General features: G+C 42.7%; 2 protein-coding genes and 2 long non-coding RNA genes across 4 annotated transcripts in view; 3 read left to right on the top strand and 1 right to left on the bottom strand.

Moving 5' to 3' along the window:
• Positions 1-43265, bottom strand: part of LOC121563318 (tripartite motif-containing protein 16-like) — a 48823-nt gene extending 5558 nt beyond the window's left edge. Inside the window, exons 1-6 of the mRNA XM_045213395.1 lie at positions 42669-43265; positions 42148-42243; positions 31315-31548; positions 31052-31211; positions 30867-30926; positions 30123-30630 (exon numbers count right to left, since the gene is read on the bottom strand). Of these exons, the coding sequence (XP_045069330.1) occupies positions 30123-30630; positions 30867-30926; positions 31052-31211; positions 31315-31548; positions 42148-42243; positions 42669-43265 (1655 nt within the window). The remainder of the gene's footprint in view (positions 1-30122; positions 30631-30866; positions 30927-31051; positions 31212-31314; positions 31549-42147; positions 42244-42668) is intronic.
• Positions 43266-85520: 42255 nt separating this feature from the next.
• LOC123483419 lies at positions 85521-87852 on the top strand. Its single transcript, XR_006658234.1, has 3 exons — positions 85521-85824; positions 86318-86389; positions 87838-87852. It is a non-coding gene; the product is annotated as an uncharacterized LOC123483419 (long non-coding RNA).
• Positions 87853-102223: 14371 nt separating this feature from the next.
• LOC123483415 (vicilin-like seed storage protein At2g18540) lies at positions 102224-132959 on the top strand. The gene is made up of 7 exons (XM_045213394.1): positions 102224-102546; positions 103039-103110; positions 104536-104585; positions 109374-109689; positions 110182-110253; positions 132246-132290; positions 132862-132959. Exons 1-7 carry the CDS (start codon positions 102318-102320, stop codon positions 132957-132959), a joined length of 882 nt encoding a protein of 293 aa, XP_045069329.1. The 5' UTR covers positions 102224-102317.
• Positions 118373-123142, top strand: LOC123483409. The gene is made up of 4 exons (XR_006658230.1): positions 118373-118397; positions 119382-119453; positions 122884-122952; positions 123065-123142. It is a non-coding gene; the product is annotated as an uncharacterized LOC123483409 (long non-coding RNA).
• Positions 132960-144179: the final 11220 nt, after the last annotated feature.

The following is a 144179-nucleotide window of genomic DNA, read 5'->3' as shown; positions in this document are numbered from 1 at the left end:
GACGCTTTTATCCCAAGCGACTTACAGTCATGTGTGCACACATTTTTACGTATGGGTGGTCCCGGGGATCGAACCCCCAATATGTTGGTTTCTCCCACAGTAGACCCGGGTTCATATCCCGCCAGTTACATTAAGCAGTCTATTCTCTGAAAAGGGTCCAGACAGCCTGTTCCCAACAGTGGGATTGGATAGGGGCATCTCTCTCTCTCTGACTGGAGTAGAGAAGTGAAATGGTGTGTCTCCTCTGGTCAACAATACTCACCTTGAGACACTCCACAGCCTGTTGGAGCTCCTTCAGCTCCTTCTCTCTCTCCTGGAATCTCTGCTGGACCTTCTGCTGACTCATCCCCAGCTGCCTCTGTGGAGAATCACTCTTCAATGAGCTATCAAGCTTTATTTGTCCAGTAGATCAATAGTATAGTAATGTGACATAGTACCCATAGAAGTTAGGGACTAAAATGTTGAGGAACTGTCTGTGTGACATTATATTATTATGTTGTTATGTGAATGATTATAGTTTTTATGGTAGGCGTGCATGTATCAAGGGGTTGAGGCTGAACTTTGGACTCCTAAAAGGGCAAAACAGCTATAGACCCCTTTCAGAACATCCTGATCCCAGAAGCCCTCAATACAGCTTCTACAGTAACTGTGTCCACAGTGGATGGTGACCGGCTCCTTCAGTAGATCCAGACAGACAGAACAACATAACTGGTCCTGGTCCAGCAAAACTCCCTGCTGAGCCATTCGGACGGTTGTTCACTCTCACACAGACAGACGACAAAGAGAATCAGATAAGTTTCATTTCCACAGAAGAGAGTTTGTGGAGGGGAGGGACTTCCTGGTTCTGCCAGAGGGGTGGGGTTAGAGTGAGAGAGAGGGAGAGAGAGAGAGAGAGAGAGAGAGAGAGAGAGAGAGCGAGAGAGCGAGAGAGCGATAGAGAGAGAGAGAGAGAGAGAGAGAGAGAGAGAGAGAGAGAGAGAGAGAGAGAGAGAGAGAGAGAGAACTGTACACAATGTTAATAGAGACAAAGATTTGTGTTCCTAGATTAGGGCCCTTAATATGGAATACATTAAATAGAGTGGTTAGAATATATAAAGGGTAACAGTTTCTATGAAGTACATATGTATAATGGTTTTAATGAATTGTGTAATGCCTTAAACTTATGTGCTATGACACTAACTATAACCATCCATAATAACTAATACGTGGTTGTAAAACTGTACAATGTGTTATAGATAATTAGCTACAATGGGGGAGGGGGAATTGAAATGGATACAATGTACTGTAGCTGAAATGAATACCGTATGTATTGACTGATCATTGAGAATGATGTAACACTTTACATTACAGTGTGTTTATTGGTGTGTAATTATTCCTGTTAGTCCAGTGGTGTAAAAGTACTGTGATGCCTCATTCTTCCACTGTACTAGCAGCAGTAACCCTAGCCAGTAATAAGGCTACTGGAATGGAAAGTGTTACAGGAAATATAAAGGAAGGATTTATACATGTCATCTATGATATACTCTATGTAATGATATGTCTATGTCTTCTATATGGTGTTCTATACTGTATGTAATGATATGTCTATGTCTTCTATATGGTGTTCTATACTCTATGTAATGATATGTCTATGTCTTCTAGATGGTGTTCTATACTCTATGTAATGATATGTCTATGTCTTCTATATGGTGTTCTATACTGTATGTATTGATATGTCTATGTCTTCTAGATGGTGTTCTATACTGTATGTAATGATATGTCTATGTCTTCTATATGGTGTTCTATACTGTATGTAATGATATGTCTATGTCTTCTATATGGTGTTATATACTGTATGTAATGATATGTCTATGTCTTCTATATGGTGTTCTATACTGTATGTAATGATATGTCTATGTCTTCTAGATGGTGTTCTATACTGTATGTAATGATATGTCTATGTCTTCTATATGGTGTTCTATACTGTATGTAATGATATGTCTATGTCTTCTAGATGGTGTTGTATACTGTATGTAATGATATGTCTATGTCTTCTATATGGTGTTCTATACTGTATGTAATGATATGTCTATGTCTTCTATATGGTGTTCTATACTGTATGTAATGATATGTCTATGTCTTCTATATGGTGTTCTATACTGTATGTAATGATATGTCTATGTCTTCTATATGGTGTTCTATACTGTATGTAATGATATGTCTATGTCTTCTATATGGTGTTCTATACTGTATGTAATGATATGTCTATGTCTTCTATATGGTGTTCTATACTGTATGTAATGATATGTCTATGTCTTCTATATGGTGTTCTATACTGTATGTAATGATATGTCTATGTCTTCTAGATGGTGTTCTATACTGTATGTAATGATATGTCTATGTCTTCTATATGGTGTTCTATACTGTATGTAATGATATGTCTATGTCTTCTAGATGGTGTTCTATACTGTATGTAATGATATGTCTATGTCTTCTAGATGGTGTTCTATACTGTATGTAATGATATGTCTATGTCTTCTAGATGGTGTTCTATACTGTATGTAATGATATGTCTATGTCTTCTAGATGGTGTTCTATACTGTATGTAATGATATGTCTATGTCTTCTATATGGTGTTCTATACTGTATGTAATGATATGTCTATGTCTTCTAGATGGTGTTCTATACTGTATGTAATGATATGTCTATGTCTTCTAGATGGTGTTCTATACTGTATGTAATGATATGTCTATGTCTTCTAGATGGTGTTCTATACTGTATGTAATGATATGTCTATGTCTTCTAGATGGTGTTCTATACTGTATGTAATGATATGTCTATGACTTCTATATGGTGTTCTATACTGTATGTAATGATATGTCTATGTCTTCTATATGGTGTTCTATACTATATGTAATGATATGTCTATGTCTTCTATATGGTGTTCTATACTGTATGTAATGATATGTCTATGTCTTCTATATGGTGTTCTATACTGTATGTAATGATATGTCTATGTCTTCTATATGGTGTTCTATACTGTATGTAATGATATGTCTATGTCTTCTATATGGTGTTCTATACTGTATGTAATGGTATGTCTATGTCTTCTAGATGGTGTTCTATACTGTATGTAATGATATGTCTATGTCTTCTATATGGTGTTCTATACTGTATGTAATGATATGTCTATGTCTTCTAGATGGTGTTCTATACTGTATGTAATGATATGTCTATGTCTTCTAGATGGTGTTCTATACTGTATGTAATGATATGTCTATGTCTTCTAGATGGTGTTCTATACTGTATGTAATGATATGTCTATGTCTTCTAGATGGTGTTCTATACTGTATGTAATGATATGTCTATGACTTCTATATGGTGTTCTATACTGTATGTAATGATATGTCTATGTCTTCTATATGGTGTTCTATACTATATGTAATGATATGTCTATGTCTTCTATATGGTGTTCTATACTGTATGTAATGATATGTCTATGTCTTCTATATGGTGTTCTATACTGTATGTAATGATATGTCTATGTCTTCTATATGGTGTTCTATACTGTATGTAATGGTATGTCTATGTCTTCTAGATGGTGTTCTATACTCTATGTAATGATATGTCTATGTCTTCTATATGGTGTTCTATACTGTATGTAATGATATGTCTATGTCTTCTATATGGTGTTCTATACTGTATGTAATGATATGTCTATGTCTTCTATATGGTGTTCTATACTGTATGTAATGGTATGTCTATGTCTTCTAGATGGTGTTCTATACTCTATGTAATGATATGTCTATGTCTTCTATATGGTGTTCTATACTGTATGTAATGATATGTCTATGTCTTCTATATGGTGTTCTATACTGTATGTAATGGTATGTCTATGTCTTCTAGATGGTGTTCTATACTCTATGTAATGATATGTCTATGTCTTCTATATGGTGTTCTATACTGTATGTAATGATATGTCTATGTCTTCTATATGGTGTTCTATACTGTATGTAATGATATGTCTATGTCTTCTATATGGTGTTCTATACTGTATGTAATGATATGTCTATGTCTTCTATATGGTGTTCTATACTGTATGTAATGATATGTCTATGTCTTCTATATGGTGTTATATACTGTATGTAATGATATGTCTATGTCTTCTATATGGTGTTCTATACTGTATGTAATGATATGTCTATGTCTTCTAGATGGTGTTCTATACTGTATGTAATGATATGTCTATGTCTTCTATATGGTGTTCTATACTGTATGTAATGATATGTCTATGTCTTCTAGATGGTGTTGTATACTGTATGTAATGATATGTCTATGTCTTCTATATGGTGTTCTATACTGTATGTAATGATATGTCTATGTCTTCTATATGGTGTTCTATACTGTATGTAATGATATGTCTATGTCTTCTATATGGTGTTCTATACTGTATGTAATGATATGTCTATGTCTTCTATATGGTGTTCTATACTGTATGTAATGATATGTCTATGTCTTCTATATGGTGTTCTATACTGTATGTAATGATATGTCTATGTCTTCTATATGGTGTTCTATACTGTATGTAATGATATGTCTATGTCTTCTATATGGTGTTCTATACTGTATGTAATGATATGTCTATGTCTTCTAGATGGTGTTCTATACTGTATGTAATGATATGTCTATGTCTTCTATATGGTGTTCTATACTGTATGTAATGATATGTCTATGTCTTCTAGATGGTGTTCTATACTGTATGTAATGATATGTCTATGTCTTCTAGATGGTGTTCTATACTGTATGTAATGATATGTCTATGTCTTCTAGATGGTGTTCTATACTGTATGTAATGATATGTCTATGTCTTCTAGATGGTGTTCTATACTGTATGTAATGATATGTCTATGTCTTCTAGATGGTGTTCTATACTGTATGTAATGATATGTCTATGTCTTCTAGATGGTGTTCTATACTGTATGTAATGATATGTCTATGTCTTCTAGATGGTGTTCTATACTGTATGTAATGATATGTCTATGACTTCTATATGGTGTTCTATACTGTATGTAATGATATGTCTATGTCTTCTATATGGTGTTCTATACTATATGTAATGATATGTCTATGTCTTCTATATGGTGTTCTATACTGTATGTAATGATATGTCTATGTCTTCTATATGGTGTTCTATACTGTATGTAATGATATGTCTATGTCTTCTATATGGTGTTCTATACTGTATGTAATGATATGTCTATGTCTTCTATATGGTGTTCTATACTGTATGTAATGGTATGTCTATGTCTTCTAGATGGTGTTCTATACTCTATGTAATGATATGTCTATGTCTTCTATATGGTGTTCTATACTGTATGTAATGATATGTCTATGTCTTCTATATGGTGTTCTATACTGTATGTAATGATATGTCTATGTCTTCTATATGGTGTTCTATACTGTATGTAATGGTATGTCTATGTCTTCTAGATGGTGTTCTATACTCTATGTAATGATATGTCTATGTCTTCTATATGGTGTTCTATACTGTATGTAATGATATGTCTATGTCTTCTATATGGTGTTCTATACTCTATGTAATGGTATGTCTATGTCTTCTAGATGGTGTTCTATACTGTATGTAATGATATGTCTATGTCTTCTAGATGGTGTTCTATACTGTATGTAATGATATGTCTATGTCTTCTAGATGGTGTTCTATACTGTATGTAATGATATGTCTATGTCTTCTAGATGGTGTTCTATACTGTATGTAATGATATGTCTATGTCTTCTAGATGGTGTTCTATACTGTATGTAATGATATGTCTATGACTTCTATATGGTGTTCTATACTGTATGTAATGATATGTCTATGTCTTCTATATGGTGTTCTATACTATATGTAATGATATGTCTATGTCTTCTATATGGTGTTCTATACTGTATGTAATGATATGTCTATGTCTTCTATATGGTGTTCTATACTGTATGTAATGATATGTCTATGTCTTCTATATGGTGTTCTATACTGTATGTAATGATATGTCTATGTCTTCTATATGGTGTTCTATACTGTATGTAATGGTATGTCTATGTCTTCTAGATGGTGTTCTATACTCTATGTAATGATATGTCTATGTCTTCTATATGGTGTTCTATACTGTATGTAATGATATGTCTATGTCTTCTATATGGTGTTCTATACTGTATGTAATGATATGTCTATGTCTTCTATATGGTGTTCTATACTGTATGTAATGGTATGTCTATGTCTTCTAGATGGTGTTCTATACTCTATGTAATGATATGTCTATGTCTTCTATATGGTGTTCTATACTGTATGTAATGATATGTCTATGTCTTCTATATGGTGTTCTATACTGTATGTAATGGTATGTCTATGTCTTCTAGATGGTGTTCTATACTCTATGTAATGATATGTCTATGTCTTCTATATGGTGTTCTATACTGTATGTAATGATATGTCTATGTCTTCTATATGGTGTTCTATACTGTATGTAATGATATGTCTATGTCTTCTATATGGTGTTCTATACTGTATGTAATGATATGTCTATGTCTTCTATATGGTGTTCTATACTGTATGTAATGATATGTCTATGTCTTCTAGATGGTGTTCTATACTGTATGTAATGATATGTCTATGTCTTCTATATGGTGTTCTATACTGTATGTAATGATATGTCTATGTCTTCTATATGGTGTTCTATACTCTATGTAATGATATGTCTATGTCTTCTATATGGTGTTCTATACTGTATGTAATGATATGTCTATGTCTTCTATATGGTGTTCTATACTGTATGTAATGATATGTCTATGTCTTCTATATGGTGTTCTATACTGTATGTAATGATATGTCTATGTCTTCTATATGGTGTTCTATACTGTATGTAATGATATGTCTATGTCTTCTAGATGGTGTTCTATACTGTATGTAATGATATGTCTATGTCTTCTAGATGGTGTTCTATACTGTATGTAATGATATGTCTATGTGTTCTATATGGTGTTCTATACTGTATGTAATGATATGTCTATGTCTTCTATATGGTGTTCTATACTGTATGTAATGATATGTCTATGTCTTCTATATGGTGTTCTATACTGTATGTAATGATATGTCTATGTCTTCTAGATGGTGTTCTATACTGTATGTAATGATATGTCTATGTGTTCTATATGGTGTTCTATACTGTATGTAATGATATGTCTATGTCTTCTATATGGTGTTCTATACTGTATGTAATGATATGTCTATGTCTTCTATATGGTGTTCTATACTGTATGTAATGATATGTCTATGTCTTCTAGATGGTGTTCTATACTGTATGTAATGATATGTCTATGTCTTCTATATGGTGTTCTATACTGTATGTAATGATATGTCTATGTCTTCTAGATGGTGTTCTATACTGTATGTAATGATATGTCTATGTCTTCTAGATGGTGTTCTATACTGTATGTAATGATATGTCTATGTCTTCTAGATGGTGTTCTATACTGTATGTAATGATATGTCTATGTCTTCTATATGGTGTTCTATACTGTATGTAATGATATGTCTATGTCTTCTAGATGGTGTTCTATACTGTATGTAATGATATGTCTATGTCTTCTAGATGGTGTTCTATACTGTATGTAATGATATGTCTATGTCTTCTATATGGTGTTCTATACTGTATGTAATGATATGTCTATGTCTTCTAGATCTTCTCCACCAACTCAGCCAACATGTTATTTTTCCTCAGATTAGGCCTTGGAGTGAAGGTCTCTCTGCACTGAGGACAGCTATAGACCCCTTTCAGAACATCCTGATCCCAGCAGCCCTCAATACAGCTTCTACAGTAACTGTGTCCACAGGGGATGGTGACCGGCTCCTTCAGTAGATCCAGACAGACAGAACAACAGAACTGGTCCTGGTCCAGCAGAACTCCCTGCTGAGCCATTTGGACGGTTGTTCACTCTCACACAGACAGACGACACAGAGACTCAGATCAGTTTCGTTTCCACAGAAGTTCGTTTTTGGGAGGGCGTGGACTTTCTGGATCTGCCAGATAGGTGAGGTTAGAGGGAGGGAGGGAGGGAGGGAGGGAGGGAGGGAGGGAGGGAGGGAGGGAGGGAGGGAGGGAGGGAGGGAGGGAGGGATAGAGAGAGAACTGCGTTCAACATGGAGAGGGAGACAAATATTTTAGTTTCTAGGTTAGGGCCCTTCATTTGGAATAAATCTAACAAATATGAGTTGTTAGAATATATAAAGGGTAACAGTTCCTATGAAGTACATATTATAATTATTTTAATAAGCTTCATAATGCCTTATAATACACTTATGTGTTATAACACTGATTATAAGTGTCTATAATAATTAATAAGTGGTTGTAATGGGGGGGTTGATATTGATACAATATACTGTAGTTTAAATGAATACTGTATGTATTGACTGATCATTGAGAATGAGGTAATACTTTACATTACAGTGTGGTTATTACTGTTAGGCCTAGGGTCAGGGTTAGAGTTACTACATTCAGCAGTAACCCTAACCCTAGCCATATCTAGGACTAAAAAGAGAATACCTTTTATAATCAGAGTTCTTTGTATCTCTTCTTAGTCAGACAGAAACCCCCCACATCATATAGGTGGACGGGGTTATGAACATATCCAATTAATTGTTTTCTGCAACCAGATGAAATGAAACTGCCTTTCAGCAGGAAAAGCTTCTCTAATAATCCTAACCATTGCTGGGTGTCTTCAGAGACTGAGGTATAGAGACACACTGTCAAGTCAAATCATCTGGCTGTGCTTTCATGTCAAAACAGTTATTATTTTCTATTCATAAAATTATTTTGTATTATATTCTTTGATAATATATTATATCCATAGACTCTACTCTGTATAGTGTTAACCCTCCTGTTATGCTAAAAAAAAATTACATCCACTATGTTACGGGTCAAATTGACCCGCACAGTTTAATGATGACTGTTTGTTCTGTACATTGATTGAATGGTTAGGACTATCTCACTATATTCACTGTTTAAATCCCAAGAGACCAGGAGACCTAAAGGAAGCCTTCAACACTGTATCCCTTCATCCAGTCATAGTAAACAACCTCTGTCTGTCTGTCTGTACGTCTGTCTGTCTGTAAACACAGCCAACTTTTCTACGGTGGTTGTTGTTGCTATCAGTGCTGCACAGCTATTTTCAGGTCTCTCCAGAGATGGTCGATCAGGTTCAACTCCAGGATCTGGCTGGACCACTCAAGGACATTCAGAGACTTGTCCCGAAGCCACTCCTGCGTCTTGGCTGTGTGCTTAGGGTTGTTGTCTTGTTGGAAGTTGAACCTTCGCCCCAGTCTGAGATCCTGAGCGCTCTGAAGCAGGTTTTCATCAAGGATCTCTCTGTACTTTGCTCTGTTCATTTTTCCCTCGATCCTGGCTATTCTCCCAGTCAGTGCCTCTGAAAAACATCCCTGCCACATCTCCAGGTCCAGCATAGCACAGAGCAGGAGGGGGAGCAGCCTGGAGTCCTGTCTTCTTCAGTTTCTCCACCACTTAGGCGAGCACAGCACTCCTGTTCAGAATAGGTCTTGGGGTGAAGGTATGTCTGCACTGCATTCAATCTGGTTTATTTAGTACCCCAGCGCAGGTTAAGTAGTGGAAAGAACATGTTGGGTTATTTTGACCCAGACAGTTTGGTTGCGTGAATAACCCAATATGTTGGGTTGTTAGTATTAACAGAACACGGGTTAATTTAACCATCAGTTGGGTATTTTTTACTCTCATGCTTGGTTGACCTAGCAACTGGGTCTGTTTTAATGTCATGCTTGGTTGACCTAGTAACTGGGTCTGTTTTAATATCATGCTTGGTTGACCTAGCAACTGGGTCTGTTTTAATGTCATGCTTGGTTGACCTAGCAACTGGGTCTGTTTTAATGTCATGCTCGGTTGACCTAGCAACTGGGTCTGTTTTAATGTCATGCTTGGTTGACCTAGCAACTGGGTCTGTTTTAATGTCATGCTTGGTTGCCTTAGCAACTGGGTCTGTTTTAATGTCATGCTTGGTTGACCTAGCAACTGGGTCTGTTTTAATGTCATGCTCGGTTGACCTAGCAACTGGGTCTGTTTTAATGTCATGCTCGGTTGACCTAGCAACTGGGTCTGTTTTAATGTCATGCTTGGTTGACCTAGCAACTGGGTCTGTTTTAATGTCATGCTTGGTTGCCTTAGCAACTGGGTCTGTTTTAATGTCATGCTTGGTTGACCTAGTAACTGGGTCTGTTCTAATGTCATGCTTGGTTGACCTAGCAACTGGGTCTGTTTTAATGTCATGCTTGGTTTACCTAGCAACTGGGTCTGTTTTAATGTCATGCTCGGTTGACCTAGCAACTGGGTCTGTTTTAATGTCATGCTCGGTTGACCTAGCAACTGGGTCTGTTTTAATGTCATGCTTGGTTGACCTAGCAACTGGGTCTGTTTTAATGTCATGCTTGGTTGACCTAGCAACTGGGTCTGTTTTAATGTCATGCTTGGTTGACCTAGCAACTGGGTCTGTTTTAATGTCATCCTTACTGTAGGTTATTTTAAGGCGTTTACATACTGTAAACTCAATTTTTCCTTATTAAATTCTTCTATAATATGTAGAGTATTTATTACATATTATAATAAGGTATACCACTGTATCATAGTCCAACAATGAGACATACGTGGACTTTTAGGAAACTCTATAAGCATCATTGAAGCTACAAAAATGTTAATGTTCAACCTTAACATGTGCTAACTACGCAACAGACCAGATGAACAGGAATTATATTTACTCTCATGGGTGGCTAAAAATAACTATCTGAAAGCCACACCCCTACTAAACTATGCCTACAGTCTTCTGATCTGACCTGATGGGTCATATCTCAATAACCAAGCAACAATAACCCAACACCCAGCATCCATAACCCAGCAGTTTTTAAAGAAAACAACCCAACTAAGTGACCCAACGCCAGCAACCCAACATTTGGGTCAACCAAACAACCCAGTATTTTTTAGAGTGTGGGGACAGGTGTAGACCCCTTTCAGATCATCCTGATCCCAGCTTTCTTTAATACAGCCCATACAGTAGCTGTGTCCACAGGCAGTAGTCACCGGATCCTTCAGTGGATCCAGACAGACGGAGCAACAGAACAGTTCTAGATTGTCAGCCATTTTAGTGCTTTCACCTGAAGGTTGAGCAACAGGGTGTCAAAAATGACTTTCTGTTTCATGGAACTCTACACCAGAGGACAGGGAGTGGCTTCCTCTTGACTGTGTACTCTGTATCTACAGGTTTTTGGGGGATGGAAGTCAAGCTAAGAAGATGACGTTGCATACAGCTGTGTCCACAGGGAATAGTAACTGGATCCTTTGGTAGATCCAGACAGCAGAGTGGATATTTTAAAAGGGCCTCTGCAATGTCCATACAACAAACTGCACAGCAGAGTATCAGAGATAACTTTAATTTCTTTGAAAGTCTGAGTGGTGGGGGAGGCCTTTTAGATCTGTTTGGAGACATTAGTCCTGGATGGATGCACTGAGGTATATAGGGATGGAAGCCATAGTGACGTGTTTATTTTTTATTTTTTTATTTCACCTTTATTTAACCAGGTAAGCCAGTTGAGAACAGGTTCTCATTTACAACTGCGACCTGGCCAAGATAAAGCAAAGCAGTGCAATAAAAACAACACATGGGTTACACATGGGGTAAAAAACATAAAGTCAAAAATACAACAGAAAATATATATACAGTGTGTGCAAATGTAGCAAGTTATGGAGGTAAGGCAATAAATAGGCTATAGTGCAAAATAATTACAATAGTATTAACACTGGAATGCTAGATGTGCAAGAGATTATGTGCAAATAGAGATACTGGGGTGCAAAATAAATAACAATATAGGGATGAGGTAGTTGGGTGGGCTAATTTCAGATGGGCTGTGTACAGGTGCAGTGATCGGTAAGGTGCTCTGACAACTGATGCTTAAAGTTATTGAGGGAGATAAGAGTCTCCAGCTTCAGAGATTTTTGCAATTCGTTCCAGTCATTGGCAGCAGAGAACTGGAAGGAATGGCGGCCAAAGGAGGTGTTGGCTTTGGGAATGACCAGTGAGATATACCTGCTGGAGCGCAGACTACGGGTGGGTGCTGCTATGGTGACCAATGAGCTAAGATATGGCGGGGATTTGCCTAGCAGTGATTTATAGATGGCCTGGAGCCAGTGGGTTTGACAGCGAACATGTAGTGAGGACCAGCCAACAAGAGCGTACTGGTCACAGTGGTGGGTAGTGTATGGGGCTTTGGAGACAAAACGGATGGCACTGTGATAGACTACATCCAATTTGCTGAGTAGAGTGTTGGAGGCTATTTTGTAAATGACATCGCCGAAGTCAAGGATCGGTAGGATAGTCAGTTTTACGAGGGCATGTTTGGCAGCATGAGTGAAGGAGGCTTTGTTGCGAAATAGGAAGCCGATTCTAGATTTAACTTTGGATTGGAGATTCTTTATGTGAGTCTGGAAGTTGAGTTTACAGTCTAACCAGACACCTAGGTATTGGTAGTTGTCCACATACTCTAGGTCAGACCGGTCGAGAGTGGTGATTCTAGTCGGGTGGGCGGGTGCCAGCAGCGTTCGATTGAAAAGCATGCATTTAGTTTTACTAGTGTTTAAGAGCAGTTGGAGGCTACTGAAGGAGTGTTGTATGGCATTGAAGCTCGTTTGGAGGTTTGTTAACACAGTGTCCAATGAAGGGCCAGATGTATACAAAATGGTGTCTTCTGCGTAGAGGTGGATCTGAGAGTCACCAGCAGCAAGAGCTGGTAACCAAATATAAGGTTGTGGTAAAATATTACAACGTTTTAAAGGTTCCATAAATGTACAGTGACCTATTCAGAAGCCACAGTGGTGAATGATGAATATGTCAAATCAAAAGTTTTCTTTCATTTTCAGTCATGTAAAATGATCATAAATTGTAAAGAAACATGTGGATGCAGTGGGGTGCAAATACCTCTGTAGAATTAATTAAGCGAGAAATGGCGGTGGAAACGGCTTTATGCACAAATATTGATATAATAACCATCATATTGAAGTAAACTTGGAGTCACACGATGATATGTGGTGTGGTCCTCCCACTACGACTCAGGAAACCATGCAGTTTATTAAGCTACAGATGAAATAAGTTATGCTGAACTTCACAGGGTGGTGAAAGTGCACGGTGATGAGCTTGATGCTCCTTTCCAATAAATATCGAGGGTCTTTTTTGTCCATAATAATGTCATCATGTAGGTAGCCTGTCCAGAGTGGGCACGTTCGCTATATAATGCACAACCAAATCTGACAAAACCATCGGTAGAGTTGAAAATGTGATGGAAACCCATTTAACAGAAAGTTTTTAACCGGTTTTTGTATTTTCCCAAAAATATATTTGCATGTGCATTACATCATCATGCACAGCCATTTATCCTCAACAAGTCAATTTGATGGAAACATCTCTGCTGGTAAAATTCACGTTTTTATGAAGATTTTACAATATTCACATGAAAATCTGTCGCCAGTCGAATGGAAACAGATTTTCATGCGAATTTTCAAAAATCTGCATAAAAACAATATCCTCATCTATGAACAATATCCCAATATATTTAAATGGTAAATTACGTATTGAGTCAGTTTGGAAATAAGAACATAATATCTTTAAGCGACTCCAAAATGACACAATACATTATTTACTGATGCCAAAAATATATATATATATTTTCTTCCGTCTGGCCACTCTACCATAAAGGCCTAATTGGTGGAATGCTGCAGAGGTGGTTGTCCTTCTGGAAGTTTCTCCCATCTCCACAGAGGAACTCTGGAGCTCTGTCAGAGTTACCATCGGGTTCTTGGTCACTTCCCTGACCAAGGCCCTTCTCCCCCGATGCTCAGTTTGGCCAGGCGGCCAGCTCTAGGAAGAGTCTTGGTGGTTACAAACTTCTTCCATTTAAGAATGATGGAGGCCATTGTGATCTTGGGGACCTTCAATGTTGCAGAAATGTTTTGGGACCCTTCCCCAGATCTGTGCCTCAACACAATCCTGTCTCAGAGCTCTACGGACAATTCCTTCACCCTCATGGCTTGGTTTTTTCTCTGACATGCACTGTCAACTGTGGGACCTTATATAGACAGCTGTGTGCCTTTACAAATCATGTCCAATCAATTGAATTTACCACAGGTGGACTCCAATCAAGTTGTAGAAACATCTCAAGGATGATCAATGGAAACAGGATGCACCTGAGCTCAATTCTGAGTCTCATAGCAAAGGGTCTGAATACTTATGTAAATAAGGTATTTCTGTCTTGTATTTTCAATAAGTGTGTACAAATAAAAACCTGTTTTCGCTTTGTCATTATGTGGTATTGTGGGTAGAGTGATGAGGAAAATGTTTTATTTAATCAATTTTAGAATAAGGCTGTAACGTAATAAAATGTTGAAAATGTCAAAGGGTCTGAATACTTTCCGAATGCACTGTATGGCAGCTAGAAATCAAAACTGGATGGTCTTCAGAGATAGATGGGAGGGTCTTCGGGTAGCTGAAGGCGGGGACTAAAAACAAACAAAAGATAACTAATGTAAAATGTAGTGTCTGTGAAATGTATGTAGTATGTACATTTATAAGCTGGAAGTGGAAGCCTAAGTATTGTTGTCCATTAGTTTAGGAGGGGTGGTAGGGTTAGGGGAAAATAATAAAGAAGGAAAATATATTTAAAATAATATTTACAAAACATATATATGGGGGATTGGAAATGATGCAGACAATTCCACAGGTAGAAGCCCCAATATATCTGCAATGTTAAAGCTGGTCCTATAGCTGTACGGTGGCTTTGACCAGCTGGTGCTTCTTCAAAGCAGGCGATTCATAGTGAGGTTGGAGGTGAGTCTCACAGTAAGAGGCCAGACACACCAGACAGGACATGAGGGCTTTCTGCTTTCTGGTCCCAGTGCAGAAATCACACGCCACATCTCCAGGTCCAGCATAGCACAGAGAAGGAGGGGGAGCAGCCTGGAGTCTGTCCTCGCTTCCGCATTGTCTCCGTGCTGCTCTGCTGTTTGTTGCTACTTGGCTACCTAACAAACTATTCACGTTTTACTTTTAATAAACGTTTAATCAATCTCTGTGTTCAACAAATTTACCAACTTTTTAGTTTTGTCCTCACTCATCTTTTTTCGTTAAACTTTTTCACCCCGGACGTTTATCCCGAGACAGAAGAGTCATTTTCCTGTGCGTTTTAGCTGCCAACTTTACGTTATTTTCCTTTTTTCCATCGCAACTTTTTTCCCCTTATTCAACTTTTTCACTCCGGACGCTTTACCTGGACATGGTTCATCAACATCTTCAACAGCCGAAGCTAAGTAGTAACATTAACATGATGTCTTCTAATTGCAGTCGCTGTACTCGCTGTACTCATAATATACAGGAGAATTCTCGCCTTACGGCGAGAATAGCTGTGCTACAAGCCCAGCTTCAGACGCAATCGTTAGGCAAGGGTAATATCAGTGTAGGAAAGGAAGAAACAGCGTCTGTGCCACCAGTAAGTACAGATAGTAATGTTAGTATAAATCCCCCCGCACAGTCCCCGCGGCCGGACAACTTTCTCATGGCTTCTGGAGGGAAATACTGTTGGAATGCTCAACCGGTGTCGCTCATTCAGCCGACAGAAACCTTCAACCGGTTTTCCCCCATTATGTAGCGAGTCGGAGTCTGAGTCTGAGTCTTCTCTAGTCTCTACTCCTCCCGTTACGGGGTCTGAGACTCGAAGGCTCCCACCATTAGCTCTGACAAATTGAAAACCCTAGTCATTGGCGACTCCATTACCCGCAGTATTAGACTTAAAACGAATCACCCAGCGATCATACACTGTTTACCAGGGGGCAGGGCTACCGACGTTAAGGCTAATCTAAAGATGGTGCTGGCTAAAGCTAAAACTGGCGAGTGTAGAGAGTATAGAGATATTGTTATCCACGTCGGCACCAACGATGTTAGGATGAAACAGTCAGAGGTCACCAAGTGCAACATAGCTTCAGCGTGTAAATCAGCTAGAAAGATGTGTCGGCATCGAGTAATTGTCTCTGGCCCCCTCCCAGTTAGGGGAAGTGACGAGCTCTACAGCAGAGTCTCAGCACTCAATCGCTGGTTGAAAACTGTTTTCTGCCCCTCCCAAAAGATAACATTTGTGGATAATTGGCCCTCTTTCTGGGACTCACCCACAAACAGGATCAAGCCTGACCTGCTGAGGAGTGACGGACTCCATCCTAACTGGAGGGGTGCTCTCCTCTTATCTACCAACATAGATAGGGCTCTAACTCCTCTAGCCCCACAGTGAAATAGGGTGCAGGCCAGGCAGCAGGCTGTTAGCCAACCTGCCAGCTTAGTGGAGTCTGCCAATAGCATAGTCAGTGTAGTCAGCTCAGCCATACCCATTGAGACTGTGTCTGTGCCTCGACCTAGGTTGGGCAAAACTAAACATGGTGGTGTTCACCCTAGCAATCTTATTAGGATAAAGACCTCCTCCATTCCTGCCATTATTGAAAGAGATCGTGATACCTCACATCTCAAAATAGGGTTACTTAATGTTAGATCCCTCACTTCAAAGGCAGTCATAGTCAATGAACTAATCACTGATCATAATCTTGATGTGATTGGCCTGACTGAAACATGGCTTAAGCCTGATGAATTTGCTGTGTTAAATGAGGCCTCACCTCCTGGTTACACTAGTGACCATATTCCCCGTGCATCCCGCAAAGGCGGAGGTGTTGCTAACATTTACGATAGCAAATTTCAATTTACAAAAAAAAAATGACGTTTTCATCTTTCGAGCTTCTAGTCATGAAATCTATGCAGCCTACTCAATCACTTTTTATAGCTACTGTTTACAGGCCTCCTGGGCCATATACAGCGTTCCTCTCTGAGTTTCCTGAATTCCTATCAGACCTTGTAGTCATAGCAGATCATATTCTAATTTTTGGTGATTTTAATATTCACATGGAGAAGTCCACAGACCCACTCCAAAAAGTCTTTCGGAGCCATTATCGACTCAGTGGGTTTTGTCCAACATGTCTCTGGACCTACTCACTGCCACAGTCATACTCTGGACCTAGTTTTGTCCCATGGAATAAATGTTGTAGATCTTAATGTTTTTCCACAAAATCCTGGACTATCGGACCACCATTTTATTACGTTTGCAATCGCAACAAATAATCTGCTCAGACCCCAACCAAGGAGCATCAAAAGTCGTGCTATAAATTCTCAGACAACACAAAAATTCATTGATGCCCTTCCAGACTCCTTCTGCCTACCCAAGGACGTCAGAGGACAAAAATCAGTTAACCACTTAACTGAGGAACTCAATTTAACCTTGCGCAATACCCTAGATGCAGTTGCACCCCTAAAAACGAAAAACATTTGTCATAAGAAACTAGCTCCCTGGTATACAGAAAATACCCGAGCTTTGAAGCAAGCTTCCAGGAAATTGGAACGGAAATGGCGCCACACCAAACTGGAAGTCTTCCGACTAGCTTGGAAAGACAGTACCGTGCAGTACCGAAGAGCCCTCACTGCTGCTCGATCATCCTACTTTTCCAAATTAATCGAGGAAAATAAGAACAATCCAAAATTTCTTTTGATACTGTTGCAAAGCTAACTAAAAAGCAGCATTCCCCAAGAGAGGATGGTTTTCACTTCAGCAGTGATAAATTCATGAACTTCTTTGAGGAAAAGATCATGACCATTAGAAAGCAAATTACGGACTCCTCTTTGAATCTGCGTATTCCTCCAGGGCTTAGCTGTCCTGGATCTGCACAGCTCTGCGAGGGGCCTGGGATCGGGAGAGACACTTAAGTGTTTTAGTACTATATCTCTTGACACAATGATGAAAATAATCATGGCCTCTAAACCTTCAAGCTGCATACTGGATCCTATTCCTACTAAACTGCTGAAGGAGCTGCTTCCTGTGCTTGGCCCTCCTATGTTGAACATAATAAACAGCTCTCTATCCACCGGATGTGTACCAAACTCACTAAAAGTGGCAGTGATAAAGCCTCTCTTGAAAAAGCCAAACCTTGACCCGGAAAATATAAAAAACTATCGGCCTATATCGAATCTTCCATTCCTCTCAAAAATTTTAGAAAAAGCTGTTGCGCAGCAACTCACTGCCTTTCTGAAGACAAACAATGTATACGAAATGCTTCAGTCTGGTTTTAGACCCCATCATAGCACTGAGACTGCACTTGTGAAGGTGGTAAATGACCTTTTAATGGCGTCAGACCGAGGCTCTGCATCTGTCCTCGTGCTACTAGACCTTAGTGCTGCCTTTGACACCATCGATCACCACATTCTTTTGGAGAGACTGGAAACCCAAATTGGTCTACACGGACAAGTTCTGGCCTGGTTTAGATCCTACCTGTCGGAAAGATATCAGTTTGTCTCTGTGAATGGTCTGTCCTCCGACAAATCAACTGTACATTTCGGTGTTCCTCAAGGTTCCGTTTTAGGACCACTATTGTTTTCACTATATATTTTACCTCTTGGGGATGTTATTCGAAAACATAATGTTAACTTTCACTGCTATGCGGATGACACACAGCTGTACATTTCAATGAAGCATGGTGAAGCCCCAAAATTGCCCTCGCTAGAAGCCTGTGTTTCAGACATAAGGAAGTGGATGGCTGAAAACTTTTTTACTTTTAAACTCGGACAAAACAGAGATGCTTGTTCTAGGTCCCAAGAAACAAAGAGATCTTCTGTTAAATCTGACAATTCATCTTGATGGTTGTAAAGTCGTCTCAAATAAAACTGTGAAGGACCTAGGCGTTACTCTTGACCCTGATCTCTCTTTTGACGAACATATCAAGACTGTTTCAAGGACAGCTTTTTTCCATCTACGTAACATTGCAAAAATCAGAAATTTTCTGTCCAAAAATGATGCAGAAAAATTAATCCATGCATTTGTTACTTCTAGATTAGACTACTGCAATGCTCTATTTTCCGGCTACCCGGATAAAGCACTAAATAAACTTCAGTTAGTGCTAAATACGGCTGCTAGAATCCTGACTAGAACCAAGAAATTTGATCATATTACTCCAGTGCTAGCTTCCCTACACTGGCTTCCTGTTAAGGCAAGGGCTGATTTCAAGGTTTTACTGTTAACCTATAAAGCGTTACATGGGCTTGCTCCTACCTATCTTTCCGAGTTGGTCCTGCCGTACATACCAATACGTACGCTACGGTCACAAGACGCAGGCCTCCTAATTGTCCCTAGAATTTCTAAGCAAACAGCGGGAGGCAGGGCTTTCTCCTATAGATCTCCATTTTATGGAACAGTCTGCCTACCCATGTGAGAGACGCAGACTCGGTCTCAACCTTTTAAGTCTTTACTGAAGACTTATCTCTTCAGTAGGTCATATGATTGAGTGTAGTCTGGCCCAGGAGTGTGAAGGTGAACGGAAAGGCTGGAGCAACGAACAGCCCTTGCTGTCTCTGCCGGGCCGGTTCCCCTCTCCACTGGGGTTCTCTGCCTCTAACCCTGTTGCAGGGGCTGAGTCACTGGCTTGCTGGTGCTCTTTCATGCCGTCCCTGGGGGGTGCGTCACTTGAGTGGGTTGAGTTACTGACGTGATCTTCCTGTCTGGGTTGGCGCCCCCCCCTTGGTTTGTGCTGTGGTGGAGACCTCTGTGGGCTATACTCGGCCTTGTCTCAGGATTGTAAGTTGGTGGTTGGGGATATCCCTCTAGTGGTGCGGGGGCTGTGCTTTGGCGGAGTGGGTGGGGTTATATCCTTCCTGTTTGGCCCTGTCCGGGGGTTTCTTCGGATGGGGCCACAGTGTCTCCGGACCGCTCCTGTCTCAGCCTCCAGTATTTATGCTGCAGTAGTTTATGTGTCGGGGGGCTGGGGTTAGTTGGTTATACCTGGAGTACTTCTCCTGTCTTATCCAGTGTCCTGTGTGAATTTAAGTATGCTCTCTCTAATTCTCTCGTTCTCTCTTTCTCTCTGAGAACCTGAGCCCTAGGACCATACGTCAGGACTACCGGGCATGATGACACCTTGCTGTCCCCAGTCCGCCTGGCCTTGCTGCTATTCCAGTTTCAACTGTTCTGCCTGCGGCTCTGAAACCCCTACCTGTCCCAGACCTGCTGTTTTCAACTCTAAATGATCGGCTATGAAAAGCCAACTGAGATTTATTCCTGATTATTATTTGACCATGCTTGTCACTTATGAACATTTTTGAACATCTTGGCATGGTTCTGTTATAATCTCCACCCGGCACAGCCAGAAGAGGACTGGCCACCCCTCATAGCCTGGTTCCTCTCTAGGTTTCTTCCTAGGTTTTGCCTTTCTAGGGAGTTTTTCCTAGCCACCGTGCTTCTACACCTGCATTACTAGCTGTTTGGGGTTTTAGGCTGGGTTTCTGTACAGCACTTCGAGATATTAGCTGATGTAAGAAGGGCTATATAAAATAAAATTGATTGATTGATTGATTGTCTTCTTCAGTTTCTCCACCAACTCAGCCAACATGTTATTTTTCCTCAGGTTAGGCCTTGGAGTGAAGGTCTGTCTGCACTGAGGATGTCACACCCCACATCTAAAGGTCCAGCATGACAGTGAGCAGGAGGAGCAGCTTGGAGTCCTGTCTTCTTCAGTTTCTCCACCACTTAGGCGAGCACAGCACTCCTGTTCAGAATAGGTCATGGGGTGAAGGTATGTATATACTGCACTCAATCTGGTTTATTTAGTACCCCAGCGCAGGTTAAGTAGTGGAAAGAACATGTTGGGTTATTTTGACCCAGACAGTTTGGTTGCGTGAATAACCCAATATGTTGGGTTGTTAGTATTAACAGAACACGGGTTAATTTAACCATCAGTTGGGTATTTTTTACTCTCATGCTTGGTTGACCTAGCAACTGGGTCTGTTTTAATGTCATGCTTGGTTGACCTAGCAACTGGGTCTGTTTTAATGCCATGCTTGGTTGACCTAGCAACTGGGTCTGTTTTAATGTCATGCTTGGTTGACCTAGCAACTGGGTCTGTTTTAATGCCATGCTTGGTTGACCTAGCAACTGGGTCTGTTTTAATGTCATGCTTGGTTGACCTAGCAACTGGGTCTGTTTTAATGTCATGCTTGGTTGACCTAGCAACTGGGTCTCGTTTTAATGTCATGCTTGGTTGACATAGCAACTGGGTCTGTTTTAATGTCATGCTTGGTTGACCTAGCAACTGGGTCTGTTTTAATGTCATGCTTGGTTGCCTTAGCAACTGGGTCTGTTTTAATGTCATCCTTACTGTAGGTTATTTTAAGGGCGTTTACATACTGTAAACTCAATTTTCCCCTTATTAAATTATTCTATAATATGTAGAGTATTTATTACATATTATAATAAGGTATACCACTGTATTATAGCCCAACAATGAGACATACGTGGACTTTTAGGAAACTCTATAAGCATAATTGAAGCTACAAAAATGTCAATGTTCAACTTTAACATGTGCTAACTACGCAACAGACCAGATGAACAGGAAATATATTTACTCTCATGGGTGGCTAAAAATAACTATCTGAAAGCCACACCCCTACTAAACTATGCCTACAGTCTTCTGATCTGACCTGCTGGGTCATATCTCAATAACCAAGCAACAATAACCCAACACCCAGCATCCATAACCCAGCAGTTTTTAAAGAAAACAACCCAACTAAGTGACCCAACGCCTGCAACCCAACATTTGGGTCAACCAAACAACCCAGTATTGTTTAGGAGTGTGGGGACAGGTGTAGACCCCTTTCAGATCATCCTGATCCAAGCTTTCTTTAATACAGCCCATACAGTAGCTGTGTCCACAGGCAGTAGTCACCGGATCCTTCAGTGGATCCAGACAGACGGAGCAACAGAACAGTTCTAGATTGTCAGCCATTTTAGTGCTTTCACCTGAAGGTTGAGCAATAGGGTGTCAAAGATAACTTTCTGTTTCATGGAACTCTACACCAGAGGACAGGGAGGGGCTTCCTCTTGACTGTGTACTCTGTATCTACAGGTTTTTGGGGGATGGAAGTCAAGCTAAGAAGATGACGTTGCATACAGCTGTGTCCACAGGCAGTAGTGACCGGCTCCTTCACTGGATCCAGACAGACAGAACAACAGAACTGGTCCTGGTCCAGCAGAACTCCCTGCTGAGCCATTTGGATGGTTGTTCACTCTCACACAGACAGACGACACAGAGACTCAGATCAGTTTCGTTTCCACAGAAGTGAGTTTTTGGGAGGGGGAGGGACTTTCTGGATCTGCCAGATAGGTGAGGTTAGAGGGAGGGAGGGAGGGAGGGAGGGATAGAGAGAGAACTGCGTTCAACGTGGAGAGGGAGACAAATATTTTAGTTTCTAGGTTAGGGCCCTTCATTTGGAATAAATCTAACAAATATGAGTTGTTAGAATATATAAAGGGTAACAGTTCCTATGAAGTACATATTATAATTATTATAATAAGCTTCATAATGCCTTATAATACACTTATGTGTTATAACACTGATTATAAGTGTCTATAATAATTCATAAGTGGTTGTAATGGGGGGGTTGATATTGATACAATATACTGTAGTTTAAATGAATACTGTATGTATTGACTGATCATTGAGAATGAGGTAATACTTTACATTACAGTGTGGTTATTACTGTTAGGCCTAGGGTCAGGGTTAGAGTTACTACATTCAGCAGTAACCCTAACCCTAGCCATATCTAGGACTAAAAGAGAAGACGTTTTATAATCAGAGTTCTTTGTAATAGTTCTTAGTCAGACAGAAACCCCCACATATTATAGGTGGATGGGGTTATGAACATATCCAATGAATTGTTTTCTGCAACCAGATGAAATGAAACTGCCTTTCAGCAGGAAAAGCTTCTCTAATAATCCTAACCATTGCTGGGTGTCTTCAGAGACTGAGGTATAGAGACACACTGTCAAGTCAAAACATCTGGCTGTGCTTTCATGTCAAAACATTTATTATTTTCTATTCATAAAAATTCTATTGTATTATATTATTTGATAACATATTCTATCCATAGGCTCCACTCTGTATAGTGTTAATGATGACTGTTTGTTCTGTCCATTGATTGAATGGTTAGGACTATCTCACTGTATTCACTGTTTAAATCCCAAGAGACCAGGAGACCTAAAGGGAAGCCTTCAACACTGTATCCCTTCATCCAGTCATAGTAAACAACCTCTGTCTGTCTGTCTGTACGTCTGTCTGTCTGTAAACACAGCCAACTTTTCTGCGGTGGTTGTTGTTGCTATCAGTGCTGCACAGCTATTTTCAGGTCTCTCCAGAGATGGTCGATCGGGTTCAACTCCAGGATCTGGCTGGACCACTCAAGGACATTCAGAGACTTGTCCAGAAGCCACTCCTGCGTTGTCTTGGCTGTGTGCTTAGGGTTGTTGTCTTGTTGGAAGTTGAACCTTCGCCCCAGTCTGAGATCCTGAGCGCTCTGAAGCAGGTTTTCATCAAGGATCTCTCTGTACTTTGCTCTGTTCATTTTTCCCTCGATCCTGGCTATTCTCCCAGTCCGTGCCTCTGAAAAACATCCCTGCCACATCTACAGGTCCAGCATAGCACAGAACAGGAGGGGGAGCAGCCTGGAGTCCTGTCTTCTTCAGTTTCTCCACCACTTAGGCGAGCACAGCACTCCTGTTCAGAATAGGTCTTGGGGTGAAGGTATGTCTTCACTGCACTCAATCTGGTTTATTTAGTACCCCAGCGCAGGTTAAGTAGTGGAAAGAACATGTTGGGTTATTTTGACCCAGACAGTTTGGTTGCGTGAATAACCCAATATGTTGGGTTTTTAGTATTAACAGAACACGGGTTAATTTAACCATCAGTTGGGTATTTTTTACTCTCGTGCTTGGTTGACCTAGCAACTGGGTCTGTTTTAATGTCATGCTTGGTTGACATAGCAACTGGGTCTGTTCTAATGTCATGCTTGGTTGACCTAGCAACTGGGTCTGTTTTAATGTCATGCTTGGTTGACCTAGCAACTGGGTCTGTGTCACGATCGCCGGTGTAAGGAGTAGACCAAGGCGCAGCGTTGCAGGCAAACATACTCATTTATTAGTGAAACGCGATCAAAACAACAAAAGACGGTAACGTGACAGTAAACGGCCAAACACAACCAACACGAAACAAGAACCCACAAAACACAAAGGAAAACCGACAGTTTAAATATGGCTCCCAATCAGAGACAACCAGCAAACAGCTGACACTCGTTGCCTCTGATTGGGAGTCACTCAGGCCAACCTAGACATAGAACAACTAGACACTAAAACACAGCACAAAACACACAAAATCTACACACCCTGACTCAACATATCAAGTCCCCAGAGCCAGAGTGTGACAGTCTGTTCTAATGTCATGCTTGGTTTACCTAGCAACTGGGTCTGTTTTAATGTCCTGCTCGGTTGACCTAGCAACTGGGTCTGTTTTAATGTCATGCTTGGTTGACCTAGCAACTGGGTCTGTTTTAATGTCATGCTTGGTTGACCTAGCAACTGGGTCTGTTTTAATGTCATGCTTGGTTGACCTAGCAACTGGGTCTGTTTTAATGTCATGCTTGGTTGACCTAGCAACTGGGTCTGTTTTAATGTCATGCTTGGTTGACCTAGCAACTGGGTCTGTTTTAATGTCATGCTTGGTTGACCTAGCAACTGGGTCTGTTTTAATGTTATGCTTGGTTGACCTAGCAACTGGGTCTGTTTTAATGCCATGCTCGGTTGACCTAGCAACTGGGTCTGTTTTAATGTCATGCTTGGTTGACCTAGCAACTGGGTCTGTTTTAATGTCATGCTCGGTTGACCTAGCAACTGGGTCTGTTTTAATGTCATGCTTGGTTGACCTAGCAACTGGGTCTGTTTTTAATGTCATGCTTGGTTGACCTAGCAACTGGGTCTGTTTTAATGTCATGCTTGGTTGCCTTAGCAACTGGGTCTGTTTTAATGTCATCCTTACTGTAGGTTATTTTAAGGCCTTTACATACTGTAAACTCAATTTTTCCTTATTAAATTATTCTATAATATGTAGAGTATTTATTACATATTATAGTAAGGTATACCACTGTATCATAGCCCAACAATGAGACATACGTGGACTTTTAGGAAATGCTATAAGCATAATTGAAGCTACAAAAATGTCAATGTTCAACCTTAACATGTGCTAACTACGCAACAGACCAGATGAACAGGAATTATATTTACTCTCATGGGTGGCTAAAAATAACTATCTGAAAGCCACACCCCCTACTAAACTATGCCTACAGTCTTCTGATCTGACCTGCTGGGTCACATCTCAATAACCAAGCAACAATAACCCAACACCCAGCATCCATAACCCAGCAGTTTTTAAAGAAAACAACCCAACTAAGTGACCCAACGCCTGCAACCCAACATTTGGGTCAACCAAACAACCCAGTATTGTTTAGAGTGTGGGGACAGGTGTAGACCCCTTTCAGATCATCCTGATCCCAGCTTTCTTTAATACAGCCCATACAGTAGCTGTGTCCACAGGCAGTAGTCACCGGATCCTTCAGTGGATCCAGACAGACGGAGCAACAGAACAGTTCTAGATTGTCAGCCATTTTAGTGCTTTCACCTGAAGGTTGAGCAACAGGGTGTCAAAAATGACTTTCTGTTTCATGGAACTCTACACCAGAGGACAGGGAGTGGCTTCCTCTTGACTGTGTACTCTGTATCTACAGGTTTTTGGGGGATGGAAGTCAAGCTAAGAAGATGACGTTGCATACAGCTGTGTCCACAGGGAATAGTAACTGGATCCTTTGGTAGATCCAGACAGCAGAGTGGATATTTTAAAAGGGCCTCTGCAATGTCCATACAACAAACTGCACAGCAGAGTATCAGATATAACTTTAATTTCTTTGAAAGTCTGAGGGGTGGGGGAGGCCTTTTAGATCTGTTTGGAGACGTTAGTCCTGGATGGATGCACTGAGGTATATAGGGATGGAAGCCATAGTAACGTGTAACCAAATATAAGGTTGTGGTAAAACATTACAACGTTTTAAAGGTTCCATAAATGTACAGTGACCTATTCAGAAGCCACAGTGGTGAATGATGAATATGTCAAATCAAAAGTTATCTTTCATTTTCAGTCATGTAAAATGATCATAAATTGTAAAGAAACATGTGGATGCAGTGGGGTGCAAATACCTCTGTAGAATTAATTAAGCGAGAAATGGCGGTGGAAACGGCTTTATGCACAAATATTGATATAATAACCATCATATTGAAGTAAACTTGGAGTCACACGATGATATGTGGTGTGGTCCTCCCACTACGACTCGGGAAACCATGCAGTTTATTAAGCTACAGATGAAATAAGTTATGCTGAACTTCACAGGGTGGTGAAAGTTCACAGTGAAGAGCTTGATGCTCCTTTCCAATAAATATCGAGGGTCTTTTTGTCCATAATAATGTCATCATGTAGGCAGCCTGTCCAGAGTGGGCACGTTCACTATATAATGCACAACCAAATCTGACAAAACCATCGGTAGAGTTGAAAATGTGATGGAAACCCATTTAACATAACGTTTTAAACCGGTACATGGGAATTTAACTGCAAAAATATATTAGTATTTTCTAAAATATATATTTGTATGTGCATTACGTCATCACGCACAGCCATTTATCTTCAACACGTCAATTTGATGGACACATCTCTGCTGGTAAAATGACCAAGTTTTTATGAAGATTTTACAATGTTCACATGAAAATCTGTCGCCAGTCGAATGGAAACAGATTTTCATGCGAATATTCAAAAATCTGCATAAAAACAAAATCCCAATAGAATTGAATGGTAAATTACATATCGAGTCATTTTGGAGTCACTTGTATTGTAAATAAGAACATAATATGTTTAAGTGACTCCAAAATGACACCATACATTATTTACCATTCAATTCTATTGCGACCAAGCTTTAACTTCCTGAGTGGTCTTGATATGTTGCTTCAATACATCCACATAATTTTCCTTCCTCATGATGCCAATTATTTTCCTTCCTCATGATGCCAATTATTTTGTGAAGCGCACGAGTCCCTCCTGCAGCAAAGCACCCCCACAGCATGATGCTGCCACCCCTGTGCTTCACGGTTGGGATGGTGTTCTTCGGCTTGCAAGCGACCCCCTTTTTCCTCCAAACATAACGATGGTCATTATGGCCAAACAGTTCTATTTTTGTTTCATCAGACCAGAGGACATTTCTCCAAAATGTATGATCTTTATCCCCATGTGCAGTTGCAAACCGTAGTCTGGCTTTTTGGAGCAGTGGCTTCTTCCTTGCTGAGCGGCCTTTCAGGTTATGTCGATATAGGACTCATTTTACTGTGGATATAGATACTTTTGTACCTGTTTCCTCCAGCATCTCCACAAGGTCCTTTGCTGTTGTTCTGGGATTGATTTGCACTTTTCGCACCAAAGTACATTCATCTCTCTCATCTCCTTCCTGAGCGGTATGACGGCTGCGTGGTCCCATGGTGTTTATACTTGCGTACTATTTGTACAGATGAACGTGGTACATTCAGGCGTTTGGAAATTGCTCCCAAGGATGAACCAGACTTGTGGAGGTCTACAATAGTTTTTCTGAGGTCTTGGCTGATTTCTTTTGATTTTCCCATGATGTCAAGCAAAGAGGCACTGCGTTTGAAGGTAGGCCTTGAAATACATCCACAGGTACACCTCCAATTGACTAAAATGATGTCAATTAGCCTATCAGAAGCTTCTAAAGCCATAACATCATTTTTTGGAATTTTCCAAGCTGTTTAATGGCACAGTCAACTTAGTGTATGTAAACTTCTGACCCACTGGAATTGTGATACAGTGAATTATAAGTGAAATAATCTGTCTGTAAACAATTGTTGGAAAAATTACTTGTCTCATGCACAAAGTAGATGTCCTAAGCGACTTGCCAAAACTATAGTTTGTTAACAAGAAATTTGTGGAGTGGTTGAAACACTAGTTTTAATGACTCCTAAGTGTATGTAAACTTCCGACTTCCGACTTCAACTGTAAATAAAGTATATTTATTTCTAAACAGTAAAACAGATAGGTATGAAAATACCCTCAAATAAAAGGTGACATTCTGTACTGTCGCTTCATATAAAACATTTAATATCAAATCTAAAATGCTGGAGTATAGAGCCAAATTCAAAGTTTAATAAATTAAAAAACCAAGGGTGGGTCAAAATTATTCCCATAATGTAGAAGTTTCAGTAGATTAGGAACTGCTTCCTATAAAGCTACGTGGAGTATAATGTAGCTGGACATTGTAAAGTCTGCTTCCTATAAAGCTATGTGGTGTATAATGTAGCTGGACATTGTAAAGTCTGCTTCCTATAAAGTTATGTGGAGTATAATGTAGCTGGACATTGTAAAGTCTGCTTCCTATAAAGCTATGTGGAGTATAATGTAGCTGGACATTGTAAAGTCTGCTTCCTATAAAGCTATGTGGAGTATAATGTAGCTGGACATTGTAAAGTCTGCTTCCTATAAAGCTATGTGGTGTATAATGTAGCTGGACATTGTAAAGTCTGCTTCCTATAAAGTTATGTGGAGTATAATGTAGCTGGACATTGTAAAGTCTGCTTCCTATAAAGCTATGTGGAGTATAATGTAGCTGGACATTGTAAAGTCTGCTTCCTATAAAGATATGTGGAGTATAATGTAGCTGGACATTGTAAAGTCATACACACAATTATATTACTTCTTATTGACATTTGTCACTATCGTTGAACTGAGTAGACCAAGGCGCAGCGTGAGATTTGTACATCTTATTTAATTAAGTGCACACACAATAAACAAAACAACAACCGATACGTGAAGTCCATGGTACAAACACAAAACCAACTGGAACAAGATCCCACAAACACTAAGGAAAAACAGACTGTTTAAATAAACAGCTGACACTTGTTGCCTCTGATTGGGAACCACTCTGGCCAACATAGAAATACAAGAACTAGACTGAAAACATAGAACAAAACACATAGAAACTACACACCCTGGCTCAACATATAGAGTCCCCAGAGCCAGGGTGTGACAACATTCAACCTGGGAATGAACAGCTTCAACACAATCCATTTACAAGTTAAAGACACACCTTGGAATAAATAGCAAAGGAAAACTACTACTGGATGGATTTTTTTATTTCCCATCACCATGAATCATATTTAATAACTGAACAGTAGCAGACCTAACTTCATCTGTTCCTGACTCTGGGTAGTGGATTAAAAAGACCATCAATCTCCAATGATATTAAAGTACAATTCTGAACATTACTGATATACTGAGTGGCAAGTCAAGATATCTGCTGGGTTTTTATTGTTTGGTTAATAGCACCACCAGCTGGACTGCTTTAATGTTGCTTGACTGAGCAGGATGGGAGAATAAAAGATGCCAAATTTAGGGCCGGTTTCCCGGACATCTCCATTGAACATGCTTTTTAGTCTAGGACTAGGCTTCATCTGTGTCCGGGAAACCGGCCCATATAGTTCAATTAGCAAGTATGTAACACTACCTGTTCCATGATACTGAGGAAAATTACATTGAGACAGAGAACCAAATGAGAAAACATTTCAATGGTTCTGAATGACAACCAACATACATTAAGAGCATACATCATGATTAATGTGAATATATAAGATTAAAACATTGCACTTAAAAAAAATAACCAGATTACCTATAGACTACACCAGCATGACTAGTATCTATGTGGACCCTACTACAGTTTAACCAGCTCAGCTATAGACTACACAAGCATGACTAGTATCTATGTGGACCCTACTACAGATTAACCAGCTCAGCTATAGACTACACCAGCATGACTAGTATCTATGTGGACCCTACTACAGTTTAACCAGCTCAGCTATAGACTACACCAGCATGACTAGTATCTATGTGGACCCTACTACAGTTTAACCAGCTCAGCTATAGACTACACCAGCATGACTAGTATCTATGTGGACCCTACTACAGTTTAACCAGCTCAGCTATAGACTACACCAGCATGACTAGTATCTATGTGGACCCTACAACAGTTTAACCAGCTCAGCAGTACCACAGAGATTAAACCCAGGATAGAGGGGCTGAGTGAATGTGGTCTGGACTCTGTGGAGGAGGGTCATTGTGTCAGAGACACTGTAGAAGGACAGAGTACCTGCCTTGTGATCCAGGTCCACTCCTACTCTGGAGGACAGAGGGCCTGATACTTTAGTCACAACATTATTGTGTCTGAACCAATAACTACCTCTACGACACTGTAAACTCCAGGACTTGTTATTGTATCCAAATGCACCATCTCTCCCTGTTCTGCTGATGTCTTTATATGAGACTGCTGTATAAACATCCCCCCCACTCCACTCCACCTCCCAGTAACAGCGTCCAGACAGACCCTCTCTACACAGAACCATCAAGTTGTTTGTGAATCTGTCTGGATGATCAGGATATGGTTGGACTTGGTCTGTATAGGTCACCTTTCTGTTCCTTTCAGACAGAGAGAGGTGTGTGCCTGCTGTGTTTGGGTCCAGTGTGAGCTGACAGGAATCTGGGAGAAGAGCAGAGCAGAGACCAATGAGGGGAGTTAGAACAATAAGTGAAGTCAGATACTGTATCTACCCTGTCTTTGATTAGAGCACAGCAGAGATCAAATCAGAGAAATATGAGGAGTCAGATAGATACCCAGTCTTTGATTAGATCTACTAATGCTATATATTTCTAGAGGGATTGTTAGGAGTGTCAGTAAAAAGAGACTGTTAGTTACTTCAGAATAAAGAGACTCACATTGTAAGAACTGTTCTCTGGTCTTGGGCTCTGGAGGCAGTACAACATCCACTATATTCACTACAGACACACAAACACATTCACAGAGAGAGGGAATGTTATCATCATACCATATTCCACATGTATATGACTAGTAGGGAACTTTCAATGGTCTAAAGTTGATGTTCTTATTATTTTCAACACACCTGTAGTGGAGATCTTGGTCCATTCTCCTTTAAGGACGTCTTCTAGTTTCTCTCTCAGTTCAGACACAGTCTTACTCACATCTCCAAAGTACTGAAGAGGACGGACAACGATGCTGGGTAAGTCTGAAGATACACTGGTACTGGAGAGAGACTGATAACTCTGGGGGAGAGAGAGAGAGAGAGAGAGAGAGAGAGAGAGAGAACAGAACCAAATGATTGAGAGTTTTAATTTCATATCACATGTATCAAGGCAGTTGAGTTACCTGGAGGAAATGGATGTGATCCTCTGTGTGTGAGAGCTGCTCCAGCTCAGTGCTTCTCTTCCTCAGCTCAGCTATCTCCTGCTCCAGTTGCTCCAGGAGTCCTTCAGCTTGACTCACTTGAGCCTTCTCTTGGGCTCTGATCAGCTCCTTCACCTCAGAGCGCCTTTTCTCAATGGAGCGGATCAGCTCGGTAAAGATCTTATCACTGTCCTCCACTGCTGCCTGTGCAGAGCGCTGTTAAAAGAGAGAGAGAGAGAGAGACTTGTCTTACTTTAATGAGCCATCCTCATTACACTAACACCCCCCCTCCTAAAAACACATTGCGTGCCACCACAACCTCCACACAATCACATTATCCAGTACCCAACACCACAGTACAATACACCAACCAGCACCACATTCCAACCGTCCATCCAACCCCTCCTCTCCAGCCGTACAGACAGCCCCCCTGAGCCCCCATACCTCCTGGAAACATCTCCACACTGTTGATCATTTTGTACAACTCAAACTCAACCCTAAAGGCGTCAACAGTAATGGCATTACCCTGGCAACACAGAAAAAACATGATGAACAGTCTGTCATTGCAGAAAACGGACACCCCTCCCCAACTCCCAGGTCAACCCGAGCCAACCAGCTATTGGTGTCCAGGGCTCCATGTAATACCCTCCACTGGACGACCCCCTGACCTTTCCAGCACTGGGAGCTTATAGAGCACCCTCCACCTATACCCTGCCATGCTCTCAGCCCCCACAACCCCCTGCCACTGATGCCCCTTCACTCCCACTAAGCTCAGAGTGTTAAAAGTCAGTAAGTCCTCCGGACTCTCCTGCCAGTCCCCAGTCTCTGCTGTCACTTGCAGTGGTGGAAACGGTGGTGGCCCCTCCTCAGGCTGCTCCAGCCCTCAGTACTGCAGCATAGAAATCAGAGACCCCTGCTGTATTGAGTCTCTCCTGCCGCATGATGAAGAGCTGCTGATCCAGCCCCAAACCACCAGCCCTCCTCAACAGAGCACATGCTGGTTCCCTCCAGCCCACCTCCGTACGGTACAGTAGCCTCTGTGCTGCTGAGTCAGAACGCTGCCACCCTGACCAGAAAATGTTTACTAACTTGCGCTGCAGGTCCACAAGCAGACCACCGGGGGCGTTGAGAATGGCCAATTTAAGCCATAGAGAGGATGCCACCAAGTTGTTGATGATCAGCACCGTCCCTCTGTATGCCACTTGGGAGATGAGCCACCTCCACTTCGTCAGCCTCGACACCACCGCTTGTGACACTCCTTCCCAGTTCTTCCTATCCCAACCCTCCGAGCCCAGATACACCCCAAGCATCTTGAGCCACTCACAGCCCCACTGCAACCCCCCTGGAAGCTGCGGAGGTGCCCTGTCCCTCCATGCCCCACATAACAGAGCCTCACTCTTGCCCCAGTTTACCTAAGCAGAAGACGCCCCCTCGTACACCCTCAAACTATTCTCCAGGGCCTGTAGGTTCTGCTCATCCCTAACCAACACAGACGTCATCAGCGTATGCTGACACTGCTATGCCTGTCCCCAACCCTATGCCTGGCTCCCACACTCCCTGTAGCCTCCTGCGTAGCAGGCCCAGAAAGGGCTCAATAACAAGAGTGTATAGCTGCCCTGACAGAGGGCATCCCTGGTGAATGCCCCTCCCTACCCAGACTGGCCTACTGAGCCCTCCCCACACCTTGACCATACATGAAGCCCCAGCGTACAGCATTTGAACACAGGCCACAAAATTCTCCCCACAACCAAAACAACACATTGAACAGATATTCATGGTCCACCCTATCAAAGGCTTTCTCCTGATTATGAACAGATTGTTTGTGATTGAGCGTCCTGGTACACAGTACGTTTGGTCCTTGTGTACAATAGAGTCCAGGTGGGACTTCAGTCTGTTAACGAGGACCTTGGTAAAGACCTTATAGTCCAAACAGAGCAATGCCACAGGCCTCCAGTTCTTTATGTCGCTCAAATCTACTTGTTTGGGCAGGAGAGTCAAAGCCTCCCGTCTACAGCTTAGCGACAGCTCCCCCACCCCGACGCACTCAAACAACACACGTTCTGTCCAATAATTCCCCAGAACTTTTTATAAAAATCCACAGGCAGACCGTCTGAGAGACAGCAGCTGAGAGTTTGTAAAGGCCAGGGAAATGTCTATTTGATTTATCTGTGACAGAGAGAGTTTGGAAAGGTCTGTGAGCAGAACCTGAGAAAACCCAGGATAATAATAATATGCCATTTAGCAGACGCTTTTATCCAAAGCGACTTACAGTCATGTGCATACATTTTTACATATGGTCCCGGGGATCGAACCCACTACCCTGGCATTACAAGCGCCATGCTCTACAGAGGACCACAGAGTTCTGCCCTCTATAAATCAGAGTACAACTCCACAGCCTCATCTCCTCACAACAGAAGTTACCCACCCATCAGGCTCCCTCATCTCCCCCACAACAGAAGTTACCCACCCATCAGGCTCCCTCATCTCCCCACAACAGAAGTTACCCACCCATCAGGCTCCCTCATCTCCCCACAACAGAAGTTACCCGCCCATCAGGCTCCCTCATCTCCCCACAACAGAAGTTACCCACCCATCAGGCTCCCTCATCTCCCCCTCAACAGAAGTTACCAACCCATCAGGCTCCCTCATCACCTCCACAACAGAAGTTACCCGCCCATCAGACAAACGTAAAACAAGGGATTTTCTTGGTTTCCCCACCCTGTTTTTCCAACCCCTCTGGTGAAACAGAGAACTGAGCCCTGTACTATAATATAATATAATGTGCCATTTTACAGACGCTTTTATCCAAAGCGACTTACAGTCATCATGTTGTTGTTGTGTATGGGTGGTCCCGGGGATCGAACCCACTACCCTGGCGTTACAAGCGCCGTGCTCTACCAGCTGAGCTACAGAGGACCAGGTGCAGACACATTTATGAAAGCAAAGACAAGGTCATTATTTGGGCTCTAAACACTAACAACCTACCCTTACACACCTCTTTTGCTACCCCTGCACTAAGATTTCTGCCATGGCATTTAAATGTTTTTGTTTGACATATTCCCCCAGTCTCTGCCGCCGTTCATGTTAAGGAAGTCTAACCGTCAAATCTCCATAAGAGGTGGGAGGGAAATCACCACAATCAGAAACCAGTAGAGAAGCCCATAAAGCCGCCATGCCAGAAAAAAAACATCCATTTAAGCAGATTCTGAAGACATGCCCTTAAGAACCCATGACCCATTTTCTCAGCCTATACCGCTTCCTGGGTGAGAGGACACTAAACCCCTCATTCTTCATCACGTGTTGTACTGACCTTACAAACCTTCCAGGATCAATCAAATAAGACTCCAGCAGAACCTTCTTTTTCCCCTTTAGTCTCCATCAGGAACCTAGAAAGTTCTCTCACCGTATGTACTGGGCCCTCAGCCTGACTGGCTGTCAGCTCTGGATCCAATGAGCCGTCTGAAAACGAGACCGCCTTGTCCTCCGCTCCCGCAGACTCACCTCCCCCCTCTTCCTCCTCCTCCATTGGCACGGTACCGTCCTCCTCCTCCCCAGTCTCTGCCCCCCTGCACTTCCCCCCTGATCAGAGCCTCTTCCCCAATGACAGGCAATATTTCCTGGGATGAGCCCACCAAGCCTTCGCCCACCGGAGTCTCTGTTACTACAGAAACCTGCCTCAGCTCATGTAGCCCAGCTGCAACCCTCCATTGCATCCTCCAATCCAACTTTCATGTTTTGAAATTATACTTCATTACTATAATGATTATCAATAAGCTTAAACATTAATTCAGTCACCTCTGGTCGACAAAAACGTATTTTCCTAGTACATTAATTGTCAAATTCATCAACCAACATCGAGCACTCTGCCTTCTCAGGCAAGCGAGGGGCATGTTGAGGTAAATATGATAACCGCCAAGGTTGCATTATGTCATTTATTGGTGGGCTGGAAGATGCTGTGTTTTTTATTTTCTATTCAGAGGCTATTTACTCCCAATATGAGATCATTTTCTATAGAAGGTTTTTATAATGCATGTTTACTAGGGTTGAGGTTAGCGCATCTGAGTAGGGATTATTTGGGTTCAATACCTGTCCTACCTATCAATCATATTGCTGCTTGTAGCCTATAACTGATGATCCCCACACTAGAAACACCCAAAACTATCTGTGCTAGCAAACCCTTTTTTCCACCCCTCCCCTGTGTAACCTTGAGGTTTGTTAAGAAACAAACACTTGTCTACGAAAAGAGACATGTTTAACGGATTCCGCTTGGCACCCAGCCGAGAGCACACGGAAACCACTTGCAAATTTACCAAAACTAACCAACTACTTGGGGTCTGTTCGGAAGCAATAAACGGAGGCAGATTAGCCACCACAACTCTTATCGAAAGAGGCGACATCTGCACCAACACACCCCTCACAACAAGACAAACCTTTTTCATTAACCCAACCACCGCCTTGTTCATTCTGGATGCAGAGTCCAGATGTTCCGCTCCAACCTGTTCGCCGACCATGAGCAAAACTTCCTCCACACCTTTCTCCGGAACGGACCCGAAGCGACAGCGTTTCTTCTCCACTCGGTTGAGGCCATCACGCCGCCCTAACAAACTACCCCTACTCCCCCCTCAACTCTAAACGATAAACAGTGGAAACCAATAAACAAACCCTCCACCATCAGAAAATACATTCATAAAATACGCAAGAACCAAAAGAAAAAAGAATAGTAGCCCTCCTCACGAACCACAAATCTCTCACACAACCAACTTCTTCTTCTATGATATAATGGCGGTCCACAAACCAACGTTAAAGGTGCATGCCGCCACCTACTGTGCTGGAGTGTGTGGTCAATCACGGTTTCCAACATTTCTAAATCCTCCTACCTAACTCAGTACTTCTGAGAAAATAAAGAAGAGCCCTACTAACTTCTAATAGACCCTCCCCCATCCCCAAAATCCCTTCCAAACCCCCCCCAACCCCGTCCAACCTCAATGAGCCTACACTTCAATCTTTCCCTCTCTTCAACATACTTACAACAATATAACAACACATGCTCCACCGTTTCATCGACCGTACCTTCCAGACACAAACCATTCCCATGCTTGCCAACCAGATGTAATGACGAGTTCAATGTACAATGTCCTAAGCGCAATCTAGTAAACACCACCTCTTCCTTCCTAATCTGACCTTTGAATCTTGGTCCATCGACCTATCTGTAAAACTGTAAACTATTCATATAAATGCCGGCCCTTGTGCTCAGAGTACCATCTCTTCTGCCACACATCTATCAAAATGGCTCTGATCTTACATTTGGCCTCACCTCTACCCAGTGGAACATTAATATGAATTATATCTCGTTTCAAAGCTCTTTTAGCTAACTGGTCTACAATTTCATTCCCTTCCGCACCAGAATGTGCTGGGACCCAGCAGAATGTCACTACTACCCCCACTCTCTCAATTCTCCATAATAACATTAATACCTCCAATAGCAGGTCACTCCTATTAGATTTACCAGATGATAAACTATTCATTACAGACAGAGAATCTGACCATACTATAATTCTAACAGGTTGTACGTCCTCCACCCACTGGAGGGCAACTATTATCGCCAACAGTTCAACTGAGTATACTGACAGTTCATCTGTTAGTCTTCTACATATCTGCACATCAAATTCAGGAACGTAAACGCCTGCTCCTGTGAGCCCACTATCTGGGTACTTGGATCCATCTGTGAAAAGTGGTAGAAAAGCATAAAAACTTCTACCAATGTAATTGTCAACCAGTTTCTCTATATCACTGACTTCTGACCAATCTTTCCTTTTCTCTACCAAGGTTAGATCAACAACAGGGTCTGGGAGTAACCATGGAGGAACATCCCCTATCACCACAGAAGGGCCAACCTCCAACTCCCTCAAACCACTCTCATCAGCAAGCTTTCCAACTGTCCAACCAAAACCACTGCCTTGTCTACTAGTATATTCCCAACAGTCATCTAGAACAGTAGCAGTGGGATGCTCAACCTCACAGCCTTTCAATCCAATAAGATAATGACCATTTTTTACGCTGTATATCCAAAGGCATCTCTCCTGCCTCCACCAGTAAGGCACATACAGATGTTGATTTAAATGCACCAATACATATCCTTAAAGTTATATACTGGATTCTGTCCAGCTTCTGAAGCCAAGTCTTTACCTCTGTTTCATAAACTGTACACCAGTAATCAATTGTCGTCCTGATCAGAGCTCTATAAATATCTATCAACAATTGGTTATGAATGGGGTGCTGACAGGCAGAGACCCACACAACCAACTACTGCAAAAGTGATGGAATGAGAGAGGCAGAGACATCGTTACAACACTGTACATTGCCATAATATAAAGTTTCTTCTTCTTTGGAGTTTAACGGCGGTTGAAATCCAATATGTTGCATTACCGCCCCCAACTGGACTATAATATAAATCTATTTTACTTTGTGATACAAAATGGGAAAAGGGGAAAGGAACATTTAATTAAAAACCTTCCAACTAACCCTACACTCATTAAATACCCACTACCCCATTCCACTACTTTGACCCTATCTGCTCCTGCACCATGCCAACGGCCTGGGAGGACGGGACACCACCACTCAACACACCCTGTAACTCTTCTGAAGTCAAATCTTGTATGGCCAAATACTTCTCTGCAGCTGCCACCACAACATCCATTTTCTGTGATTTACGTTCCATTTGTGCGGTACAGTTGATAACCATTGCTATGAACTCTAAGAAGCTAACTTTACTAAAGCATATATCACTCGTTGGCCTATCCCTCTGTGCTGGCACAGATCTACTACTCACAGGGATCCTCTCAGGATCTCTCACCCTTGACCCATCCTCCTCTACTTCCTTCACTGTCTCAGCATACGACACCTTCTGCACTACTCTGACTCTAGCCACCTCAACCTGCCTCTCTCGCACCGGACACTTCCGATCCCCAGCCACATGGGCATCCCTACAGTTGACACACAACTTTATCCACCGAAACTACACAATCCTCTATCCCATGCCCTCCTGCACACTTCCCACATCTTGGAATCCCCCTCCTACAAACTGCTGCAACATGACCATAAACGTTGCACCTGAATCAGTGCAGTGGATTCGGCACAAAAGCTCTAACAGGATAACTGATATATCCTAACATGACTTTGTCGGGTCAAAACTCAAAAGGACTGACAGTGACTCCTCTGTTTCACCACGCTCACCACTGGGTCTGCGTCCCACCAAACGGCGGGAATCACAAACACCAGGAATCTTCAACTTTAATTCCTCCACCTCCACACTTAACGCTACCCCAGAAATCACTCCTTTCAATGGTGTCCTGTTCCTAAGAGCAAAGCAAGAAACAGATCTTGACCCATGCCAACGGCCTGGGAGGACGGGACACCACCACTCAACACACCCTGTAACTCTTCTGAAGTCTAATCTTGTATGCCCAAATACTTCTCTGCAGCTGCCACCACAACATCTATTTTCTGGGATTTACATTCCATTACTGCGGTACAGTTGATAACCATTGCTATGAACTCTAAGAAGCTAACTTTACTGAAGCATAAACATATGTTTCCCATGCCAATAAAGCCCTTTGAATTGAATTGAATTGAGAAATAGAGCGAGAGAGTGCCTTGCAAAAGAATTCATCCCCCTTGGCGTTGTTCCTATTTTGTTGCATTACAACCTGTAACTTAAATTGATTTTTATTTGGATTTTATGAAATGGACATACACAAAATAGTCCAAATTGGTGAAGTGAAATGACAAAAATAACTTGTTTCAAAAAAAATCAAAAACATTAATAACGGAAAAGTGGTGTGTGCATATGTATTCACCCCCTTTGCTATGAAGCCCCTATATAAGATCTGGTGCAACCAATTACCTTCAGAAGTCACATAATTAGTTAAATAAAGTCCACCTGTGTGCAATCTAAGTGTCACATGATCTGTCACATGATCTCAGTATATATACAGTGGGGGAAAAAAGTATTTAGTCAGCCACCAATTGTGCAAGTTCTCCCACTTAAAAAGATGAGAGAGGCCTGTAATTTTCATCATAGGTACACGTCAACTATGACAGACAAATTGAGAGAAAAAAATTCCAGAAAATCACATTGTAGGATTTTTAATGACTTTATTTGCAAATTATGGTGGAAAATAAGTATTTGGTCACCTACAAACAAGCAAGATTTCTGGCTCTAACAGACCTGTAACTTCTTCTTTAAGAGGCTCCTCTGTCCTCCACTCGTTACCTGTATTAATGGCACCTGTTTGAACTTGTTATCAGTATAAAAGACACCTGTCCACAACCTCAAACAGTCACACTCCAAACTCCACTATGGCCAAGACCAAAGAGCTGTCAAAGGACACCAGAAACAAAATTGTAGACCTGCACCAGGCTGGGAAGACTGAATCTGCAGCTTGGTTTGAAGAAATCAACTGTGGAAGCAATTATTAGGAAATGGAAGACATACAAGACCACTGATATTCTCCCTCGATCTGGGTCTCCACGCAAGATGTGAGCTCCACGGTGAGCAAAAATCCCAGAACCACACGGGGGGACCTAGTGAATGACCTGCAGAGAGCTGGGACCAAAGTAACAAAGCCTACCATCAGTAACACACTACGCCGCCAGGGACTCAAATCCTGCAGTGCCAGACGTGTCCCCCTGCTTAAGCCAGTACATGTCCAGGCCCGTCTGAAGTTTGCTAGAGTGCATTTGGATGATCCAGAAGAGGATTGGGAGAATGTCATATGGTCAGATGAAACCAAAATATAACTTTTTGGTAAAAACTCAACTCGTCGTGTTTGGAGGACAAAGAATGCTGAGTTGCATCCAAAGAACACCATACCTACTGTGAAGCATGGGGGTGGAAACATCATGCTTTGTGGCTGTTTTTCTGCAAAGGGACCAGGACGACTGATCCGTGTAAAGGAAAGAATGAATGGGGCCATGTATCGTGAGATTTTGAGTGAAAACCTCCTTCCATCAGCAAGGGCATTGAAGATGAAACGTGGCTGGGTCTTTCAGCATGACAATGATCCCAAACACACCGCCCGGGCAACGAAGGAGTGGCTTCGTAAGAAGCATTTCAAGGTCCTGGAGTGTCCTAGCCAGTCTCCAGATCTCAACCCCCATAGAAGATCTTTGGAGGGAGTTGAAAGTCCGTGTTGCCCAGCGACAGCCCCAAAACATCACTGCTCTAGAGGAGATCTGCATGGAGGAATGGGCCAAAATACCAGCAACAGTGTGTGAAAACCTTGTGAAGACTTACAGAAAACGTTTGACCTGTGTCATTGCCAACAAAGGGTATATAACAAAGTATTGAGAAACGTTTGTTATTGACCAAATACTTATTTTCCACCATAATTTGCAAATAAATTCATTAAAAATCCTACAATGTGATTTTCTGGATTTTTTTCTCTCATTTTGTCTGTCATAGTTGACGTGTACCTATGATGAAAATTACAGGCCTCTCTCATCTTTTTAAGTGGGAGAACTTGCACAATTGGTGGCTGACTAAATACTTTTTTCCCCCACTGTACACCTGTTCTGAAAGGCCCAAGAGTCTGCAACACCACTAAGCAAGGGGCACCATCAAGCAATCGGCACCATGAAGACCAAGGAGCTCTCCAAACAGGTCAGGGACAATGTTTTGGAGAAGTACAGATCAGGGTTGGGTTATAAAAAAAATATCAGAAACTTTCAACATCCCACGGAGCACCATTAAATCCATTATTAAAAAATTGAAAGAATATGGCACCACAACAAACCTGCCAAGAGAGGCCGCCCACCAAAACTCATGGACCAGGCAAGGAGGGCATTAATCAGAGAGGCAACAAAGAGACCAAAGATAACCCTGAAGGAGCTGCAAAGCTCCACAGCGGAGATTGGAGTATCTGTCCATAGGACCACTTTAAGCCATACACTCCACAGAGCTGGGCTTCATGGAAGAGTGGCCAGAAAAAAAGCCTTTGCTTAAAGAAATATAAGCAAACACGTTTGGTGTTTGCCAAAAGGCATGTTGGAGACTCCCCAAACATTTGGAAGAAGGTACGCTGGTCAGATGAGACTAAAATTGAGCTTTTTGGCCATCAAGGAAAACGCTCTGTCTGGCGCAAACCAAACACCTCTCATCACCCCGAGAACACCATCCCCACAGTGAAGCATGGTGGTGGCAGCATCATGCTGTGGGGATGTTTTTCATCGGCAGGGACTGGGAAACTGGTCAGAATTGAAGGAATGATGGATGGCTCTAAATACAGGGACATTCTGGAGGGAAACCTGTAAGTATTGACTTTGGGGGGGGGGTGAATAGTTATGCACGCTCAAGTGTTGTGTTATTTTGTCTTATTTCTTGTTTGTTTCACAAAAAAAAATATTTTGCATCTTCAAAGTGGTAGGCATGTTGTGTAAATCAAATGATACAAACCCCCCAAAAAATCAATTTTAATTTCAGGTTGTAAGGCAAGAAAATAGGAAAAATGCCAAGGGGGAGAATACTTTCGCAAGCCGCTGTATGTATAGGGGACATGAGTCAGTCATGGTTACTTAAAGTTATGTGATGAGGTAGCCCTGCCTGCAACTTCAAAATCAGTGTCGGCCCACGGCCTAATGGGGAATGTCCTCTTGGTGTAATGATCAAGACCCAGGTTCATATCCCATCAGTTACATTAAGCAGTCTATTCTCTGAAAGGGGTCCAGACATAGTGGGGTCAGTGGGATTGGAGAGGGGTCCTATCTCTCTCTCTGACTGGAGGAGACAGGTAAAATCCTCTGGTCAACAATACTCACCTTGAGAGACTTCACAGCTTTTTGGAGCTTCTTCAGCTCCTTCTCTCTCTCCTGGAATCTCTGCTGGACTTTCTGCTGACTCATCCCCAGCTGCCTCTGTGGAGAATCACTCTTCAATGAGCTATCAAGCTTTATTTGTCCAGTAGATCAATAGTATAGTAATGTGACATAGGGCCCATAGAGAGGAAGGTCTAAAATCTTGAGGTAGTCCCTTTACCATATGACATTTTCTATGTTGCTATGTTAATGATTATAGTGTTTATGGTAGGTGTACATGTATCAAGGGGTTGAGGCTGAACTTTGAACTCCTAAAAGGGCATTCGGAATGATAATAGTGTTTGACTTTAGAAAATGGTGATACATTTGGAGCAAACTCAATATACACCAAAGTTTGTGTTCATATTTCTTCTGCCGTGGATATATTTCATTTGAATTCTCTCATATTCAAACAGACTTAGTTCCTACTGTATCTTTAATTATTTGTTTATCAGACAGTCACCAACAAGTTGTTCTGGTCTTACCTGTTTCTCAGTCCTCTCTGCTGCAGCTGACACTGTTTCATGGCCTTTATGTTCATCCATCACACACTGATAACAGATACACTGTTGATCGGTACGACAGAAAACCTCCAGCAGTTTGTCATGATGAGAGCAGATCTTCTCCTGTAGTTGTGCGGTGGCTTTGACCAGCTTGTGCTTCTTCAAAGCAGGAGATTCATAGTGAGATTGGAGGTGAGTCTCACAGTAAGAGGCCAGACACACCAGACAGGACATGAGGGCTTTCTGCTTTCTGGTCCCAGTGCAGAAATCACACGCCACATCTCCAGGTCCAGCATAGCACAGAGCAGGAGGGGGAGCAGCCTGGAGTCCTGTCTTCTTCAGTTTCTCCACCAACTCAGCCAACATGGTATTTTTCCTCAGAGTAGGCCTTGGAGTGAAGGTCTCTCTGCACTGAGGACAGCTATAGACCCCTTTCAGAACATCCTGATCCCAGCAGCCCTCAATACAGCTTCTACAGTAACTGTGTCCACAGGGAATAGCCACCGGCTCCTTCAGTAGATCCAGACAGACAGAACAACAGAACTGGTCCTGGTCCAGCAAAACTCCCTGCTGAGCCATTTGGACGGTTGTTCACTCTCACACAGACAGACGACACAGAGAATCAGATAAGTTTCGTTTCCACAGAAGAGAGTTTGTGGGAGGGGGAGGGACTTCCTGGTTCTACCAGAGGGGTGGAGGGTTAGAGGGAGGAGAGAGAGAGTGAGAGAGAGAGAGAGAGTGAGAGAGAGAGAGAGAGAGAGAGAGAGAGAGAGAGAGAGAGAGAGAGAGAGAGAGAGAGAGAGAGAGAGAGAGAGAGAGAGAGAGAGAGAGAGAGAGAGAGAGAGAGAGAGAGAGAGAGAGAACTGTACGCAATGTTAATAGAGACAAAGATTTGTGTTCCTAGGTTAGGGCCCTTAATATGGAATACATTAAATAGAGTGGTTAGAATATATGAAGGGTAACAGTTTCTATGAAGTACATATGTATAATGCTCCTAATGAATTGTGTAATGCCTTAAACTTACGTGCTATGACACTAACTATAACCATCCATAATAACTAATACGTGGTTGTAAAACTGTACAATGTGTTATAGATAATTAGCTACAATGGGTGAGGGGGGACTTGAAATGAATGGAATGTACTGTAGCTGAAATGAATACCGTATGTATTGACTGATCATTGAGAATGATGTAACACTTTACATTACAGTGTGTTTATTGGTGTGTACTTATTCCTGTTAGTCCAGTGGTGTAAAAGTACTGTGATGCCTCATTCTTCCACTGTACTAGCAGCAGTAACCCTAGCCAGTAATAAGGCTACTGGAATGGAAAGGGTTACAGGAAATATAAAGGAAGGATTTATACATGTCATCCATGATATACTCTATGTAATGATATGTCTATGTCTTCTATATGGTGTTCTATACTGTATGTAATGATATGTCTATGTCTTCTATATGGTGTTCTATACTCTATGTAATGATATGTCTATGTCTTCTATATGGTGTTCTATACTGTATGTAATGATATGTCTATGTCTTCTAGATGGTGTTCTATACTGTATGTAATGATATGTCTATGTCTTCTATATGGTGTTCTATACTGTATGTAATGATATGTCTATGTCTTCTAGATGGTGTTCTATACTGTATGTAATGATATGTCTATGTCTTCTAGATGGTGTTCTATACTGTATGTAATGATATGTCTATGTCTTGTAGATGGTGTTCTATACTGTATGTAATGATATGTCTATGTCTTCTATACTATATGTAATGATATGTCTATGTCTTCTATATGGTGTTCTATACTGTATGTAATGATATGTCTATGTCTTCTAGATGGTGTTCTATACTGTATGTAATGATATGTCTATGTCTTCTAGATGGTGTTCTATACTGTATGTAATGATATGTCTATGTCTTCTATATGGTGTTCTATACTGTATGTAATGATATGTCTATGTCTTCTAGATGGTGTTCTATACTGTATGTAATGATATGTCTATGTCTTCTAGATGGTGTTCTATACTGTATGTAATGATATGTCTATGTCTTCTAGATGGTGTTCTATACTGTATGTAATGATATGTCTATGTCTTCTAGATGGTGTTCTATACTCTATGTAATGATATGTCTATGTCTTCTATATGGTGTTCTATACTGTATGTAATGATATGTCTATGTCTTCTAGAGGGTGTTCTATACTGTATGTAATGATATGTCTATGTCTTCTATATGGTGTTCTATACTGTATGTCATGATATGTCTATGTCTTCTATATGGTCTTCTATACTCTATGTAATGATATGTCTATGTCTTCTATATGGTGTTCTATACTGTATGTAATGATATGTCTATGTCTTCTAGAGGTGTTCTATACTGTATGTAATGATATGTCTATGTCTTCTATACTCTATGTAATGATATGTCTATGTCTTCTATATGGTGTTCCATACTGTATGTAATGATATGTCTATGTCTTCTATACTCTATGTAATGATATGTCTATGTCTTCTATATGGTGTTCTATACTGTATGTAATGATATGTCTATGTCTTCTATGTGGTGTTCTATACTGTATGTAATGATATGTTTATGTCTTCTATATGGTGTTCTATACTGTATGCAATGATATGTCTATGTCTTCTATATGGTGTTCTATACTGTATGTAATGATATGTCTATGTCTTCTATATGGTGTTCTATACTCTATGTAATGATATGTCTATGTCTTCTATATGGTGTTCTATACTGTATGTAATGATATGTCTATGTCTTCTATATGGTGTTCTATACTCTATGTAATGATATGTCTATGACGTCTAGATGGTGTTCTATACTGTATGTAATGATATGTCTATGTCTTCTATATGGTGTTCTATACTGTATGTAATGATACGTCTATGTCTTCTAGATGGTGTTCTATACTGTATGTAATGATATGTCTATGTCTTCCAGATGGTGTTCTATACTGTATGTAATGATATGTCTATGTCTTCTAGATGGTGTTCTATACTGTATGTAATGATATGTCTATGTCTTCTAGATGGTGTTCTATACTGTATGTAATGATATGTCTATGTCTTCTAGATGATGTTCTATACTGTATGTAATGATATGTCTATGTCTTCTATATGGTGTTCTATACTGTATGTAATGATATGTCTATGTCTTCTATATGGTGTTCTATACTGTATGTAATGATATGTCTATGTCTTCTATATGGTGTTCTATACTGTATGTAATGATATGTCTATGTCTTCTAGATGGTGTTCTATACTGTATGTAATGATATGTCTATGTCTTCTAGATGGTGTTCTATACTGTATGTAATGATATGTCTATGTCTTCTAGATGATGTTCTATACTGTATGTAATGATATGTCTATGTCTTCTATATGGTGTTCTATACTGTATGTAATGATATGTCTATGTCTTCTATATGGTGTTCTATACTGTATGTAATGATATGTCTATGTCTTCTATATGGTGTTCTATACTGTATGTAATGATATGTCTATGTCTTCTAGATGGTGTTCTATACTGTATGTAATGATATGTCTATGTCTTCTAGATGGTGTTCTATACTGTATGTAATGATATGTCTATGTCTTCTATATGGTGTTCTATACTGTATGTAATGATATGTCTATGGCTTCTATATGGTGTTCTATACTGTATGTAATGATATGTCTATGTCTTCTAGATGGTGTTCTATACTGTATGTAATGATATGTCTATGTCTTCCAGATGGTGTTCTATACTGTATGTAATGATATGTCTATGTCTTCTAGATGGTGTTCTATACTGTATGTAATGATATGTCTATGTCTTCTAGATGGTGTTCTATACTGTATGTAATGATATGTCTATGTCTTCTAGATGATGTTCTATACTGTATGTAATGATATGTCTATGTCTTCTATATGGTGTTCTATACTGTATGTAATGATATGTCTATGTCTTCTATATGGTGTTCTATACTGTATGTAATGATATGTCTATGTCTTCTATATGGTGTTCTATACTGTATGTAATGATATGTCTATGTCTTCTAGATGGTGTTCTATACTGTATGTAATGATATGTCTATGTCTTCTAGATGGTGTTCTATACTGTATGTAATGATATGTCTATGTCTTCTATATGGTGTTCTATACTGTATGTAATGATATGTCTATGGCTTCTATATGGTGTTCTATACTGTATGTAATGATATGTCTATGTCTTCTATATGGTGTTCTATACTGTATGTAATGATATGTCTATGTCTTCTATATGGTGTTCTATACTGTATGTAATGATATGTCTATGTCTTCTATATGGTGTTCTATACTGTATGTAATGATATGTCTATGTCTTCTATATGGTGTTCTATACTGTATGTAATGATATGTCTATGTCTTCTATATGGTGTTCTATACTGTATGTAATGATATGTCTATGTCTTCTATATGGTGTTCTATACTGTATGTAATGATATGTCTATGTCTTCTAGATGGTGTTCTATACTGTATGTAATGATATGTCTATGTCTTCTATATGGTGTTCTATACTGTATGTAATGATATGTCTATGTCTTCTATATGGTGTTCTATACTGTATGTAATGATATGTCTATGTCTTCTATATGGTGTTCTATACTGTATGTAATGATATGTCTATGTCTTCTATATGGTGTTCTATACTCTATGTAATGATATGTCTATGTCTTCTATATGGTGTTCTATACTGTATGTAATGATATGTCTATGGCTTCTATATGGTGTTCTATACTGTATGTAATGATATGTCTATGGCTTCTATATGGTGTTCTATACTGTATGTAATGATATGTCTATGTCTTCTATATGGTGTTCTATACTGTATGTAATGATATGTCTATGTCTTCTATATGGTGTTCTATACTGTATGTAATGATATGTCTATGTCTTCTAGATGGTGTTCTATACTGTATGTAATGATATGTCTATGTCTTCTATATGGTGTTCTATACTGTATGTAATGATATGTCTATGTCTTCTATATGGTGTTCTATACTGTATGTAATGATATGTCTATGTCTTCTATATGGTGTTCTATACTGTATGTAATGATATGTCTATGTCTTCTATATGGTGTTCTAGACTGTATGTAATGATATGTCTATGTCTTCTATATGGTGTTCTATACTGTATGTAATGATATGTCTATGTCTTCTATATGGTGTTGTATACTGTATGTAATGATATGTCTATGGCTTCTATATGGTGTTCTATACTGTATGTAATGATATGTCTATGTCTTCTATATGGTGTTCTATACTGTATGTAATGATATGTCTATGTCTTCTATATGGTGTTCTATACTGTATGTAATGATATGTCTATGTCTTCTAGATGGTGTTCTATACTGTATGTAATGATATGTCTATGTCTTCTATATGGTGTTCTATACTGTATGCAGGGGCGGTGTGTTCATTAGGGCGATATGGGCGACGCACTGCCAAACGGGAAAAGGAAGGGATTTTTTTCTAATCAATTATATCACGGCAACAGTAGTTATCAGTGTTCTAATCTAGACGTCTGATCTGCCACTAAATGTCCAATCAGGCTAAAGTCGTGCTTCAAATGGCCCCGCCCCTTTTTGGTGCAATTTCAGCCAGGTTGAAAATCGCCCCAGAAGTATCTCATAGACTCTCATGTAAAATCTATTTTTTTCAAAAATCAGAGCTTTCAATACAATCTCTATGGGTTTCTGAGGGCTTGCACTTACGCGCTTCGTCATACGTAACATAACCATGAACGTAACTAAGAAAAGAGCGGGTAGCAGCGTCAATCAATTCACGTACTACTATCAAGATGGCAGCGTTCAGTGCAACTCGATTGTCTCTTTAAAAGAAGTTCACATCAAAGACCATTCAAAACGAGCTACTGGAGTGTATGCTAGCGGTCATGAGGGAACATATTGTGGAGGAGGTGAAGTCGGGCGAACTTCGTAGCTATCCAAGCTGACGAGACCACGGACGTTTCTCTGCTTGTGCTGAGGTACATAGATAGCAACGACAAAGTGCAGGAGCGCTTTTTGAGTTCCTTCCCATCTCGGAATCAACCTCAGTCTCAATCGCCAGTGTGCTTTTGGAGAGACTGAACGGTCTTTTTGCCGAGGACGGAAAGTCAAACTGTGGTGCACTGGCACTGTACCAGGTTCTCATGAGCTACAACCTCCAGGAGACGTTCTCTGAGACTGTGACTCTGTTGAACATCCTCATAACTACTCCCATGACAACAGCTGAAGCTGAGAGATGTTTCTCAACTTTGACACGAGTTAAGACATTCCTGCGAAATTCAATGGGCCAGGAACGTCTGAATGCACTGGCCATGCTTTCCATGGAGAGGGAACTAGTCCTCAGCATGCCTGATTTCAATGAGAAAGTCATTGACCGCTTTGCTGCATTGAAAGAGAGAAGAGAACAGTTTCAGTACAAGTAATGTAGCCTCTCTCTCTCTTTGTCCCTCCCTGTCTGTCTCTTTAACACACACACGCCCAAATCAGTTCACAGTTGATGTTGTTTAAAATAGTTATTTTTCATTTTTAAAAAAGTAAAAAAAATAATAATAATCTGTTCATGTTCATTTTTACAAATCTATACAATTGGCCAGAATATGGTTGTTCATATTTACAAATCTATACAATTGGCCAGAATATGGTTGTTCATTTTTACAAAGCCATACAGATAGCTGTGTTTACCTTTTCTATAAATTATTTTCAAATTCTGTTTTCAGGCAAAATGTATATCACTGTTCATTTTCAAAAATCTATACAAGAGGGCAGAATATGGAAGTCTATAAAAATTTCTTATTACCAATAACTTGCATCAATGTTTTCAGTAGCCTCTATCAAAAGCTCCTGCTTGCTTGTTGTGAATTATGCTCAGGTGCACATATTTCCAATTCAACCATGAGGCAAAAAAATGTGGTAAAAGCTCTTGTTGATCCTGCAATCTGAACAAATACCAAGATGCTGTATTTTCAGCTGATATTTCATTTGTTTATGGAAATGCATATTGTTTATGCAGTGTTGAGGAATGTGAAAGAACACCCTTGATTATTTTTACTGTGATAACTTATTTTGCTTTTGTAAGCCAACACTTTTGAGATCAGTCAATAAATGCTTCTGGCATTGACTTATATGCTGCCCCTGTCTTCATGTTGTTGCTGGACATATCTTTTTTAAATGTGTGTAGGTCACCTAAATCATCAGAAAAATTGCCCCCCCTGAGAATTTTTTCAGGAGCCGCCACTGACTGTATGTAATGATATGTCTATGTCTTCTATATGGTGTTCTATACTGTATGTAATGATATGTCTATGTCTTCTATATGGTGTTCTATACTCTATGTAATGATATGTCTATGTCTTCTATATGGTGTTCTATACTGTATGTAATGATATGTCTATGTCTTCTAGATGGTGTTCTATACTGTATGTAATGATATGTCTATGTCTTCTATATGGTGTTCTATACTGTATGTAATGATATGTCTATGTCTTCTAGATGGTGTTCTATACTGTATGTAATGATATGTCTATGTCTTCTAGATGGTGTTCTATACTGTATGTAATGATATGTCTATGTCTTGTAGATGGTGTTCTATACTGTATGTAATGATATGTCTATGTCTTCTATACTATATGTAATGATATGTCTATGTCTTCTATATGGTGTTCTATACTGTATGTAATGATATGTCTATGTCTTCTAGATGGTGTTCTATACTGTATGTAATGATATGTCTATGTCTTCTAGATGGTGTTCTATACTGTATGTAATGATATGTCTATGTCTTCTATATGGTGTTCTATACTGTATGTAATGATATGTCTATGTCTTCTAGATGGTGTTCTATACTGTATGTAATGATATGTCTATGTCTTCTAGATGGTGTTCTATACTGTATGTAATGATATGTCTATGTCTTCTAGATGGTGTTCTATACTGTATGTAATGATATGTCTATGTCTTCTAGATGGTGTTCTATACTCTATGTAATGATATGTCTATGTCTTCTATATGGTGTTCTATACTGTATGTAATGATATGTCTATGTCTTCTAGAGGGTGTTCTATACTGTATGTAATGATATGTCTATGTCTTCTATATGGTGTTCTATACTGTATGTCATGATATGTCTATGTCTTCTATATGGTCTTCTATACTCTATGTAATGATATGTCTATGTCTTCTATATGGTGTTCTATACTGTATGTAATGATATGTCTATGTCTTCTAGAGGTGTTCTATACTGTATGTAATGATATGTCTATGTCTTCTATACTCTATGTAATGATATGTCTATGTCTTCTATATGGTGTTCCATACTGTATGTAATGATATGTCTATGTCTTCTATACTCTATGTAATGATATGTCTATGTCTTCTATATGGTGTTCTATACTGTATGTAATGATATGTCTATGTCTTCTATGTGGTGTTCTATACTGTATGTAATGATATGTTTATGTCTTCTATATGGTGTTCTATACTGTATGCAATGATATGTCTATGTCTTCTATATGGTGTTCTATACTGTATGTAATGATATGTCTATGTCTTCTATATGGTGTTCTATACTCTATGTAATGATATGTCTATGTCTTCTATATGGTGTTCTATACTGTATGTAATGATATGTCTATGTCTTCTATATGGTGTTCTATACTCTATGTAATGATATGTCTATGACGTCTAGATGGTGTTCTATACTGTATGTAATGATATGTCTATGTCTTCTATATGGTGTTCTATACTGTATGTAATGATACGTCTATGTCTTCTAGATGGTGTTCTATACTGTATGTAATGATATGTCTATGTCTTCCAGATGGTGTTCTATACTGTATGTAATGATATGTCTATGTCTTCTAGATGGTGTTCTATACTGTATGTAATGATATGTCTATGTCTTCTAGATGGTGTTCTATACTGTATGTAATGATATGTCTATGTCTTCTAGATGATGTTCTATACTGTATGTAATGATATGTCTATGTCTTCTATATGGTGTTCTATACTGTATGTAATGATATGTCTATGTCTTCTATATGGTGTTCTATACTGTATGTAATGATATGTCTATGTCTTCTATATGGTGTTCTATACTGTATGTAATGATATGTCTATGTCTTCTAGATGGTGTTCTATACTGTATGTAATGATATGTCTATGTCTTCTAGATGGTGTTCTATACTGTATGTAATGATATGTCTATGTCTTCTATATGGTGTTCTATACTGTATGTAATGATATGTCTATGTCTTCTAGATGGTGTTCTATACTGTATGTAATGATATGTATATGTCTTCTATATGGTGTTCTATACTGTATGTAATGATATGTCTATGTCTTCTATATGGTGTTCTATACTGTATGTAATGATATGTCTATGTCTTCTATATGGTGTTCTATACTGTATGTAATGATATGTCTATGTCTTCTATATGGTGTTCTATACTGTATGTAATGATATGTCTATGTCTTCTATATGGTGTTCTATACTGTATGTAATGATATGTCTATGTCTTCTATATGGTGTTCTATACTGTATGTAATGATATGTCTATGGCTTCTATATGGTGTTCTATACTGTATGTAATGATATGTCTATGTCTTCTATATGGTGTTCTATACTGTATGTAATGATATGTCTATGTCTTCTATATGGTGTTCTATACTGTATGTAATGATATGTCTATGTCTTCTATATGGTGTTCTATACTGTATGTAATGATATGTCTATGTCTTCTATATGGTGTTCTATACTGTATGTAATGATATGTCTATGTCTTCTATATGGTGTTCTATACTGTATGTAATGATATGTCTATGTCTTCTATATGGTGTTCTATACTGTATGTAATGATATGTCTATGTCTTCTAGATGGTGTTCTATACTGTATGTAATGATATGTCTATGTCTTCTATATGGTGTTCTATACTGTATGTAATGATATGTCTATGTCTTCTATATGGTGTTCTATACTGTATGTAATGATATGTCTATGTCTTCTATATGGTGTTCTATACTGTATGTAATGATATGTCTATGTCTTCTATATGGTGTTCTATACTCTATGTAATGATATGTCTATGTCTTCTATATGGTGTTCTATACTGTATGTAATGATATGTCTATGGCTTCTATATGGTGTTCTATACTGTATGTAATGATATGTCTATGGCTTCTATATGGTGTTCTATACTGTATGTAATGATATGTCTATGTCTTCTATATGGTGTTCTATACTGTATGTAATGATATGTCTATGTCTTCTATATGGTGTTCTATACTGTATGTAATGATATGTCTATGTCTTCTAGATGGTGTTCTATACTGTATGTAATGATATGTCTATGTCTTCTATATGGTGTTCTATACTGTATGTAATGATATGTCTATGTCTTCTATATGGTGTTCTATACTGTATGTAATGATATGTCTATGTCTTCTATATGGTGTTCTATACTGTATGTAATGATATGTCTATGTCTTCTATATGGTGTTCTAGACTGTATGTAATGATATGTCTATGTCTTCTATATGGTGTTCTATACTGTATGTAATGATATGTCTATGTCTTCTATATGGTGTTGTATACTGTATGTAATGATATGTCTATGGCTTCTATATGGTGTTCTATACTGTATGTAATGATATGTCTATGTCTTCTATATGGTGTTCTATACTGTATGTAATGATATGTCTATGTCTTCTATATGGTGTTCTATACTGTATGTAATGATATGTCTATGTCTTCTAGATGGTGTTCTATACTGTATGTAATGATATGTCTATGTCTTCTATATGGTGTTCTATACTGTATGCAGGGGCGGTGTGTTCATTAGGGCGATATGGGCGACGCACTGCCAAACGGGAAAAGGAAGGGATTTTTTTCTAATCAATTATATCACGGCAACAGTAGTTATCAGTGTTCTAATCTAGACGTCTGATCTGCCACTAAATGTCCAATCAGGCTAAAGTCGTGCTTCAAATGGCCCCGCCCCTTTTGGTGCGATTTCAGCCAGGTTGAAAATCGCCCCAGAAGTATCTCATAGACTCTCATGTAAAATCTATTTTTTTCAAAAATCAGAGCTTTCAATACAATCTCTATGGGTTTCTGAGGGCTTGCACTTACGCGCTTTCGTCATACGTAACATAACCATGAACGTAACTAAGAAAAGAGCGGGTAGCAGCGTCAATCAATTCACGTACTACTATCAAGATGGCAGCGTTCAGTGCAACTCGATTGTCTCTTTAAAAGAAGTTCACATCAAAGACCATTCAAAACGAGCTACTGGAGTGTATGCTAGCGGTCATGAGGGAACATATTGTGGAGGAGGTGAAGTCGGCGAACTTCGTAGCTATCCAAGCTGACGCAGACCACGGACGTTTCTCTGCTTGTGCTGAGGTACATAGATAGCAACGACAAAGTGCAGGAGCGCTTTTTTGAGTTCCTTCCCATCTCGGAATCAACCTCAGTCTCAATCGCCAGTGTGCTTTTGGAGAGACTGAACGGTCTTTTGCCGAGGACGAGAAAGTCAAACTGTGGTGCACTGGCACTGTACCAGGTTCTCATGAGCTACAACCTCCAGGAGACGTTCTCTGAGACTGTGACTCTGTTGAACATCCTCATAACTACTCCCATGACAACAGCTGAAGCTGAGAGATGTTTCTCAACTTTGACACGAGTTAAGACATTCCTGCGAAATTCAATGGGCCAGGAACGTCTGAATGCACTGGCCATGCTTTCCATGGAGAGGGAACTAGTCCTCAGCATGCCTGATTTCAATGAGAAAGTCATTGACCGCTTTGCTGCATTGAAAGAGAGAAGAGAACAGTTTCAGTACAAGTAATGTAGCCTCTCTCTCTCTTTGTCCCTCCCTGTCTGTCTCTTTAACACACACACGCCCAAATCAGTTCACAGTTGATGTTGTTTAAAATAGTTATTTTTCATTTTAAAAAAAGTAAAAAAAAAATAATAATCTGTTCATGTTCATTTTTGCAAATCTATACAATTGGCCAGAATATGGTTGTTCATATTTACAAATCTATACAATTGGCCAGAATATGGTTGTTCATTTTTACAAAGCCATACAGATAGCTGTGTTTACCTTTTCTATAAATTATTTTCAAATTCTGTTTTCAGGCAAAATGTATATCACTGTTCATTTTCAAAAATCTATACAAGAGGGCAGAATATGGAAGTCTATAAAAATTTCTTATTACCAATAACTTGCATCAATGTTTTCAGTAGCCTCTATCAAAAGCTCCTGCTTGCTTGTTGTGAATTATGCTCAGGTGCACATATTTCCAATTCAACCATGAGGCAAAAAATGTGGTAAAAGCTCTTGTTGATCCTGCAATCTGAACAAATACCAAGATGCTGTATTTTCAGCTGATATTTCATTTGTTTATGGAAATGCATATTGTTTATGCAGTGTTGAGGAATGTGAAAGAACACCCTTGATTATTTTTACTGTGATAACTTATTTTGCTTTTGTAAGCCAACACTTTTGAGATCAGTCAATAAATGCTTCTGGCATTGACTTATATGCTGCCCCTGTCTTCATGTTGTTGCTGGACATATCTTTTTTAAATGTGTGTAGGTCACCTAAATCATCAGAAAAATTGCCCCCCGAGAATTTTTTTCAGGAGCCGCCACTGACTGTATGTAATGATATGTCTATGTCTTCTATATGGTGTTCTATACTGTATGTAATGATATGTCTATGTCTTCTATATGGTGTTCTATACTGTATGTAATGATATGTCTATGTCTTCTATATGGTGTTCTATACTGTATGTAATGATATGTCTATGTCTTCTATATGGTGTTCTATACTGTATGTAATGATATGTCTATGTCTTCTATATGGTGTTCTATACTGTATGTAATGATATGTCTATGTCTTCTATATGGTGTTCTATACTGTATGTAATGATATGTCTATGTCTTCTATATGGTGTTCTATACTCTATGTAATGATATGTCTATGTCTTCTATATGGTGTTCTATACTGTATGTAATGATATGTCTATGTCTTCTATATGGTGTTCTATACTGTATGTAATGATATGTCTATGTCTTCTATATGGTCTTCTATACTCTATGTAATGATATGTCTATGTCTTCTATATGGTGTTCTATACTGTATGTAATGATATGTCTATGTCTTCTAGAGGGTGTTCTATACTGTATGTAATGATATGTCTATGTCTTCTATACTCTATGTAATGATATGTCTATGTCTTCTATATGGTGTTCTATACTGTATGTAATGATATGTCTATGTCTTCTATACTCTATGTAATGATATGTCTATGTCTTCTATATGGTGTTCTATACTGTATGTAATGATATGTCTATGTCTTCTATGTGGTGTTCTATACTGTATGTAATGATATGTCTATGTCTTCTATATGGTGTTCTATACTGTATGTAATGATATGTCTATGTCTTCTATATGGTGTTCTATACTGTATGTAATGATATGTCTATGTCTTCTATATGGTGTTCTATACTCTATGTAATGATATGTCTATGACTTCTAGATGGTGTTCTATACTGTATGTATTGATATGTCTATGTCTTCTATATGGTGTTCTATACTGTATGTAGTGATATGTCTATGTCTTCTAGATGGTGTTCTATACTGTATGTAATGATATGTCTATGTCTTCTATATGGTGTTCTATACTGTATGTAATGATATGTCTATGTCTTCTATATGGTGTTCTATACTCTATGTAATGATATGTCTATGACGTCTATATGGTGTTCTATACTGTATGTAATGATATGTCTATGTCTTCTATATGGTGTTCTATACTGTATGTAATGATATGTCTATGTCTTCTATATGGTGTTCTATACTGTATGTAATGATATATCTATGTCTTATATATGGTGTTCTATACTGTATGTAATGATATGTCTATGTCTTATATATGGTGTTCTATACTGTATGTAATGATATGTCTATGTCTTATATATGGTGTTCTATACTGTATGTAATGATATGTCTATGTCTTCTAGATCTTCTCCACCACTTCAGCCAACATGTTATTTTTCCTCAGATTAGGCCTTGGAGTGAAAGTCTCTCTGCACTGAGGACAGCTATAGACCCCTTTCAGAACATCCTGATCCCAGCAGTCCTCAATACAGCGCCTACAGTAACTGTGTCCACAGGGGATGGTGACCGGCTCCTTCAGTAGATCCAGACAGACAGAACAACAGAACTGGTCCTGGTCCAGCAGAACTCCCTGCTGAGCCATTTGGACGGTTGTTCACTCTCACACAGACAGACGACACAGAGACTCAGATCAGTTTCGTTTCCACAGAAGTGAGTTTTTGGGAGGGCGTGGACTTTCTGGATCTGCCAGATAGGTGAGGTTAGAGGGAGGGAGGGAGGGAGGGAGGGATAGAGAGAGAACTGCGTTCAACGTGGAGAGGGAGACAAATATTTTAGTTTCTAGGTTAGGGCCCTTCATTTGGATTAATTCTAACAAATATGAGTTGTTAGAATATATAAAGGGTAACAGTTCCTATGAAGTACATATTATAATTATTATAATAAGCTTCATAATGCCTTATAATAAACTTATGTGTTATAACACTGATTATAAGTGTCTATAATAATTAATAAGTGGTTGTAATGGGGGGGGGGGGTTGATATTGATACAATATACTGTAGTTTAAATGAATACTGTATGTATTGACTGATCATTGAGAATGAGGTAATACTTTACATTACAGTGTGGGTATTACTGTTAGGTCTAGGGTCAGGGTTAGAGTTACTACATTCAGCAGTAACCCTAACCCTAGCCATATCTAGGACTAAAAAGAGAAGACGTTTTATAATCAGAGTTCTTTGTATCTCTTCTTAGTCAGACAGAAACCCCCACATCTTATAGGTGGACGGGGTTATGAACATATCCAATGAATTGTTTTCTGCAACCAGATGAAATGAAACTGCCTTTCAGCAGCAAAAGCTTCTCTAATAATCCTAACCATTGCTGGGTGTCTTCAGAGACTGAGGTATAGAGACACACTGTCAAGTCAAAACATCTGGCTGTGCTTTCATGTCAAAACATTTATTATTTTCTATTCATAAAATTATATTGTATGATATTCTTTGATAACATATTCTATCCATAGGCTCCACTCTGTATAGTGTTAATGATGACTGTTTGTTCTGTACATTGATTGAATGGTTAGGACTATCTCACTGTATTCACTGTTTAAATCCCAAGAGACCAGGAGACCTAAAGGAAGCCTTCAACACTGTATCCCTTCATCCAGTCATAAAACAACCTCTGTCTGTCTGTCTGTACGTCTGTCTGTCTGTAAACACAGCCAACTTTTCTCGCGGTGGTTGTTGTTGCTATCAGTGCTGCACAGCTATTTTCAGGTCTCTCCAGAGATGGTCGATCGGGTTCAACTCCAGGATCTGGCTGGACCACTCAAGGACATTCAGAGACTTGTCCCAAAGCCACTCCTGCGTCTTGGCTGTGTGCTTAGGGTTGTTGTCTTGTTGGAAGTTGAACCTTCGCCCCAGTCTGAGATCCTGAGCGCTCTGAAGCAGGTTTTCATCAAGGATCTCTCTGTACTTTGCTCTGTTCATTTTTCCCTCGATCCTGGCTATTCTCCCAGTCCGTGCCTCTGAAAACATCCCCACAGCCTGATGCTGCCACCACCATGCTTCACCATAGGGATGGTGCCATGTTTTCTACAGACGTGACGCTTTGGCATTCAGGCCAAAGAGTTCAATCTTGGTTTCATCAGACCAGAGAATCTTCTTTCTCATGGTCTGAGAGTACTTTAGGATCCTTTTGGCAAACCCAAGCGGGCTGTCATGTGTCTTTTACTGAGGAGTGGCTTCCGTTCCTGGCCACTCTACCATAAAGGCCTAATTGGTGGAGTGCTGCAGAGGTGGTTGTCCTTCTGGAAGTTTCTCCCATCTCCACAGAGAAACTCTGAGCTCTGTCAGAGTTACCATCGGGTTCTTGGTCACTTCCCTGACCAAGGCCCTTCTCCCCGATGCTCAGTTTGGCCAGGTGGCCAGCTCTAGGAAGAGTCTTGGTGGTTACAAACTTCTTCCATTTAAGAATGATGGAGGCCATTGTGATCTTGGGGACCTTCAATGTTGCAGAAATGTTTTGGGACCCTTCCCCAGATCTCTGCCTCAACACAATCCTGTCTCAGAGCTCTACGGACAATTCCTTCACCCTCATGGCTTGGTTTTTTCTCTGACATGCACTGTCAACTGTGGGACCCTTATAGACAGCTGTGTGCCTTTACAAATCATGTCCAATCAATTGAATTTACTACAGGTGGACTCCAATCAAGTTGTAGAAACACCTCAAGGATGATCAATGGAAACAGGATGGACCTGAGCTCAATTTTGAGTATCATAGCAAAGGGTCTGAATACTTATGTAAATAAGGTATTTCTGTTTTGTATTTTCAATAAGTGTGTAAAAATAAAAACCTGTTTTCGCTTTGTCATTATGTGGTATTGTGGGTAGAGTGATGAGGAAAATGTTTTATTTAATCAATTTTAGAATAAGGCTGTAACGTGATAAAATGTTGAAAAAGTCAAAGGGTGACCTAACAACTGGGTCTGTTTTTAATGTCATGCTTGGTTGACCTAGCAACTGGGTCTGTTTTAATGTCATGTTTGTTGACCTAGCAACTGGGTCTGTTTTAATGTCATGCTTGGTTGACCTAGCAACTGGGTCTGTTTAATGTCATGCTTGGTTGACCTAGCAACTGGGTCTGTTTTAATGTCATGTTTGGTTGACCTAGCAACTGGGTCTGTTTTAATGTCATGCTTGGTTGACCCAGCAACTGGGTCTGTTTTAATGTCATGCTCGGTTGACCTAGCAACTGGGTCTGTTTTAATGTCATGCTTGGTTGACCTAGCAACTGGGTCTGTTTTAATGTCATGCTAGGTTGACCTAGCAACTGGGTCTGTTTTAATGTCATGCTCGGTTGACCTAGCAACTGGGTCTGTTTTAATGTCATGCTTGGTTGACCTAGCAACTGGGTCTGTTTTAATGTCATGCTTGGTTGACCTAGCAACTGGGTCTGTTTTAATGTCATGCTTGGTTGACCTAGCAACTGGGTCTGTTTTAATGTCATGCTTGGTTGACCCAGCAACTGGGTCTGTTTTAATGTCATGCTTGGTTGACCTAGCAACTGGGTCTGTTTTAATGTCATGCTTGGTTGACCTAGCAACTGGGTCTGTTTTAATGTCATGCTTGGTTGACCTAGCAACTGGGTCTGTTTTAATGTCATGCTTGGTTGACCTAGCAACTGGGTCTGTTTTAATGTCATGCTTGGTTGACCTAGCAACTGGGTCTGTTTTAATGTCATGCTTGGTTGCCTTAGCAACTGGGTCTGTTTTAATGTCATCCTTACTGTAGGTTATTTTAAGGCGTTTACATACTGTAAACTCAATTTTTCCTTATTAAATTATTCTATAATATGTAGAGTATTTATTACATATTATAATAAGGTATACCACTGTATCATAGCCCAACAATGAGACATACGTGGACTTTTAGGAAACTCTATAAGCATCATTGAAGCTACAAAAATGTCAATGTTCAACCTTAACATGTGCTAACTACGCAACAGACCAGATGAACAGGAATTATATTTACTCTCATGGGTGGCTAAAAATAACTATCTGAAAGCCACACCCCTACTAAACTATGCCTACAGTCTTCTGATCTGACCTGATGGGTCATATCTCAATAACCAAGCAACAATAACCCAACACCCAGCAGTTTTTAAAGAAAACAACCCAACTAAGTGACCCAACGCCTGCAACCCAACATTTGGGTCAACCAAACAACCCAGTATTGTTTAGAGTGTGGGGACAGGTGTAGACACCTTTCAGATCATCCTGATCCCAGCTTTCTTTAATACAGCCCATACAGTAGCTGTGTCCACAGGCAGTAGTCACCGGATCCTTCAGTGGATCCAGACAGACGGAGCAACAGAACAGTTCTAGATTGTCAGCCATTTTAGTGCTTTCACCTGAAGGTTGAGCAACAGGTGTCAAAGATGCCTTTCTGTTTCATGGAACTCTACACCAGAGGACAGGGAGTGGCTTCCTCTTGACTGTGTACTCTGTATCTACAGGTTTTTGGGGGATGGAAGTCAAGCTAAGAAGATGACGTTGCATACAGCTGTGTCCCACAGGGGAATAGTAACTGGATCCTTTGGTAGATCCAGACAGCAGAGTGGATATTTTAAAAGGGCCTCTGCAATGTCCATACAACAAACTGCACAGCAGAGTATCAGAGATAACTTTAATTTCTTTGAAAGTCTGAGTGGTGGGGAGGCCTTTTAGATCTGTTTGAGACGTTAGTCCTGGATGGATGCACTGAGGTATATAGGGATGGAAGCCATAGTGACGTGTAACCAAATATAAGGTTGTGGTAAAACATTACAACGTTTTAAGGTTCCATATATGTACAGTGACCTATTCAGAAGCCACAGTGGTGAATGATGAATATGTCAAATCAAAAGTTTTCTTTCATTTTCAGTCATGTAAAATGATCATAAATTGTAAAGAAACATGTGGATGCAGTGGGGTGCAAATACCTCTGTAGAATTAATTAAGCGAGAAATGGCGGTGGAAATGGCTTTATGCACAAATATTGATATAATAACATTTTTACATTTACATTTTAGTCATTTAGCAGACGCTCTTATCCAGAGCGACTTACAGGAGCAATTAGGGTTAAGTGCCTTGCTCAAGGGCACATTAACGTCATTTAGCAGACGCTCTTAGCCAAAGCGACTCACAAATTGGTGCGTTCACCCTATAGCCAGTGGGATAACCACTTTACAATTGGGGGTTAGAAGGATTACTTTATCCTATCCCAGGTATTCCTTAAAGAGGTGGGGTTTCAAATGTCTCCGGAAGGTGGTGAGTGACTCCGCTGTCCTGGCGTCGAGAGGGAGCTTGTTCCACCATTGGGGTGCCAGAGCAGCGAACAGTTTTGACTGGGCTGAGCGGGAGCTATGCTTCCGCAGAGGAAGGGAGCCAGCAGGCCAGAGGTGGATGAACGCAATGCCCTCGTTTGGGTGTAGGGACTGATCAGAGCCTGAAGGTACAGAGGTGCCGTTCCCCCTCACTGCTCCATAGGCAAGCACCATGGTCTTGTAGCGGATGCGAGCCTAACTGGAAGCCAGTGGAGTGTGCGGAGGAGGGGGGTGACGGAGAGAACTTGGGAAGGTTGAACACCAGACGGGCTGCGGCATTCTGGATGAGTTGTAGGGGTTTAATGGCACAGGCAGGGGAGGCCAGCCAACAGCGAGTTGCAGTAGTCCAGACGGGGGAGATGACAAGTGCCTGGATTAGGACCTGTGCCGCTTCCTGTGTAAGGCAGGGTGAATACTCTCCCGAATGTTGTAGAGCATGAACCTGCAGGAGCGGGTCACCGCCTTGATGTTGGCGGAGAACGACAGCGTGTTGTCCAGGGTCACGCCTAGGCTCTTCGCACTCTGGGAGGGAGGACACAGCGGAGTTGTCAACCGTGATGGCGAGATCATGGAACGGGCAGTCCTTCCCCGGGGAGGAAGAGCAGCTCCGTCTTGCCAGGGTTCAGCTTGAGGTGGTGATCCGTCATCCATACTGATATGTCTGCCAGACATGCAGAGATGCGATTTGCCACCTGGTTATCAGAAGGGGGAAAGGAGAAGATTAGTTGTGTATCGTCAGCGTAGCAATGATATGAAAGGCCATGTGAGGATATGACAGAGCCAAGTGACTTGGTGTATAGGGAGAAAAGGAGAGGGCCTAGAACTGAGCCCTGGGGACACCAGTGGTGAGAGCACGTGGTGCGGAGACAGCTTCTCGCCACGCCACTTGGTAGGAGCGACCGGTCAGGTAGGACGCAATCCAGGAGTGAGCCGCGCCGGGAGATGCCCAGCTCGGAGAGGGTGGAGAGGAGGATCTGATGGTTCACAGTATCAAAGGCAGCAGACAGGTCTAGAAGGACAAGAGCAGAGGAGAGAGAGTTAGCTTTAGCAGTGCGGAGAGTCTCCGTGACACAGAGAAGAGCAGTCTCCAGTTGAATGACCAGTCCTGAAACCTGATTGGTTTGGATCAAGAAGGTCATTCTGAGAGAGATAGCAAGAGATTGGCTAAAGACGGCACGCTCAATAGTTTTGGAAAGAAAAGAAAGAAGGGATACTGGTCTGTAGTTGTTGACATCAGTGGGGTCGAGTGTTGGTTTTTTGAGAAGGGGGAGCAACTCTCGCTCTCTTGAAGACGGAAGGGACATGGCCAGCGGTCAAGGATGAGTTGATCAGCGAGGTGAGGTAGGGGAGAAGGTCACCGGAGATGGTCTGGAGAAGGGAGGAGGGGATGGGGTCAAGCGGGCAGGTTGTTGGGCGGCCTGCAGTCACAAGTCGCAGGATTTTATCTGGAGAGAGAGGGGAGAAAGAAGTCAAAGCATAGGGTAGGGCAGTGTGAGCAGGACCAGCAGTGTCATTAGACTTAACAAACGAGGATCGGATGTCGTCAACCTTCTTTCAAAGTGGTTGACGAAGTCATCCACAGAGAGAGAGGAGGGGGGAGGAGGATTCAGGAGGGAGGAAAATGTGGCAAAGAGCTTCCCTAGGGTTAGAGGCAGATGCTTGGAATTTAGAGTGGTAGAAGGTGGCCTTAGCAGCAGAAACAGATGAAGAAAATGTAGAGAGGAGGGAGTGAAAGATGCCAGGTCGGCAGGGAGTTTAGTTTTCTTCCATTTCCGCTCGGCTGCCCGGAGCTCTGTTCTGTGAGCTCGCAATGAGTCATCAAGCCACGGAGCTGGAGGGGAGGACCGAGCCGGCCGGGAGGATAGGGGACACAGAGAGTCAAAGGATGCAGAAAGGGAGGAGAGGAGGGTTGAGGAGGCAGAATCAGGAGATTGGAGGGAGAAGGATTGAGCAGAGGGAAGAGATGATAGGATGGAAGAGGAGAGAGTAGTGGGAGAGAGAGAGCGAAGGTTGCGGCGGCGCATTACCATCTGTGTAGGGGCAGAGTGAGTAGTGTGGGAGGAGAGCGAGAGAGAAAAGGAAACAAAGTAGTGGTCGGAGACATGGAGGGGAGTTGCAGTGAGATTAGTAGAGGAGCAGCATCTAGTGAAGATGGGGTCAAGCGTATTGCCTGCCTTGTGAGTAGGGGGGACGGTGAGAGGGTGAGGTCAAAAGAGGAGAGGAGTGGAAAGAAGGAGGCAGAGAAAATGAGTCAAATGTGGACATAGGGAGGTTGAAATCCCCCAAAACTGTGAGGGTGAGCCATCCTCAGGGGAAGGAACTTATCAAGGCGTCAAGCTCATTGATGAACTCTCCAAGGGAACCTGGAGGGCGATAGATGACAAGGATATTAAGCTTAAATGGGCTAGTGACTGTGACAGCATGGAATTCAAATGAGGAGATAGACAGATGGGTTAGGGGAAAAATTGAGAATGTCCACTTGGGAGAGATGAGGATTCCTGTACCAACCCCTCTGACCAGATGCTCTCGGGGTATGCGAGAACACATGGTCAGACGAGGAGAGAGCAGTAGGAGTAGCAGTGTTTTCAGTGGTGATCCATGTTTCCGTCAGCGCCAGGAAGTCGAGGGACTGGAGGTTGGCATAGGCTGGGATGAAGTCAGCTTTGTTGGCAGCAGAACGGCAGTTCCAGAGGCTGCCTGCGACCTGGAACTCCACGTGGGTGGTGCGTGCAGGGACCACCAGGTTAGAGAGGCAGCAGCCACGCGGTGTGGTGCGTTTGTGTAGCCTGTGCAGAGAGGAGAGAACAGGGATAGGCAGAGGCATAGTTGACAGGCTGTAGCAAATGGCTACAAAAATGCAGAGGAGATCGGAATGAAATGAGCTAAGCATCTGGGAGCGGAGAGAGCAGGGCCTCCCTCACCAAAAACGTCTACCTCAGAAACTAAAATTGTTTCACTGAACCACCCGAACAAAAACTCTCCCAACTTCCACCTTTAGAAATCAGAATTGTTGTGAACCACAGCGGTTCAATGTTTAAAGGAATAGACTCAACCCACTTTATTCAACTATGACACCATAGCTAACTAGCAAGCTAGCATCCAATAACAATAACACACCGTATAGCACCAACACTTGGTCACAACAAACCACCAATAGTGTGATAACACACTAAACAGATCATTCGTGTCTGTGTCAAGTTCCTTTCATGACGCAGCAATGATTAGACGTTGGCTAGCTAGGACAAGTATATTGTATTTAGCTACTACCGTACAGTTAGCTGGTCGTGTTGGGTAGCTAGCAATGGCCACTGTGTTGACTTTGTTTGAAGAACGGCTAGCTAGCTAGCTTCGTGCTACACCCGGCACACAATGGCTATTGTGTTGACTCTGACTCTGTTCGAAAAAACGGCTAGGTAGCTCGCTTCGTGCTACAGCCGGCACTGCCAAGACACAGTAACTACCCACAACAACCCACGATGCCTAGCTATGACGCCGTAGCTAGCAAGCTAGCATCCATTAACACACAAGCATCCATTAACACACAAGCTAGCACAAGCATCCATTAACACACAAGCTAACAAGCACAAGCACAAGCGTCCATTAACACACAAGCTAACACAAGCTAACACACAAGCTAGCAAGCTAGCATCCATTAACAAACAAGCTAGCATCCATTAACACACAATTTAGCATCAATACTTGGTTACAACAAACTGCCAAGAGTGTGTTAGCACACTAAACAGATAATTCAAGTCCGTGTCTAGTTCCTTTCATAACGCATAACGCAGCAAAAAATTAAACGTTGGCTAGGACTACATTAACATTGGAAACAGCTCTCCAGCGTTGCTAATCGATACCAGTAGCTACCCGCTAGCTAGCTAGCCTCGTGCTTCGATACTAACCTACAATTACCTACGGAAACCTACAATAACAACAATACTAACCTATAATAAATACAATACCTAACTACAGCTAACTACCTACCTACGATCTAATACATGGTTAAGCTTTACTCAACACCATATGAGAAGCTTACCTCCTGCTTACCTCCAGCTAGAGAAAAACACGACCTCTCCCGACACGACCTCTCCCGACAAGCTCTCCCGACAGATGAGGAGCTGATGTTGTCAACCTTTTTTTCAAAGATAACCATCATATTGAAGTAAACTTGGAGTCACACGATGATATGTGGTGTGGTCCTCCCACTACGACTCAGGAAACCATGCAGTTTATTAAGCTACAGATGAAATAAGTTATGCTGAACTTCACAGGGTGGTGAAAGTTCACAGTGATGAGCTTGATGCTCCTTTCCAATAAATATCGAGGGTCTTTTTGTCCATAATAATGTCATCATGTAGGTAGCCTGTCCAGAGTGGGCACGTTCGCTATATAATGCCCCCAAAACATCTGACAAAACCATCGGTAGAGCTGAAAATGTGATGGAAACCCATTTAACATAACTTTTTAAACCGGTACATGGGAATGTAACTGCAAAAATATATTAGTATTTTCTAAAATATATATTTGTATGTGCATTACATCATCACGTGGTCCTCTGTAGCTCAGCTGGTAGAGCACGGCGCTTGTAACGCCAAGGTAGTGGGTTCGATCCCCGGGACCACCCATACACAAAAAAAATTTATGCACGCATGACTGTAAGTCGCTTTGGATAAAAGCGTCTGCTAAATGGCATATTATATTATATTATCACGCACAGCCATTTATCTTCAACACGTCAATTTGATGGAAACATCTCTGCTGGTAAAATGCACATGTTTTTATGAAGATTTTACAATATTCACATCTGACGCCAGTCAAATGGAAACAGATTTTCATGCGAATATTCAAAAATCTGCATAAAAACAATATTCTCATCTATAAACAATATCCCAATAGAATTGAATGGTAAATTACGTATTGAATCATTTTGGAGTCACTTGTATTGTAAATAAGAACATAATATGTTTAAGTGGCTCCAAAATGACACAATACATTATTTACCATTCAATTCTATTGGGCACAACATCATCTGAAACACAACCGAAACACACTGCAAATGCATCCAACAAGAGTCCCAAGCTTGATGTAGTCATAGCCTGATAGGAATATGGGACCAAATACTAAACTTTTGACAAAGTGTAATACACTATAAGTGAATTTGTCCAAATACTTATGACACCTACAAATGGAGGGCCTAGATAAATACAGTATATTTATTTCTAAACAGTAAAACAGACATGAATGAAAATACCCTCAAATAAAAGGTGACATTCTGTACTGTCGCCTCATATAAAACATTTAATATCAAACCTAAAATGCTGGAGTATAGAGCCACATTCATAGTTAAATAAATTCAAAAACCAAGGGTGGGTCAACATTATTCAATAAAACAACTTGGCCATGAAGAAGTTTCAGTAGATTAGGAACTGCTTCCTATAAAAGCTATGTGGAAGAAAATGTAGCTGGACATTGTAAAGTCTGCTTCCTATAAAGCTATGTGGTGTATAATGTAGCTGGACATTGTAAAGTCTGCTTCCTATAAAGTTATGTGGAGTATAATGTAGCTGGACATTGTAAAGTCTGCTTCCTATAAAGCTATGTGGTGTATAATGTAGCTGTACATTGTCAAGTCTGCTTCCTATAAAGCTATGTGGAGTATAATGTAGCTGGACATTGTCAAGTCTGCTTCCTATAAAGCTATGTGTAGTATAATGTAGCTGGACATTGTAAAGTCTGCTTCCTATAAAAGCTATGTGGAGTATAATGTAGCTGGACATTGTAAAGTCTGCTTCCTATAAAGCTATGTGGAGTATAATGTAGCTGGACATTGTAAAGTCATACACACAATTATATTACTTCTTATTGACATTCAACCTGGGAATGAAAATTTAAGCAATTAATGTACAAACATGTCTAAAACAAGTCCTGCAACAAAGGACCAGGTGTGAATGTTCTGGGGGGTCTAAGTCTACCCCTAACCAGTTTGAATACACTGTTTGATTTCACCCCCAGACCCCAAAACACACCCCATTCAAAACAGTTTTAACAGCCCCCCACCCGATGCAACTCAATATTAAGAAGGCATACAGTCAGTGTACAGACCAATGCACTACCCCCAGGATCACAACAAGCCCCTCACACATTGGACCACACACACACAATGTGAATGGAAATATATTATTATATTTTTATATATTACAATCACAAGAAAGGGTGTTGGTTATTTTAGTTTTCCAAGTAACATTTCTTGGACATGTCCTTACTTTAAAAAGAAGCATGTTTGGTCTTGTTTGAATCAGCCCAATTCTCTGGTTATAAATAAAATAACCATGATTGGCAGAATGTTTAATTCACATCTCTGGCTATTCATAGATTGTGGAACTATGAAAAATAGGGAATAATGTTCCCAACACACCCACCTCACAGTTCCTACACAGACCCTGAGGCACCATGCAGGTCTGACACCAGAGGAGGCTGGTGGGAGGAGCTATAGGAGGACGGGCTCATTATAATGGCTGGAATGGAATCAATGGAACGTATCAAACACAAACACATGAAACCACATGTTTGACTGAGTTCCATTTATTCCATTCCAGACATCACAATGAGCCTGTCCTGCTATAGCTCCTCCCACCAGAACTCCACTGCCTGACAACCATTCTATTGTCTTGAGGACTTTACAACCATTTGGTCTGATCAAAGAGCAGGACACCCTTTCAAATAGATACATCCTCTCAGCCTTGATGACTAAACTAATCAAAGACTAACACACACACACACACACACACACCACAGTAATCTGATCATGGTGACTCCACAGTAATAACATTTATAACTCATAAGTCACCAGGTGTGATTTACCTTTTGACAGATGAAACCCTACGTCAACTACTAATGACTTATGGGAGGAAGTGAGCATTTCACATATTAAGATATAATACAAGGATATTTCCTTTGTGTGTTGTACTTAGTCAATTGAAAATGTGCTTAAAGTTTAGAAAAAACAGCCTTTTTGATGACCTATTTTGAGTTTTGAAATAGTACAAAAGTGATTATAAAATCTATAATACATGGATACTTCCTTAAATGTACTTATTTTGTGTTATGCAATTATGTTATTGAAACAGAATAAGTCTAATGAGAGAATAAATAAGTCAAGTCCAACCATTACCTCTCTCCTCTTTCACATCCCTCTATCATCACTCCATGGGTGTGTCCCAATAATCTCTCCTTCCTCCTGAAGTGTATCATTCCTTCACTACTCCTCTCAAATGTAAAAGCATTGGATTGGTGTTGGCATGGGGTAGAGGGAGTTTACATATACCAGTCATTTCCTTTTAAATCCATGAAGGGAAGTGGACAAGTTCACACTTAGAAAGGAGATAATAGTTCCACACCTCATGTGTCCTGATAACTACAGGAATGGAACCATATTGAGGTTGGCTGCTTTCTATACGGTTTGATGGGAGAGAGAGAGAGAGAGACAGAGACAGAGACAGAGACAGAGAGAGAGAGAGAGAGAGAGAGAGAGAGAGAGAGAGAGAGAGAGAGAGGCAGAGAGAGAGAGAGAGAGAGAGAGAGAGAGAGAGAGAGAGAGAGAGAACAGGAGAGAGAGGAATGATAGAGACAGAGACGAGAGAGAGAGAGAGAGAGAGAGAGAGAGAGAGAGGAGTGAGAGAGACAGAGACAGAGAGAGAGAGAGAGAGAGAGAGAGAGAGAGAGAGAGAGAGAGAGAGAGAGAGAGAGAGAGAGAGAGAGAGAGAGAAGAAGTGAGAGAGAGAGAGAGAGAGAGCGAGAGAGGCAGAGAGAGAGAGAGAGAGAGAGAGAGAGTGAGAGAGAGAGGGAAGTGAGAGAGACAGAGACAGAGAGAGAGAGACAGAGAGACAGAGACAGAGACAGAGAGACAGAGAGACAGAGAGACAGAGAGACAGAGAGACAGAGAGACAGAGAGACAGAGAGAGAGAGAGAGAGAGAGAGAGAGAGAGAGAGAGAGAGAGAGAGAGAGAGAGAGAGAGACGGGACATCAGGTAAAGTTCTGGAGATGAGGGAATATGTGTGCAGAAAGAAACCCTCCAGTATGGTTAACCCCAGTATGGACTATCAATACAAGTGACCATTTAGAATGTGACCCAGTTCAATGGGTCTTAACAGAACTGGGGGATGTCAGCCATGAAGTTGTCTAAACACAACTGGAATATAATTTGTTTGTGATTCATTGTTAATGGATTTTCCATTAGGAACACAGGGGGAAAACCTAACACAACAACACACATAACACACAACCAATAAAAACAAAGGGGGAGGAAACCACTAAAGTCATTACCATATTGTCATTTTCTAATGACAGGGAGAAAACATGTACAATCTAGAAGACTACTTTAGATCTGGTCAGAAGAAGCCTAGTGCACTACGTAGGGAACAGGGTGAGATTTGGGCCAGAGACAGTAACTCCTGGATGGAAATCTTCATTCTAATGACAGTGAGCAAATCTCCACCCTATTCCCTATGTAGTGCACTACTTTAGATCTGGTCAGAAGTAGCCTAGTGCACTACGTAGGGAACAGGGTGTCATTTGGGCCAGAGTCAGTAACTCCCCTGGGTATGAATTGTCTCTCTATCTTATCTGTCTTCTATATGATGTTCTCCTCTCCTCCTCTCTTCTCTCCTCTATTCACTCTATTCTATCATCCACACCACATGCCAGCTTCAACAAAATCCATTTACAAGTTAAAGACACACCTTGGAATAAATAGCAAAGGAAAACTACTACTAGATGGATTTTTTATTTCCCATCACCATGAATCATATTTAATAACTGAACAGTAGCAGACCTAACTTCATCTGTTCCTGACTCTGGGTAGTGGATTAAAAAGACCATCAATCTCCAATGATATTAAAGTACAATTCTGAACATTACTGATATACTGAGTGGCAAGGCAAGATATCTGCTGGGTTTTTATTGTTTGGTTAATACCACCACCTGCTGGACAGATTTAATATTGCTTGACTGAGCAGTATGGGAGAATAAAAGATGCCAAATTTAGGGCCGGTTTCCCGGACATCTCCATTAAACATGCTTTTTAGTCTAGGACTAGGCTTCATCTGTGTCCGGGAAACCGGCCCATATAGTTCAATTAGCAAGTAAGTAACACTACCTGTTCCATGATACTGAGGAAAATTACATTGAGACAGAGAACCAATTGAGAAAACATTTCAATGGTTCTGAATGACAACCAACATACATTAACAGCATACATCATGATTAATGTAAATGTATAAGATTAAAACGTTGCACTTACAAATAATATGAATGCATTGAATTGTAATTCATAACATCTTCTGAAGATCAAATCAATCAAATCATTGTACATAAAAACAGAGCAGAATGAATCATCACATCTGGGGACCATCACCACCAGCATGACTAGAATCTATGTGGACCCTACTACAGTTTAACCAGCTCAGCTATAGACTACACCAGCATGACTAGTATCTATGTGGACCCTACTACAGTTTAACCAGCTCAGCTATAGACTACACCAGCATGACTAGTATCTATGTGGACCCTCCTACAGTTTAACCAGCTCAGCTATAGACTACACCAGCATGACTAGTATCTATGTGGACCCTACTACAGTTTAACCAGCTCAGCTATAGACTACACCAGCATGACTAGTATCTATGTGGACCCTACTACAGTTTAACCAACTCAGCTATAGACTACACCAGCATGACTAGTATCTATGTGGACCCTACTACAGTTTAACCAGCTCAGCTATAGACTACACCAGCATGACTAGTATCTATGTGGACCCTACTACAGTTTAACCAGCTCAGCAGTACCATAGAGCCCAAACCCAGGATAGAGGGGCTGAGTGAATGTGGTCTGGACTCTGTGGAGGAGGGTCATTGTGTCAGAGACACTGTAGAAGGACAGAGTACCTGCCTTGTGATCCAGGTACACTCCTACTCTGGAGGACTGAGGGCCTGATACTTCAGTCCTAACATTATTGTGTCTGAAACAATAACTACCTTTATAACACTGTAAACTCCAGGACTTGTTATTGTATCCAAATCCACCATCTGTCTCTGTTCTGCTGATGTCTTTATATGAGACTGCTGTATCAACATCCTCCCCACTCCACTCCACCTCCCAGTAACAGCGTCCAGACAGACCCTCTCTACACAGAACCTGGTAGTTTGTGAATCTGTCTGGATGATCAGGATATGGTTGTTCTTGGCCTGTATAGGTCACCTTTCTGTTCCCTTCAGACAGAGAGAGGCGTGTGTATGCTGTGTTTGGGTCCAGTGTGAGCTGACAGGAATCTGGGAGAAGAGCAGAGCAGAGACCAATGAGGGGAGTTAGAACAATAAGTGAAGTCAGATACTGTATCTACCCTGTCTTTGATTAGAGCACAGCAGAGATCAAATCAGAGAAATATGAGGAGTCAGATAGATACCCAGTCTTTGATTAGATCTACTATTGCTATATATTTCTAGAGGGATTGTTAGGAGTGTCAGTAAAAAGAGACTGTTAGTTACTTCAGAATAAAGAGACTCACATTGTAAGAACTGTTCTCTGGTCTTGGGCTCTGGAGGCAGTACAACATCCACTATATTCACTACAGACACAAAAACACATTCACAGAGAGAGGGAATGTTATCATCACACCATATTCCACATGTATATGACTAGTAGGGAACTTTCAATGGTCTAAAGTTGATGTTCTTATTATTTTCAACACACCTGCAGTGGAGATCTTGGTCCATTCTCCTTTAAGGACGTCTTCTAGTTTCTCTCTCAGTTCAGACACAGTCTTACTCACATCTCCAAAGTACTGAAGAGGACGGACAACGATGCTGGGTAAGTCTGAAGATACACTGGTACCGGAGAGAGACTGATAACTCTGGAGAGAGCGAGAGTGAGAGCGAAAGCGAGAGCGAGAGCGAGAGCGAGAGCGAGAGCGAGAGCGAGAGCGAGAGTGAGAGTGAGAGAGAGAGAGAGAGAGAGAGAGAACAGAACCAAATGATTGAGAGTTTCACATTGAGTTTTAATTTCATATCACATGTATCAAGGCAGTTGAGTTACCTGGAGGAAATGGATGTGATCCTCTGTGTGTGAGAGCTGCTCCAGCTCAGTGCTTCTCTTCCTCAGCTCAGCTATCTCCTGCTCCAGTTGCTCCAGGAGTCCTTCAGCTTGACTCACTTGAGCCTTCTCTTGGGCTCTGATCAGCTCCTTCACCTCAGAGCGCCTTCTCTCAATGGAGCGGATCAGCTCAGTAAAGATCTTATCACTGTCCTCCACTGCTGCCTGTGCAGAGCGCTGTTAAGAGAGAGAGAGAGAGACTGACTTGTCTTACTTTAATGAGCCATCCTCATTACACTAACACCCCCCCTCCTAAAAACACATTGCATGCCACCACAACCTCCACACAATCACATTATCCAGTACCCAACACCACAGTACAATACACCAACCAGCACCACATTCCAACCGTCCATCCAACCCCTCCTCTCCAGCCGTACAGACAGCCCCCTGAGCCCCCCATACCTCCTGAAACATCTCCACACTGTTGATCATTTTGTACAACTCAAACTCAACCCTAAGGCGTCAACAGTAATGGCATTACCCTGGCAACACAGAAAAAACATGATGAACAGTCTGTCATTGCAGAAAACGGACACCCCTCCCCAACTCCCAGGTCAACCCGAGCCAACCAGCTATTGGTGTCCAGGGCTAAATGTAATACCATCCACTGGACGACCCCTGACCTTTCCAGCACTGGGAGCTTATAGAGCACCCTCCACCTATACCCTGCCATGCTCTCAGCCCCCACAACCCCCTGCCACTGATGCCCCTTCACTCCCACTAAGCTCAGAGTGTTAAAAGTCAGTAAGTCCTCCAGACTCTCCTGCCAGTCCCCAGTCTCTGCTGTCCCTTGCAGTGGTGGAAACGGTGGTGGCCCCTCCTCAGGCTGCTCCAGCCCTCAGTACTGCAGCATAGAAATCAGAGACCCCTGCTGTATTGAGTCTCTCCGGCCGCATGGTCTCTCCTATCATTGCTACGCAGACGACACACAATAATTTTTCTCTTTTCCCCCTTCTGATAAGCAGGTGGCGAATCGCATCTCTGCATGTCTGGCAGACATATCAGTATGGATGTCGGATCCCCACCTCAAGCTGAACCCTGGCAAGACGGAGCTGCTCTTCCTCCCGGGGAAGGACTGCCCGTTCCATGATCTCGCCATCACAGTTGACAACTCCATTGTGTCCTCCTCCCAGAGTGCAAAGAACCTTGGCGTGACCCTGGACAACACCCTGTCATTCTCTGCCAACATCAAAGCGGTGACCCGATCCTGCAGGTTCATGCTCTACAACATTTGCAGGGTACGACCCTACCTTACACAGAAAGCGGCACAGGTCCTAATCCAGGCACTTGTCATCTCCCGTCTGGATTACTGCAACTCGCTGTTGGCTGGCCTCCCTGCCTGTGCCATTAAACCCCTACAACTTATCCAGAACGCTGCAGCCCGTCTGGTGTTCAACCTTCCCAAGTTCTCTCATGTCACCCCGCTCCTCCGCACACTCCACAGGCTTCCAGTTGAAGCTCGCATCTACTACAAAACCATGGTGCTTGCCAACGGAGCTGTGAGGGGATCGGCACCTCCTTACCTTCAGGCTCTGATCAGACCCTACACCCAAACGAGGGCACTACGTTCATCCACCTCTGGCCTGCTAGCCCCCCTACCTCTACGGAAAGCACAGTTCCTGCTCAGCCCAGTCAAAGCTATTCGCTGCTCTGGCACCCCAATGGTGGAACAAGCTCCCCCACGACGCCAGGACAGCGGAGTCACTGACCACCTTCCGGAGAAACTTGAAACCCCACCTCTTTAAGGAATACCTGCAATAGTATAATATTTATCCTTCTACCCCCCCCTTTACTATCACTGTCTTTTGTCTAAACTAACACCTGACTTATTGGTCCACCCTATCAAAGGCTTTCTCCTGATTATGAACAGATTGTCTGTGTTTGAGCGTCCTGGTACACAGCACGTTTGGTCCTTGTGTAAAATATAGTCCAGGTGGGACTTCAGTCTGTTAACGAGGACCTTGGTAAAGACCTTATAGTCCAAACAGAGCAATGCCACAGGCCTCCAGTTCTTTAAGTCGCTCAAATCTACTTGTTTGGGCAGGAGAGTCAAAGCCTCCCGTCTACAGCTTAGCGACAGCTCCCCCACCCGACGCACTCCACACAACACACGTCCTGTAAAATAATTCCCCAGAACTTTTTATAAAAATCCACAGGCAGACCGTCTGAGAGACAGCAGCTGAGAGTTTGTGAAAGGCCAGGGAAATGTCTATTTGATTTATCTGTGACAGAGAGATTTGGAAAGGTCTGTGAGCAGAACCTGAGAAAACCCAGGATAATAATAATAATAATAATAATAATAATAATAATATTGCCATTTAGCAGACGCTTTTATCCAAAGCGACTTACAGTCATGTGCATACATTTTTACATATGGGTGGTCCCGGGGATCGAACCCACTACCCTGGCATTACAAGCGCCATGCTCTACCAATTGAGCTACAGAGGACCACAGCGTTCTGCCCTCTATAAATCAGAGTACAACTCCACAGCCTCATCTCCTCACAACAGAAGTTACCCACCCATCAGGCTCCCTCATCTCCCCACAACAGAAGTTACCCTCCCATCAGGCTCCCTCATCTCCCCACAACAGAAGTTACCCACCCATCAGGCTCCCTCATCTCCCCCACAACAGAAGTTACCCACCCATCAGGCTCCCTCATCTCCCCACAACAGAAGTTACCCACCCATCAGGCTCCCTCATCTCCCCACAACAGAAGTTACCCACCCATCAGGCAGCCTCATCTCCCCCACAACAGAAGTTACCCACCCATCAGGCTCCCTCATCTCCCCACAACAGAAGTTACCCGCCCATCAGACAAACGTAAAACAAGGGATTTTCTTGGTTTCCCCACTCTGTTTTTCCAACCCCTCTGGTGAAACAGAGAACTGAGCCCTGTACTATAATATAATATAATGTGCCATTTTGCAGACGCTTTTATCCAAAGCGACTTACAGTCATGCGTGCATATATATATATATATATATATATATTATTATTTTTTGTGTATGGGTGGTCCTGGGGATCGAACCCACTACCCTGGCGTTACAAGCGCCGTGCTCTACCAGCTGAGCTACAGAGGACCAGGTGCAGACACATTTATGAAAGCAAAGACAAGGTCATTATTTGGGCTCTAAACACTAACAACCTACCCTTACACACCTCTTTTGCTACCCCTGCACTAAGATTTCTGTCATGGCATTTAAATGTTTTTGGTTTACATATTCCCCCAGTCTTTGCCGCCGTTCATGTTAAGGAAGTCTAACCGTGAAATCTCCATAAGAGATGGGAGGGAAATCACCACAATCAGAAACCAGTAGAGAAGCCCATAAAGCCGCCATGCCAGAAAAAAACATCAATTTAAGCAGATTCTGAAGACATGCCCTTAAGAACCCATGACCCATTTTCTCAGCCTATACCGCTTCCTGGGTGAGAGGACACTAAACCCCTCATTCTTCATCACGTGTTGTACTGACCTTACAAACCTTCCAGGATCAATCAAATAAGACTCCAGCAGAACCTTCTTTTTCCCCTTTAGTCTCCATCAGGAACCTAGAAACTTCTCTCAGCGTATATACTGGGCCCTCAGCCTGACTGGCTGTCAGCTCTGGATCCAATGAGCCGTCTGAAAACCGGGTCGAACTGTCCCCCTCTCACTAAAGGCCCAGTTGGAACATGTGGGACAGTATGGGTGCGAACAGCCTTTGCAGATGTATTTGTTACACCTGGTGCACACCGTGTGTGTTTTACAGTCCTTCTTTGTGGGGCAGACCTGACACCTCTTCCTCTTACTGGGTTGTGCGGGGTTGGGTGCTTGGGCCGGTGCTGCGTGGTCCGGTGCTGCGGGGGCGTGATCCTGCCGGGGCTGATCACGATACGTAGCCCCTCTGAACAGCTTTGACGAGCGCCGCAGAGAGCCGGTGCGGGGAGACGAGCCCTTCTTTGTATGAACGGAGTCACTAGTGCCTTTCCTAGCTGCTCGAGGAACACCCTCCTCTTGTTTCGCTTGCCAGGCATCCAAGTAGGGTTGAGCTCTCGCCATATGACAAAAGCGTTGTAAGAGGACACGTCAAGGATGTTGTGGAAGATGACCAGGGGCCAGCGCGCGGTCATCCTCCTGCAGCTGTAGGTTCCAATCACCTTGTCTAGGTTGTCCACACCTCCCTTGTTGCTGTTGTAGTCTAGGACGATGGCCGGCTTCTTGTCCTGGCGACGGCTAACGTGAGCCTCGGTGTGCAGCGTGCTCAGGAGTAAGACATTCTTGTTTTTCTTTGCCAGGTAGGACACTAGAGCGGTGGTGGGCGTGAAGGCGAACTTGGAGGAGAAGAGGAGCCTGTCCTTTGAGGCGAGCAGCGCCTGCGGGAGCTCTGGCTTGTTCTTTCTGACTGTGCCGACCACGGTGACGTTCCTGGTCAGGAGCTGGCGCGCGAGCTCGTATGAGTTGAAGAAATTGTCGCAGGTGACGTTGTGACCCCTGAGTCCCTGCGTCAAATCGAGCACGACCCTCATCCCCTGGTTCTTCTCGGGGCCTCCGCATGTGGCCTTGCCGGTGTAGACCTGCATCTTCCAGGCGTAGCTGGATTTGGAGTCGAGGCCACCCATGTCTTGATGCCGTATTTGGCCGGCTTGCTTGGGATATACTGGGCGGAAAGGACATCGGCCTGGAGGAGAGAGAGAGAGAGAGAGAGAGAGAGAGAGAGAGAGAGAGAGAGAGAGAGAGAGAGAGAGAGAGGAGGAGGAGAGGAAAGACAAGAGATTAGCTTTAGCGTGTTGTGTTGTGTTGTGTTCAGTGTTGTGTTCAGTGTTGTTGTTTTGCTCTTGTACGGTGTTGTTGGCCCCGGCACACCTCTGAAAGGGACCAGTTGCTCGTCCACCGTCACGTCGGCCCCGGGGTTGTAGAGGAGCGGCAGCCTCTCGACCCACTTGTCCCAGACCTCTCTCACGGCCGCAAGTTTGTCACCGCCGCCTGCTGCGCGTCTCTCGGCTCTGGTCTGGCGGTCGTCAGGCGAAGGAGTCTCGAGTAAGCGTGAAAGACTTTGAGCGGCATGGTTGCGCGGAAAATGGTCCTTCCGCTCTCGGCGTCCCAGAGACTAGAGGCCGCTTCGCCTCGGGAACTGTACACGCCGGCTAGGATGAGCAGCCCTACGTAGGCTCGCAGGTCTGTGGAGTCCATCGCTTTCCAGCGGCCGCCGCCGCCGCCGCCGCCGCGGTCGCGGTCTTCGTGGTTTTCGTGGTCGTCGGCGGCGGCGTAGTGGCGGTGGTCGTCGTCGTCGTCGTCGCCGTCGCCTCGGGCTCCGTATTTTCGAATACGGAAATCAATCAGAGAAGTGGACAAGTTCACACTTAGAAAGGAGATAATAGTTCCAAACCTCATGTGTCCTGATAACTACAGGAATGGAACCATATTGAGGTTGGCTGTTTTCTATACGGTTTGATGGGAGAGAGAGAGACAGAGAGACAGAGACGAGACAGAGACAGAGAGAGAGAGAGAGAGAGAGAGAGAGAGAGAGAGAGAGAGAGAGAGAGAGAGAGAGAGAGAGAGAGAGAGAGAGAGATAGGCAGAGAGAGAGAGAGAGCAGAGACGAGACAGAGACAGAGAGAGAGAGAGAGAGAGAGAGAGAGAGAGAGAGAGAGAGAGAGAGAGAGAGAGAGAGAGAGAGAGAGAGAGAGAGAGAGAGAGAGAGAGAGAGAGGCAGAGAGAGAGACAGAGACAGAGAGAGAGAGAGAGAGAGAGAGAGAGAGAGAGAGAGAGAGAGGACATCAGGTAAAGTTCTGGAGATGAGGGAATATGTGTGCAGAAAGAAACCCTCAGTATGGTTAACTCCCAGTTAGGCCCAGTATGGACTATCAATACAAGTGACCATTTAGAATGTGACCCAGTTCAATGGGTCTTAACAGAACTGGGGGATGTCAGCCATGAAGTTGTCTAAACACAACTGGAATATAATTTGTTTGTGATTCATTGTTAATGGATTTTCCATTAGGAACACAGGGGGAAAACCTAACACAACAACACACATAACACACAACCAATAAAAACAAAGGGGGAGGAAACCACTAAAGTCATTACCATATTGTCATTTTCTAACGACAGGAGAAAACATGTACAATCTAGAAGACTACTTTAGATCTGGTCAGAAGAAGCCTAGTGCACTACGTAGGGAACAGGGAGAGATTTGGGACAGAGACAGTAACTCCTGTATGGAAATCTTCATTCTAATGACAGTGAGCAAATCTCCACCCTATTCCCTATGTAGTGCACTACTTTAGATCTGATCAGAAGTAGCCTAGTGCACTACGTAGGGAACTTAGGGTGTCATTTGGGCCAGAGTCAGTAACTCCCCCTGGGTATGAATTCTCTCTCTATCTTATCTGTCTTCTATATGATGTTCTCCTCTCCTCCTCTCTTCTCTCCTCTATTCACTCTATTCTATCATCCACACCACATGCCAGCTTCAACACAATCCATTTACAAGTTAAAGACACACCTTGGAATAAATAGCAAAGGAAAACTACTACTAGATGTATTTTTTATTTCCCATCACCATGAATCATATTTAATAACTGAACAGTAGCAGACCTAACTTAATCTGTTCCTGACTCTGGATAGTGGATTAAAAAGACCATCAATCTCCAATGATATTAAAGTACAATTCTGAACATTACTGATATACTGAGTGGTAAGTCAAGATATGTGCTGGGTTTTTATTGTTTGGTTAGTAGCACCACCTGCTGGACAGGTTTAATGTTGCTTGACTGAGCAGTATGGGAGAATAAAAGTTGCCAAATTTAGGGCCGGTTTCCCGGATATCTCCATTGAACATGCTTTTTAGTCTAGGACTAGGCTTAATCTGTGTCTGGGAAACCGGCCCATATAGTTTAAGTAGAAAGTAAGTTATTCCAGCTTGTAGTGGGCTGACTAGTCCTTGGGAATTGTCCTTTTGTTCCTGGACCATTTTCCATGCAGCTCCAGGTGACAGAGAACACATCAATTGGGTCGAGCCTACAAGCTGTTCAATGATACTGAGGAAAATTACATAGAGACAGAGAACCAATTGAGAAAACATATCAATGGTTCTGAATGCCAACCAGTACACATCAGAAACATACATCATGATTAATGTGATAGAACCTGCTCTTAACATGAGAAACAGATTCCCCAATCTTCTCCTCCTCTTCTTCATCTTTAATGTTGACATTCAGCTCCAATGTAGGGAATGTCCTCTTGGTGTAACGGTCAAAGCTGTTGCTTTCTCCGCGGTAGACCTGGTTCATATCCCGTCGGTTACATTAAGCAGTCTATTCTCTGAAAATAGTCCAGACAGCATGTACCCAACAGTGAGGTCAGTGGGATTGGAGAGAGTCCCCTCTCCCTCTCTCTGTCTCTCTCTCTGTCTCTCTCTCTCTGACTGGAGTAGAGAAGTGAAATGGTGTGTCTCCTTTGGTCAACAATACTCACCTTGAGACACTCCACAGCCTGTTGGAGCTCCTTCAGCTCCTTCTCTCTCTCCTGGAATCTCTGCTGGACTTTCTGCTGACTCATCCCCAGCTGCCTCTGTGGAGAATCACTCTTCAATGAGCTATCAATCTTTATTTGTCCAGTAGATCAATAGTATAGTAATGTGACATAGGGCACATAGAGAGGAAAGTCTAAAATCTTGAGGAAGTCCCTTTACCAAAATGCCAGAAAATCTTTTCCAAAATGGTCTCAAATGAGCTGTACTCTCAGGCCCATGGGAGAAAGGGTTTTACTAGGCAGGGAGTGTAGAACAAGATGCATGGAGCTCCAGAGGTCACAAGGTCAATGTGGGCCTGCATGGATGTCAGCAGGGCATGAGGGAGAAGGCCCAAGTGAATAGGTGTGTCTGTGTGAGTGTGTGTGTGAAGTGTGTGTGTGAGTGAGGCAGGCAGGCAGGCAGGCAGGCAGGCAGGCAGGCGACTCTCTCCAATTCCACTGACCTCACTTGTGGGGTATGCATGGGTGTCCGAGCTGTGTGCCAGTAGTTCAAACAAACAGCTCAGTACAAATACAAGTGAAAGTGGCTCGATGCTGGTTGATTAATTTGACAATGAATGTACTAGAAAAATATGTTTTTGTCAAGCAGAGGTGACTGAATTAATGTTTAATGTTAAAGGGCGCTGTTACTTTCATTCGAAAAATGTTGCAATGCTGTGTTGATCTGCTGTGGAGGTGTTTTTCCCAGCATTGCAACCTCCCTCCTCCCTGACCCAACAGCATAATGCAAGGAGAATGGCATGTTATATAGAAATATTGATTTGGAGAATGGCGTGTTATATATGAACATTCATTTGGAAGACAATTGCCCATCCAAGGTGTTGTCGCCTAGGCCATTGCTCTGATGTTTGAGGCTCATCTAGCTAAGGGATTTCACATGTCTGTGTGTGGTTTTCACAATATGTAAGTTTTATGTCCAGAAGTCTGAAATTAATATATTTCCAGATTATGGTTGGGGGGCATATAAAGAGCAACATATGTGAAGATCAGCAGGCTCTGACGTTAGGTGTGCCATAGGTGGACAAAAAATGAGTTTTATTTTGACATGAGGTAAGCCGAGAGGAAGTGGGTCTACAACAGACCCACGTTTGTAAAGTCTGTTCAATAATATTATCCTTTAGATATTTTGTCTCAAATTACCCCTCTCATAATGACCAACCGCCCTGCCCACCGGCACATTAAGTTTAAATGGAATTGTATTTAACTTCTGGCTTCCCACGGACTGTTGTTGTGCAACCGAGTACATTTGAAAGCAACGCTAGTGTGTGTACTGTAAATACAGCTGCGTTGCTAAAAGTAATTAGTACATTGGGTGCAGTAGGTCTTTAGACTCTCCTGGAGGTGGTTTGTAAATCTTCCCTAGCGTGAGGTCATTTTTTTCTTATTTCTCTGGACTCTCGTTTGAGGTCAAGCAGGTCATAAACAGTTTCTCTGTATTGTAAAATTATGCTTTTGTTAATTCCATGAAGTTTGGACGTTGAAAGGGATTTGAATGCATTTCTCACAAAATATATTGCTGCAAAGCAGATCAATCTATGGTGCTAGTTAGTCACTGCAGTAGATCATTCAAGAAAACAACGTCTTCAATGGCCAGTACTGTATAATCAATGATCTCACTAACAAAGCATCATTGGTTTAATTGGAACACAACACATCTCTGTTATGTAGTGGCTGTGTGAGCAATGACAGCTTTGTCAGAGTCCCATTACAATGAACTGGGAGTCTGTAGTTGTACATAGTGAAGCATTGAGGATGAGTAGAATGCCGTCTTGGAGTGATGTCATAATGGGGTCATAAGAAGATAGAATCCTCTTGCCATTAGGCCAGAATCTTAGGTGGGAGAACATTCAGAGAGAAGGTTAGTTGGAGAAAGTCATCATATTGGTAAGTCATGTTTCTAAAATTGTTCCTAAAGTTATGGTGAATCTACTATAATGGCGAGGACGGTTTTAGGCAAATGTGATAGAATTTCATATCACTTTGCGTAGCCTACTGCGAGTATCAAATTCCTGTCTTATGTTTAAATGAATATTTTCATGGTTAAATATTGGTATGCATTCATTTATCTAAACTGATTACTGTATGGTCTAGATTACCGAACCTGAGAGTGATTTCTGATGAGATTGAATTGATTAGTACTGTCTTAAAACACATTTAACAGCATAGTGTACTATACTATAAACATTTTTGAAAAGATTTACACAAAATCTATAGTATAAAGAGAAGTTTGCATAATTGGTTGGTCACAGCTTGTTTAGTTTGGATACAGGGCTGTTTTATGGTGAGATGCAAAATAATGTGTTAGAGGCACTAGAAATGTAGGCATTGATGAAAGGCACCGCATAGGGTAAAAGGCTTTAATAGTAGTTTGAATGGCTATAGGGACACTGGGAGGTCATGTTTATTGGACATACTGTCACTATAATCACAGGATGCATAGCCGCGGGAAGTAGTTGTCACGATCGTCGGGAACAGAGGAGGACCAAGGCGCAGCGTGGAATGCGAACATATTTATTAATTGATGATCACACGAACAAAAATGAAAACGTGACGTCCTGGTTACATTCACAAACCAACACGGAACAAGAAACCACACCAAATGAATGCCTAACGGCTACCTAAGTATGACTCCCAATCAGAGACAACGAGCTACAGCCGTCTCTGATTGGGAGCCACCTGGCCAACATAGAAATACAAAACCAGAACAAACACAAATGAAAACTCACACCCTGGCTCAACATACTAGAGTCCCCAGAGCCAGGGCGTGACAGTACCGAGTGGAGGACAGAGGAGCCTCTTAAAGAAGAAGTTACAGGTCTGTGAGAGCCAGAAATCTTGCTTGTTTGTAGGTGACCAAATACTTATTTTCCACCATAATTTGCAAATAAATTCATTAAAAATCCTACAATGTGATTTTCTAGATTTTTTTTTTCTCTATTTGTCTGTCATAGTTGACGTGTACCTATGATGAAATTACAGGCCTCTCTCATCTTTTTAAGTGGGAGAACTTGCACAATTGGTGGCTGACTAAATACTTTTTTCCCCCACTGTAAATGTAAATTTTGTCAATTTGGAATTTACGTTAATGTCAAATTGATCTTTGGCAATTGTGTAAAAAATTAATGTGGAACTGTTAAAAGTGATTTGCTTTATTTCTTTTGATGCCGATGCTGTCTTTAGGTTGTTTAAGGATTTGTTTTCCATTAGCAGCATCCTGTAGGTTGCTAACATTTAGGAACTCTCTTTTAGAGCTCATTCGTATTGGAAGTGCACAGTTTTGGTCAGGGCGACTTGCATGTTGAGGTGGGCCTGCTAAGGAAGGAGGTGGGCCTGCTGAAGCAATTGGCCTGTATGGGGGAGAGATGAGATGGATAGAGAGACAGTCTCTGGAGATGAATAGAGAGATGGTGTTGAAGGAAGTGGAGAGGGACAGACTTGAGAGGATGAAGAGGGAGGAGAAGAAGGAGCATGCAAAAATAAATCAGATGAAGGATGAAGAGTTGCTGTTGATGGATATTAGAATGAGGGAAAGGGAGAGAGAGATGGAGGAGGAAAGGAGGAGGTTAATGGAGAAATCTGAGAGGCAAAAGGTAGAGAAACAGATGGCGCTCCAGAAGAAAAAGACAGGAGGAGAGAGAGACAAGTGGGAGATATCTGAAAAGAAGAGAGTGGAGGAATGGAAAGAGTTTTACTGGAAGGAAGAAGAAAACCGAAAGGAAGATGCATGGATGAAAGCAGAGAGGAAGGCAAAGAGAAAGGTGGAAGAAGCAAATAGAAAGGTGGAAGAAGCAAAGAGAAAGATGGAAGAAGCAAAGAGAAAGGTGGAAGAAGCAAAGATAATGATGGAAGAAGCAAAGAGAACGGTGGAAGAAGCAAAGAGAAAGATGGGAGAAGCAAAGAGAAAGATGGAAGAAGCAAAGAGAAAGGTGGAAGAAGCAAAGAGAAAGATGGGAGAAGAACAACAGATGCTGAAAAAGCAAGCCAAGCTAACGGAGACCCTGAGCGATAGAAAAAGAAGAGACGGGGAAGAGAGAAAGGAAGATGAAAATAAGTGTGTGAAGGAAGCAAGGGAAGGAGACAGGAGAGAGCTCCTGAAAGAAAAGAGACTAAGTGCAGAAGAAAATATGACACACATGGAGAAACAAATGAGAGAGCTGGAGGTCAAAGGTAAAAAGGAGAGGGAATAGACAGAGAATAAAGTGTGATATGTGAGGTTAGCTTCAACACCTTAACTTATACTGTCTGTTTCCCAACTCCCTCTCTCCCAGATTCCTCCATCTTCTCAGCTGGTGCTGAGGTCAAACAGACCCAGTGCAAAAGGTCATCTTAGTTTACAGTTCTTTTGTACATTGAAAGTGTTATACAACTGCACACATGGAGTGTGGTATTAACATCCTCCATTTTCCTTTGTCTTGTCAGATGTCTCCATGGTTACTGCAACTGACTCAAAGACTCTGAACCCTCAGAAGGACCAGCCAGCAAAGTGCAAAGGTAAAGACCAGGGCCCGGTTTCCTGATAGCGATGGAACTTAAGCTTACTAGTGTTTTAACGATGTATCGTTTTTATAATGGCCGAAGATGTCAAAAATTACAGACAGTGTAGCCTACAAATAGAAGTAAATTGACTGAACATGAAATTGATTTCAATATGATTGAATATAGGTCTATACAGCCTACTGGATTTATTTTCTAATGCAGTCATCTCGGTTTTCAGTTGAAGCATATTTTTATCCTTCGCTTGTTGAATTGCAAAGATATTGGCAACTTTGTATTTGTAGTCAACTTCCTGCCGAAGTTATCGTCAGTCACAGAGAGACAGATAAACAGCTTGATTCTATGTTTAGCAGATGTCTTCTGTGTAGAAAGTGACGCGGAAGGGCAAAAAAGAATCTAACAACGCATTTAGCTGTCTGATATCAGTGGAGTTTTCTGGTTGAATCACCCTTCTTTCCACCCAATTTTGTTTTTATGTGATGACGTTGAATCAACATCTCTCTCTCTCTCTCTCTCTCTCTCTCTCTCTCTCTCTCTCTCTCTCTCTCTCTCTCTCTCTCAGAATTCTCTGTGTTTTCCACGAGCAGTCAAGGCGTGGCCAAGGTCCCCCAGGTTCTGCAGGTCAAAGTGAGTAATAAAATTGAGAGTGTCCAAAAGAAAGATGGGAATGACAAAGTAACAGCGCCAAAGACAGAGGCAGAGCTCCTTATGGACAAATTTGAGAGGATGGCAGAAGAGGAGAGAATTTGGCCTTGTCAGAAGGATAGGAGAGATAAAGACCAGGCCAAAGAGATAGAGGGAAAAAGAAAGGATAAGGAGGTGCTGTCTAAAGAAGAGCAGCGCAGGCTGAGGAATGAGAAGGCCTTACAGGAACACCTGGACAGGGTAAAGAATCCGGAATTGACAGGCAAACAGACCAGACAACCACAATGTAAAGGTAGGACCAGGCAAAGTGACAAGGGACTCAAACACAAAACATTTCATTCTCTGTGGTTTAAAAGCAAAGAGCACCATCGTGCTCTCCTAAAGTTAGGTTGGTGCGTAAAACCCTTAAATTCAAATAAGCAATAAAGTGTGATGGTCCGCGACTCAAAAAGATGTCGCATAAAGCTGACGTCATTTTTTTTGTTTTTGTTTTTGTCTTTTTTCACTGCATGAGGGATAGCGTACACAGATGTTTCTGCTTTGCATCCTTCAGGGTGGTTTAGCATCACGTTGTACTCAGACGATGCCATCTTAATCCCCATGGGGAGGCTAATAAAACTGTATTACATTTAATTAACAGCAGTGTATCTCACTAAGGTACTGAGTTATGTGTGACTACTCCTCTGGTGCATTGAAACAGCCTATAGGACTTAACTCTACTTTTACTGCTGTGTGTTATTGTCCTATCAAATCTCCATTCATATATATTCCTTTTCTGTCCTTAGATTACTCTATTTTCACTGCATCAGGGCTAAAGAGCAAGGACCCGCATGATCAACAGTCAGCAAAATGCAAAGGTAAAACATGAAGGGGGAAAGAGAGGGACAGACTTTTCACAAAGTATTTGATGACACAGTGCAAAGATAAAAAGGACGAGAGATCTAGAGAGAGGGAGACAATAAAGGACAAGAGAGAGAGACAGAGAGAGAGACAGAGAGAGAGACAGAGAGAGACAGAGAGAGACAGAGACAGAGACAGAGATAAACAGAGAGAGAGACAGAGAGAGAAACAGAGAGAGAGACAGAGAAAGAGAGAGAGAGAGAGAGAAAGAGCGAGACAGAGAGAGAGAGACAGAGAGAAATTCATTATTACAGAGCGGACCCCATACTTCGCTGCCATATAGAGCACTTGGTTCTATAACTGATTGAGCCAGATTCTAATTGGAATTTCGATTTTAATATTCCTTTTAATGGCTCTTCTTGCTTTGTCTCTCAGCTCATTCACAGCCATGTGAAAGCTACCTGTGTTGCTGATATTTAGTCCTAGATACGTGTAATTTTTGGTGTGTTCTAATAGAACTGTGTCCAAATAGAATTTATATTTGTCATCCTGATTTCCTGACCTTTTTTGGAATATCATTATATTCATTTTTTTAGATTAACGGTCAGAGCCCAGGTCTGACAGAACCTGTGCAGATGATCTAGATGCTGCTGTAACCCCTCCTAAGTGGGGAGACAGTTGCATCAGGTCATCTGCATACAGCAGACACTTGATTTCAGTGTTGTGTAGGGTGAGACCAGGTGCTGCCGATTCTTCTAATGTTTTTTGCCAATTCATAGAGGTTAAATAGTGTTGCACTTATTGGGCAGTCCTGTTTCACTCCACGTCCCTGAGAGAAGAAGTCTCGGCTTGTTGCCGATTTTAAGTTGTTTTTAGTGTACATTGATTTAATAACATCATATGTTTTCCCTCCAATACCACTTACTATTCGTTTGTAATAAAATACCTTAGTGCAAAATTGAATCAAATGCTTTCTTGAAGTCTACAAACCACGAGTAGATTTTGCCTTTGTTTTGGTTGACTTGTTTGTCAATTAGAGTGTGGAGGGTGTAAATGTGGTCTCTCTCTCTCTCTCTCTCTCTCTCTCTCAATTCAATTTCAATTTAAGGGCTTTATTGGCATGCGAAACGTATGTTAACATTGTCAAAGCAAGTGAAGTAGGTAGTAAACAAAAGAGAAATAAACAATAAATATTAACAGTAAACATTACACTCAGAAGTTCCAAAAGAATAAAGACATTTCAAATGTCATATTACGTCTATATACAGTGTTGTAACGATGGGCAAAGAGTTCAAAATTCTTTGTGGGTCTGTGTAATCTGAGGGATTCCACCTCATTTTTTGGGCAGTGCCTACGGCGGCCTCTCTCAATAGCAAGGCTATGCTCACTGAGTCTGTATATAGTCAAAGCTTCTCTCTCTCTCTCTCTCTCTCTCTCTCTCTCTCTCTCTCTCTCTCTCTCTCAGATTTCTCTGTGTTTTACACGAGCAGTCAAGGCGTGGCCAAGGTCCCCCGTCAAAGTGAGTAATAAAAGTGAGAGTGTCCAAAAGAAAGATGGGAATGACAAAGTAACAGCGCCAAAGACAGAGGCAGAGCTCCTTATGGACAAATTTGAGAGGATGGCAGAAGAGGAGAGAATTTGGCCTTGTCAGAAGGATAGGAGAGATAAAGACCAGGCCAAAGAGATAGAGGGAAAGATAAAGGAGGAGGAGGTAACACCTTTGATTGGGATCTGTTTCCCTGTTTGGGGGTGTTTGAAGGATCTACCAATGTGCTATTGAGTTGTTACGTGACACGTGACTTCCGTCTCGCTTCCGCATTGTCTCCGTGCTGCTCTGCTGTTTGTTGCTACTTGGCTACCTAACAAACTATTCACGTTTTACTTTTAATAAACGTTTAATCAATCTCTGTGTTCAACAAATTTACCAACTTTTTAGTTTTGTCCTCACTCATCTTTTTTCGTTAAACTTTTTCACCCCGGACGTTTATCCCGAGACAGAAGAGTCAGAAGAGTCTTTTTCCTGTGCGTTTTAGCTGCCAACTTTACGTTATTTTCCTTTTTCCATCGCAACTTTTTTCCCTTATTCAACTTTTTCACTCCGGACGCTTTATCTGGACATGGTTCATCAACATCTTCAACAGCCGAAGCTAAGTAGTAACATTAACATGATGTCTTCTAATTGCAGTCGCTGTACTCATAATATACAGGAGAATTCTCGCCTTACGGCGAGAATAGCTGTGCTACAAGCCCAGCTTCAGACGCAATCGTTAGGCAAGGGTAATATCAGTGTAGGAAAGGAAGAAACAGCGTCTGTGCCACCAGTAAGTACAGACAGTAATGTTAGTATAAATCCCCCCGCACAGTCCCCGCAGCCGGACAACTTTCTCATGGCTTCTGGAGGGAAATACTGTTGGAATGCTCAACCGGTGTCGCTCATTCAGCCGACAGAAACCTTCAACCGGTTTTCCCCATTATGTAGCGAGTCGGAGTCTGAGTCTGAGTCTTCTCTAGTCTCTACTCCTCCCGTTACGGGGTCTGAGACTCCGAAGGCTCCCACCATTAGCTCTGACAAATTGAAAACCCTAGTCATCGGCGACTCCATTACCCGCAGTATTAGACTTAAAACGAATCACCCAGCGATCATACACTGTTTACCAGGGGGCAGGGCTACCGACGTTAAGGCTAATCTAAAGATGGTGCTGGCTAAAGCTAAAACTGGCGAGTGTAGAGAGTATAGAGATATTGTTATCCACGTCGGCACCAACGATGTTAGGATGAAACAGTCAGAGGTCACCAAGTGCAACATAGCTTCAGCGTGTAAATCAGCTAGAAAGATGTGTCGGCATCGAGTAATTGTCTCTGGCCCCCTCCCAGTTAGGGGAAGTGATGAGCTCTACAGCAGAGTCTCAGCACTCAATCGCTGGTTGAAAACTGTTTTCTGCCCCTCCCAAAAGATAACATTTGTGGATAATTGGCCCTCTTTCTGGGACTCACCCACAAACAGGATCAAGCCTGACCTGCTGAGGAGTGACGGACTCCATCCTAACTGGAGGGGTGCTCTCCTCTTATCTACCAACATAGATAGGGCTCTAACTCCTCTAGCCCCACAGTGAAATAGGGTGCAGGCCAGGCAGCAGGCTGTTAGCCAACCTGCCAGCTTAGTGGAGTCTGCCAATAGCATAGTCAGTGTAGTCAGCTCAGCCATACCCATTGAGACTGTGTCTGTGCCTCGACCTAGGTTGGGCAAAACTAAACATGGTGGTGTTCACCCTAGCAATCTTATTAGGATAAAGACCTCCTCCATTCCTGCCATTATTGAAAGAGATCGTGATACCTCACATCTCAAAATAGGGTTACTTAATGTTAGATCCCTCACTTCAAAGGCAGTCATAGTCAATGAACTCATCACTGATCATAATCTTGATGTGATTGGCCTGACTGAAACATGGCTTAAGCCTGATGAATTTGCTGTGTTAAATGAGGCCTCACCTCCTGGTTACACTAGTGACCATATTCCCCGTGCATCCCGCAAAGGCGGAGGTGTTGCTAACATTTACGATAGCAAATTTCAATTTACAAAAAAAAAATGACGTTTTCATCTTTCGAGCTTCTAGTCATGAAATCTATGCAGCCTACTCAATCACTTTTTATAGCTACTGTTTACAGGCCTCCTGGGCCATATACAGCGTTCCTCTCTGAGTTTCCTGAATTCCTATCAGACCTTGTAGTCATAGCAGATCATATTCTAATTTTTGGTGATTTTAATATTCACATGGAGAAGTCCACAGACCCACTCCAAAAGTCTTTCGGAGCCATTATCGACTCAGTGGGTTTTGTCCAACATGTCTCTGGACCTACTCACTGCCACAGTCATACTCTGGACCTAGTTTTGTCCCATGGAATAAATGTTGTAGATCTTAATGTTTTTCCACAAAATCCTGGACTATCGGACCACCATTTTATTACGTTTGCAATCGCAACAAATAATCTGCTCAGACCCCAACCAAGGAGCATCAAAAGTCGTGCTATAAATTCTCAGACAACACAAAAATTCATTGATGCCCTTCCAGACTCCTTCTGCCTACCCAAGGACGTCAGAGGACAAAAATCAGTTAACCACTTAACTGAGGAACTCAATTTAACCTTGCGCAATACCCTAGATGCAGTTGCACCCCTAAAAACGAAAAACATTTGTCATAAGAAACTAGCTCCCTGGTATACAGAAAATACCCGAGCTTTGAAGCAAGCTTCCAGGAAATTGGAACGGAAATGGCGCCACACCAAACTGGAAGTCTTCCGACTAGCTTGGAAAGACAGTACCGTGCAGTACCGAAGAGCCCTCACTGCTGCTCGATCATCCTACTTTTCCAAATTAATCGAGGAAAATAAGAACAATCCAAAATTTCTTTTTGATACTGTTGCAAAGCTAACTAAAAAGCAGCATTCCCCAAGAGAGGATGGTTTTCACTTCAGCAGTGATAAATTCATGAATTTCTTTGAGGAAAAGATCATGACCATTAGAAAGCAAATTACGGACTCCTCTTTGAATCTGCGTATTCCTCCAGGGCTTAGCTGTCCTGGATCTGCACAGCTTTTGCGAGGGCCTGGGATCGGGAGAGACACTTAAGTGTTTTAGTACTATATCTCTTGACACAATGATGAAAATAATCATGGCCTCTAAACCTTCAAGCTGCATACTGGATCCTATTCCTACTAAACTGCTGAAGGAGCTGCTTCCTGTGCTTGGCCCTCCTATGTTGAACATAATAAACAGCTCTCTATCCACCGGATGTGTACCAAACTCACTAAAAGTGGCAGTGATAAAGCCTCTCTTGAAAAAGCCAAACCTTGACCCGGAAAATATAAAAAACTATCGGCCTATATCGAATCTTCCATTCCTCTCAAAAATTTTAGAAAAAGCTGTTGCGCAGCAACTCACTGCCTTTCTGAAGACAAACAATGTATACGAAATGCTTCAGTCTGGTTTTAGACCCCATCATAGCACTGAGACTGCACTTGTGAAGGTGGTAAATGACCTTTTAATGGCGTCAGACCGAGGCTCTGCATCTGTCCTCGTGCTACTAGACCTTAGTGCTGCCTTTGACACCATCGATCACCACATTCTTTTGGAGAGACTGGAAACCCAAATTGGTCTACACGGACAAGTTCTGGCCTGGTTTAGATCCTACCTGTCGGAAAGATATCAGTTTGTCTCTGTGAATGGTCTGTCCTCCGACAAATCAACTGTACATTTCGGTGTTCCTCAAGGTTCCGTTTTAGGACCACTATTGTTTTCACTATATATTTTACCTCTTGGGGATGTTATTCGAAAACATAATGTTAACTTTCACTGCTATGCGGATGACACACAGCTGTACATTTCAATGAAGCATGGTGAAGCCCCAAAATTGCCCTCGCTAGAAGCCTGTGTTTCAGACATAAGGAAGTGGATGGCTGAAAACTTTTTACTTTTAAACTCGGACAAAACAGAGATGCTTGTACTAGGTCCCAAGAAACAAAGAGATCTTCTGTTAAATCTGACAATTCATCTTGATGGTTGTAAAGTCGTCTCAAATAAAACTGTGAAGGACCTAGGCGTTACTCTTGACCCTGATCTCTCTTTTGACGAACATATCAAGACTGTTTCAAGGACAGCTTTTTTCCATCTACGTAACATTGCAAAAATCAGAAATTTTCTGTCCAAAAATGATGCAGAAAAATTAATCCATGCATTTGTTACTTCTAGATTAGACTACTGCAATGCTCTATTTTCCGGCTACCCGGATAAAGCACTAAATAAACTTCAGTTAGTGCTAAATACGGCTGCTAGAATCCTGACTAGAACCAAGAAATTTGATCATATTACTCCAGTGCTAGCTTCCCTACACTGGCTTCCCTGTTAAGGCAAGGGCTGATTTCAAGGTTTTACTGTTAACCTATAAAGCGTTACATGGGCTTGCTCCTACCTATCTTTCCGAGTTGGTCCTGCCGTACATACCAATACGTACGCTACGGTCACAAGACGCAGGCCTCCTAATTGTCCCTAGAATTTCTAAGCAAACAGCGGGAGGCAGGGCTTTCTCCTATAGATCTCCATTTTTATGGAACAGTCTGCCTACCCATGTGAGAGACGCAGACTCGGTCTCAACCTTTAAGTCTTTACTGAAGACTTATCTCTTCAGTAGGTCATATGATTGAGTGTAGTCTGGCCCAGGAGTGTGAAGGTGAACGGAAAGGCTGGAGCAACGAACAGCCCTTGCTGTCTCTGCCGGGCCGGTTCCCCTCTCCACTGGGGTTCTCTGCCTCTAACCCTGTTGCAGGGGCTGAGTCACTGGCTTGCTGGTGCTCTTTCATGCCGTCCCTGGGAGGGGTGCGTCACTTGAGTGGGTTGAGTTACTGACGTGATCTTCCTGTCTGGGTTGGCGCCCCCCCCCTTGGTTTGTGCTATGGTGGAGACCTCTGTGGGCTATACTCGGCCTTGTCTCAGGATTGTAAGTTGGTGGTTGGGGATATCCCTCTAGTGGTGCGGGGGCTGTGCTTTGGCGGAGTGGGTGGGGTTATATCCTTCCTGTTTGGCCCTGTCCGGGGTTTCTTCGGATGGGGCCACAGTGTCTCCGGACCGCTCCTGTCTCAGCCTCCAGTATTTATGCTGCAGTAGTTTATGTGTCGGGGGCTGGGGTTAGTTGGTTATACCTGGAGTACTTCTCCTGTCTTATCCAGTGTCCTGTGTGAATTTAAGTATGCTCTCTCTAATTCTCTCGTTCTCTCTTTCTCTCTGAGAACCTGAGCCCTAGGACCATACGTCAGGACTACCGGGCATGATGACACCTTGCTGTCCCCAGTCCGCCTGGCCTTGCTGCTATTCCAGTTTCAACTGTTCTGCCTGCGGCTACGAAACCCCTACCTGTCCCAGACCTGCTGTTTTCAACTCTAAATGATCGGCTATGAAAAGCCAACTGAGAGACCTGAGCCCTAGGACCATACGTCGGGACTACCGGCCGTGGTGACTCCTTGCTGTCCCCAGTCCGCCTGGCCTTGCTGCTATTCCAGTTTAAACTGTTCTGCCTGCGGTTATGGAACCCCCTACCTGTCCCAGACCTGCTGTTTTAAACTCTAATGATCGGCTATGAAAAGCCAACTGAGATTTATTCCTGATTATTATTTGACCATGCTTGTCACTAATGAACATTTTTGAACATCTTGGCATGGTTCTGTTATAACCTCCACCCGGCACAGCCAGAAGAGGACTGGCCACCCCTCATAGCCTGGTTCCTCTCTAGGTTTCTTCCTAGGTTTTGCCTTTCTAGGGAGTTTTTCCTAGCCACCGTGCTTCTACACCTGCATTACTAGCTGTTTGGGGTTTTAGGCTGGGTTTCTGTACAGCACTTCGAGATATTAGCTGATGTAAGAAGGGCTATATAAAATAAAATTGATTGATTGATTGATTGAGGTGCTGTCTAAAGAAGAGCAGCGCAGGCTGAGGAATGAGAAGGCCTTACAGGAACACCTGGACAGGGTAAAGAATCCGGAATTGACAGGCAAACAGACCAGACAACCACAATGTAAAGGTAGGACCAGGCAAAGTGACAATGGACTCAAACAGAAAACATTTCATTCTCTGTGGTTTAAAAGCAAAGAGCACCATCGTGCTCTCCCTAAAGTTAGGTTGGTGCGTAAAACCCTTAAATTCAAATAAGCAATAAAGTGTGATGGTCCGCACTCAAAAAGATGTCGCATAAAGCTGACGTCATTTTTTTTGTTTTAGTTTTTGTCTTTTTCACTGCATGAGGGATAGCGTACACAGATGTTTCTGCTTTGCATCCTTCAGGGTGGTTTAGCATCACGTTGTACTCAGACGATGCCATCTTAATCCCCCATGGGGAGGCTAATAAAACTGTATTACATTTAAGTAACAGCAGTGTATCTCAATAAGGTACTGAGTTATGTGTGACTACTCCTCTGGTGCATTGAAACAGCCTATAGGACTTAACTCTACTTTTACTGCTGTGTGTTATTGTCCTATCAAATCTCCATTCATATATATTCCTTTTCTGTCCTTAGATTACTCTATTTTCACTGCATCAGGGCTAAAGAGCAAGGACCCGCATGATCAACAGTCAGCAAAATGCAAAGGTAAAACATGAAGGGGGATAGAGAGGGACAGACTTTTCACAAAGTATTTGATGACACAGTGCAAAGATAAAAAGGACGAGAGATATAGAGAGAGGGAGACAAAAAAGGACGAGAGAGAGAAAGAGAGAGAGAAAGTGAGAGAGAGAGAGAGACAGAGAGACAGAGAGAGAGACACAGAGAGAGAGAGAGAGAGAGACAGAGACAGAGAGAAACAGAGAGAGAGACAGAGAGAGAAACAGAGAGAGAGACAGAGAAAGAGAGAGAGAGAGAGAGAAAGAGCGAGACAGAGAGAGAGAGACAGAGAGAAATTCATTATTAGAGAGCGGACCCCATACTTCGCTGCCATATAGAGCACTTGGTTCTATAACTGATTGAGCCAGATTCTAATTGGAATTTCGATTTTAATATTCCTTTTAATGGCTCTTCTTGCTTTGTCTCTCAGCTCATTCACAGCCATGTGAAAGCTACCTGTGTTGCTGATATTTAGTGCTAGATACGTGTAATTTTTGGTGTGTTCTAATAGAACTGTGTCCAAATAGAATGTATATTTGTCATCCTGATTTCCTGACCTTTTTTTGGAATATCATTATATTCGGGTTTTTTTTTATTAACCTGTGCAGATGATCTAGATGCTGCTGTAACCCCTCCTAAGTGGGAGACAGTTGCACCAGGTCATCTGCGTACAGCAGACACTTGATTTCAGTGTTGTGTAGGGTGAGACCAGGTGCTGCCGATTCTTCTAATGTTTTTGCCAATTCATAGAGGTTAAATAGTGTTGCACTTATTGGGCAGCCCTGTTTCACTCCACGTCCCTGAGAGAAGAAGTCTCGGCTTGTTGCCGATTTTAAGTTGTTTTTAGTGTACATTGATTTAATAACATCATATGTTTTCCCTCCAATACCACTTACTATTCGTTTGTAATAAAATACCTTAATGCAAAATTGAATCAAATGCTTTCTTGAAGTCTACAAAACACGAGTAGATTTTGCCTTTGTTTTGGTTGACTTGTTTGTCAATGAGTGTGGAGGGTGTAAATGTGGTCTCTCTCTTTCTCTCTCAATTCAATTTCAATTTAAGGGCTTTATTGGCATGGGAAACGTAAAAATAAATAATAAAATAATTGGTCATTTAGCAGACGCTCTTATCCAGAGCGACTTACTGGAGCAATTAGGGTTAAGTGCCTTGCTCAAGGGCACATCGACAGATTTTTCACCTAGTCGGCTCGGGGATTAGAACCAGCGACCTTTCGGTTACTGGCACAACGCTCTTAACCACTAAGCTACCTGCCGCCCCTACGTATGTTAACATTGTCAAAGCAAGTGAAGTAGGTAGTAAACAAAAGAGAAATAAACAATAAATATTAACAGTAAACAATACACTCAGAAGTTCCAAAAGAATAAAGACATTTCAAATGTCATATTACGTCTATATACAGTTTTGTAACGATGGGCAAATAGTTCAAAATTCTTTGTGGGTCTGTGTAATCTGAGGGATTCCACCTCATTTTGTGGGCAGTGCTTACGGCGGCCTCTCTCAATATCAAGGCTATGCTCACTGAGTCTGTATATAGTCAAAGCTACACTCTCACACTCTCATACTTTTTATACTGGCCCCACGTGGGAATCGAACCCACAACCCTGGTGTTGCAAGCGCCATGCCATACCAACTGAGACACACTAGGCTCTAAATAACAGCGATGATGTTTATTTCCAATCTCTCTCTCTCTCTCTCTCTCTCTCTCTCTCTCTCTCTCTCTCTCTCTCTCTCTCTCTCTCTCTCTCTCTCTCTCTCTCTCTCTCTCTCTCTCTCTCTCTCTCTCTCCTCTCTCTCTCTCTCTCTCTCTCTCTCTCTCTCTCTCTCTAATGGTATTATGAGGTCAAACAGACCCAGTGCAAAGGTCATCTTAGTTTACAGTTCTTTTGTACATTGAAAGTGTTATACAACTGCACACATGGAGTGTGGTATTAACATCCACCATTTTCCTTTGTCTTGCCAGATGTCTCCATGGTTACTGCAACTGAGTCAAAGACGCTGAACCCTCAGAAGGACCAGCCAGCAAAGTGCAAAGGTAAAGACCAGGGCCCGGTTTCCTGATAGCGATGGAACTTAAGCTTACTAGTTTTTTAACGATGTATCGTTTTTATAATGGCCGAAGATGTCAAAAATTACAGACAGTGTAGCCTACAAATAGAAGTAAATTGACTGAACATGAAATTGATTTCAATATGATTGAAATATAGGCCTATACAGCCTACTGGATTTATTTTCTAATGCAGTCATCTCGGTTTTCAGTTGAAGCATATTTGTATCCTTCGCTTGTTGAATTGCAAAGATATTGGCAACTTTTTTATTTGTAGTCAACTTCCTGCCGAAGTTATCGTCAGTCACAGAGAGACAGATAAACAGCTTGATTCTATGTTTAGCGGATGTCTTCTGTGTAGAAAGTGACGCGGAAGGGCAAAAAAGAATCTAACAACGCATTTAGCTGTCTGATATCAGTGGAGTTTTCTGGTTGAATCACCCTTCTTTCCACCCAATTTTGTTTTTATGTGATGACGTTGAATCAACATCTCTCTCTCTCTCTCTCTCTCTCTCTCTCTCTCTCTCTCTCTCTCTCTCTCTCTCTCTCTCTCTCTCTCTCTCTCTCTCTCTCTCTCTCTCTCTCTCTCTCTCTCTCTCAGAATTCTCTGTGTTTTCCACGAGCAGTCAAGGCGTGGCCAAGGTCCCCCAGGTTCTGCAGGTCAAAGTGAGTAATAAAATTGAGAGTGTCCAAAAGAAAGATGGGAATGACAAAGTAACAGCGCCAAAGACAGAGGCAGAGCTCCTTATGGACAAATTTGAGAGGATGGCAGAAGAGGAGAGAATTTGGCCTTGTCAGAAGGATAGGAGAGATAAAGACCAGGCCAAAGAGATAGAGGGAAAGAGAAAGGATAAGGAGGTGCTGTCTAAAGAAGAGCAGCGCAGGCTGAGGAATGAGAAGGCCTTACAGGAACACCTGGACAGGGTAAAGAATCCGGAATTGACAGGCAAACAGACCAGACAACCACAATGTAAAGGTAGGACCAGGCAAAGTGACAAGGGACTCAAACACAAAACATTTCATTCTCTGTGGGTTAAAAGCAAAGAGCACCATCGTGCTCTCCCTAAAGTTAGGTTGGTGCGTAAAATCCTTAAATTCAAATAAGCAATAAAGTGTGATGGTCCGCACTCAAAAAGATGTCGCATAAAGCTGACGTCATTTTTTTTGTTTTTTGTTTTGTCTTTTTCACTGCATGAGGGATAGCGTACACAGATGTTTCTGCTTTGCATCCTTCAGGGTGGTTTAGCATCACGTTGTACTCAGACGATGCCATCTTAATCCCCATGGGGAGGCTAATAAAACTGTATTACATTTAAGTAACAGCAGTGTATCTCACTAAGGTACTGAGTTATGTGTGACTACTCCTCTGGTGCATTGGAAACAGCCTATAGGACTTAACTCTACTTTTACTGCTGTGTGTTATTGTCCTATCAAATCTCCATTCATATATATTCCTTTTCTGTCCTTAGATTACTCTATTTTCACTGCATCAGGGCTAAAGAGCAAGGACCCGCATGATCAACAGTCAGCAAAATGCAAAGGTAAAACATGAAGGGGGAAAGAGAGGGACAGACTTTTCACAAAGTATTTGATGACACAGTGCAAAGATAAAAAGGACGAGAGATCTAGAGAGAGGGAGACAAAAAAGTACAAGAGAGAGAGACAGAGAGAGAGACAGAGAGCGAGACAGAGAGAGACAGAGAGACAGAGAGAGAGACACAGAGAGAGAGAGAGAGACAGAGACAGAGACAGAGACAGAGACAGAGACAGAGAGAAACAGAGAGAGAGACAGAGAGAGAAACAGAGAGAGAGACAGAGAAAGAGAGAGAGAGAGAGAGAAAGAGCGAGACAGAGAGAGAGAGACAGAGAGAAATTCATTATTAGAGAGCGGACCCCATACTTCGCTGCCATATAGAGCACTTGGTTCTATAACTGATTGAGACAGAATCTAATTGGAATTTCGATTTTAATATTCCTTTTAATGGCTCTTCTTGCTTTGTCTCTCAGCTCATTCACAGCCATGTGAAAGCTACCTGTGTTGCTGATATTTAGTCCTAGATACGTGTAATTTTTGGTGTGTTCTAATAGAACTGTGTCCAAATAGAATTTATATGTGTCATCCTGATTTCCTGACCTTTTTTGGGAATATCATTATATTTGTTTTTTTTAGATTAACGGTCAGAGCCCAGGTCTGACAGAACCTGTGCAGATGATCTAGATGCTGCTGTAACCCCTCCTAAGTGGGAGACAGTTGCACCAGGTCATCTGCGTACAGCAGACACTTGATTTCAGTGTTGTGTAGGGTGAGACCAGGTGCTGCCGATTCTTCTAATGTTTTTGCCAATTCATAGAGGTTAAATAGTGTTGCACTTATTGGGCAGCCCTAATTCACTCCACGTCCCTGAGAGAAGAAGTCTCGGCTTGTTGCCGATTTTAAGTTGTTTTTAGTGTACATTGATTTAATAACATCATATGTTTTCCCTCCAATACCACTTACTATTCGTTTGTAATAAAATACCTTAGTGCAAAATTGAATCAAATGCTTTCTTGAAGTCTACAAAACACGACTAGATTTTGCCTTTGTTTTGGTTGACTTGTTTGTCAATTAGAGTGTGGAGGGTGTAAGTGTGCTCTCTCTCTCTCTCTCTCTCTCAATTCAATTTCAATTTAAGGGCTTTATTGGCATGGGAAACGTATGTTAACATTGTCAAAGCAAGTGAAGTAGGTAGTAAACAAAAGAGAAATAAACAATAAATATTAACAGTAAACATTACACTCAGAAGTTCCAAAAGAATAAAAACATTTCAAATGTCATATTAAGTCTATATACAGTGTTGTAACGATGGGCAAATAGTTCAAAATTCTTTTTGGGTCTGTGTAATCTGAGGGATTCCACCTCATTTTGTGGGCCGGCGGCCTCTCTCAATAGCAAGGCTATGCTCACTGAGTCTGTATATAGTCAAAGCATCTCTCTCTCTCTCTCTATCTCTCTCTTTCTCTCTCTCTCTCTCTCTCTCTCTCTCTCTCTCTCTCTCTCTCTCTCTCTCTCTCTCTCTCTCTCTCTCTCTCTCTCTCTCTCTCTCTCAGAATTCTCTGTGTTTTCCACGAGCAGTCAAGGCGTGGCCAAGGTCCCCCAGGTTCTGCAGGTCAAAGTGAGTAATAAAAGTGAGAGTGTCCAAAAGAAAGATGGGAATGACAAAGTAATAGCGCCAAAGACAGAGGCAGAGCTCCTTATGGACAAATTTGAGAGGATGGCAGAAGAGGAGAGAATTTGGCCTTGTCAGAAGGATAGGAGAGATAAAGACCAGGCCAAAGAGATAGAGGGAAAGAGAAAGGAGGAGGAGGTGCTGTCTAAAGAAGAGCAGCGCAGGCTGAGGAATGAGAAGGCCTTACAGGAACACCTGGACAGGGTAAAGAATCCGGAATTGACAGGCAAACAGACCAGACAACCACAATGTAAAGGTAGGACCAGGCAAAGTGACAAGGGACTCAAACACAAAACATTTCATTCTCTGTGGGTTAAAAGCAAAGAGCACCATCGTGCTCTCCCTAAAGTTAGGTTGGTGCGTAAAATCCTTAAATTCAAATAAGCAATAAAGTGTGATGGTCCGCACTCAAAAAGATGTCGCATAAAGCTGACGTCATTTTTTTTGTTTTTAGTTTTGTCTTTTTCACTGCATGAGGGATAGCGTACACAGATGTTTCTGCTTTGCATCCTTCAGGGTGGTTTAGCATTACGTTGTACTCAGACGATGCCATCTTAATCCCCATGGGGAGGCTAATAAAACTGTATTACATTTAAGTAACAGCAGTGTATCTCACTAAGGTACTGAGTTATGTGTGACTACTCCTCTGGTGCATTGAAACAGCCTATAGGACTTAACTCTACTTTTACTGCTGTGTGTTATTGTCCTATCAAATCTCCATTCATATATATTCCTTTTCTGTCCTTAGATTACTCTATTTTCACTGCATCAGGGCTAAAGAGCAAGGACCCGCATGATCAACAGTCAGCAAAATGCAAAGGTAAAACATGAAGGGGGAAAGAGAGGGACAGACTTTTCACAAAGTATTTGATGACACAGTGCAAAGATAAAAAGGACGAGAGATCTAGAGAGAGGGGAGACAAAAAAGTACAAGAGAGAGAGACAGAGAGAGAGACAGAGAGCGAGACAGAGAGAGACAGAGAGACAGAGAGAGAGACACAGAGAGAGAGAGAGAGCAGAGACAGAGACAGAGACAGAGACAGAGACAGAGAGAAACAGAGAGAGAGACAGAGAGAGAAACAGAGAGAGAGACAGAGAAAGAGAGAGAGAGAGAGAGAAAGAGCGAGACAGAGAGAGAGAGACAGAGAGAAATTCATTATTAGAGAGCGGACCCCATACTTCGCTGCCATATAGAGCACTTGGTTCTATAACTGATTGAGACAGAATCTAATTGGAATTTCGATTTTAATATTCCTTTTAATGGCTCTTCTTGCTTTGTCTCTCAGCTCATTCACAGCCATGTGAAAGCTACCTGTGTTGCTGATATTTAGTCCTAGATACGTGTAATTTTTGGTGTGTTCTAATAGAACTGTGTCCAAATAGAATTTATATTTGTCATCCTGATTTCCTGACCTTTTTTTGGAATATCATTATATTTGTTTTTTTTTAGATTAACGGTCAGAGCCCAGGTCTGACAGAACCTGTGCAGATGATCTAGATGCTGCTGTAACCCCTCCTAAGTGGGAGACAGTTGCACCAGGTCATCTGCGTACAGCAGACACTTGATTTCATTGTTGTGTAGGGTGAGACCAGGTGCTGCCGATTCTTCTAATGTTTTTGCCAATTCATAGAGGTTAAATAGTGTTGCACTTATTGGGCAGCCCTAATTCACTCCACGTCCCTGAGAGAAGAAGTCTCGGCTTGTTGCCGATTTTAAGTTGTTTTTAGTGTACATTGATTTAATAACATCATATGTTTTCCCTCCAATACCACTTACTATTCGTTTGTAATAAAATACCTTAGTGCAAAATTGAATCAAATGCTTTCTTGAAGTCTACAAAACACGACTAGATTTTGCCTTTGTTTTGGTTGACTTGTTTGTCAATTAGAGTGTGGAGGGTGTAAATGTGCTCTCTCTCTCTCTCTCTCTCTCTCAATTCAATTTCAATTTAAGGGCTTTATTGGCATGGGAAACGTATGTTAACATTGTCAAAGCAAGTGAAGTAGGTAGTAAACAAAAGAGAAATAAACAATAAATATTAACAGTAAACATTACACTCAGAAGTTCCAAAAGAATAAAAACATTTCAAATGTCATATTAAGTCTATATACAGTGTTGTAACGATGGGCAAATAGTTCAAAATTCTTTTTGGGTCTGTGTAATCTGAGGGATTCCACCTCATTTTGTGGGCCGGCGGCCTCTCTCAATAGCAAGGCTATGCTCACTGAGTCTGTATATAGTCAAAGCATCTCTCTCTCTCTCTCTCTCTCTCTCTCTTTCTCTCTCTCTCTCTCTCTCTCTCTCTCTCTCTCTCTCTCTCTCTCTCTCTCTCTCTCTCTCTCTCTCTCTCTCTCTCTCTCTCTCTCTCTCTCTCTCAGAATTCTCTGTGTTTTCCACGAGCAGTCAAGGCGTGGCCAAGGTCCCCCCAGGTTCTGCAGGTCAAAGTGAGTAATAAAAGTGAGAGTGTCCAAAAGAAAGATGGGAATGACAAAGTAACAGCGCCAAAGACAGAGGCAGAGCTCCTTATGGACAAATTTGAGAGGATGGCAGAAGAGGAGAGAATTTGGCCTTGTCAGAAGGATAGGAGAGATAAAGACCAGGCCAAAGAGATAGAGGGAAAGAGAAAGGAGGAGGAGGTGCTGTCTAAAGAAGAGCAGCGCAGGCTGAGGAATGAGAAGGCCTTACAGGAACACCTGGACAGGGTAAAGAATCCGGAATTGACAGGCAAACAGACCAGACAACCACAATGTAAAGGTAGGACCAGGCAAAGTGACAAGGGACTCAAACACAAAACATTTCATTCTCTGTGGGTTAAAAGCAAAGAGCACCATCGTGCTCTCCCTAAAGTTAGGTTGGTGCGTAAAACCCTTAAATTCAAATAAGCAATAAAGTGTGATGGTCCGCACTCAAAAAGATGTCGCATAAAGCTGACGTAATTTTTTTTGTTTTTGTTTTTGTCTTTTTCACTGCATGAGGGATAGCGTACACAGATGTTTCTGCTTTGCATCCTTCAGGGTGGTTTAGCATCACGTTGTACTCAGACGATGCCATCTTATTCCCCATGGGGAGGATAATAAAACTGTATTACATTTAAGTAACAGCAGTGTATCTCACTAAGGTACTGAGTTATGTGTGACTACTCCTCTGGTGCATTGAAACAGCCTATAGGACTTAACTCTACTTTTACTGCTGTGTGTTATTGTCCTATCAAATCTCCATTCATATATATTCCTTTTCTGTCCTTAGATTACTCTATTTTCACTGCATCAGGGCTAAAGAGCAAGGACCCGCATGATCAACAGTCAGCAAAATGCAAAGGTAAAACATGAAGGGGGATAGAGAGAGACAGACTTTTCACAAAGTATTTGTTGACACAGTGCAAAGATAAAAAGGACGAGAGATCTAGAGAGAGGGAGACAAAAAAGGACAAGAGAGAGAGACAGAGAGAGAGACAGAGAGAGAGACAGAGAGAGACAGAGAGAGACAGAGACAGAGACAGAAATAAACAGAGAGAGAGACAGAGAGAGAAACAGAGAGAGAGACAGAGAAAGAGAGAGAGAGAGAGAGAAAGAGCGAGACAGAGAGAGAGAGACAGAGAGAAATTCATTAATAGAGAGCGGACCCCATACTTCGCTGCCATATAGAGCACTTGGTTCTATAACTGATTGAGCCAGATTCTAATTGGAATTTCGATTTTAATATTCCTTTTAATGGCTCTTCTTGCTTTGTCTCTCAGCTCATTCACAGCCATGTGAAAGCTACCTGTGTTGCTGATATTTAGTCCTAGATACGTATAATTTTTGATGTGTTCTAATAGAACTGTGTCCAAATAGAATTTATATTTGTCATCCTGATTTCCTGACCTTTTTTTGGAATATCATTATATTCATTTTTTTTTTGATTAACGGTCAGAGCCCAGGTCTGACAGAACCTGTGCAGATGATCTAGATGCTGCTGTAACCCCTCCTAAGTGGGAGACAGTTGCATCAGGTCATCTGCATACAGCAGACACTTGATTTCAGTGTTGTGTAGGGTGAGACCAGGTGCTGCCGATTCTTCTAATGTTTTTGCCAATTCATAGAGGTTAAATAGTGTTGCACTTATTGGGCAGCCCTGTTTCACTCCACGTCCCTGAGAGAAGAAGTCTCGGCTTGTTGCCGATTTTAAGTTGTTTTTAGTGTACATTGATTTAATAACATCATATGTTTTCCCTCCAATACCACTTACTATTCGTTTGTAATAAAATACCTTAGTGCAAAATTGAATCAAATGCTTTCTTGAAGTCTACAAAACAAGAGTAGATTTTGCCTTTGTTTTGGTTGACTTGTTTGTCAATTAGAGTGTGGAGGGTGTAAATGTGGTCTCTCTCTCTCTCTCTCTCTCAATTCAATTTAAATTTAAGGGCTTTATTGGCATGCGAAACGTATGTTAACATTGTCAAAGCAAGTGAAGTAGGTAGTAAACAAAAGAGAAATAAACAATAAATATTAACAGTAAACATTACACTCAGAAGTTCCAAAAGAATAAAGACATTTCAAATGTCATATTACGTCTATATACAGTGTTGTAACGATGGGCAAAGAGTTCAACATTCTTTGTGGGTCTGTGTAATCTGAGGGATTCCACCTCATTTTTTGGGCAGTGCCTACGGCGGCCTCTCTCAATAGCAAGGCTATGCTCACTGAGTCTGTATATAGTCAAAGCTTCTCTCTCTCTCTCTCTCTCTCTCTCTCTCTCTCTCAGATTTCTCTGTGTTTTCCACGAGCAGTCAAGGCGTGGCCAAGGTCCCCCAGGTTAAAGTGAGTAATAAAAGTGAGAGTGTCCAAAAGAAAGATGGGAATGACAAAGTAACAGCGCCAAAGACAGAGGCAGAGCTCCTTATGGACAAATTTGAGAGGATGGCAGAAGAGGAGAGAATTTGGCCTTGTCAGAAGGATAGGAGAGATAAAGACCAGGCCAAAGAGATAGAGGGAAAGAGAAAGGAGGAGGAGGTGCTGTCTAAAGAAGAGCAGCGCAGGCTGAGGAATGAGAAGGCCTTACAGGAACACCTGGACAGGGTAAAGAATCCGGAATTGACAGGCAAACAGACCAGACAACCACAATGTAAAGGTAGGACCAGGCAAAGTGACAAGGGACTCAAACACAAAACATTTCATTCTCTGTGGTTTAAAAGCAAAGAGCACCATCGTGCTCTCCCTAAAGTTAGGTTGGTGCGTAAAACCCTTAAATTCAAATAAGCAATAAAGTGTGATGGTCCGCACTCAAAAAGATGTCGCATAAAGCTGACGTCATTTTTTTTGTTTTAGTTTTTGTCTTTTTCACTGCATGAGGGATAGCGTACACAGATGTTTCTGCTTTGCATCCTTCAGGGTGGTTTAGCATCACGTTGTACTCAGACGATGCCATCTTAATCCCCATGGGGAGGCTAATAAAACTGTATTACATTTAAGTAACAGCAGTGTATCTCACTAAGGTACTGAGTTATGTGTGACTACTCCTCTGGTGCATTGAAACAGCCTATAGGACTTCACTCTACTTTTACTGCTGTGTGTTATTGTCCTATCAAATCTCCATTCATATATATTCCTTTTCTGTCCTTAGATTACTCTATTTTCACTGCATCAGGGCTAAAGAGCAAGGACCCGCATGATCAACAGTCAGCAAAATGCAAAGGTAAAACATGAAGGGGGATAGAGAGGGACAGACTTTTCACAAAGTATTTGATGACACAGTGCAAAGATAAAAAGGACGAGAGATCTAGAGAGAGGGAGACAAAAAAGGACAAGAGAGAGAGACAGAGAGAGAGACAGAGAGAGAGACAGAGAGAGACAGAGAGACAGAGAGAGAGACACAGAGAGAGAGAGACAGAGACAGAGACAGAGAAAAACAGAGAGAGAGACAGAGAGAGAAACAGAGAGAGAGACAGAGAAAGAGAGAGAGAGAGAGAGAGAGAGAGTGAGGCAGAGAGAGAGAGACAGAGAGAAATTCATTATTTGAGAGCGGACGCCATACTTCGCTGCCATATAGAGCACTTGGTTCTATAACTGATTGAGCCAGATTCTAATTGGAATTTCGATTTTAATATTCCTTTTAATGGCTCTTCTTGCTTTGTCTCTCAGCTCATTCACAGCCATGTGAAAGCTACCTGTGTTGCTGATATTTAGTCCTAGATACGTGTAATTTTTGGTGTGTTCTAATAGAACTGTGTCCAAATAGAATTTATTTTTGTCATCCTGATTTCCTGACCTTTTTTGGGAATATCATTATATTCATTTTTTTTAGATTAACGGTCAGAGCCCAGGTCTGACAGAACCTGTGCAGATGATCTAGATGCTGCTGTAACCCCTCCTAAGTGGGAGACAGTTGCATCAGGTCATCTGCATACAGCAGACACTTGATTTCAGTGTTGTGTAGGGTGAGACCAGGTGCTGCCGATTCTTCTAATGTTTTTGCCAATTCATAGAGGTTATATAGTGTTGCACTTATTGGGCAGCCCTGTTTCACTCCACGTCCCTGAGAGAAGAAGTCTCGGCTTGTTGCCGATTTTAAGTTGTTTTTAGTGTACATTGATTTAATAACATCATATGTTTTCCCTCCAATACCACTTACTATTCGTTTGTAATAAAATACCTTAGTGCAAAATTGAATCAAATGCTTTCTTGAAGTCTACAAAACACGAGTAGATTTTGCCTTTGTTTTGGTTGACTTGTTTGTCAATTAGAGTGTGGAGGGTGTAAATGTGGTCTCTCTCTCTCTCTCTCTCTCTCAATTCAATTTCAATTTAAGGGCTTTATTGGCATGGGAAACGTATGTTAACATTGTCAAAGCAAGTGAAGTAGGTAGTAAACAAAAGAGAAATAAACAATAAATATTAACAGTAAACATTACACTCAGAAGTTCCAAAAGAATAAAGACATTTCAAATGTCATATTACGTCTATATACAGTGTTGTAACGATGGGCAAAGAGTTCAACATTCTTTGTGGGTCTGTGTAATCTGAGGGATTCCACCTCATTTTTTGGGCAGTGCCTACGGCGGCCTCTCTCAATAGCAAGGCTATGCTCACTGAGTCTGTATATAGTCAAAGCTTCTCTCTCTCTCTCTCTCTCTCTCTCTCTCTCTCTCTCTCTCTCTCAGATTTCTCTGTGTTTTCCACGAGCAGTCAAGGCGTGGCCAAGGTCCCCCAGGTCAAAGTGAGTAATAAAAGTGAGAGTGTCCAAAAGAAAGATGGGAATGACAAAGTAACAGCGCCAAAGACAGAGGCAGAGCTCCTTATGGACAAATTTGAGAGGATGGCAGAAGAGGAGAGAATTTGGCCTTGTCAGAAGGATAGGAGAGATAAAGACCAGGCCAAAGAGATAGAGGGAAAGAGAAAGGAGGAGGAGGTGCTGTCTAAAGAAGAGCAGCGCAGGCTGAGGAATGAGAAGGCCTTACAGGAACACCTGGACAGGGTAAAGAATCCGGAATTGACAGGCAAACAGACCAGACAACCACAATGTAAAGGTAGGACCAGGCAAAGTGACAATGGACTCAAACACAAAACATTTCATTCTCTGTGGTTTAAAAGCAAAGAGCACCATCGTGCTCTCCCTAAAGTTAGGTTGGTGCGTAAAACCCTTAAATTCAAATAAGCAATAAAGTGTGATGGTCCGCACTCAAAAAGATGTCGCATAAAGCTGACGTCATTTTTTTGTTTTAGTTTTTGTCTTTTTCACTGCATGAGGGATAGCGTACACAGATGTTTCTGCTTTGCATCCTTCAGGGTGGTTTAGCATCACGTTGTACTCAGACGATGCCATCTTAATCCCCATGGGGAGGCTAATAAAACTGTATTACATTTAAGTAACAGCAGTGTATCTCACTAAGGTACTGAGTTATGTGTGACTACTCCTCTGGTGCATTGAAACAGCCTATAGGACTTCACTCTACTTTTACTGCTGTGTGTTATTGTCCTATCAAATCTCCATTCATATATATTCCTTTTCTGTCCTTAGATTACTCTATTTTCACTGCATCAGGGCTAAAGAGCAAGGACCCGCATGATCAACAGTCAGCAAAATGCAAAGGTAAAACATGAAGGGGGATAGAGAGGGACAGACTTTTCACAAAGTATTTGATGACATAGTGCAAAGATTAAAAGGACGAGAGATCTAGAGAGAGGGAGACAAAAAAGGACAAGAGAGAGAGACAGAGAGAGAGACAGAGAGAGAGACAGAGAGAGACAGAGAGAGACAGAGACAGAGACAGAGATAAACAGAGAGAGAGACAGAGAGAGAAACAGAGAGAGAGACAGAGAAAGAGAGAGAGAGAGAGAGAGAGAGTGAGGCAGAGAGAGAGAGACAGAGAGAAATTCATTATTAGAGAGCGGACCCCATACTTCACTGCCATATAGAGCACTTGGTTCTATAACTGATTGAGCCAGATTCTAATTGGAATTTCGATTTTAATATTCCTTTTAATGGCTCTTCTTGCTTTGTCTCTCAGCTCATTCACAGCCATGTGAAAGCTACCTGTGTTGGTGATATTTAGTCCTAGATACGTGTAATTTTTGGTGTGTTCTAATAGAACTGTGTCCAAATAGAATTTATATTTGTCATCCTGATTTCCTGACCTTTTTTTGGAATATCATTATATTCGTTTTTTTTTAGATTAACGGTCAGAGCCCAGGTCTGACAGAACCTGTGCAGATGATCTAGATGCTGCTGTAACCCCTCCTAAGTGGGAGACAGTTGCACCAGGTCATCTGCGTACAGCAGACACTTGATTTCAGTGTTGTGTAGGGTTAGACCAGGTGCTGCCGATTCTTCTAATGTTTTTGCCAATTCATAGAGTTTAAATAGTGTTGCTTTTATTGGGCAGCCCTGTTTCACTCCACGTCCCTGAGAGAAGAAGTCTCGGCTTGTTGCCGATTTTAAGTTGTTTTTAGTGTATATTGATTTAATAACATCATAAGTTTTCCCTCCAATACCACTTACTATTCGTTTGTAATAAAATACCTTAGTGCAAAATTGAATCAAATGCTTTCTTGAAGTTTACAAAACACGAGTAGATTTTGCCTTTGTTTTGGTTGAATTGTTTGTCAATTAGAGTGTGGAGGGTGTAAATGTGGTCTCTCTCTCTCTCTCAATTCAATTTCAATTTAAGGGCTTTATTGGCATGGGAAACGTATGTTAACATTGTCAAAGCAAGTGAAGTAGGTAGTAAACAAAAGAGAAATACACAATAAATATTAACAGTAAACATTACACTCAGAAGTTCCAAAAGAATAAAGACATTTCAAATGTCATATTACGTCTATATACAGTGTTGTAACGATGGGCAAATAGTTCAAAATTCTTTGTGGGTCTGTGTAATCTGAAGGATTCCACCTCATTTTGTGGGCCGGCGGCCTCTCTCAATAGCAAGGCTATGCTCACTGAGTCTGTATATAGTCAAAGCTTCTCTCTCTCTCTCTCTCTCTCTCTCTCTCTCTCTCTCTCTCTCTCTCTCTCTCTCTCTCTCTCTCTCTCTCTCTCTCTCTCAGATTTCTCTGTGTTTTCCACGAGCAGTCAAGGCGTGGCCAAGGTCCCCAGGTTCTGCAGGTCAAAGTGAGTAATAAAAGTGAGAGTGTCCAAAAGAAAGATGGGAATGACAAAGTAACAGCGCCAAAGACAGAGGCAGAGCTCCTTATGGACAAATTTGAGAGGATGGCAGAAGAGGAGAGAATTTGGCCTTGTCAGAAGGATAGGAGAGATAAAGACCAGGCCAAAGAGATAGAGGGAAAGAGAAAGGATAAGGAGGTGCTGTCTAAAGAAGAGCAGCGCAGGCTGAGGAATGAGAAGGCCTTACAGGAACACCTGGACAGGGTAAAGAATCCGGAATTGACAGGCAAACAGACCAGACAACCACAATGTAAAGGTAGGACCAGGCAAAGTGACAAGGGACTCAAACACAAAACATTTCATTCTCTGTGGTTTAAAAGCAAAGAGCACCATCGTGCTCTCCCTAAAGTTAGGTTGGTTCGTAAAACCCTTAAATTCAAATAAGCAATAAAGTGTGATGGTCCGCACTCAAAAAGATGTCGCATAAAGCTGACGTCATTTTTTTTGTTTTTGTTTTTGTCTTTTTCACTGCATGAGGGATAGCGTACACAGATGTTTCTGCTTTGCATCCTTCAGGGTGGTTTAGCATCACGTTGTACTCAGACGATGCCATCTTAATCCCCATGGAGAGGCTAATAAAACTGTATTACATTTAAGTAACAGCAGTGTATCTCACTAAGGTACTGAGTTATGTGTGACTACTCCTCTGGTGCATTGAAACAACCTATAGGACTTAACTCTACTTTTACTGCTGTGTGTTATTGTCCTATCAAATCTCCATTCATATATATTCCTTTTCTGTCCTTAGATTACTCTATTTTCACTGCATCAGGGCTAAAGAGCAAGGACCCGCATGATCAACAGTCAGCAAAATGCAAAGGTAAAACATGAAGGGGGATAGAGAGGGACAGACTTTTCACAAAGTATTTGTTGACACAGTGCAAAGATAAAAAGGACGAGAGATCTAGAGAGAGGGAGACAATAAAGGACAAGAGAGAGAGACAGAGAGAGAGACAGAGAGAGAGACAGAGAGAGACAGAGAGAGACAGAGACAGAGACAGAGATAAACAGAGAGAGAGACAGAGAGAGAAACAGAGAGAGAGACAGAGAAAGAGAGAGAGAGAGAGAGAAAGAGCGAGACAGAGAGAGAGAGACAGAGAGAAATTCATTATTAGAGAGCGGACCCCATACTTCGCTGCCATATAGAGCACTTGGTTCTATAACTGATTGAGCCAGATTCTAATTGGAATTTCGATTTTAATATTCCTTTTAATGGCTCTTCTTGCTTTGTCTCTCAGCTCATTCACAGCCATGTGAAAGCTACCTGTGTTGCTGATATTTAGTCCTAGATACGTGTAATTTTTGGTGTGTTCTAATAGAACTGTGTCCAAATAGAATTTATATTTGTCATCCTGATTTCCTGACCTTTTTTGGAATATCATTATATTCATTTTTTTTTAGATTAACGGTCAGAGCCCAGGTCTGACAGAACCTGTGCAGATGATCTAGATGCTGCTGTAACCCCTCCTAAGTGGGAGACAGTTGCATCAGGTCATCTGCATACAGCAGACACTTGATTTCAGTGTTGTGTAGGGTGAGACCAGGTGCTGCCGATTCTTCTAATGTTTTTGCCAATTCATAGAGGTTAAATAGTGTTGCACTTATTGGGCAGTCCTGTTTCACTCCACGTCCCTGAGAGAAGAAGTCTCGGCTTGTTGCCGATTTTAAGTTGTTTTTAGTGTACATTGATTTAATAACATCATATGTTTTCCCTCCAATACCACTTACTATTCGTTTGTAATAAAATACCTTAGTGCAAAATTGAATCAAATGCTTTCTTGAAGTCTACAAACCACGAGTAGATTTTGCCTTTGTTTTGGTTGACTTGTTTGTCAATTAGAGTGTGGAGGGTGTAAATGTGGTCTCTCTCTCTCTCTCTCTCTCTCTCTCTCTCTCTCTCAATTCAATTTCAATTTAAGGGCTTTATTGGCATGCGAAACGTATGTTAACATTGTCAAAGCAAGTGAAGTAGGTAGTAAACAAAAGAGAAATAAACAATAAATATTAACAGTAAACATTACACTCAGAAGTTCCAAAGAATAAAGACATTTCAAATGTCATATTACGTCTATATACAGTGTTGTAACGATGGGCAAAGAGTTCAAAATTCTTTGTGGGTCTGTGTAATCTGAGGGATTCCACCTCATTTTTTGGGCAGTGCCTACGGCGGCCTCTCTCAATAGCAAGGCTATGCTCACTGAGTCTGTATATAGTCAAAGCTTCTCTCTCTCTCTCTCTCTCTCTCTCTCTCTCTCTCTCCCTCTCTCTCTCTCAGATTTCTCTGTGTTTTCCACGAGCAGTCAAGGCGTGGCCAAGGTCCCCCAGGTCAAAGTGAGTAATAAAAGTGAGAGTGTCCAAAAGAAAGATGGGAATGACAAAGTAACAGCGCCAAAGACAGAGGCAGAGCTCCTTATGGACAAATTTGAGAGGATGGCAGAAGAGGAGAGAATTTGGCCTTGTCAGAAGGATAGGAGAGATAAAGACCAGGCCAAAGAGATAGAGGGAAAGAGAAAGGAGGAGGAGGTGCTGTCTAAAGAAGAGCAGCGCAGGCTGAGGAATGAGAAGGCCTTACAGGAACACCTGGACAGGGTAAAGAATCCGGAATTGACAGGCAAACAGACCAGACAACCACAATGTAAAGGTAGGACCAGGCAAAGTGACAATGGACTCAAACACAAAACATTTCATTCTCTGTGGTTTAAAAGCAAAGAGCACCATCGTGCTCTCCCTAAAGTTAGGTTGGTGCGTAAAACCCTTAAATTCAAATAAGCAATAAAGTGTGATGGTCCGCACTCAAAAAGATGTCGCATAAAGCTGACGTCATTTTTTTGTTTTTGTTTTTGTCTTTTTCACTGCATGAGGGATAGCGTACACAGATGTTTCTGCTTTGCATCCTTCAGGGTGGTTTAGCATCACGTTGTACTCAGACGATGCCATCTTAATCCCCATGGGGAGGCTAATAAAACTGTATTACATTTAAGTAACAGCAGTGTATCTCACTAAGGTACTGAGTTATGTGTGACTACTCCTCTGGTGCATTGAAACAGCCTATAGGACTTAACTCTACTTTTACTGCTGTGTGTTATTGTCCTATCAAATCTCCATTCATATATATTCCTTTTCTGTCCTTAGATTACTCTATTTTCACTGCATCAGGGCTAAAGAGCAAGGACCCGCATGATCAAAAGTCAGCAAAATGCAAAGGTAAAACATGAAGGGGGATAGAGTGGGACAGACTTTTCACAAAGTATTTGATGACACAGTGCAAAGATAAAAAGGATGAGAGATCTAGAGAGAGGGAGACAAAAAAGGACAAGAGAGAGAGACAGAGAGAGAGACAGAGAGACAGAGAGAGAGACACAGAGAGAGAGAGACAGAGACAGAGACAGAGAAAGAGAGAGAGAGAGAGAGAAAGAGCGAGACAGAGAGAGAGAGACAGAGAGAAATTCATTATTAGAGAGCGGACCCCATACTTCGCTGCCATATAGAGCACTTGGTTCTATAACTGATTGAGCCAGATTCTAATTGGAATTTCGATTTTAATATTCCTTTTAATGGCTCTTCTTGCTTTGTCTCTCAGCTCATTCACAGCCATGTGAAAGCTACCTGTGTTGCTGATATTTAGTCCTAGATACGTGTAATTTGTGGTGTGTTCTAATAGAACTGTGTCCAAATAGAATTTATATTTGTCATCCTGATTTCCTGACCTTTTTTTGGAATATCATTATATTCGTTTTTTTTTTAGATTAACGGTCAGAGCCCAGGTCTGACAGAACCTGTGCAGATGATCTAGATGCTGCTGTAACCCCTCCTAAGTGGGAGACAGTTGCACCAGGTCATCTGCGTACAGCAGACACTTGATTTCAGTGTTGTGTAGGGTGAGACCAGGTGCTGCCGATTCTTCTAATGTTTTTGCCAATTCATAGAGGTTAAATAGTGTTGCACTTATTGGGCAGCCCTGTTTCACTCCACGTCCCTGAGAGAAGAAGTCTCGGCTTGTTGCCGATTTTAAGTTGTTTTTAGTGTACATTGATTTAATAACATCATATGTTTTCCCTCCAATACCACTTACTATTCGTTTGTAATAAAATACCTTAGTGCAAAATTGAATCAAATGCTTTCTTGAAGTCTACAAAACACGAGTAGATTTTGCCTTTGTTTTGGTTGACTTGTTTGTCAATTAGAGTGTGGAGGGTGTAAATGTGGTCTCTCTCTCTCTCTCTCTCTCTCTCTCTCTCTCTCTCTCTCTCTCTCTCTCTCAATTCAATTTCAATTTTAGGGCTTTATTGGCATGGGAAACGTATGTTAACATTGTCAAAGCAAGTGAAGTAGGTAGTAAACAAAAGAGAAATAAACAATAAATATTAACTGTAAACATTACACTCAGAAGTTCCAAAAGAATAAAGACATTTCAAATGTCATATTACGTCTATATACAGTGTTGTAACGATGGGCAAATAGTTCAAAATTCTTTGTGGGTCTGTGTAATCTGAGGGATTCCACCTCATTTTGTGGGCAGTGCCTACGGCGGCCTCTCTCAATAGCAAGGCTATGCTCACTGAGTCTGTATATAGTCAAAGCTTCTCTCTCTCTCTCTCTCTCTCTCTCTCTCTCTCTCTCTCTCTCTCTCTCTCTCTCTCTCTCTCTCTCTCTCAGATTTCTCTGTGTTTTCCACGAGCAGTCAAGGCGTGGCTAAGGTCCCCCAGGTCAAAGTGAGTAATAAAAGTGAGAGTGTCCAAAAGAAAGATGGGAATGACAAAGTAACAGCGCCAAAGACAGATGCAGAGCTCATTATGGACAAATTTGAGAGGATGGCAGAAGAGGGGAGAAGGGGGCCTTGTCAGAAGGATAGGAGAGATAAAGACCAGGCCAAAGAGATAGAGGGAAAGAGAAAGGAGGAGGAGGTGCTGTCTAAAGAAGAGCAGCGCAGGCTGAGGAATGAGAAGGCCTTACAGGAACACCTGGACAGGGTAGAGAATCCGGAATTGACAGGCAAACAGACCAGACAACCACAATGTAAAGGTAGGACCAGGCAAAGTGACAAGGGACTCAAACACAAAACATTTCATTCTCTGTGGTTTAAAAGAAAAGAGCACCCTCGCGCTCTCCCTAAAGTTAGGTTGGTGCGTAAAACCCTTAAATTCAAATAAGCAATAAAGTGTGATGGTCCGCACTCAAAAAGATGTCGCATAAAGCTGACATCATTTTTTTTGTTTTTGTTTTTGTCTTATTCACTGCATGAGGGATAGCGTACACAGATGTTTCTGCTTTGCATCCTTCAGGGTGGTTTAGCATCACGTTGTACTCAGACGATGCCATCTTAATCCCCATGGGGAGGCTAATAAAACTGTATTACATTTAAGTAACAGCAGTGTATCTCACTATCAAATCAAATCAAATCAAATGTTATTGGTCACATGCGCCCGAATACAACAGGTGCAGACATTACAGTGAAATGCTTACTTACAGCCCTTAACCAACAGTGCATTTATTTTAAACAAAAAAGTAAGAATAAAACAACAACAAAAAAGTGTTGAGAAAAAAGAGCAGAAGTAAAATAAAGTGACAGTAGGGAGGCTATATATACAGTAAAATAAAGTGACAGTAGGGAGGCTATATATACAGGGGGGGTACCGTTGCAGAGTCAATGTGCGGGGGCACCGGCTAGTTGAGGTAGTTGAGGTAATATGTACATGTGGGTAGAGTTAAAGTGACTATGCATAAATACTTAACAGAGTAGCAGCAGCGTAAAAAGGATGGGGTGGGGGGGCAGTGCAAATAGTCCGGGTAGCCATGATTAGCTGTTCAGGAGTCTTATGGCTTGGGGGTAGAAGCTGTTGAGAAGTCTTTTGGACCTAGACTTGGCACTCCGGTACCGCTTGCCGTGCGGTAGCAGAGAGAACAGTCTATGACTAGGGTGGCTGGAGTCTTTGACAATTTTGAGGGCCTTCCTCTGACACCGCCTGGTATAGAGGTCCTGGATGGCAGGGAGCTTTGCCCCAGTGATGTACTGGGCCGTACGCACTACCCTCTGTAGTGCCTTGCGGTCAGAGGCCAAGCAGTTGCCATACCAGGCGGTGATGCAACCAGTCAGGATGCTCTCGATGGTGCAGCTGTATATTTCTTTGAGGATCTGAGGACCCATGCCAAATCTTTTTAGTCTCCTGAGGGGGAATAGGCTTTGTCGTGCCCTCTTCACGACTGTCTTGGTGTGTTTGGACCATGATAGTTCGTTGGTGATGTGGACACCAAGGAACTTGAAGCTCTCAACCTGTTCCACTACAGCCCCGTCGATGAGAATGGGGGCGTGCTCAGTCCTCTTTTTTTCCCTGTAGTCCACAATCATCTCCTTTGTCTTGGTCACGTTGAGGGAGAGGTTGTTGTCCTGGCACCACACGGCCAGATCTCTGACCTCCTCCCCTATAGGCTGTCTCATCGTTGTCGGTGATCAGGCCTACCACTGTTGTGTCGTCTGCAAACTTAATGATGGTGTTGGAGTCGTGCCTGGCCATGCAGTCATGGGTGAACAGAGAGTACAGGAGGGGACTGAGCATGCACCCCTGAGGGGCCCCCGTGTTGAGGATCAGTGTGGCAGATGTGTTGTTACCTACCCTTACCACCTGGGGGCTGCCCGTCAGGAAGTCCAGGATCCAGTTGCAGAGGGAGGTGTTTAGTCCCAGGATCCTTAGCTTAGTGATGAGCTTAGAGGGCACTATGGTGTTGAATGCTGAGCTGTAGTCAATGAATAGCATTCTCACGTAGGTGTTCCTCTTGTCCAGGTAGGAAAGGGCAGTGTGGAGTGCGATAGAGATTGCATCATCTGTGGATCTGTTGGGGCGGTATGCAAATTGGAGTGGGTCTAGGGTTTCTGGGATTATGCTGTTGATGTGAGCCATGACCAGTCTTTCAAAGCACTTCATGGCTACAGACGTCAGTGCTACGGGTCGGTAGTCATTTAGGCAGGTTATCTTAGAGTTCTTGGGCACGGGGACTATGGTGGTCTGCTTGAAACATGTTGGTATTACAGACTCAGTCAGGGACATGTTGAAAATGTCAGTGAAGACACTTGCCAGTTGGTCAGCACATGCTCGGAGTACACGTCCTGGTAATCCGTCTGGCCCTGCGGCCTTGTGAATGTTGACCTGCTTAAAAGTCTTACTCACATCGGCTACGGAGAGCGTGATCACATAGTCGTCCGGAACAGCTGGTGCTCTCATGCATGCTTCAGTGTTGCTTGCCTCGAAGCGAGCATAGAAGTGGTTTAGCTCGTCTGGTAGGCTTGTGTCACTGGGCAGCTCGCGGCTGTGCTTCCCTTTGTAGTCTGTAATAGTTTTCAAGCCCTGCCACATCCGACGAGCGTCAGAGCCAGTGTAGTATGATTCAATCTTAGACCTGTATTGACTCTTTGCCTGTTTGATGGTTCGTCGGAGGTCATAGCGGGGTTTCTTATAAGCGTCCGGGTTAGAGTCCCGTTCCTTGAAAGCGGCAGCTCTACCCTTTAGCTCAGTGCGGATGTTTCCTGTAATCCATGGCTTCTGGTTGGGGTATGTACATACGGTCACTGTGGGGACGACATCATCGATGTACTTATTGATGAAGCCAGTGACTGATGTGGTGTACTCCTCAATGCTGTCTGAAGAATCCCGGAACATGTTCCAGTCTGTGCTAGCAAAACAGTCCTGTAGCTTAGCATCTGCGTCATCTGACCACTTTTTTATTAACCGAATCACTGGTGCTTCCTGCTTCAGTTTTTGCTTATAAGCAGGAATCAGGAGGATAGAGTTATGGTCAGATTTGCCAAATGGAGGGCGAGGGAGAGCTTTGTATGCGTCTCTGTGTGTGGAGTAAAGGTGGTCTAGAGTTTTTTTCCCTCTGGTTGCACATTTAACATGCTGGTAGAAATTAGGTAGAACGGATTTAAGTTTCCCTGCATTAAAGTCCCCGGCTACTAGGAGCGCTGCATCTGGATGAGCATTTTCCTGTTGATTAATGGCCTTGTACAACTCATTCAGTGCAATCTTAATGCCAGCATTGGTTTGTGGTGGTAAATAGACAGCTATGAAAAATATAGATGAAAACTCTCTTGGTAAATAGTGTGGTCTACAGCTTATCATAAGATACTCTACCTCAGGCGAGCAAAACCTCGAGACTTCCTTAGTATTTGATTTTGTGCACCAGCTGTTGTTTACAAATATACAGAGACCGCCACCCCTTGTCTTACCAGAGTCTGCCGTTCTGTCCTGTCGATGTAGCGTATAGCCTGCTAGCTGAATGTTATCATTGTTGTCGTTCAGCCACGACTCCGTGAAACATAAGATATTACAGTTTTTAATGTCCCGTTGGTAGGATAACCGTAATCTTAAATCGTCAATTTTATTCTCAAAAGATTGAACGTTGGCTAATAGGATTGATGGGAGAGGCAGTTTACTCGCTCGCCGTCGGATCCTTACAAGGCACCCGGATCTGCGTCCGCGATATCTCCGTCTCTTCCTCACGCGAATGACGGGGATCTGGGCCTTGTCGGGTGTCTGTAGGATATCCTTCGCGAACGCCTCGTTGAAGAAATTGTTTTTGTCCAATGCGAGGTGAGTAATCGCTGTCCTGATATCCAGAAGCTCTCTTTGGTTATAAGAGACGATGGCAGAAACATTATGTACAAAATAAATTACAAATAACGCGGAAAAACACACATAATAGTACAATTGGTTAGAGGGCTGTAAAACGGCAGCCATCTTCTCCGGCGCTGTTCTAATGTTGTGCTAAGGTACTGAGTTATGTGTGACTACTCCTCTGGTGCATTGAAACAGCCTATAGGACTTAACTCTACTTTTACTGCTGTGTGTTATTGTCCTATCAAATCTCCATTCATATATATTCATTTTCTGTCCTTAGATTAGTCTATTTTCACTGCATCAGGGCTAAAGAGCAAGGACCCGCAAGATCAACAGTCAGCAAAATGCAAAGGTAAAACATGAAGGGGGATAGAGAGGGACAGACTTTTCACAAAGTATTTGATGACACACTGCAAAGATAAAAAGGACGAGAGATATAGAGAGAGGGAGACAAAAAAGGACGAGAGAGAGAAAGAGAGAGAGAAAGTGAGAGAGAGAGAGAGACTAAGAAGAGAGAGAGAGACTAAGAAGAGAGAGAGAGAGAGAGAGAGAGAGAGAGAGAGAGACTAAGAAGAGAGAGAGAGACTAAGAAGAGAGAGACTAAGAAGAAAGACCACTAGTGGATAAGGAGAAGAAGAGCTCAATGCTTAAAGTTCAGAATGTGAAGTGAGCATGAATTCCTTCAGTATGTTTATCTATCTCTCCTCTTTCCCACCTCTCTCCGCAGATTCATCCATCTTTTCAGCTGATGCTCAGACGCAGCAGTGCAAAGGTAAGAAATAGGAGGGTGCAGCATTATGAATTGCTGTGTCATATAAGACCCACTACCCACTGGGCACAAACTGGTTGAATCACCCTTCTTTCCACCCAAATTTGTTTTTATGTGATGACGTTGAATCAACATGGAAAACTGCTTGGATTTGCAAAACGTCATCAATGTAAAGGAATTTCAGTAATGTTTGTATTTTTTTTCACCGAACTTTTAACCTAAATCCAATGACATGGTTCACATTTAGTTGATTTCACGTTGAATTCACGTTAGTTGACAACTCAGTCAAATGTAAATCAAAACTAGATGTTGAACTGACGTCTGTGTACAGTGGGAATCGAACCCACAACCCTGGTGTTGCAAGCGCCATGCCATACCAACTGAGACACACTAGGCTCTAAATAACAGCGATGATGTTTATTTCCAATCTCTCTCTCTCTCTCTCTCTCTCTCTCTCTCTCTCTCTCTCTCTCTCTCTCTCTCTCTCTCTCTCTCTCTCTCTCTCTCTCTCTCTCTCTCTCTCTCTCTGATGGTATTAACATCCCCCATTTTCCTTTGTCTTGTCAGATGTCTCCATGGTTACTGCAACTGAGTCAAAGACTCTGAACCCTCAGAAGGACCAGCCAGCAAAGTGCAAAGGTAAAGACCAGGGCCCGGTTTCCTGATAGCGATGGAACTTAAGCTTACTAGTGTTTTAACGATGTAAAAACAGTGTAGCCTACAAATAGAAGTAAATTGACTGAACATGAAATTGATTTCAATATGATTGAAATATAGGCCTATACAGCCTACTGGATTTATTTTCTAATGCAGTCATCTCGGTTTTCAGTTGAAGCATATTTTTATCCTTCGCTTGTTGAATTGCAAAGATATTGGCAACTTTGTATTTGTAGTCAACTTCCTGCCGAAGTTATCGTCAGTCACAGAGACACAGATAAAGAGCTTGATTCTATGTTTAGCGGATGTCTTCTGTGTAGAAAGTGACGCGGATGTAACACTCTGGCTCCGGGACTTTTGGATTTGAGCCAGGGTGTATTTGTTTTGTTGGGTATTTGTTGTGGGGTTGGTTGTAAGGGTGTATTCGGTTGGTTGTGTTTTGGTTGTGTTTATTGTGGTGTCGTGTGACTCCCAATCGGAGGTAACGAGTGTCAGCTGTCGGCTCGTTATCTCTGATTGGGAGCCATATTTATTCTGTCTGTGTTCGCATGTGGGTTGTGGGTTTTTGTTCCAAGTTCAGTCATTTGTCACTGTTGGACTTCACTTTCGTCTTTTGTTTTGTATTGACGTGCTTTTCTAATTAAAGTCATCATGTTCACTCGCAACGCTGCGTATTGGTCTCCTGTTGTAGACGATCGTGACAGAAAAACCCACCATAAGAGGACCAAGCAGCGTGTCAAGCGGCAACAGGACCCAGCTCCAAAGGTCTGGACATGGGAGGAGATTTTGGACGGAAAAGGGTCCTGGACTTGGGAAGAAATCCTGGATGGCATGGATCGCCGTCCATGGAGCGAAACAGAGGAGAGGCGACGGAGAGAGGAGCAACGGCGTCGGCAGGGCCATCGTCGGAAGGACGAGAGGCAACCCCAAGAAATTTTTTGGGGGGGGCACATGGCTTGGGCAGCTGGGCAGCAGGAGGCTGCCACAGGGCTAACGGAGGCAGAGAAGGGGCGTATTCAGGAGGCAACCAGGTTACGGGGGTCACTGGCCAAAGTAGGGAAAGGAGATGTAGAGGCACGGCGTGAGAGACTGAGGTGTGTATCCAGTCCGGTCCGGCCCGTTCCAGTTCCCGGGGTAGAGCCAGTGGTGTGTGCCTCCAGTACGGTCCGGCCTGTTACGACCCCTCGCACCAAGGATACGGTGCGCTTCGCCAGACCGGCCCGGCCTGTTCCGGCCACTCGCACCAGGGATACGGTGCGCTTCGCCAGCCCGGCCCGGCCTGTTCCGGCCACTCGCACCAGGGATACGGTGCGCGTCGCCAGCCCTTTCCCACCAGTGCCTACACCACGCCCCAAGCCTCCTGTGTGTCTCCCGAGTCCTGTGCGTCCTGTTGCTGCTCTCCGCACTAGGCGTTATGTGAGTCCCCAGGGTCCAGCATGCCCTGTTCCGGCTCTCCGCACTAGGCGTTATGTGAGTCCCCAGGGTCCAGCATGCCCTGTTCCGGCTCTCCGCACTAGCCCTTATGTGCGTTCCCAGGGTCCAGCATGCCCTGTTGCTACTCCCCGCACTAGCCCTGAGATGCGTGTCCTCAGCCCGGTACCTCCAGTTCCGGCACCACGCATCAGGCCTACGGTGCGTCCCCAGGGCCAAGCATGCCCTGTTGCTGCTTCCCGCACTAGCCCTGAGATGCGTGTCCTCAGCCCGGTACCTCCAGTTCCGGCACCACGCATCAGGCCTACGGTGCGTCCCCAGGGTCCAGCATGCCCTGTTGCTTCTCCCCGCACTAGCCCTGAGATGCGTGTCCTCAGCCCGGTACCTCCTGTTCCGGCACCACGCACCAGGCCTACGATGCGCCTCAGACGGCCAGAGTCTGCCGTCTGCCCAACGGGGCCTGAACTGTCCGTCTGCCAAGCGCCGCAGGAACTGCCCGTCTGTACTGAGCCTGCAAAGCCGCCCGTCTGCCATGAGCCGTCCGCCAGACCGGAGCCGCTAGAGCTCTCCGCCAGACAGGAGCAGCCAGAGCCTTCCGCCAGACAGGATCAGCCAGAGCCTTCTGCCAGACAGGATCAGCCAGAGCCTTCCGCCAGACAGGATCAGCCAGAGCCTTCCGCCAGACAGGATCAGCCAGAGCCTTCCGCCAGCCATGAGCAGCCAGATCCGTCAGCCAGCCATGAGCAGCCAGATTCGTCAGCCAGCCATGAGCAGCCAGATCCGTCAGCCAGCCATGAGCAGCCAGATCCGTCAGCCAGCCATGAGCAGCCAGATCCGTCAGCCAGCCATGAGCAGCCAGATCCGTCAGCCAGCCATGAGCCGTCCAGCCGGGATCCGCCAGAGCCGTCCAGCCAGGATCCGCCAGCCAGCCAGGATCCGTCAGAGCCAGCCAGCCAGGATCCGCCAGCCAGCCAGGATCCGCCAGAGCCAGCCAGCCAGGATCCGCCATTGAGTCCGGTGCTGTCCCTTAGCCCGGTGCTGTCCCTTAGCCCGGTGCTGCCCCTTAGTCCGGTGCTGCTCCTTAGTCCGGTGCTGCCCTTTAGTCCGGTGCCGCCCCTTAATCGTGGAGGGGTAAGTTGGAGGGTGGTCATGTGGAGGAGGCTAGGGAAGCGGGTGGTGACTAAGGTGGGGTGGGGATCACGACCAGGGCCAGAACCGCCACCGTGGACAGACGCCCACCCAGACCCGCCCCTAGACGGTATGCTGGTGCGCCCGGAGTGCGCACCTTTAGGGGGGGGTACTGTAACACTCTGGCTCCGGGACTTTTGGATTTGAGCCAGGGTGTATTTGTTTTGTTGGGTATTTGTTGTGGGGTTGGTTGTAAGGGTGTATTCGGTTGGTTGTGTTTTGGTTGTGTTTATTGTGGTGTCGTGTGACTCCCAATCGGAGGTAACGAGTGTCAGCTGTCGGCTCGTTATCTCTGATTGGGAGCCATATTTATTCTGTCTGTGTTCGCATGTGGGTTGTGGGTTTTTGTTCCAAGTTCAGTCATTTGTCACTGTTGGACTTCACTTTCGTCTTTTGTTTTGTATTGACGTGCTTTTCTAATTAAAGTCATCATGTTCACTCGCAACGCTGCGTATTGGTCTCCTGTTGTAGACGATCGTGACAGCGGAAGGGCAAAAAAGAATCTAACGATGCATTTAGCTGTCTGATATCAGTGGTTTTCTGGTTGAATCACCCTTCTTTCCACCCAATTTTGTTTTTATGTGATGACGTTGAATCAACATCTCTCTCTCTCTCTCTTTCTCTCTCTCTTTCTCTCTCTCTCTCTCTCTCTCTCTCTCTCTCTCTCTCTCTCTCTCTCTCTCTCTCTCTCTCTCTCTCTCTCTCTCTCTCTCTCTCTCTCTCTCTCTCTCTCTCTCTCTCTCTCTCTCTCTCTCTCTCTCTCTCTCTCTCTCTGATGTCTCTATATTTGCAGCTGGGAAAAATCGCTTGGCTACATTCTTGAAAACCCTTGTGTGCAGAAAAACGAAGGCATAATGCATAGGTAAGAGAGGAGAATGTTCCAACTCAGAGAATGTTAAAGCTGATGACTGAAGTTTGTTTGACACACAGTATTACATGATTCTAACAATGATACCTTTTTGTATTTTTTTCAGCTCCTGACGTTTTCCTTGCTAACAAGTGACCTCTGCAATTTTACAAATATTTTCTGAAATTCATTCTCATTCTTTCCTTGTTTTCTATATCCATTTTTATATAAAATTCTTCAAGCATTATAAAATAATAAAAATAATTTTAGCATCAAATGTTTGTGTGTGCACATTGTTTTTAAGGGTCAGGTCAAGACCAATTCTTTGTTCTGTGTTTTGCTAGAGAGAAACTGTATGGATATTAGCCCACATTCCTAACCTCTAGTCAAGACCAATTCTGTGTTCTGTGTTTTGCTAGAGAGAAACTGTATGGATATTAGCCCAGATTCCTAACCTCTAGATTTGCCAAGACTTTCAAAAAAAATTTGTCACCAGCCTTAGATTCTCAACAATTATTTTATCGCATTAGACTTGAAAGATAGGCTAAGAGAATTGAGCGTGCCAGAGAAAATGGTCTCTAATGGTCTCTAATGTATCCACAGTTTTGTACTCAAAGCATTCTTTCTCTCTTTAGATTGTCACAGATGGTTGTGGCCATAGAGCTCGCCAGTTTGTAGTCCTAAAAACTGGAAATGAAACCTAATTCACAGATAGGGGTCTACCTGTGCCTGAGCACCTGCCCTTTGCCCTCCCACTCACAAGTGCCCTTTTGGTGGTATATTTATACTTTTTTGTATACAGTTTTTGCCATTGTTGTTCTAAACCCACTGTCCGCAAGTTGTCGTCAAGTTCCCCACACCCCACCCCTACCCCATCCATGGTTGGTTGCGCCTGTTTCCCAGTCTGCCCTGTATGGAGATTGCACCCGTCCAGTATCCAAACATGCATGGCTTGAGATGTATATATATATCTATCTCTCTCTCTCTCTCTCGCCCCCCCCCCCCCTCTCGCCCTCTCTCTCTCGCCCTCCCTCTCTCTCTCGGCCTCTCTCTGTCTCTGTGCATGTCAATACATCAGCTTAATGGAGATACAAGTCAAATGCCTATATGTCAGCATGAATACATATTCAAACACATATTCTCAGCTGGATAATGCTGTGGGATAGTGCCCTCTAGTTCAGGATGTGATCAATAATCCAGTCATTGCACAGTCTATTAAAGTAGGTGTATATAGAAATCAGCCACAGGGCTGTCTGCCTCACAGACATTCTGAGTACGTACCGTATGTTATTGAGAAATAGGTTCTGGGGGATCCTTGCCAATTGGATGAGGAGACAAAGAAAGGAGACCAGGAAAAGAGACTAGGAAAGAAAGTCAGCTCCCATTGCTGGGACACATCACGAGACATGAACCCTGATGTCAAACGTACTCTTAGATGGCTGTTCTCTCTCTCTGGAGCTCCATGCATCTTGTTCTACACTCCCTGCCTAGTAAAACCCTTTCTCCCATGGGCCTGAGAGTACAGCTCATTTGAGACCATTTTGGAAAAGATTTTCTGTCATTTTTAAATGCCCACAAAAAATTTCACATTATACTGCTGTTTTGAATGTATAGCAAAACCAGGTAGTTTTGAGGTTGAATAGCTTCTTGAGTTGCTTGGTTCTACTGAAATTACCAACAGGCATTGGTCCAGGGTGATCAGGCCTATAATTTGAGACCATTTGGGTAAAGATTAGAGCTTTCTTTCCTTTTTAAATCACTCCAGGCAATATGTAATACAAATCTGATTTGGTTGCAATGCTGGGAAGAACTACACCACAGTAGATCCACGTTGCCTTTCAACTTTTTTCAAATAGGTTAAATCCTTCCAAAATGTCATATGAGGTGCATCAGGCTAGGAGAAAGGGAGGAGAGAGTGGCCAGCCTCCACAGGGGATATAGAAATACATTGCCTGCTGCCCTAACTTCAACTTGATGCCTATGTGGGTTTATATTGCCATATCAAACTGTCTTCTTTGTCAACCCATCAGGCCACTATAAGGATTACCTGTGTTGAGTTTAAGCTTCCTGGAGCAACCGGAAGTGGGAAGATTGACCCTAAACATGGTTTAGATATATCACCAGCAGATAGTGAAAACGCTACATTCAACCCTCTGTAAAAAGTTTAGTTTTTCACGGATTGACCTGAAACTCAGGATTCTGTAAGAGCTTGTCCCAATGAGGATATGTGTTTAATTACAGCTTCCTGTGACAACCGGAAGTGCCTTACATTGTGGTCATAGGTGCTGTTTCGAAGGGTTAAAAAGGTCACATCCTTCCAAAATGTCACATGTGTGATTAGGCAACCCTCATGAACCCGTACATATTAGAAAACCAGGTTTTTATCCGTTTGTTTTTTTATAAAGCTAGAAAAAAATATATATAAAAATAAATAAAAAATATGAAGAAAATATGCATCACTAACTGTAAGTCGCTCTGGATAAGAGTGTCTGCTAAATGACTACCAAAAAAATATATATATATATTTTTTCATAAATATGAAAATGAAAAAAAAGACGACTACCAGGTGAACGCATAACTTACCACGTGCCCGTAGCCAAACACGTCTTTAAATGACCAGTGGGGTCGAATCCGGGTGGGGGGTGTGATAACTGCCTGAATGGAGGTGAAGCTTCACTTAATCTACTTTGAAGCAGAAAAAAATATAGATTTTTTTTTTTCAAAAATATGAAAATGTAAAAAAAGAAGACATGGGGGCGTGCGGGGACGCACTTTCGCTAAGCGGACCGGCACATTGAACGCGGGTCGGCGACTCCCCCGCTTGCCAGGAGCCCTCCGATAACGTGGGACGGATCCTGCCGAGTAAGAAATGATACTCGGGAGGAGACAGAGAGAGGGAGAGGGGACTCTCTCCAATCCCACTGACCTCACTGTTGGGTACATGCTGTCTGGACATTAAAACAGACCCAGTTGCTAGGTCAACCAAGCATAGACGGATAAGATAGAGAGACAATTCATACCCAGGGGAGTTACTGACTCTGGCCCAAATGACACCCTGTTCCCTACGTAGTGCACTAGTCTACTTCTGATCAGATCAAAAGTAGTGCACTACATAGGGAATAGGGTGGAGATTTGCTCACTGTCATTAGAATGAAGATTTCCATACAGGAGTTACTGTCTCTGTCCCAAATCTCTCCCTGTTCCCTACGTAGTGCACTAGGTTTCTTCTGACCAGATCTAAAGTAGTCTTCTAGATTTTACATGTTTTCTCCCTGTCGTTAGAAAATGACAATATGGTAATGACTTTAGTGGTTTCCTCCCCCTTTGTTTTTATTGGTTGTGTGTTATGTGTGTTGTTGTGTTAGGTTTTCCCCCTGTGTTCCTAATGGAAAATCCATTAACAATGAATCACAAACAAATTATATTCCAGTTGTGTTTAGACAACTTCATGGCTGACATCCCCCAGTTCTGTTAAGACCCATTGAACTGGGTCACATTCTAAATGGTCACTTGTATTGATAGTCCATACTGGGCCTAACTGGGGTTAACCATACTGGAGGGTTTCTTTCTGCACACATATTCCCTCATCTCCAGAACTTTACCTGATGTCCTCTCTCTCTCTCTCTCTCTCTCTCTCTCTCTCTCTCTCTCTCTCTCTCTCTCTCTCTCTCTCTCTCTCTCTCTCTCTGAACCTGTGCAGATGATCTAGATGCTGCTGTAACCCCTCCTAAGTGGAAGACAGTTGCACCAGGTCATCTGCGTACAGCAGACACTTGATTTCAGTGTTGTGTAGGGTGAGACCAGGTGCTGCCGATTCTTCTAATGTTTTTGCCAATTCATATAGGTTAAATAGTGTTGCACTTATTGGGCAGCCCTGTTTCACTCCACGTCCCTGAGAGAAGAAGTCTCGGCTTGTTGCCGATTTTAAGTTGTTTTTAGTGTACATTGATTTAATAACATCATATGTTTTCCCTCCAATACCACTTACTATTCGTTTGAAATAAAATACCTTAGTGCAAAATTGAATCAAATGCTTTCTTGAAGTCTACAAAACACGACTAGATTTTGCCTTTGTTTTGGTTGACTTGTTTGTCAATTAGAGTGTGGAGGGTGTAAATGTGGTCTCTCTCTCTCTCTCTCTCTCTCTCTCTCTCTCTCTCTCTCTCTCTCAATTCAATTTCAATTTAAGGGCTTTATTGGCATGGGAAACGTATGTTAACATTGTCAAAGCAAGTGAAGTAGGTAGTAAACAAAAGAGAAATAAACAATAAATATTAACTGTAAACATTACACTCAGAAGTTCCAAAAGAATAAAGACATTTCAAATGTCATATTACGTCTATATACAGTGTTGTAACGATGGGCAAATAGTTCAAAATTCTTTGTGGGTCTGTGTAATCTGAGGGATTCCACCTCATTTTGTGGGCAGTGCCTACGGCGGCCTCTCTCAATAGCAAGGCTATGCTCACTGAGTCTGTATATAGTCAAAGCTTCCTCTCCTCTCTCTCTCTCTCTCTCTCTCTCTCTCTCTCTCTCTCTCTCTCTCTCTCTCTCTCTCTCTCTCTCTCTCTCTCTCTCTCTCTCTCTCTCTCTCTCTCTCTCTCTCTCTCAGATTTCTCTGTGTTTTCCACGAGCAGTCAAGGCGTGGCCAAGGTCCCCCAGGTCAAAGTGAGTAATAAAAGTGAGAGTGTCCAAAAGAAAGATGGGAATGACAAAGTAACAGCGCCAAAGACAGATGCAGAGCTCATTATGGACAAATTTGAGAGGATGGCAGAAGAGGGGGAGAAGGGGGCCTTGTCAGAAGGATAGGAGAGATAAAGACCAGGCCAAAGAGATAGAGGGAAAGAGAAAGGAGGAGGAGGTGCTGTCTAAAGAAGAGCAGCGCAGGCTGAGGAATGAGAAGGCCTTACAGGAACACCTGGACAGGGTAGAGAATCCGGAATTGACAGGCAAACAGACCAGACAACCACAATGTAAAGGTAGGACCAGGCAAAGTGACAAGGGACTCAAACACAAAAACATTTCATTCTCTGTGGTTTAAAAGAAAAGAGCACCCTCGCGCTCTCCCTAAAGTTAGGTTGGTGCGTAAAACCCTTAAATTCAAATAAGCAATAAAGTGTGATGGTCCGCACTCAAAAGATGTCGCATAAAGCTGACGTCATTTTTTTTGTTTTTGTTTTTGTCTTATTCACTGCATGAGGGATAGCGTACACAGATGTTTCTGCTTTGCATCCTTCAGGGTGGTTTAGCATCACGTTGTACTCAGACGATGCCATCTTAATCCCCATGGGGAGGCTAATAAAACTGTATTACATTTAAGTAACAGCAGTGTATCTCACTATCAAATCAAATCAAATCAAATGTTATTGGTCACATGCGCCGAATACAATAGGTGCAGACATTACAGTGAAATGCTTACTTACAGCCCTTAACCAACAGTGCATTTATTTTAAACAAAAAAAGTAAGAATAAAACAACAACAAAAAAAGTGTTGAGAAAAAAAGAGCAGAAGTAAAATAAAGTGACAGTAGGGAGGCTATATATACAGTAAAATAAAGTGACAGTAGGGAGGCTATATATACAGGCGGGTACCGTTGCAGAGTCAATGTGCGGGGGCACCGGCTAGTTGAGGTAGTTGAGGTAATATGTACATGTGGGTAGAGTTAAAGTGACTATGCATAAATACTTAACAGAGTAGCAGCAGCGTAAAAAGGATGGGGTGGGGGGCAGTGCAAATAGTCCGGGTAGCCATGATTAGCTGTTCAGGAGTCTTATGGCTTGGGGGTAGAAGCTGTTGAGAAGTCTTTTGGACCTAGACTTGGCACTCCGGTACCGCTTGCCGTGCGGTAGCAGAGAGAACAGTCTATGACTAGGGTGGCTGGAGTCTTTGACAATTTTGAGGGCCTTCCTCTGACACCGCCTGGTATAGAGGTCCTGGATGGCAGGGAGCTTTGCCCCAGTGATGTACTGGGCCGTACGCACTACCCCTCTGTAGTGCCTTGCGGTCAGAGGCCAAGCAGTTGCCATACCAGGCGGTGATGCAACCAGTCAGGATGCTCTCGATGGTGCAGCTGTATATTTTTTTGAGGATCTGAGGACCCATGCCAAATCTTTTTAGTCTCCTGAGGGGGAATAGGCTTTGTCGTGCCCTCTTCACGACTGTCTTGGTGTGTTTGGACCATGATAGTTCGTTGGTGATGTGGACACCAAGGAACTTGAAGCTCTCAACCTGTTCCACTACAGCCCCGTCGATGAGAATGGGGGCGTGCTCAGTCCTCTTTTTTTTCCTGTAGTCCACAATCATCTCCTTTGTCTTGGTCACGTTGAGGGAGAGGTTGTTGTCCTGGCACCACACGGCCAGATCTCTGACCTCCTCCCTAAAGGCTGTCTCATCGTTGTCGGTGATCAGGCCTACCACTGTTGTGTCGTCTGCAAACTTAATGATGGTGTTGGAGTCGTGCCTGGCCATGCAGTCATGGGTGAACAGAGAGTACAGGAGGGGACTGAGCATGCACCCCTGAGGGGCCCCGTGTTGAGGATCAGTGTGGCAGATGTGTTGTTACCTACCCTTACCACCTGGGGGTGCCCGTCCAGGAAGTCCAGGATCCAGTTGCAGAGGGAGGTGTTTAGTCCCAGGATCCTTAGCTTAGTGATGAGCTTAGAGGGCACTATGGTGTTGAATGCTGAGCTGTAGTCAATGAATAGCATTCTCACGTAGGTGTTCCTCTTGTCCAGGTGGGAAAGGGCAGTGTGGAGTGCGATAGAGATTGCATCATCTGTGGATCTGTTGGGGGCGGTATGCAAATTGGAGTGGGTCTAGGGTTTCTGGGATTATGCTGTTGATGTGAGCCATGACCAGTCTTTCAAAGCACTTCATGGCTACAGACGTCAGTGCTACGGGTCGGTAGTCATTTAGGCAGGTTATCTTAGAGTTCTTGGGCACGGGGACTATGGTGGTCTGCTTGAAACATGTTGGTATTACAGACTCAGTCAGGGACATGTTGAAAATGTCAGTGAAGACACTTGCCAGTTGGTCAGCACATGCTCGGAGTACACGTCCTGGTAATCCGTCTGGCCCTGCGGCCTTGTGAATGTTGACCTGCTTAAAAGTCTTACTCACATCGGCTACGGAGAGCGTGATCACATAGTCGTCCGGGAACAGCTGGTGCTCTCATGCATGCTTCAGTGTTGCTTGCCTCGAAGCGAGCATAGAAGTGGTTTAGCTTCGTCTGGTAGGCTTGTGTCACTGGGCAGCTCGCGGATGTGCTTCCCTTTGTAGTCTGTAATAGTTTTCAAGCCCTGCCACATCCGACGAAGGCGTCAGAGCCAGTGTAGTATGATTCAATCTTAGACCTGTATTGACTCTTTGCCTGTTTGATGGTTCGTCCGGAGGTCATAGCGGGGTTTCTTATAAGCGTCCGGGTTAGAGTCCCGTTCCTTGAAAGCGGCAGCTCTACCCTTTAGCTCAGTGCGGATGTTTCCTGTAATCCATGGCTTCTGGTTGGGGTATGTACGTACGGTCACTGTGGGGACGACATCATCGATGCACTTATTGATGAAGCCAGTGACTGATGTGGTGTACTCCTCAATGCTGTCTGAAGAATCCCCGGAACATGTTCCAGTCTGTGCTAGCAAAACAGTCCTGTAGCTTAGCATCTGCGTCATCTGACCACTTTTTTATTAACCGAATCACTGGTGCTTCCTGCTTCAGTTTTTGCTTATAAGCAGGAATCAGGAGGATAGAGTTATGGTCAGATTTGCCAAATGGAGGGCGAGGGAGAGCTTTGTATGCGTCTCTGTGTGTGGAGTAAAGGTGGTCTAGAGTTTTTTCCCCTCTGGTTGCACATTTAACATGCTGGTAGAAATTAGGTAGAACGGATTTAGTTTCCCTGCATTAAAGTCCCCGGCTACTAGGAGCGCTGCATCTGGATGAGCGTTTTCCTGTTGATTAATGGCCTTGTACAACTCATTCAGTGCAATCTTAATGCCAGCATTGGTTTGTGGTGGTAAATAGACAGCTATGAAAAATATAGATGAAAACTCTCTTGGTAAATAGTGTGGTCTACAGCTTATCATAAGATACTCTACACTCAGGCGAGCAAAACCTCGAGACTTCCTTAGTATTTGATTTTGTGCACCAGCTGTTGTTTACAAATATACAGAGACCGCCACCCTTGTCTTACCAGAGTCTGCCGTTCTGTCCTGTCGATGTAGCGTATAGCCTGCTAGCTGAATGTTATCATTGTTGTCGTTCAGCCACGACTCCGTGAAACATAAGATATTACAGTTTTTAATGTCCCGTTGGTAGGATAACCGTAATCTTAAATCGTCAATTTTATTCTCAAAAGATTGAACGTTGGCTAATAGGATTGATGGGAGAGGCAGTTTACTCGCTCGCCGTCGGATCCTTACAAGGCACCCGGATCTGCGTCAGCGATATCTCCGTCTCTTCCTCACGCGAATGACGGGGATCCGAGCCTTGTCGGGTGTCTGTAGGATATCCTTCGTGAACGCCTCGTTGAAGAAATTGTTTTTGTCCAATGCGAGGTGAGTAATCGCTGTCCTGATATCCAGAAGCTCTCTTTGGTTATAAGAGACGATGGCAGAAACATTATGTACAAAACAAATTACAAATAACGCGGAAAAAAACACACATAATAGTACAATTGGTTAGAGGGCTGTAAAACGGCAGCCATCTTCTCCGGCGCTGTTCTAATGTTGTGCTAAGGTACTGAGTTATGTGTGACTACTCCTCTGGTGCATTGAAACAGCCTATAGGACTTAACTCTACTTTTACTGCTGTGTGTTATTGTCCTATCAAATCTCCATTCATATATATTCATTTTCTGTCCTTAGATTACTCTATTTTCACTGCATCAGGGCTAAAGAGCAAGGACCCGCAATATCAACAGTCAGCAAAATGCAAAGGTAAAACATGAAGGGGGATAGAGAGGGACAGACTTTTCACAAAGTATTTGATGACACAGTGCAAAGATAAAAAGGACGAGAGATATAGAGAGAGGGAGACAAAAAAGGACGAGAGAGAGAAAGAGAGAGAGAAAGTGAGAGAGAGAGAGACTAGAAGAGAGAGAGACTAAGAAGAGAGAGAGAGAGAGAGAGAGAAGAGAGAGAGAGAGAGAGAGAGAGACTAGAAGAGAGAGAGAGACTAAGAAGAGAGAGACTAAGAAGAAAGACCACTAGTGGATAAGGAGAAGAAGAGCTCAATGCTTAAAGTTCAGAATGTGAAGTAAGCATGAATTCCTTCAGTATGTTTATCTATCCCTCCTCTTTCCCACCTCTCTCCGCAGATTTATCCATCTTTTCAGCTGATGCTCAGACGCAGCAGTGCAAAGGTAAGAAATAGGAGGGGTGCAGCATTATGAATTGCTGTGTCATTTAAGACCCACTACCCACTGGGCACAAACTGGTTGAATCACCCTTCTTTCCACCCAAATTTGTTTTTATGTGATGACGTTGAATCAACATGGAAAACTGCTTGGATTTGCAAAACGTCATCAATGTAAAGGAATTTCAGTAATGTTTGTATTTTTTTTCACCGAACTTTTAACCTAAATCCAATGACATGGTTCACATTTAGTTGATTTCACGTTGAATTCACGTTAGTTGACAACTCAGTCAAATGTAAATCAAAACTAGATGTTGAACTGACGTCTGTGTACAGTGGGAATCGAACCCACAACCCTGGTGTTGCAAGCGCCATGCCATACCAACTGAGACACACTAGGCTCTAAATAACAGCGATGATGTTTATTTCCAATCTCTCTCTCTCTCTCTCTCTCTCTCTCTCTCTCTCTCTCTCTCTCTCTCTCTCTCTCTCTCTCTCTCTCTCTCTCTCTCTCTCTCTCTCTCTCTCTCTCTCCTCTCTGATGGTATTAACATCCCCATTTTCCTTTGTCTTGTCAGATGTCTCCATGGTTACTGCAACTGAGTCAAAGACTCTGAACCCTCAGAAGGACCAGCCTGCAAAGTGCAAAGGTAAAGACCAGGGCCCGGTTTCCTGATAGCGATGGAACTTAAGCTTACTAGTGTTTTAACGATGTAAAAACAGTGTAGCCTACAAATAGAAGTAAATTGACTGAACATGAAATTGATTTCAATATGATTGAAATATAGGCCTATACAGCCTACTGGATTTATTTTCTAATGCAGTCATCTCGGTTTTCAGTTGAAGCATATTTTTATCCTTCGCTTGTTGAATTGCAAAGATATTGGCAACTTTGTATTTGTAGTCAACTTCCTGCCGAAGTTATCGTCAGTCACAGAGACACAGATAAAGAGCTTGATTCTATGTTTAGCGGATGTCTTCTGTGTAGAAAGTGACGCGGAAGGGCAAAAAAGAATCTAACGATGCATTTAGCTGTCTGATATCAGTGGAGTTTTCTGGTTGAATCACCCTTCTTTCCACCCAATTTTGTTTTTATGTGATGACGTTGAATCAACATCTCTCTCTCTCTCTCTCTCTCTCTCTCTCTCTCTCTCTCTCTCTCTCTCTCTCTCTCTCTCTTTCTCTCTCTCTTTCTCTCTCTCTCTCTCTCTCTCTCTCTCTCTCTCTCCTTCTCTCTCTCTCTCTCTCTCTCTCTCTCTCTCTCTCTCTCTCTCTCTCTCTGATGTCTCTATATTTGCAGCTGGGAAAAATCGACTGGCTACATTCTTGAAAACCCTTGTGTGCAGAAAAACGAAGGCATAATGCATAGGTAAGAGAGGAGAATGTTCCAACTCAGAGAATGTTAAAGCTGATGACTGAAGTTTGTTTGACACACAGTATTACATGATTCTAACAATGATACCTTTTTGTATTTTTTCAGCTCCTGACGTTTTCCTTGCTAACAAGTGACCTCTGCAATTTTACAAATATTTTCTGAAATTCATTCTCATTCTTTCCCTTGTTTTCTATATCCATTTTTATATAAAATTCTTCAAGCATTATAAAATAATAAAAATAATTTTAGCATCAAATGTTTGTGTGTGCACATTGTTTTTAAGGGTCAGGTCAAGACCAATTCTTTGTTCTGTGTTTTGCTAGAGAGAAACTGTATGGATATTAGCCCAGATTCCTAACCTCTAGTCAAGACCAATTCTGTGTTCTGTGTTTTGCTAGAGAGAAACTGTATGGATATTAGCCCAGATTCCTAACCTCTAGATTTGCCAAGACTTTCAAAAAAAATTTGTCACCAGCCTTAGATTCTCAACAATTATTTTATCGCATTAGACTTGAAAGATAGGCTAAGAGAATTGGGCGTGCCAGAGAAAATGGTCTCTAATGGTCTCTAATGTATCCACAGTTTTGTACTCAAAGCATTCTTTCTCTCTTTAGATTGTCACAGATGGTTGTGGCCATAGAGCTCGCCAGTTTGTAGTCCTAAAAACTGGAAATGAAACCTCATTCACAGATAGGGGTCTACCTGTGCCTGAGCACCTGCCCTTTGCCCTCCCACTCACAAGTGCCCTTTTGGTGGTATATTTATACTTTTTGTATACAGTTTTTGCCATTGTTGTTCTAAACCCACTGTCCGCAAAGTTGTCGTCAAGTTCCCACACCCCACCCCCACCCCATCCATGGTTGGTTGCGCCTGTTTCCCAGTCTGCCCTGAATGGAGATTGCACCCGTCCAGTATCCAAACATGCATGGCTTGAGATGTATATATATCTATCTCTCTCTCCCCCTCTCGCCCTCTCTCTCGCCCCCCTCTCGTCCTCTCTCTCTCGCCCTCCCTCTCTCTCTCGGCCTCTCTCTGTCTCTGTGCATGCCAATACATCAGCTTAATGGAGATACAAGTCAAATGCCTATATGTCAGCATGAATACATATTCAAACACATATTCTCAGCTGGATAATGCTGTGGGATAGTGCCCTCTAGTTCAGGACGTGATCAATAATCCAGTCATTGCACAGTCTATTAAAGTAGGTGTATATAGAAATCAGCCACAGGGCTGTCTGCCTCACAGACATTCTGAGTACGTACCGTATGTTATTGAGAAATAGGTTCTGGGGGATCCATGCCAATTGGATGAGGAGACAAAGAAAGGAGACCAGGAAAAGAGACTAGGAAATAAAGTCAGCTCCCATTGCTGGACACATCACGAGACATGAACCCTGATGTCAAACGTACTCTTAGATGGCTGTTCTCTCTCCATACAAGCTGTGAGGGTCGCATGAAAGCTCAGCTGAAATGAACAGGATCAGATATGCCCCCGGTTGCCAGATTGAAGGTTGGCAGATTGACGGTTGCCAGATTGAGATTTACAAAAAAATGCCCTGGCTCATCTATCCAGACTAGGGGGTATTTCTCCTGAGCTTCCTCCTCAGAAGTGTGCATTCACACACTTGATACAGCATAGCCTACATAACTTCATTTTCATTTCATGAGGGAGTTGGGGAATGCTTCTGGTATTGTGCATTTGTTGCTTAAGACAGGGTATGTTATAAGATGTGTGTTTGATGCCATTTTTTGTTATTCTGTAAATGTCTTGTTGGCACAGATACAACTTAATAGGTCATTTAGTTATTGTGTAAATGTCTGGTTAGCACAGATACAACTTAATAGTTGTATAGTAATAATAACAGATACAACAACTCCCATGTGGAGTTCCAGGTCTCAGGCAGCCTCTGGAACTGCCGTTCTGCTGCCAACAAGGCAGAGTTCATCTCAGCCTATGCTACCCTCCAGTCCCTCGACTTCTTGGCGCTGACGGAAACATGGATTACCACTGAAAACACTGCTACTCCTACTGCTCTCTCCTCGTCTGACCATGTGTTCTCGCATACCCGAGAGCATCTGGTCAGCGGGGTGGTGGCACAGGAATCCTCATCTCTCCCAAGTGGACATTCTCTACTCCTCATCTCTCCCAAGTGGACATTCTCTCTTTTTCCCCTGACCCATCTGTCTATCTCCTCATTTGAATTCCATGCTGTCACAGTCACTAGCCCATTCAAGCTTAACATCCTTGTCATTTATCGCCCTCCAGGTTCCCTTGGAGAGTTCATCAATGAGCTTGACGCCTTGATAAATTCCTTTCCTGAAGATGGCTCACCCCTCACAGTTCTGGGTGACTTTAACCTCCCTACGTCTAGCTTTGACTAATTTCTCTCTGCCTCCTTCTTTCCACTCCTCTCCTCTTTTGACCTCACCCTCTCACCGTCCCCCCCTACTCACAAAGCAGGCAATACGCTTGACCTCATCTTTACTAGATGCTGTTCTTCTACTAATCTCACTGCAACTCCCCTCCATGTCTCCGACCACTACTTTGTATCCTTTTCTCTCTCACTCTCCTCCAACACTACTCACTCTGCCCCTACTCAGATGGTAATGCGCCGTCGCAACCTTCGCTCTCTCTCTCCCCGCTACTCTCTCCTCTTCCATCCTATCATCTCTTCCCTCTGCTCAATCCTTCTCACTCCAATCTCCTGATTCTGCCTCCTCAATCCTCCTCTCCTCCCCCTTTCTGCATCCTTTGACTCTCTATGTCCCCTATCCTCCCGGCCGGCTCGGTCCTCCCCTCCTGCTCCGTGGCTTGATGACTCATTGCGAGCTCACAGAACAGGGCTCCAGGCAGCCGAGCGGAAATGGAGGAAAACTAGACTCCCTGCGGACCTGGCATCTTTTCACTCCCTCCTCTTGTTACGCTATGGTTCAACCCAGCACTCAGAGAAACAAACACGACTAAGGGAGTGGAGGAAACAAAAATTATTTTTAATAAAAGTACAATTTGTCTTAGTCCAAAAACAACTGAAGAAAAGGAACAGAGTGGGCTAGTCGGCTCCGGAGGAAGGAGAGGCTGAGGCAGGCAGGCAGGCAGGCAGGCACGAAGGCAGGCAGGCAGGGAGGTATGTCTGAACTGAGGACAAAACAAACGACAGGTTAAGGAGAGTAAAAAGCCAGGCTGAAGACTAAGACAATATAACTTTACTGGTGAGCCAAGTTACTGCTCTAGTAAGAACAACGATCTGGCGCCGGTGGAGAGCCATGCCCAGGAATTAGTAGTGCAGGTTGATGAGAGAATAGGATGCAGCTGCGTAGGCAGGAATCACTGGAAACAACCTGCAGCTGCACAGGAGAGGCAGATCCTGAGCATGCCCCCTGATCCACTCCAGACACACCCACATAAAGGGAACAAACACACATACAGAAACAACAGACAAAGAGGGGACAAAACAAGGAGGAAGGGAAACAGAAAAGGGAGAGACAAGCTGCCCACATAACACCTCTCTACATTTTCTTCCTCTGTTTCTGCTGCTAAAGCCACTTTCTACCACTCTAAATTCCAAGCATCTGCCTCTAACCCTAGGAAGCTCTTTGCCACCTTCTCCTCCCTGCTGAATCCTCCTTCTCCTCCCCCTCTGTGGATGACTTCATCAACCATTTTGAAAAGAAGGTTGACGACATCCGATCCTCGTTTGTTAAGTCAAATGACACTGCTGGTCCTGCTCACACTGCCCTACCCTATGCTTTGACTTCTTTCTCCCCTCTCTCTCCAGATGAAGTCTTCCGACTTGTGACGGCCGGCCGCCCAACAACCTGCCCTATCACCTCCTCTCTTCTCCAGACCATCTCCGGTGACCTTCTCCCTTACCTCACCTCGTTCATCAACTCATCCTTGACCGCTGGCTATGTCCCTTCCGTCTTCAAGAGAGCGAGAGTTGCACCCCTTCTCAAAAAACCTACACTCGATCCCTCCGATGTCAACAACTACAGACCAGTATCCCTTCTTTCTTTTCTCTCCAAAACTCTTGAGCGTGCGTCCTACCTGACCGGTCGCTCCTACCAAGTGGCATGGCAAGAATCTGTCTCCGCACCACGTGCTCTCACCACTGGTGTCCCCCAGGGCTCAGTTCTAGGCCCTCTCCTATTCTCGCTATACACCAAGTCACTTGGCTTTGTCATATCCTCACATGGCCTCTCTTATCATTGCTACGCAGACGACACACAACTTATCTTCTCCTTTCCCCCTTCTGATAACTGGGTGGCGAATTGCATCTCTGCATGTCTGGCAGACATATCAGTATGGATGACGGATCACCACCTCAAGCTGAACCTTGGCAAGACGGAGCTGCTCTTCCTCCCGGGGAAAGACTGCCCGTTCCATGATCTTGCCATCACGGTTGACAACTCTGTTGTGTCCTCCTCCCAGAGTACGAAGAGCCTTGGCGTGACCCTGGACAACACCCTGTCGTTCTCCGCTAACATCAAGGCGGTGACCCGATCCTGTAGGTTCATGCTCTACAACATTCGGAGAGTACGACCCTGCCTTACACAGGAAGCGGCACAGGTCCTAATCCAGGCACTTGTCATCTCCCGTCTGGATTACTGCAACTCGCTGTTGGCTGGGCTCCCTGCCTGTGCCATTAAACCCTACAACTCATCCAGAATGCCGCAGCCCGTCTGGTGTTCAACCTTCCCAAGTTCTCTCACGTCACCCCGCTCCTCCGCACACGTAAAAATGTATGCACACATGACTGTAAGTCGCTTTGGATAAAAGCGTCTGCTAAATGGCATATTATTATTATTATTATTACTCCACTGGCTTCCAGTTGAAGCTCGCATCTGCTACAAGACCATTTTGTTTTCCTTTGGAGCTGTGAGGGGAACGGCACCTCCGTACCTTCAGGCTCTGATCAGTCAAAACTGTTCGCTGCTCTGGCACCCCAATGGTGGAACAAGCTCCCTCACGACGCCAGGACAGCGTGAGTCACTCACCACCTTCCGGAGACACTTGAAACCCCACCTCTTTAAGGAATACCTGGGATAGGATAAAGTAATCCTTCTACCCCCCTTACCCCACCCCAAAGAAAAAAAATATATATATAATATTGTAAAGTGGTTATCCCACTGGCTATAAGGTGAATGCACCAATTTGTAAGTCGCTCTGGATAAGAGCGTCTGCTAAATGACGTAAATGTAAATGTAAAATTAAACTAAATAGGTAATTCAGTTATTGTGTAAATGTCTGGTTAGCACAGATACAACTAAATAGGTAATTCAGTTATTGTGTAAATGTCTGGTTAGCTGTCACGATCGCCAATGAAGTATGACCAAAGCGCAGCGTTGGGAGTGAACATGATGATTTTAATTATCACACGAGAATACAGAACAAACCACGATCGTGAAGTCCTCAGTGAATACTACTGAACAATGAACAAAAACCCACAACCACAAGGTGAACACAGACATTTAAATATGGCTCCCAATCAGAGATAACGAGCCGACAGCTGACACTCGTTACCTCCGATTGGGAGTCACTGACCAAACATAGAACGCGAACACCTAGACACTACCCACAGTACACAACACACGGAAAACTACACACCCTGACTAAACACAAAAAGTCCTAGAACCAGAGTGTGACAGTACCCCCCAAAGGCGCGGACTGCGACCGCGCCTAACTACAAGCAAACAGGGAGGGCTGGGTGGGCATTCCTCCTCGGCGGCGGCTCCGGCTCCGGGCTTCCTCCCCCACTTCCTCTCCAACCCCCCAAAGTACCCCTGGTCCTGCCTAGCCCCGCTGGCCGGAACCGGACTGACGACACGCGCCCCTGGCTTGGTGCGTGGATCCTGGCTGGACGGCCCTGGCGGATCCCCGGCTGGACGGCTCTGGCGGATCCCGGCTGGACGGCTCTGGCGGATCCTGGCTGGACGGCTCTGGCGGATCCTGGCTGGACGGCTCTGGCGGATCCCGGCTGGAAGGCTCTGCGGATCCCGGCTGGAAGGCTCTGGCGGATCCCGGCTGGACGGCTCTGGCGGATCCCGGCTGGACGGCTCTGGCGGATCCCGGCTGGAAGGCTCTGGCGGATCCCGGCTGGAAGGCTCTGGCGGATCCCGGCTGGACGGCTCTGGCAGATCCCGGCTGGACGGCTCTGGCGGATCCTGGCTGGACGGCTCTGGCGGATCCTGGCTGGACGGCTCTGGCGGATCCTGGCTGGACGGCTCATGGCTGGCTGACGGATCTGGCTGCTCGCGGCTGGCTGACGGATCTGGCTGCTCATGGACGGCTGACGGATCTGGCTGCTCATGGCTGGCTGACGGATCTGGCTGCTCATGGCTGGCGGAAGGATCTGGCTGCTCATGGCTGGGCGGAAGGCTCTGGCTGATCCTGTCTGGCGGAAGGCTCTGGCTGATCCTGTCTGGCGGACGGCTCTGGCTGGACAGGGCTGACGACGCACCCCGTAGGCTCGGGTGCGTTGAGCAGGGACAGGCAGAACCGCACTGGGGACACACACCCCTGGCCCTACACGGGGATCAGGAACGGGCCGGACCGGACTGGAAACACCCCCCAGTACCTCTCGCCGTGCCTCCACACTTTCCATCCCCTTCGTAACCAGTGGCCCCCTTAAACTGGCGGCCATATCTGCCAACCTCCTGCACTCCTCCAACCCGTACACCTGCTGCCCCGACGTCGTGAGCCCCCCCCTAAAAATTTTCTGGGGGTCTCTCCTCTCCGTGGACCAGGCCTCCATCATTCTCGCCCAATTCTCGCTCCTCTGTTTCCAATTATCGCCCTTCAGCTCCTGGACACGCTGCTTGGTCTGGTCTTGGTGGGTTTTTCTGTCACGATCGCCAATGAAGTATGACCAAAGCGCAGCGTTGGGAGTGAACATGATGATTTTAATTATCACACGAGAATACAGAACATACCACGATCGTGAAGTCCTCAGTGAATACTACTGAACAATGAACAAAAACCCACAACCACAAGGTGAACACAGACATTTAAATATGGCTCCCAATCAGAGATAACGAGCCGACAGCTGACACTCGTTACCTCCGATTGGGAGTCACTGACCAAACATAGAACGCGAACACCTAGACACTACCCACAGTACACAACACACGGAAAACTACACACCCTGACTAAACACAAAAAGTCCTAGAACCAGAGTGTGACATTAGCACAGATACAACTAAATAGGTAATTCAGTTATTGTGTAAATGTCTGGTTAGCACAGATACAACGAAATAGGTAATTTAGTTATTGTGTAAATGTCTGGTTAGCACAGATACAACTAAATAGGTAATTTAGTTATTGTGTAAATGTCTGGTTAGCACAGATACAACTAAATAGGTAATTTAGTTAACATCACTATATCAGGAGGACGTTGCATATTCGTGAGCACACAGTACAGTAAGCAAATATAAACCTTCATACATATTGACATCAACAAAAGGTTAGTATGCTATTTGCACACCATTTGTTAGCCTGCAATGAGTCTGGATCTGAGTACCTTGCCGACCTTTCACCAAATGCAAACACATTCGGGGCCGGCTGATTAGTCCAGAAACCGATGGTTTGGGCCAGGGCCAGAGCCAGAACATACGTGGGTAAAGCTACGGTTTGAAAATTCAACATTGGCTTTGATACTCTGATTGCTTAGAGACGATCCAATCGCTGATGATGCCCCTCGTCACCACAAACGACAGAGCAGCAGAATAATTTAGTGTGAGTCGTCAGGCTAGTGTCTGGCATGATCATTTGTGTGTTTAAAAAGAATAATCTTTAAATTTTGTCATAATGCATCTGCTTACTAGAACAGCCAGAACGTATTCAGCTGGAAAATGCTTTTTTTCAGGTAGGCAATCTCAGTTTGGCATGCCTGAAACTGGATGATTTTACATGTGAGATTGGGAGATATGTGTTGAGTCATATGCTTACTTTTATTTCTACCATTTCAGTTTTAAAAACGGAGAGCAGCCTTCATGGCTCACTGGTTGATTCTCTCGCGTGCAGGGTCAAAATTCTCTCTCTCTCGCTCTGCCTCACTCCACTGTTTTCACTCTTCCTCGCTCCTCACAACTCTCTATCTCACTCTCACTCTCACTCTCGCTCTGTCTCACTCCACTGTTTTCACTCTTTCTCTCTCCTCACAACTCACGCTCTCTATCTCTTTCTCTCTCCTCACAACTCTCTCTCTCTCTCGCTCTGTCTCACTCCAGTTTTCACCTTCTCTCTCTCTTTCTCTCACTCTCACTCACTCCACTGTTTTCACTCTCTCTCTCCTCACAATTCTCTCTCTCTCTCTCTCTCTCTCTCTCTCTCTCTCTCTCTCTCTCTCTCGCTCTCTCTCTCTCTCCACTGTTTTCACTCTCTCTATCTTCACAGCTCTCTCTCTCTTTCGCTCTGACTCACTCCACTGTTTTCACTCTTTCTACTCTCGCTCTGCCTCACTCCACTGTTTTCACTTTCTCTCTCCTCACAACTCTCTCTCTCTCTCTCTCTCTCTCTCTCGCTCTCTCTCTCTCTTTCTCTCTCTCTATCTCTCTCTCTCCACAGTTTTCACTCTTTCTTTCTCGCTCTGCCTCACTCCACTGTTTTCACTTTCTCTCTCCTCACAACTCTCTCTCTCTCTCTCTCTCTCTCTCTCTCTCTCTCTCTCTCTCTCTCTCTCTCTCTCTCTCTCTCTCTTTCGCTCTGACTCACTCCACTGTTTTCACTCTCTCTCTTCTCACAATTCACTTTCTCTCTCGTTCTGTTTCACTCCACTGTTTTCATTCTCTCTTTCTCTATCCTCACAACTCTCTCTCTCTGCCTCACTCGACTGTTTTCACTATTTCTCTCTCCTCACAACTCTCTCTCTCTCTCTCTCACTCCACTGTTTCACTCTCTCTCTCCTCACAACTCTCTCTCTTTCGCTCTGCCTCACTCCACTGTTTTCACTCTTTCTCTCTCCTCACAACTCTCTCTCTCTCTCTCTCACTCCACTGTTTTCACCTTTTATCTCTCTCTCTCTCGCTGTCTCACTCCACAGTTTTCACTCTTTCTCTCTCCTGACAACTCCCTCTCTCTCTTTCTTTCTCTCTCTCTCTCTCTCTCTCTTCTCTCACTCCACTGTTTTCACTCTCTCTCTCTCCTCACAATTCTCTCACTCTGTTACACTCCACTGTTTTCACTCTTTCTCTCTCCTGACAACTCCCTCTCTCTCTTTCTTTCTCTCTCTCTCTCTCTCTCTCTCTTTCTCTCACTCCACTGTTTTCACACTCTCTCTCCTCACAGCTCTCTCTCTCTATCGTTCTGTCTCACTCCACTGTTTTCACTCTTTCTCTATCCTCACAACTCTCTCTCTCTCTCTCTCTCTGTCTCACTCCACTGTTTTCACTTTCTCTCTCTCTCTCTCTCTCTCTCTCTCTCTCTTTTGCTCTGCCTCACTCCACTGTTTTCACTTTTTCTCTCTCCTCACAACTCTCTCTCTCTCTGTCTCACTCCACTGTTTTCACTCTTTCTCTCTTCTGACAACTCTCTCTCTCTTTTGCTCTTTCCCACAGGCTTCTGCTGCTTCTCTACACTATGTCCCCTCCCTTTTTCTCTAACTCACTCACTCACTCACTCACTCACTCACTCACTCACTCACTCACTCACTCACTCACTCACTTCGTTTCTCTCTTACTGCCTGACTCCCAGTGTTACAGCTGGGGGAGCTGCTAGTCCATACTACGGCTCTGTTCCCTACGCATGCACACAAACACACACGCACACACGCACACACACAGAAGCGTACACTCACCCATGCACACACGCATACACATGCATAGTGTTTTCTGTCAATGACACAGTATGTTGACATATATCTGGTGATTCTAGAGATAATAATCAGAATCCAGGCAGAGATAGAAGAGATTAATTCACTGATAGCATGTGCTAAAAATATACATAAAATATACATAAACATTGTGATAAACTGTGATTTTTGTTCTTGTATGCAAATATTATTGACACTTGTTACCCTGTTTGGGCAAATGAAAAGCACGAGACCACATAACAAATGTCTAGCTTTTTACTTGGTACAATAGGTAATCTTCCTCGGTGTAGCTAGCTCTTCCTCTATGTACTGTAGCTCATCAGAGGTCTTTCATACTGCAGTATGGTATTGACTATGATACTGCTGTGATGGAAATGGCCACCATTTTCCTGATAATACCTGTAATTGAGGAAAATTATACCTGTCTGGCAAAACCCTTTAGATGACAAGGCATAGTTTGTGCTGTTGTGCCCTCATCCCTTACAGGCCTACCTTGAATGACTCTGGAAACATAAAACCAGGAATAGAGAACATTGATGATAGTAGTATTCTCCTAGCATACCCTAAAGTGTCTCTTTCCTTGTCTTGTTCGCAGGTTGACGTTTATTGTCATGACTCTTGTCCTGGTAAATACATGAGAGATTTCCCCTTAGATACAGTGCCTTGCAAAAGTATTCAACCCCCTTGGCGTTTTTCCTATTTTGTTGCATTACAAC

Source organism: Coregonus clupeaformis, unplaced genomic scaffold (genome assembly GCF_020615455.1).
Source record: "Coregonus clupeaformis isolate EN_2021a unplaced genomic scaffold, ASM2061545v1 scaf0108, whole genome shotgun sequence".
NCBI classification, from domain to species: Eukaryota; Metazoa; Chordata; class Actinopteri; order Salmoniformes; family Salmonidae; genus Coregonus; species Coregonus clupeaformis.
This window is presented reverse-complemented; position numbering and strand designations above follow the sequence as displayed.

Bases quoted from the DNA above. Each gene is read 5' to 3' on its own strand.
- LOC123483415 (XM_045213394.1), top strand. From the start codon at position 102,318: ATGGACAAATTTGAGAGGATGGCAGAAGAGGAGAGAATTTGGCCTTGT. The intron at 102,547-103,038 runs GTAGGACCAGGC...TTCTGTCCTTAG, and splicing joins CAGACAACCACAATGTAAAG to ATTACTCTATTTTCACTGCA. The intron at 109,690-110,181 runs GTAGGACCAGGC...TTCTGTCCTTAG, and splicing joins CAGACAACCACAATGTAAAG to ATTACTCTATTTTCACTGCA.